Source organism: Oncorhynchus mykiss, chromosome 19 (genome assembly GCF_057628025.1).
Source record: "Oncorhynchus mykiss isolate SJ-2025 chromosome 19, ASM5762802v1, whole genome shotgun sequence".
NCBI lineage: Eukaryota > Metazoa > Chordata > Actinopteri > Salmoniformes > Salmonidae > Oncorhynchus > Oncorhynchus mykiss.
The window spans coordinates 23,870,380-23,985,755 of record NC_143040.1 but is presented as its reverse complement, the minus strand read 5'-3'; the positions used below and the strand labels follow the sequence as shown (position 1 = coordinate 23,985,755).

Genomic DNA, 115,376 nt, shown 5'->3' with positions numbered 1-115,376 from the left:
GAGGCACAGTGTGATCACATTGAGTACATGAAAGAACTAACTTCTATTGTCAGTTTTCTCCACTCTCACACTATCACAGGTGAGGATCCAGATGCTCTGACCATCTCCGTAGGAAACTGGGAGAAAAAAGAAAATAGAACCAGCCAAGATGGATGGGACCCTTCCAGGTGACCATGGCAACACCAACTGCAATCCGGGTAGCGGAGAGGTCTGGCTGGCATCATCTCTCCCACTGCAAGCATCTCCCAACCTGGATGCCACTGATGAGCGACTAGAGGGAGGGAGAGCAGGGCCCCGAGAATGGTGCATTTCTGGTTTCTCTTAATCCCATTGTCTATCTCTTCTCAGGAGGAATGGGAGTATAGACAGACTCACCCCACCTCACCAGCATTCCAGGAACCTCAGGAGTAGTTTCTCCCTTTAGCAGGCCATCCCTGGGATCAAATGGATCTGGGGGATTTGCCTAATCTGTTTGATTTCAGAGGAGAATATTATGATTGAAGCTGTGAGACTAATTAGTCGCAAAAAGGGGAAATGATGGGGTTCACCTTGGGGTCATGATAGGGGCTGCACCAAATGATTGATGTTTTATAATAATTGATTATGCTTATGTTGAATTAATAGAGGCGGAGGGCTATTAGACCCCTCCCCCACTACATTTATAGGGTCTTGGAATACAGATTAGCAATATATATGCATTATAAGGTTTAATATTGTTCCACGGTTCTTTTCTAGTCTCTGCTTCTTATAAGAAACAGTCTGAGAGATGTGTGAGTTATTGCAGTCAAAACAGGGTGTCTGTGAGAATGCGCCTCAAGACTAAAAGAGATTCATAGATGCAGAACCCTGCAGGGTAGTGAATGAGATAAGAGACTAGTCAGACATACCACTATAAAGCAACGTTGGGAGTGAAAAATTACTGCTGAGCCCTTAGAAAACACTGGAACTATTGTCTCTCCTGCAGGTTTGTATAACTGTATATGCATGGGCTTGGTCTCATGAGTAGAAGGTGTTGACGTAGGCAGTTACATCACTAGGGGTTGACTGTAAGAGTATTAAAGCAACTTGGACCCTTTCCTATTTTGCAGAACTTACTCGGAAACATGCGTGCTATGTTCCCGTTGTCAACTTCTGTCTGCAATTGCATTAATAAAGGTTTTTTGATTGATTTACTTAAAGATATTGTCTGATTGCTGATTTCACCAATAAGCAAATGATTGACAAGGAACAAGGAACCTACCCCGACAAGGGCAAATCCAATACAAGACATTACTGAAACCTCCATATTTTCAAGCATAGTCATGGCTGCATCATGGTATGCTTTTAATTGTTAAGGACTGGGGAGTTTTTCAGGATAAAATAATAAATTGAATGGTGCTAAGCACAAGTAAAATCCTAGAGGAAAACCTGGTTCGGTCTGCTTTCCACCAGACATTGGGAGATTCATTCACCTTTCAGCAGGACAATAACCTAATTCACAAAGCCAAATCTACACTGGAGTTGCTTACCAAGACGACAGTGAATGTTACTAAGTGGCCGAGCTGCAGTTTTGACTTTAATCTACTTGAAAATCTGTGGCAAGACCTGAAACCGGTTGTCTAGCAATGATCAACAACCAATTTGACAGAGTTTGAAGATTTTATTTTAAGAATAATGGGCAAATGTTGCACAATCCAGGTGTGGAAAGCTCTTTGAGACTCACCAAGAAAAGACTCTCAGCTGTAATCACTGCCAAAGGTGCTTCTATGAAGTATTGACTCAAGGGTGTGAATAGCAGCACCTGGCCGTGCTGCTGCTCCAGTTTCAACTGTTCTGCCTGCGGCTATGGAGCCCTGACCTGTTCACCGTACGTGCTACCTGTCCCAGACCTGCTGTTTTCAACTCTCTAGAGACAGCAGGAGCGGTAGAGATACTCCTAATGATCGGCTATGAAATGCCAACTGACATTTACTCCTGGGGTGCTGACTTGCTGCACCCTCGACAACTACTGTGATTATAATTATTTGACCATGCTGGTCATTTATGAACATTTGAACATCTTGGCCATGTTCTGTTATAATCTCCACCCGGCACAGCCAGAAGAGGACTGGCCACCCCTTATAGCCTGGTTCCTCTCTAGGTTTCTTCCTAGGTTTTGGCCTTTCTAGGGAGTTTTTCCTAGTCACCATGCTTCTACACCTGCATTGCTTGCTGTTTGGGGTTTTAGGCTAGGTTTCTGTACAGCACTTTGAGATATCAGCAGATGTAAGAAGGGCTATATAAATCAATTTGTTTTGATTTGAACTCTGACATATACATTGTGAAAGCTCTTAAAGTTACAATGTTTCCATTATGACGTCTTTAATGATATCACCAAACAATAAATGATCTGACATGATTGTTCTTTAAGCCCCCCCACCGTTTCCCACATTCTTTGTGTAGAAATATTGTTTCAATGTCCAACCTTTTGATGTTAAAGTTGTGGGGCAGTCTCTCGCTACACACAGGATTTTTGACTTTTCCATACTGCAGTGCACGAGAGAGGAAGTTTACAACCGGTCGTTAAAGTCCTAGAACTGCCCCCCCACCCTTTCCTCTCTGATGGGAGAGAGAGGGGAGGGGCTCTCTTTGATCCTAACCCAGGAAGGAAAGTCATGAGAAAGGGTTGTATTTGCACTAACAAATATATCTTAGCACTTAAATGGCATGTACAAAATCTGGTATATGTTTTGCCTCATTGTCGACTGGTATAATTTTGAATTGAGAACATATAGCTCAACATGTAAACAATGTGTGAGTTGAGCTATTCTCTGATTCAGATGACAGGTGCCCATAAGGCCAGTAATGCCATCATACTGTGGGCCTGTGGTTGCACTGGTGATGCATGCTAAATGGATTTAGATAGCTGATATACTGAGGCAGAGTGACAATCAAATAAAACAGATTGGGGCTCTTACAACTATACAAAAATACAAAAAGGAAATGTTAATTTGAAAATACACAAACTTTACAGACAGAACCCCTTCCCTTCTTTATTGCAGGATTGTGATTAACCAACATTGACACTAGTTCATTTTGAATAATAGTTTAACACTTAAAACAAGTTTAAGCACTTCACTTCAAAGAATCAACACTTCATCACAACAAAATGTACAAATAAGCTAACTCGTATGTAAAGACTAGACAGCATAGTCTAAACAACAATGGATTTGCATTAAAACATTTAGTCATTTAGCCGACACTCCAGAGAAATTAGGGTTACGTGCCTTGCTCAAAGGCACAGACGGATTTTTCAACCTAGTCAGCTTGGGGATTTGAAACAGCGACCTTTTCTAACCAGCTCTTAATCGCTAGGCTACCTGCCGCCCTAGATGATTGAGTAGTAACAAGAAGTGGGCTATTATTACTAAAGAATAATTTTAAGTGAACAAAAAAAAGCTTGCTCCACTGATCCCTGATCTACTGGGTGAGCAGACTTCTATTCCAGCTGAGCAATAGCACACTTGATTATCAACTCATTAGATTTGATAAGTTGAATCAGGTGTGTTATTGCTGGGCTGAAACAGAACCCTGCACACCCAGCAGACATCCAGCAGGGTTGGCCTGCTCCAATTGTAATAGGTTTATACATTATGTTTGATTTGTAACTGTATTTCTGTATACAATATGTGCTAACATACTTTAGCTCAATATAAGCCAGTTGCATGGTAGGAAACGGAAGGGAAAAAAACTGCCCAATCAAAACCATCTAATCTATAGCAGAGCACTTTCCACACAGAGCACTTTTCCCACTACAGTGCCTTGCGAAAGTATTCGGCCCCCTTGAACTTTGCGACCTTTTGCCACATTTCAGGCTTCAAACATAAAGATATAAAACTGTATTTTTTTGTGAAGAATCAACAACAAGTGGGACACAATCATGAAGTGGAACGACATTTATTGGATATTTCAAACTTTTTTAACAAATCAAAAACTGAAAAATTGGGCGTGCAAAATTATTTGGTTACCGCAACAGCATTCTGCCGAGGACACCCAAACCAGACAGGCCCCTGCCAAGCCCAAGGAGCCTGACCCTCCCTGGAAGTTGCTGTAGCCTTGATTGGGATATTTAGCCTACATTGGCTATTGGTTGAGATGCAGGGCCCATTCCAGCTTGGTATGTCAGGGTGGGCAATGGGAAATGTGAATTGGATCAAGTTGGAGGTAATAATGCGTTTAGGTTACAGTTTTAATTGACATGCATGAATACACCACACCAAGTGCTCTATTCTGATTTAGCCACTATCTCCTGTATTCCTTACCCTGAGTTGGCTCTAGAAAATGTAACCTCCATATTTATTCCCCTGGCAGATAAACACGCCCCTTTTAAACAATTCAGTCAAAGATACAGTTGAAGTGAGAAGATTACGTACACTTAGGTTGGAGTCATTAAAACTCGTTTTTCAACCAATCCACACATTTCTTGTTAACAAACTATAGTTTTGGCAAGTCGGTTAGGACATTTACTTTGTGCATGACACAAGTCATTTTTCCAACAATTGTTGACAGACAGATTATTTCGCTGTGTCACAATTCCAGTGGGCCAGATGTTTACATACACTAAGTTGACTGTGCCTTTAAACAGCTTGGAAAATTCCAGAAAATGATGTCATGGCTTTAGAAGCTTCTGATAGGCTAATTGACATCATGAGTTAATTGGAGGTGTACCTGTGTATGTATTTCAGGGCCAAGCTTTAAACGCAGTGTCTCTTTGCCTCTGATCTGGCGGACTCATGAATGCTTTGTTTGTCAATTACGTCTGAGTGTTGGAGTGTGTCCCTGGCTATCCATACATTTTAAAACAAGAAAATTGTGCAGTCTGGAATGTAAAATTATTACGTGACTTTCACTTTTACTTGAGTCATTTTCTATTCAGTTATCTTTACTTTTACTCAAGAACAACAATTGGGTACTTTCCCCACCACTAGCAGTACCATATTTCAAAGACCAGCACGCATAGCTTTATAATTTAACCACACTTTGAGCTATGATGCCAACCAATATCATCCCTTTTCTTCAGTGTAAACGGGGCTTGCCGTTTGGTGTGATGCAGAACCGGTAAAGAGCGAAAGACTGAAGTGACCCTGTGTACTTTTTTTCAGTGTTTAGACGATAAAGTAATGTTAGAATATATAAGTTATCAGTTGAGAGCTTTTGTTTTCCGAACCACCTACAGTGTTTTAGTTGTCAAACTTTATGGTCATGTTGCAGCAGTGTGTAGGAAGAATATTCTGAGATGTGAGAAGTGTGCAGGAGGGCATGTGACAAAAAAGTGGGTTTCAGCAGAAAAAGCTCTGTCAATTTCTGGGGATCAGAAGTGTCTGGTGTGAGAGAGACAGTGAGGTTGCCAGGGTTCAAGCAGTGCAGAAAGTTTCATGCTGAGGCAGTGAGGAAAGTAGATGAGGATGTGCAAAGGGTGAGGGAGTCTGAGAGGATCCATGTGAGTAGTAGGCCAGTCAGAGTTGTCAGGACCCGGTTACGAACCCGGGTCTCCGGAGTGAGAAACAGTCACTTAACCTACTGAGCCACGAATAGTCGGCAGAACCCAGAAGATGAGGCAGACACAGCAGTACTTGAGACGGTGTATTTAATGAAGTAAAAAGAGAAGTCCTTCAGGAAAACATGTAACTCCACAACCTCAAAAGGAATTCCACAAGAACAAAGGTAATCCTCCAAGACAAAAAGGTAAATCCACAAGGTGGCAGGTATAGCATAAAAAGCCTCAAAAGATACTCAAAAATAAATAAGAACAAAATTCCACAAGAGAGTCCACCGGGATCAACAAGCGTTCACAGAATACTAGGGCTGGGTGCTAACATACAAACACAGAGCAAAGAACTGAGGAAAACTAAGGGTTTAAATACAATCAGGGGAAACGAGGCACAGGTGCAAATAATAATGGGGATCAAGGGAAAACAAAAGGTCAAAAAGCACAATGGGGGCATCTAGTGACCAAAAACCGGAACAACCCTGGCCAAATCCTGACAAGAGTGATCCAAACATTTTGTGCTTTAGTAAGGTTGGCTACTTTGCATTCATTGCTCTGGTCATTAACCCCTGCCATGATACCATTTTAGATAGCTTAAGAGCTCTACTACACTATACAAATAAAAAAAATAAAAAAAACTAACATGTGTATCCTCAGATCAGCTGTACAGGGGGCTGGTTTGGGCACGTGTTTTCACCTCTCTTTTTCCTCCCTTCCATCCCCTCCCTCTCTTTTCTCCTGTCATCTGCCTGATGCCTCTCCTGTGTCTGCACCTCATAGTTCCCCTATGAAACCTGTAAGGGAGAGGGAAATGGAGAGACAGGAGAGGTTCATCTTAGGGACAGTTCCAAGAGGCAAGAATGGAAACAAACACCATGCAAGAGGCTACATAGAATTGGTGTGTCCTTTCCTCACTGAGTTGGTTCTGTCTTCCAGCAGTCAGGTTGGAGTCTCTTCTGCTCCTCTTCTGTTCGTTGGCTTCAATGGTGTACATCCTCCTCTCATCTTCTTCCCCAAGATCAGAAGGATGCAACGGTGTGTCCTGTTAATCACTCTATTATTGATCTACTGGTGTCATGTGACAAAATGTTTAAATTGTGTTGAAATTGAATTATAATCCCTCAAAGTTTCCTGTAATTAAGCTATAAGGCACGAGGGGGTGTGGTATATGGCCAAAATTCCACGGCTAAGGGCTGTTCCTACGTACGACGCAACGTGGAGTGCCTAGATACAGCCCTTAGCCTTGGTATATTGGCCATATACCATAAACCCCCGAGGTGCCTTATTACTATTATAAACTGGTTACCATCGTGATTAGAGCAGTAAAAATAAATGTTTTGTCATACCTATGACATAGGTACGGTCTGATATACCACGGCTGTCAGCCAATCAGCCTTCAAGAACCACCCAGTTTATAATATACAATAAACTAGTGTTTTTCCTACCTTGTAGCTGTCATAATATGGCGATGTTATGCTTTGCATTGTTAATGACAATGTATTACTGATCTAGCACGTGACAAAATGTTTAACATCAAATTTGATTGTTAAAATTTAATTAGGTTCCCTAATATACAGTAAATAAGTATTTTTCCAATCTTGGAGCTGGCACAGTATGGGCATGTTATGCTTTGCCATGTTAATAACAATGGATTATTGATCTACTAGTGGTACACATAAAAAAAATATACAAATCTACCAGCTATTTTTACAGGTTTATTTATTACATAGGGGTCAAAGTTCACTGTAATATAAACTTTAAGACAAAGAAAATGTTTATAATCTCTCTTTAATGAAATTAAATCATTAGATCTTGCTGTGAAGCTGTGTGTCTGTATGTACTGTGTTCTTCTGTCATGACTGTAAACACATCTTGCTTAAACAATTTAACATTTGCTCAACAGCACCAACGTTATGCTACTGCAGCCTCTCTCTACCTGTGATATCAAAGTTATTTTTTATAAGGCGCGAAAATGAAATAAACGATTAGGTATCATTTTCATTCTGGAAGATTTAGTAAGTGTGCTTTAAACTGTTTGCTTGGAATGATTTGAAGCTATCGTCTCTATCTGTGCATGAGCGTGCATCCGACTCGGCGTGACAATTGCATGGATCCTGGTTGCAGTTCGAGCTATTGTGTTCTCCTATTAAAAAATGTGGAAACTAGGAGTGCTCCTAAGTAGTATGGAACCCCCCCTGAGTAGAATGGACCCCTTCTTTTAATGTGACACAATGCATAGGAAAATGTGTATTGTGCAGTATGTACAGTGCATTCAGAAAGTATTCAGACCCCATCCCTTTTTCCACATTTTGTTACATTACAGCCTTATACTAAAGTGGATTAAAAAATATTTTATCTACACACAACACCCGATAATGACAGAGCGAAAACAGGTTTTTAGAAATGTTTGCAAATTTAATAATAAAAAAAACAAAAAAACATACCTTAATTAAATAAGTATTCAGACCCATTGCTATGACACTCGAAATTGAGCTCAGGTGCATCCTGAGACCATTGATCATCCTTGAGATGTTTTTTACAACTTGATTGGAGTCCACCTGTAGTAAATTCAATTGATTGGACATGATTTGGAAAGGTGCACGTCTGTCTATATACGGTACCACAGTTGACAGTGCATGTCAGAGCAAAAACCAAGCTACAAGGTCAAAGGAATTGTCCGTTGAGCTCCGAGACAGGATTGTGTTGAGGCACAGATCTGCGAAAGGGTACCAAAAAATGTTTGCAGCATTGAAGGTCCCCAAGAACATAGGGGCCTCCATCATTCTTAATTGGTCCGGTCTGATGAAACCAAGATAGAACACTTTGGACTGAATGCCAAGTGTCACGTCTGGAGGAACCCTGCACCATCCCTACGGTGAAGCATGGTGGTGGCAGCATCATGCTGTGGGAGTGTTTTTCAGCGGCAGGGACTGGGAGACTAGTAAGGATTGAGGGAAAGATGAACGGAGCAAAGGACAGAGAGATCCTGCTCCAGAGTGTTCAGGATCTCAAATACAATCAAATGTATTTGTCACATACACATGGTTAGCAGATGTTAATGCGAGTATAGCGAAATGCTTGTGCTTCTAGTTCCGACAATGCAGTAATAACCAACTAGTAATCTAACTTAACAATTCCAAAACTACTACCTTATACACACAAGTGTAAAGGGATAAAGAATATGTACATAAAGATATGAATGAGTGATGGTACAGAACAGCATAGGCAAGATGCAGTAGATGGTATTGAGTACAGTATATACATATGAGATGAGTAATGTAGGGTATGTAAACAAAGTGGCATAGTTAAAGTGGCTAGTGATACATGTATTACATAAAGATGCAGTAGATGATATAGAGTACAGTATATACATATACATATGAGATGAGTAATGTTGGGTATGTAAACATTATATTAAGTAGCATTGTTTAAAGTGGCTAGTGATATATTTTACATCAATTTCCATGATTAAAGTGGCTGGAGTTGAGTCAGTGTGTTGGCAGCAGCCACTCAATGTTAGTGGTGGCTGTTTAACAGTCTGATGGCCTTGAGATAGAAGCTGTTTTTCAGTCTCTCGGTCCCTGCTTTGATGCACCTGTACTGACCTCGCCTTCTGGATGATAGCGGGGTGAACAGGCAGTGGCTCGGGTGGTTGTTGTCCTTGATGATCTTTATGGCCTTCCTGTGACATCGGGTGGTGTAGGTGTCCTGGAGGGCAGGTAGTTTGCCCCCGGTGATGAGTTGTGCAGACCTCACTACCCTCTGGAGAGCCTTAAGGTTGTGAGCGGAGCAGCTGCCGTACCAGGCGGTGATACAGCCCGACAGGATGCTCTCGATTGTGCATCTGTAGAAGTTTGTGAGTGCTTTTGGTGACAAGACGGATTTCTTCAGCCTCCTGAGGTTGAAGAGGCGCTGCTGCGCCTTCTTCTGACGCTGTCTGTGTGGGTGGACCAATTCAGTTTGTCCATGATGTGTACGCCGAAGAACTTAAAACTTACTACCCTCTCCACTACTGTCCCGTCGATGTGGATAGGGAGTGCTCGCTCTGCTGTTTCCTGAAGTCCACAATCATCTCCTTTGTTTTGTTGACGTTGAGTGTGAGGTTATTTTCCTGACACCACACTCCGAGGGGCCTCACCTCCTCCCTGTAGGCTGTCTGGTCGTTGTTGGTAATCAAGCCTACCACTGTAGTGTCGTCCGCAAACTTGACGATTGAGTTGGAGGCGTGCAGGGGAGTACAGGAGAGGGCTCAGAACGCACCCTTGTGGGTCCCCAGTGTTGAGGATCAGTGGGGTGGAGATGTTATTACCTACCCTCACCACCTGGGGGCGGCCCGTCAGGAAGTCCAGTACCCAGTTGCACAGGGCGGGGTCGAGACCCAGGGTCAGACTGAGGCGAAGGTTCACCTTCCAACAGGACAATGAACCTAAGCACACAGCCAATACCATGCTTAAGTGGCTTCGAGACAAGTCTCTGAATGTCCTTGAGCGGCCCAGCAAGAGGCCGGACTTGAACACGGTCAAACATCTCTGGAGAGACCGTGAAATAGCTATGCAGCAACGCTCATCATCCAACATGACAGAGCTTGAGAGGATCTGCAGAAAAGAATGGGAGAAACTCCCCAAATAGAGGTGTGTCAAGCTTGTTGCATCATACCCATGAAGACTCGAGACTGTAATCTGTGCCAAAGGTGCTTCATCAAAGTACTGAGTAAAGGGTCTGAATACTTAGACAGGTGTGTGCCTTTCCAAATCATGCCCAATCAATTGAATTTAATGGGTGGACTCCAATCAAGTTGTAGAAACATCTTAAGGATGATCGGTGGAAACAGGATGCACCTGAGCTCAAATTCAAGTCTCAAAGCAAAGGGTCTGACTAGTTACAGTTGAAGTCGGAAGTTTACATCCTCCTTGGCCAAATACATTTAAACTCAGTTTTTCACCATTTCTGTCATTTAATCCTAGTAGAAATTCCCTGTCTTAAATCAGTTAGGATCACCACTTTATTTTAAGAATGTGAAATGTCAGAATAATAGTAGAGAGAAGTATTTCTTTCAGCTTTGATTTCTTTCATCACATTCCCACTAGGTCAGAAGTTGACATACACTCAATTAGTATTTGGTAGCGTTGCCTTTAAATTGTTTAACTTGGGTCAAACGTTTTACGTAGCCTTCCACAAGCTTCCCACAATAAGTTGGTGGAATTTTGGCCCATTCCTCCTGACAGAGCTGGTGTAACTTAGTCAGGTTTGAATGCCTACTTGCTCACACACGCTTTTTCAGTTCTGTCCACAAGTTTTCTATAGGATTGAGGTCAGGGCTTTGTGATGGTCACTCCAATACCTTGACTTTGTTGTCCTCAAGCCATTTTGCCACAACTTAGGAAGTATATTTGTGGTCATTGTGGAAGACCCATTTGCGACCAAGCTTTAACTTCCTGACTGGTGTCTTGAGATGTTGCTTCAATATATCCACATAATTTTCCATCCTCATGACGCCATCTATTTTGCGAAGTGCACCAGTCCCTCCTGCAGCAAAGCACCCCCACAACATGATGCTGCCAACCCCATGCTTCACGGTTGGGATGGTGTCCTTCGGCTTGCAAGCCTCCCCCTTTTTCCTCCAAACATAACAATGGTCATTATGGCCAAACAGTTCCATTTTTGTCAAATCAGTGGGTCAGTGTTATGGGATTTTTATTAATAATGACTAAATGATGTATACATTTAATGTAGAATTATAACTAACATAATTTTACCCTGTCTTTCTAGTAGTGTTAAATAATGTTTGTTCATTAGGAAGGGGTTATATAGCATAGATCTAGGAAGAAAGGAATGTTTGTGGGTGTAGAAAGAGAATGAAGACGAGCATTAACCTATGTTTGAACCGACCTGGCTGTAAATCTAGGGAGATAAAATAGGACAGGGAGAGCCCCTCCAGAGCTCCAGTATCTGGGTGAGCCTGGAACTGTCAGCTGAGTGGTTATAAACTGTGGTGAGACTCATGAGAACATCCCTATGTTGGTGTGTATGTATGTGCGTAGGTTAGGATGGTATAAAAGAGATGTATTTGTAAATGCACGAGAGAGCTCTCGCAAATAAATCTGGATCTGATCAATTGTGAGCTGGGAATTCTGTCTATTTTATTTAAGACCAGAACTTTACAACCTCTGGGTATCAGACAGATAAAGATAAATTGGAATCAATTAACATTTTGTAAGCGATATCCAGGTGAATGGCACAAGTTTACTAGATAAGAAATTCATTTATTAAGGGATATTTTCTACAGGAATTATATTCCTTCTTGCTATATTTTGTTGTGTTTCATCGTTTGATGTAAACTGGTGCTGTGCTTGGCTTACTCCACACAAATGGTGACCAATAAAGTAAAGGTAATCTCCTTTAAGATTATCAATAGATTCTACCCATGTAATATCTTGATTTCAGCAGGTAGAGCGTTGGGACAGTAACCGAAAGGTTGCTGGATCGAATCCCCGAGCTGACAAGGTAAACATCTGTCTTTCTGCCCCTGAACAAGGCAGTTAACCCCGGTAGGCCGTCATTGTAAATAAAAATGTGTTCTTAACTGACATGCCTAGTTAAAAAAAATATATAATAATCGTAATATATACCTGATGTTACCAGTGAATGTAGTTTTTGTATCAATAAACTGAATCTATTGAACACTTATTTAGTAATTGTTTACATGGTGAGGTGTTCTGGACTGATGTAAAAACGATATATTGGCAAAGAAATGCATACAACCATTGAAATATCTAAGTTTGACATATTATTTTACTACACTAATTCCACAATTGAATGTCAGTATGTCATAAATCTCTATTTTATTAGGAATATTTTTCATACAAATTAAAAATGTATGAAGAAAAATACCCCTTTTTCAAAATCGGATTTGGACAAATATTTAGAATCATTCAAACGTATGCCAAACAAAATGTCAATGTATTCGGTACATGTCTGTTTTTGATTTGATATAATGTGGATTTGTATTATTATTTATTTGTGTAATCCTTCTGGCTGTTCTGTTTTTTGTGTTTTGCATGTTACTGTTTAAACTCTTTTGGGATAGGGGGCAGCATTTTCACTTTTGGATGAATAGTGTGCCCAGAGTGAACTGCCTCCTACTCTGTCCCAGATGCTAATAATATTATTATTAGTATTGGATAGAAAACACTCTGAAGTTTCTAAAACTGTTTGAATGATGTCTGTGAGCATAACAGAACTCATATGGCAGGTGAAAAACTGAAAAAAATCCAACCAGGAAATGGAAAATCTGAGGTTTGTAGTTTTTCATAGCTTGGTCTACCAAATACACAGTGTCTATGGAGTCACGTCAACTGTCTTTAGAAACTTCAATGAGGATTCTACTATAAAGGAGGGGCTCATGAGACCTGTTTGAGTCAGTGGTCTGGCAGAGTGTCTCAGGCTCGTGACGCTTGCTCCCGACAGAGTTAGCTCTCGTTCCATGGCTTTTCTTCAGACATAGGAATTCTCCGGTTGGAACATTATTGATGTTTTATGTTAAAAACATCCTAAAGATTGATTCCATACATCGTTTGACTTGTTTCTACGACCTGTAACGTAACTTTTCGAGTTTTTGTCAGGACGAAGTGCTCGCCCCTCATGAAGATGGATTACTGGGCTGAACACGCTAACAACAAGTGGCTATTTGGACATAAATTATGGACTTTTTATAGAACAAATCAGTCATTTATTGTCGAATTGGGATTCCTGGGAGTGCCTTCTGATGAAGATCATCAAAGGTAAGTGAATATTTATAGTGTTATTTCTAATTTCTGTTGACTCCAAAATGGCGGATATTTCTCTGGCTAGATTGGGCTCTGAGCACCGTTCTCAGATTATGCTTTTTCCGAAAAGTTTCTTTGAAATCTGACACAGTGGTTGCATTAAGAAGAAGTCTATCTTTAATTCTGTGAATAACACTAGTATCTTTTATCAATGTTTATTATGAGTATTTCTGCAAAATCACCGGATGTTTTGGAATCAAAACATTACTGCGCGTAACGCGCCAATGTAAACTGAGATTTTTGGATATAAATATGCACATTATCAAACAAAACATACATGTATTGTTTAACATGATGTCCTATGAGTGTCATCTGATGAAGATCATCAAAGGTTAGTGATTAATTTGATCTATATTTCTGCTTTTTGTGACTCCTATCTTTGGTTGGAAAAATGTTGGCGTGTTTTTTTGACTTGTCGGTGATCTAACATAATCATATGTTGTGCTTTCGCTGCAAAGCATTTTTGAAATCGGACACGATGGCTAGATTAACAAGAAGTTTATATTTCATTTGCTGTATTGGACTTAATGTGTGAAAGTTACATATTTAAAAAAAATATTTTTGAATTTCGCGCACTGCCTTTTCAGCGGAATGTTGTCGAGGGGTTCCACGAGCGGAACGCCTGCCCTAGAAAGGTTAATAATAATTTTAAGGCCAGGGACCACAGGCTAATAAGGATATTTTTTCTTTACTCTCATCAGACTGAAACTTTACCAGTTGAAAGTATACATAAATACAATATATTATATTACAAGTTTTATTTATTTAAAATGTAAAATATGCAAATCGTCCTTAAATATGCCCTAATTTGCATATAATGATAATCTGTTTTTCAACACATTGCTTCAAGGCAGAATGTTTTTTTTTTGTTTTATTGTGTCAATGGTCAGTCTTTTACAGATCAGTTTATTAAAATATTGCCAATTCATGGAATTATTTAAAATACACTTCAGTATGACGGATGCATATATTGCATATATTTACACATAAAATGACACTTAAAATCAGAACGATACAAGATATATATAAAAAAGCCCCTGTAAAAGTCTGACTATAAGACCTAAGAACTTGTGTGTGGAATAATGGGAATGTACGTCCTTTGAAGACTGAGAAAATGAATTGGCGTACCGGGAACATGTCATTTTGAGAAAATGCCCGATAAAGACGCTAATGCAATTAGAATGTACTTTCCAAAAATATGACAATTTATGTCACATTAATGAAACTCTTATTCATATATCACTTCTAAACTGAAAAGTAAACATCAAATATACATTTTACAAATATATTAGCACGTTTAATACATTTGTTTCAAGCAATAGAGCATTTGCTTTGAATACTCGTCTGTTGGGCAAATATGCAGTCTTAGGGCAAATTATCATATCGCTTTGCTCAATTTGTCACATACAAGGATTCTGTATGGCTGTTGAAATGTGCAGAACATTAATCAGCTATGCCTGCCCCATATGTAAGGCCCTCTTTGAGTTATTGCTGGTGACGCTTTACTTTTTTGACTGTGTCATGGGACCTCTTGGCACACTCCATTGAAGCAGCATCAGCTCTCACAACTCCTCTCTGATTGCTCCAGTGTCACCAAATGCTTTCAAGCCACAATTTGTTCATCAACTTTGTTATAGCAGTGGCTCCCTCATTGAACGTGGGTATTGCCGTACTGGCTGTTCCGTCAATGCGGCTTTTGCCCACAAAGACAGTTTTGGGGCATCTTGACCATATTTACAGAGTTCAGACATTCATTTGCATTCTGGGTTCCTCCGTGCTACATTCTTTTGAGGACGTTATCATTTGGCATACAGGTGCCATTTTCTGCGCAACATCTCTATTAAAAATGTATGGCCTCCAAGTTTTTTATGACAGGGTCGATCTTCACCATTTTCTATGGCTCGCTGGTACCAGCACCAATGCACACACCTATCCCGTAGTTGGAAGTGAATCATCTCTTGTTCCAAGTGCCATCGAAGGATACATTAATGTCTATGATGGCATCCTCATTCAGAAACTTTGCTGTGTCTGGGTCTATATCTGCGTATGCTCTTCTAATTATCTTTGTAGCACTCTCCGTTGACTAGTAGCCCTCTGTGAATCTCTGCAACTAAAGTAGGGGGAAAAGTACTTATTATGTCTGTCGACATTACAGACATAACTGCAGGACTAAATATCAGCATGTTACCCTATGTAAATATTAGCATATCAGCATGTATTTACTTTATGTTAAGCTCATTTCTCACCAATCACATTAGGCTACAGCCCTATGACACTGTAGGCCTATGTGACAGTCTCGTTGGATAGTTATGTCTTCCTATTACTCTGTTTTCTTAACTTTGAATACATTTTGCTGGAGCAAGGAAATAAATATTATGTATACACAGCAAGTCACCTGACAATAATGGCCTACTCTCCCTTTTTACTCACCTGTCATGTCTCTGATATGAGCTGAGAAGCAAGGAAGGAATCTCTAGGACTATGCTTATTTTCTTTAGAGCTGCATAACCAAGTCCAAGTCCGTGGGCTAGAAGAACCATCCTCATATTTATATCAAATGCCACATCTCCCGTGGAGCACTCCTGCAGCCTGTCAGGAAATGACTCATCTTTGGGTTAGTAAGAATACAGTAGAAATTAATACAATACAATTACTTTATTCCATCTACGTCAACCTCAGTACGGTAAATATTCAACTGTCCATGTTCTAGACTAGGTTTAGGCTATTGTCTCTCTAAAAACAGGTATTTACAAAGTTAACAAAGGGTTTTAAGGAGAGGTATGTGATTAATTAACCTCTTGCTCCAAGACATTTCACGTGATAATTATATTATGTCAGCTAAAAAATGGTTCTCAGATATCCCCTTTTGTACATCTCAAGCCACAATGCTACAATTTCTTCCCATTGTGGACACTCTTATGTCTGATAAGGTTACTCAAGAAGGCAAAGCTCTTGTAACACAATTTACACTTGAAGGGCCTCTCCTTGGTGTGAACAGTCTGGTGCCTCTTCACATAGTTCGCCTCAGTGAAACGCTTCCCACATGTGGGACATGCATGCGGCTTGTCTGCGTCCGACCTAACGCTTGGCCTCCCACGTTGTGAGCCAATGACACCGGAGGTAGAAGCAGGAGCCACCACCCTCAGTTGGTTAGTCTTTGAGCTCCTTCCTTGACCTCTAGCCATTGTATGGGTGTTGTTGGTATTGTGTTCTGTGTTATGGGCTAGGTACCGCTTGTTGTGAACGCCCATCCTGACCATGTCTGTATTGGTGTGGTAAACCTGAGGTAGCTGAGGAAGGCTAGACCCAGGTCTTCTATGATGAGATCCTGAAGGGGAAGAGAGACTTCCTATTAGACTACCACCAGAGGGGTCTCCCACCACTCTCTGTGAAGGCTGAAGCCCAGGGTGACCTGCTCTGTTCATCATGGATACTGTGATGTTTGTATCATAGGAACAGGAGGGTCTATCTCTGTCTCTATCAGCTCCAGGCCCTGCTTCATCCCTGCACTGAGACTGTGAAGAGAAGGGTCTGGGCTGCAGACTGGATCCCTGACTGGAGCCTCTGTCTCTCTGATGACCACCAGGACTGAGGTTGTTCAGTCCACCTGTCCACTGGTTGTGTTCTGTGTGGTGGAGTCTCTGTCCCTCATGGTTCGGTCCTAGTTCCAAATCGGGAAGGAAGCGCAATGGTTCCTGATCCAGGGTTCTGATCCAGGGCCAGGGTTTGTGGCCAGCCGCCTCAAAGTTCCAGTCTCTCCCGCCAGCAACACCTGATATCAGCAGGTCCTCATGGACTGCAGACTGTAAAAACAAATTGCACAAAAGAGCATAAAGGTTTATATAAGAAACGCCTTGCTGTACAAACAGAAACATGATATTATAAAATGTTAACCAGTCAAGCCCATCTCTAATACTGTGATTCAAGTGCGTAACAATATGGAGCCATTGGAGTTTATTATAAAAAATGTCAATTTGTGTTGATCCAAGAATTAAGTATAATGTTTTGGTTCGACTGAGTTAAGGGAAACTCAGTCCCTGCAATGATGCAAAAATAACCAAGTCAGTCAGCACAGAGTCGAATATGTATTTAATTTGAACAAAATAGTCATATACTAACATAACTTTGAAGTACAGTCCTTTTATTGCACAAAACAATGTAACAAGTAGAATAACTTCTCCCTATGGTAACACTTGACCTTTTATTGTAAATCTGGTACCCTCACTTTGATAAAATACATTTTAGAATACTTTGGAAAAGGTTCAACGTTACATTGCACACATCTTCACCACTTCATGTTAAGTAAACATTAATTAAGGCACTATAATTACCTCACTATAAAAGCTGAAGCAGGGATGGGCAACTCCAGTCCTCGAGGGCCTGATTGGTGTCACACTTTTTCTCCATCCCTAGCAAACACAGCTGATTAATCAAATTGCATTCTAAAATGAAGATCATGATTAGGTGATTATTGGAGTCAGGTGTGTTAGCTTGGGCAAAACTGTGACACTAAACAGGTCCTCGAGGACAGTAATTGCCCAACCCTGAGCTAAAGGGACATAGTTGTCACTTTTCATCAGTAAAGCATTTTTACAGACAACATAACACCAACCATATAATATATTCTGCCTCATCATACTTACTATTTCCTCAGTTCACCTCATCTAGTTCCCCACTACATCCAAAACCAACAGAATTAACTACAAAGACTAAGGTAGCTCCTCTCTGAGAACCTCTTCCTGCAGTGCGTACAGGTGCATCTTGGTGCTGGTGGGAGAAGCTCTTCTCACTGTAGGGTTTCTGTAGGGTTTCTCACCTGTGTGGTGCCTGTTCAGTTTGGACGAGTGAGAGAAACTTGCTCGGCACAGATGGCAACCAAACAGATTTTCCCCCGTGTGTATCCTCTGGTGGATCTCCACCTGTTTGGGGAAACTGAAGGCTTTCCCACAGAACAAACACAGGAAGTGCTTATTATGGCCACTGGATCTACTGATAGCGTTACTACTACTGTCATTTGTCAATGGGCTTGTGTAGCCATTTAGTATTGAGGCACTGGCATTGTCTGATGTCTGGTTTAACAGGAGAGTGTGAGGAGGACGAAGGCCAGGGAGTGTCTGTGTTGTCGCAGGGTCCATGTTTCAGTTGATAGATCCTATATAAAGGCAGGCTGAAGGTGGCACCTGTTAGGGCAGTGGTCACCAACTGGTCGATCGGCAAACATTTCAGTAAAAAAAAACAATGATAAACCTTGCGTTCCTATTTATTTGTATTCGTCTCGCGCTGTTGGTGGTAGGTGCAACTGATTCAGCTGTGTTCCCACTGTACCTTCAGGCACATGAAATGGGTCAACTCTGCTATTCCGGCAGGCCCGGAGAGCAAATCCAGAGCACTATAGGCCTACCTCCGGCCAATCGGACGGCTCAGATTACTGTGTCTGCAGTAACATAGCAAGCTTAAAAGAAAGCTACAGCCAAGTTGATACTGTGAGATTTCAAAACGTTTCAAACCATGACTAGAGAGAGACTGTCAACGAACACAGCAAATAGCTGCTGTTTTTATGAGTGAGTTCATGTTTAAGTTCTTACTCAGAACTGTCAACACTTTGTATTCAACACTTTTATAAGCCATAAAATGCACGTTCTTCCTACTTCCACTGGCACTACAACCAGCACTGTAGTTGTAATGAATGAGTAGGAAAGTGTGGTAGGCTTGCGTTGTTGTTGTTATTTGCGGCTTGTTTTTGTTTTTTCATATCGAAGAATATTTCACCTTTTCTGTTCATAGGGGTAACAACATGTGCATGAGGCAGACATAATGGGGTGCGACTCCAGACCTTTTTAGTCAGTGACAGCAGCGGAAAGAGTGAGTGCCAGGACACTGGGAGGCAGAGCCCATCTGCTGCTCTCTCCCTCAGCTGAGACTGACCATCAGATGCAGGCACCATCAGCCCAGTAAAATACAAATAAACTATTTAAATGTATGCTCACTCAGCTGTGCCTCACAAGTAATACAACAACTGATCTATTGCCGGTGTGATCATGTAGCCTATCTCAAATGTTGAAATATCATTTTTTACGAATTGGCCAAACAATGTATTGGCAGGGAAAGTCAAGCAAAGCCAATATGCGGTGATAATGTATTAGGCCTATAGCCTACTTCACAAACCGCATTGCTACAGTACTGTTTTTAATAGGTTCATGTTGCATAAGCTTGCATTTTGACTCAGAAAGTGATCTTTACTCAGAAAAGGTTAGTGACCACTGTGTTAGGGGGTTAACCTGAGGCGCCATCAGTCTCTCTGAATCACAACTATAGGAGCAGCGCCTGTTCTCTCCCGCCGCATACGGACACCTCCCTGTCCTGGATGGAATCTACGCCTTGTCCTGGTCTCAGCCAGTCTGTTGTCATGGAGACTAAGTTCGGATGTTGTTTTGTGATCAACTGTCTGTTTCTGGTTGTGGTTAACAGTGTTGTTCCCCAGCCCAGAGTTGAGGACGCTGTTCCATCCACTGACCTCCACTATATCACCGCTGGTCCTGTCTTGCTCAGTGATGTTGTCCCCTGGGTCCTTGGCTGGACCGGTCTGGAAATCCAAGATGACTGCCCAGTCTCCTCTGTTAGCCTCCTGCCACCCACCTACAAGAAGACGTCAGAAAATAGACTAAAAACATGGCAGAGAAAACTCTACATATGGAGTTTTTTGGTCAATTACCTGGTCAAGTTCATACATTATGTGTATGTAAACATAAGTTGTATTGATTTAATTTAATGAATGAAGAAAATACAGACAAGAAAATTGTCAGGCGCATCACTTTTCCCATTGAAGATCTATTACTGTATGGAGGCTATATGTATTTCTCTCTTAACTTGCTCCCCCATCTTAGGTCCACTCAGCAGATCAATGCTCACTGGTCCGTCTTCTATTGTCTCCTCTTTGACCAGCAGCAGATGAGGCTTCCCATCCTCAATGTCTACTGACTGTAAGAGATACAGAGTGAGAGGGTGTTGGATCAAGTCATCTGATATCAGCACCCTGCTATGGACCATCTTCTGATTGGGCAATGAAGGATTGCTATAAGTACTATGCAACATGTAAGTTAATTTGCTACTGGTTAGATAACTCAAAGACATTGTCCCACACTTTTGACAAAATATATCAAGACCTGGGCCCGTATCCACAAAGTCTAATATCATTCAGACAGTAGTTCAGTGGGCTCACCTCAGTGAGACTGTGTGTGGTCCTGTGCTGCTCAGCTGGTTCCTCTGTGGGTTCAGGAGGTGTAGTCTGGTTGTCCTCCATGACCATGTTCTCCTCAGGGTTCCCCAGACCCTCCTCCTTCCCCAGCAGCACCTCTGGATCCTCCTTGGGAAGAGAGAGGTGATACAGGTTGCACAGACATACACTCCCTCAGGTACGTACACACAGACAATAACACACTTGGAGTGTTTACCCATCCCCACTACGTTTGAGTCCTATGCTGTAGTCACAGAATGACTTCATTGTTATTAAACCCATCATGGTTGATGTAAATATGATGTGGGTAAATATAAGTCAGCTATGTCATCATCAGACAAACCTGACTAAACTATTTTGACATGTACAGTAGGTGTTTGTTAGTGTGTGGATATGTGTACGTATATTTATTATATTTAAGTCTATATTGATTATAAAGCGCTTCCTTAATGAAAGTCTAAGAATGAAAAGTCCAATTTTATGTTTATTGAACAAGTGTCAAATACACCATATGAATACCACACGTAAAAATCTGCATGAACTTTTTTTTATTAAAAGTGTCTTGGGAGAAAATGTATTGACGATGGAAGTAATGAAACATGCATTTGCGGACATCATATATCCTACACAGTAAAAACACAATATGTAACAGACTTTTTAGGCTTATATATATATATATATATATATGTCACACAATGTCTGGATGCAATATTCTACCCAGGAATATTAAACACTGAAATCGGTTACTCTCGTTATTCCAAATGCATCTGCGGATCTTTTCTGTTGACAACAATCAAAATGAATCTTTGTCTTTAATGCAGGGTTTGATCTAAATGTCAGAAGATATGGAGTGGAGTAGTTTTTCTGCTGGTGTATACTGAGGTAGCTCCTTTCCGAGAACCTCTTCCTGCAGTGCGTACAGGCAAATGGCCTCCTCACGTGTGGACCTTCAGGTGCCTTTTCAGGTCACCTGCCTGGGCGAAGCGCATGGGACACTGGGCACAGCTGTAGGGTTTCTCCCCTGTGTGCACCCTCTGGTGCCGCTTCAGGTCACCAGCCTGGGCGAAGCACATGTGACACTGGGTACAGCTGAAGGGTTTCACCCCTGTGTGGACCCTCTGGTGCCTCTTCAGGTTGCCCGCATGGGCAAAGCGCATGTGACACTGGATACAGGTGAAGGGTTTCACCCCTGTGTGGACCCTCTGATGGATCTCCACCTTCTGGGAACAGCTGAAGCCTTTGTTACAGAACATGCAGAGAAACCGCTTCTCTTTACCACCCGTTGTTGTTGCCCCTTCCCGCTCCTTGGCCTTTTGATCATTTGAGTTCGATACCTGTTCGAAAAGGACGCTGCCTTGTGAATTGGAAGGTGCCATCAACATGGTCACTCGGTGTAAAGGGGAGTGGGTTGCGACATTTAGATTGGTCTCTAAGCTTTCCCTGTAGTCTAAGAAGTCACTTGTGTTGCCCTGCGAGTGTCCTTTTCCTAAGTGAGTCTCGTCTGCATTCCATGTCAGAGGAGCGTCATCCTCCACTTTCACAGTCACCTCATCTACAACCAGTCCCTCCCCTTTCTTATCTAGGAACCCTTCAGAGTTTACACTACTACTGTACTGGTTCCAGTCCCCTCTCATTGGATTAGTCTGTGTATCTAAGCCCACAGGCAAGTCACCAGACATCATCTGTGTCCCTGTAGCATATGAACAGGACGGATCATTGTGAGTCTGTAACGAGTTACCTGAGTCCTGATGGGACAAAACCGTCCTCGAGCTACCGTAAAGTATATACTCTGTGCAGGGAGCAGGGGGACAGCCCAGTCGCCCCAGGCCCGTTAAAGTCTTTGTGTCTGACTTGAGGACGGCGTTCGGCGTTCCACTGACCTCCGTGCCGCTTCGTTGGGTCCTGGGCTGCACTGGGGCAGTGGTGGGTTCATCCGTGGCTACAGGGGGCTCTCTAGCCGCACCAATCTGGATGTCTCTGCTATGCTGTGGGTCCTCCTCTCCTTCAGACCTCTCCTGCTTGACCCCAGGACCTGCAGCCTCTACATCTGCAGACTGACATAAGAAGAGAGGAGGTTATTACCGATACATGAGTTGAGTTGGATAACAATGTCGTAGGGAAGATAACAATGCCTCTATGGCAGATTAATTAGGATGTACATGTAAGCAAGTGAATAGCTGAGGGAAGCCTTTCTGAAATAAACAGGCCACGTTTGATTTACAAATAACACCATTTTTATGCAACACTATTACACTAACCTCTATCATGATAATGTGCTGGGTTGAGGTTCCACTCCCCTCATCAACAGTGATTGGTTGGTCATCTCTCCATGTATTGTGTCCCACAGGCTTTACAAAGCTCCTGTGGCCTCCAGTGAGATGTCCTTCACCTGAGAGCGTTTGGGGGAAAGAGGTGGTTAGGTTTGCTACTGTCAATGTTCAACGGTATATTGTACATTATTGACAATGTCTAGAAATGGCAAGGACATAAGGTAATTTATCTTGATATACAGGGCGGTAGGTAGCCTAGCGGTTAGAGCGTTGGGCCAGTAACCAGATGGTTGCTGGTTTGAATACCCAAGCCAACAGGGTTTTTACTATCTATGTATTATGTTCCATGTATTACATTATTTTCATTGATTAAATCATAGGCAATGCTGTAAATGAATAATCAGGTTAGAATATATTGTTTCTTTGCTAAATAATCTGGGGAATTATTGCATACTATCCAAAAACGGACCAAGACCCAATTCTGGGTAACACCTATGAACACATGTGCAGCTGAGAACGGGGCGACAACCCATGCCTTCTGCAAAATGTAACGTTACCTCTTGACATTCCTCTGTATTTGTCGAGGATCTTGACACTGCTGGGTCGATTGGCGAGGACGCGCTCCCGTGACACCTTCAGTTCCAGTAGCTGTAGTCTCCTCCGCAAAGACCTGTTTTCTTTCTGGCTTTGAGTTATTTCCAAACGAAACACTGCATAGTCGTCGTCTACAAGTTTACAGATTTCTGCCACGGCTGCATTCGCTAGCACCTCCATAATGGAGGCTATTTGAGTTTGAAAAACCATACAGTTAGCCATTGTTAGCAGCTAGCTAGCTAGCGTTACCTAGATAACACCTATCAACCAAGTCCTGTCTCCAAAGCGAATTAAAGACTACATGTCGTAAGTATGTGATGCTGTGCAGTTAAATTATTCATATTTTGTATTACAGGGTGTTAATAATTAATACAATCTAAATAACAACAAAAACGCTAACGTGGAAAATGTTCTTAGTGTTCACTTCCGTTTACACTCTTCTTCGTGTGGCTTTCCCGGCAGACTAGACGCTTAGTTGCGTATTGCTGTCTTTCACAGGTCGTAGTGTGAATTTCACATTTTGTTCACAGAAAAGTAGATTGGGGGGATTTAATTGCACCACCATCTTACCCTTCATACACGCCACTATTCCCAACAAACACACCACCTCTTCCCACTACTTTGGCCCTAAAAGTTATCTCCTACTACTACCAAATCAATCTTCTGGAATATCTGTTCCATCTGTGCAGTGCAATTAAGACAATGGGATGACTCTGTTCAACATGAATGGAGATCAGGGATTTATTGTGGGAATTTAAGTCAAAGTATTATTACATTTCACTTGTTTTTCTTACAATGTACTCATATATACATTTTATTATTGTATCGGGTATTTTTTTAAATATATTTTGTGTTAAAATAAAGCAAATGTTATGTCTTTTTTTTGCATAAATAAACATGGTTCTTGAATATATTAATACATTAACATAAAAGGGAGGAACAAGGCTGCAACCACCAATCACTTGCTCCGTCTACCCAACCTGTACTCACCTAGACTTTCACGTTCTCTTGCATAATTCAACGAGCGAGTTAAAAATCAACATGCTTAGCTCTAGATTACACCTATCTAAACATACATTACATTGTGAGATCAGACGTAATATCACTATGCAGAAAAATGTATCCATGCTTTTGTTACTTCTAGGTTAGACTACTGCAATGCTCTACTTTCCGGCTACCCGGATAAAGCACTAAATAAACTTCAGTAAGTGTTAAATACGGCTGCTAGAATCCTGACTAGAACCAAAAAATGTGATCATATTACTCCAGTGCTAGCCTCCCTACACTGGCTTTACTGCTAACCTACAAAGCATTACATGGGCTTGCTCCTACCTATCTCTCTGATTTGGTCCTGCCGTACATACCTACACGTACGCTATGGTCACAAGATGCAGGCCTCCTAATTATCCCTTGAATTTCTAAGCAAACAGCTGGAGCCAGGGCTTTCTCCTATAGAGCTACATTTTTATGGAATGGTCTGCCTACCCATGTGAGAGACGCAAACTCAGTCTCAACCTTTAAGTCTTTACTGAAGACTCATCTCTTCAGTGGGTCATATGATTGAGTGTAGTCTGGCCCAGGAGTGTGAAGGTGAACGGAAAGGAGCCTGAGTAGGCCCCATCACCAGCAGCAGGACCCAGAAATGATTCATGTGAAGAAAGTGGATTTTGTGGATTTTATAGCGATAGGAGTAAATGGCACTGCACAAGTTGAAAAGAAGTCAAGAAAGATAGACTTCACTTCTGCAACGGAACACTTTTTAGGATTAAAATACATGGAGTACTGTCTCATGCAGTCCCACCCTCTCAGGCCCCAGAGCCTGAACAGGGTATTTTGTTTTTCATGACTGAAGGAAATGGGATTTTTCCCATCCCCATAATGGAATTCACATTTATTTTATGATTTTTTTCCCCCCACCCCCGTCCAGTTGGTGGCGGCAGTACACCATTTGCGTGTAGTTCGCCATAAAACCTCACAGAAGAAGAAGTTAACGGAAGTAAGTGTTGACCAAGAACAATTTTCACGTTAGCGTTTTTGTTAGATTCATTAACACAAATGGAACTCAAACTATGACTAATTTAACTGCACATCATCACATATTTGCCCCAGGTAGTCTTTAATTTGCGTTGGAGACAAGACTTGGTTGATAGATGTTAGGTAACGCTAGCTAGTAGCTGTTAACAATGGATAACGGTATGGTTTTTCACACTCAAATAGCCTCCATCATGGAGGTGCTAGCGAATGCAGCCGTGGCAGAGGTCTGTAAACTCGTAGACGACGACTATGCAGTGTTTCGTTTGGAAATTTCCCAAAGCCAGAAAGAAAACAGGGGATTGCGGAGGAAACTACAGCAACTGGAACTGAAGGTGGCACGGGAGCGCGTCCTCGCCAGTCGTCCCAGTAGTGTCAAGATCCTCGACCGATACAGAGGAATGGCAAGAGGTACATTTAGCAGAAGGTCGAGCTGCGCGGCCTGTCTCCCCACTGCACTTGTGTAACTTTAGATGTGTTAACCAGAATTGAGTCTTGGTCAGTTTTTGGATAGTATGCAATAATTCCTCTGATTACTTCGCTATCTTGCACAAACACACCATATCATATTCTAACCAGGTTCTTTATTTACTGCATTTCCTATTATTTATGTATTGAAAACAATATAATGCCTAGAACATCATCAATTGATCTATAAATAGTATATCAAGAAGTTATGCAAAGTGTTATTTTACATCCTTGCCAATTCTAGACCGTGTCAATAGGTTATAATATACCGTTGAGCATTGACAGTAGCTAACCTAACCACTTCTTTAATTAAGCAATAAGCCTGAGGGGATGTGGTATATGGCCAATATACCATGCTGCCTGGGCTGTTCTTATGGACAATGCAACACGGAGTGTCTGGATACAGCCCGTAGCCGTGGTATATTGGCCATATACCACAAACCCCCAGAGGTGCCTTATTGCAATTATAAACTGGTTACAAATGTAATTACAGAAGTAAATGTTTTGCCATACCTGTGGTATACAGTCTGACATGGCTGTCAGCCAATCAGCATTCAGGGCTCGAACCACCCAGCTTATAACCCCTAATAATTCTCTCAGGTGAAGGACATCTCACTGGAGGCCACAGGAACTTTGTGAAGCCAGCGGGACACGGTACATGGAGAGATGACCAACCAATCACTGTTGACGAGGGAAGTGGAACCTCAACTCAGCACGTTATCATGATAGAGGTTAGTGTAATAGTGTTGCATTAAAAATTAGTTACTTTGTGAATAAAATGTGGTCTGTTTATTTCAGAAAGGCTCCTCTCAGCTATTCACTAGTTTCCATTTACATCGTAATTTAACTGCCATCGGGGAGTTTGTTAGACTTCCCTATGACATTGTTATCCAATTCAACTCATGTACCAGTAATAACTTCCTTTCTTCTTGTCAGTCTGCAGAGGCAGCAGGTCCTGCGGTCAAGCTGGAGAGGTCTGAAGGAGAAGAGGACCCATGGTACAGTAGAAACATCCAGACTGGAACGGCTGGCGTGCACCCTGTAGCCACAGAGGACCCCACCACCGCCACTGTGCAGCCCAGGACCCAACACAGCATCACAGAGGTCAGTGGAACGCCGGAGGTTAGTGGAACGCAGACCGTCTTCCTCAAGTCAGAAACAGATATCGAGACTTTAACGGTGCTGGACCGACTGGGCTCTCCTCCTGCTCCCCACTCAGAGCATTTACTTTATGGTAACACGAGCCCGAGGACAGTTTTGTCTCATCAGGACCCAAGTGACTCGTTACAGACTGGCAATGATCCATCCTGTTCATACTCTACAGGGACAGAGATGATACCTGGTGACATGCCTGTGGGCTTAGATACACAGACTAATCCAATGAGAGGGTACTGGAACCAGTATAGTAGTAGTGTATATTCTGAAGGCTGCCTAGATAAGAAAGGGGAGGGTCTGGTCGTAGATGAGGTAAAAGTGGAGGGCGACACTCCTCTGACATGGAATGCAGACGAGACTCAGTTAGAAGGACACTCGCAGGGCAACACTAGTGACTTCTTAAACTACAGGGAGAGCTTAGAGACAAATCTAAATGTCGCAACCAACTCCCCTTTACATGCGTTCAGGGATCGCAACCCAGTGTCTAAGTCGATGGCACCTTCCGATTCACACGACCGTATCCTTTTCGATCAGGTATTGAACTCAAACAACAGGGCTCGAGCTCAGGCTCAGGGAGAAGGAGCCACATCAGGCAATAGTAAAGAGAAACGGTTCCTCTGCATGTTCTGTAACAAAGGCTTCAGCTGCCTCCAGAAGGTGGAGGTCCACCAGAGGATCCACACTGGGGTGAAACCCTTCAGCTGTACCCAGTGTCACATGTGCTTCAGCCAAGCTGGCACCCTGAAGAGGCATCATAGGGTCCACACAGGGGAGAAACCATTCAGCTGTACCCAGTGTCACATGCGCTTCGCCCAGGCTGGGGACCTGAAGAGGCACCAGAGGGTCCACACGGGAGAGAGGCCCTTCGCCTGTATGCACTGCAGGAGGAGGTTCTCAGAGAGGAGTTGCCTCAGGACACACCAGCAGAAAAACCATTCCACTGTATAACATAGAAAGTAAAAATTCCACCCAACAGTTTCTGACTTTTAGATCAAACCCTACATTAAAGACAAAAATGTGTTGTCATTGTTATCAGCAGAAAAGATCCACAGATGAATTTGGAATAATGAGAGTAACAGATTTCAGTGTTCAATATTACTGGGTAGAATATTGAATCCAGACATTGTGTGATATATAAGGCATATAAGCCTAAAGTCTGATACATATTGTGTTTGTACTGTGTAGGCTATATGATTTTTCACGAATGCCCTTTTCATTGCTTCCATTCAACAACTTATTTTTTCCCCCCCAAGACACTTGAATGAATGCAGTTGTTTTTGTTGATGTGTATGTGTGGTTTTCATATGATATATTTAACGCTTGTTTATGTTTAATAAACACAAAATGTGACTTTTCATTCTAAGACTTTCATTGAGACTCTTTAGTATACATCACATCTGATCTCACCCTATTCTGCATACATACAACAGTGCTTTATAACCAATATACACTTACTAAATATACCTACACATACCCACACACTAACAAACACCTACTGTACACGTCATTATAGTTTAGTCAGGTTTGTCTGATGATGACTTTTGACTTATCATAGCTGACTTGTTTTTACCTACATCATCATATTTATGTCCACCATGATGGGTTTAACAACAATGAAGTCATTATATAACTACAGTACAGGACTCAAAAATAGTGGGGATGGGTAAACACTCCATGTTGAAAGTGTGTTTATTATCTGTGTGTATGTACCTGAGGGAGTGTATGTCTGTGTAATCTGCATCACGTCTCTCTTCCAGGAGGAGGAGGGTCCAGAGGTGCTGCGGATGAAGGAGGAGGGGTGTGAGGAGGGTCTGGGGAGCATGGTCATGGAGGACAACCAAACTACACCTCCTCCTGAACCCACAGAGGAACTAGCTGAGCAGCACAGGACCACACACACTGAGGTGAGCCCACTGTGAACTACTGTCTGTATGGTATTAGATCAGGACCCATATCCACAAAATGTGTCAGAGTAGGTTTGCAGATCTAGGAGCAGTTTTGCCTTTTCTATTTGGAAAGATCCTAGATTATCACTTGTACTCTGAGACTAGGTGCCCAGGTCTTGATTATTTTTGTTTTAAGTGTGGGACGATGCCTTTGAATTATTCGTTGATTTTATTACTTGGCACTCTTTAAAGTTACATGCTAGCTGTACCTAGCATGTAACGGGCGGCAGGGTAGCCTAGTGGTTAGAGCGTTGGACTAGTAACCGGAAGGTTGCGAGTTCAAACCCCCGAGCTGACAAGGTACAAATCTGTCGTTCTGCCCCTGAACAGGCAGTTAACCCACTGTTCCCAGGCCGTCATTGAAAATAAGAATTTGTTCTTAACTGACTTGCCTGGTTAAATAAAGGTAAAATAAAAAAATAAATAAAAAACCTGAAGACTTCCAGTCTTTGCGCTAAGCTCGCTCGCGAAATTGCCTCTAACTTCTTGCATACTGGACGCAGAGACGTAAAAATGGTATCCACAGGTTAATCTGACTGAGGAAGTAGATAATTTCCAAAATCACAAATTATCCCTTTAAAGAGTGTCAAGTACTCAAATCAACTAACACGTTTGCATAGTATTAATAGCAATCCCTCATTGCCCAATCAGAAGATGCTCCATAGCACAGTGCTCATATCAGAATTATTGATCCAACATCCTCTCTGTATCTCTTACAGTCAGTAAACATGGAGGATGGGATGCCTGATCTGCTGCTAGTCAAAGAGGAGACAATAGAAGACGGACCAGAGAGCATTGATCTGCTCAGTGGACTAAAAATGGGGGAGCAAGGTAAGGGAGAAATACATATAGCCTACATACAGTAATATATCTTCAATGGGAATACTAATGTGCCTGGCTATTAATTTTCTATTAAACTCATATGAAACAATATGAGTACTTCATTTATTAAACAATATCAATTCAATTTGTATAAAATACAAAACTGAAATGTGTACACCAAGTGTACAAATCATTAGGAACACCTGCTCTATCCATGATATAGACTGACCATGTGAAAATTAGGATCCCTTATTGATGTCACCTGTTATATCCACTTTAATCCGTGTAGATAAAGGGAGGAGACAGGTTAAAGAAGGGTTCTTTAAGCCTTGAGACAATTGAGACATGAATTGTGTATGTGTGCCATTCAGAGGGTGGGTAAGACAAAATATTTAAGTGCCTTTGAACAGGTTATGGTAGTAGGTGCCAGGCGCACCGGTTTGAGTGTGTCAAGAACTGCAACGCTGCTGGGTTTTTCATGCTCAATGGTTACCTGAGTGTATCAAGAATGGTCTACCACCCACAGGACATCCAGCCAACTTGACACAACATTGGCGTCAACATGGGCCAGCATCCCTGTGGAACGCTTTCGACACCTTGTAGAGTCCATGCCTCAACAAATTGTGGCTGTTCTGAAAGGAAATGGGGGTGTCACTCAATATTAGGAAGATATTCCTAATGTGTTGTACACTCAGTGTATCTCAACATAAGTCAGACATCACCAGGCAAATAACACACTAAAAATCCATGTCTAAAAATCTATCCATGTGTCATGTTTGTTAAGTCTGGACAGTAACATTTTCCTGTAGATGGTTGGCTGGAAGCTAACAGAGGAGACTGGGAGGCCATCTTGGATTCCCAGACAGGTGCAGCCAATGGCCCAGGGGACAACATAACCGAGCAGGCCAGGACCAGAGGTGACATAGTGGAGGTCAGTGGATGGGACAGCATCTTCAACTCTGGGCCGGGGAACAACACTGTTAACCAGAAACAGACAGTCGAACAGAAATCAACATCCGAACTTAGTCTCCATGATAACAGACTGGCTGAGACCAGGGCGAGGCGTAGATTTGGTCTGCGGGGACAAGGAAGTGTCCGTATGCAGCGGGTGAGAACAGACACAGACTCGGCGAGCGATGCTCCGTCCTGCTCCTATAATTGTGTTTCAGACAGAGTGATGGCGCATGAGGTTGACCCCCTAACAGGTGCTGCCTTCAGCCTGCCTTCTATAGGATCTATCAACTGGAACATGGACCCTGTGACAACACAGACACTCCACTGCCTTCGACCTCCTCACACTCTCCTAATGTTTAACCAGACCTCAGAAAATGCCAGTGCATCAACACTAAATGGTTAGACAAGCCCATTGACAAATGACAGTAATACAGATGGAATAAGTAAAGGTGGTGGCGCCAAAGAGAAGCTCTTACCGTTTTCATTCTGTGGGAAAGCCTTCAGTTTCCCCAAACAGGTGGAGATCCTCCAGAGGATGCACACAGGGGAGAAATCGTTCAGCTGTCACCTGTGCCAGGCTAGTTTCTCAGACTCAACCAACCTGAAGAGGGTCCACCCAGGGGAGAAATCCTACACCTTCCCCAGCTTCCCCACCTGAAGATCTACACAGGAGAGAGGCCATTTGCCTGTGTTCTCAGAGAGGAGCTACCTCAGGATACACCAGCAGAAAATTCACATGGCCCATGTATAGTGAAATGTAATGTAGTACTAGTTATACTGAACAAAAATATAAATGCATCATGCAACAATTGGGTGAGTTCCAGTTCATATAAGGAAATCAGTCAATCGAAATGAATTCATCAGGCCCTAATCTATGGATTTCACATGACTGGGCAGGGGTGCAGCCATGGGTGGGTCTGGGAGGGCATAGGCCTCCCCACCTGGGAGCCAGGCTAATCCTCTGGGGTGCCAGGCCCAGCCAATCGGAAGGAGTTTATCCTCACAAAAGGGCTTTATTACAGACAGTAATCCTCCGTTTCATCAGCTGTCCGGGTGGCTCGTCTCAGACGATCCCGCAGGTGGAGAAGCTGGATGTGGAGGGCTGGCGTGGTTACACGTGGTCTGGTTGAGGCCAGTTGGATACAGCCAAATTCTCTAAAACGACATTGGAAGCAGCTTATGGTAGAGAAATTAACATTAAATTCTCTGGCAACATCTCTGGTGGACATTGCTGCAGTCAGCATGCCAATTGTATCTTCCCTCAAAACGTGAGATATCTGTGGCTTTGTGTTGTGAGACAAAACTGCACATTTTAGAGTGGCCTTTTATTGTCCCCAGCAAAAGGTGCACCTGTGTAATGATCATGCTGTTTAATCAGCTTCTTGAAATGCCACACCTGTCAGATGGAGGGATTATGTTAGCAAAGCAGGAATGCTCACTAACAGGGATGTAAACAAATTTGTGCACAACATTTGAGTGAAATAAGCTTTTTGTGCGTATGGAACATTTCTGGGATCTTTTAATTTCGGCTCATGAAACATGGGACCAACACTTTACATGTGTGTTTATATTTTTGTTCAGTATAGTTTGTTGGTAGTTAATTATTTTGGTTTTTGATATCATAGGGAACTTGTTGCGGTGACACGAGGAAAGAATTAGTATGATAAGGTGATGGTTGTTGTGATGGTGTCTGTAAAAATGCTTCACTGATGAAGTGACAACTAATTCCCTTTTAGGTTGATGGTGTTTCATAGTGAGATAAAGATAGTGCCTTATTTCATGTTTACTTGACATGAAGATGTGTGTAGTGTTGAACCTTTTCCAAAGTATTCTAATAAATTATTTATGTAGTAGTGAAGATGTGTCAAAGTTCCGTGTGAGAGTGCATGACAGTTTTGCTCAAATTAAAGACTAAATTGACTGTGTGCTGACTGATTTGTAAAAAAAATAAATACATTCTGGGACTTAGTTTTTGATTTGGAAAGGCACACACCTGTCTATATAAGGTACCACAATTGACAGTGCATGTCAGCACAAGATTCAAGCTATGAGGTCGAAGGAATTGTCCGTAGAGCTCCGAGACAGAATTGTGTCAAGGCACAGATCTGGGGAAGGGTACCAAAAAATATCTGCAGCATTGAAGGTAACCAAGAACACAGTGGCCTCCATAATTTTTAAATGGAAGGAGTTTGGAACCACCAAGACTTCCTGAGCAATCAGGGGAGAAGAGCCGTGGTCAGGGAGGTGACCAAGAACCCGATGGTCACTCTGAGAGAGCTGCAGAGTACCTCTGTGGAGATGGCTGTCCTTCTGGAAGGTTCTCCCATCTCTGCAGCACTCCACCAATCAGGCCGTTATGGTAGTGGCCAGACAGAAGCCAGTCCTCAGTAAAAGGCACATGGCAGCCCGCTTGGAGTTTGCCAAAAGGCACCTAAAGGACTCTCAGACCATGAGAAACAAGATTCTCTGGTCTGATGAAACCAGATTGAACTCTTTGGCCTGAATGCCAAGTGTCACGTCTGGAGGAAATCTGGCACCATCCCTACGGCGAAGCATGGTGGTGGCAGCATCATGCTGTGGGGATGTTTTTCAGTGGCAGGGAGTGGGAGACTAGTCAGGATCGAGGGAAAGATGAATGGAGCAAAGTACAGAGAGATCCTTGATGAAAACCTGCTCCAGAGTGCTCAGGACCTCAGACTGGGTCGAAGGTTCACCTTCCAACAGGACAACGATCCTAAGCACACAGCCAAGACCATGCAGGAGTCGCTTCGGGACAAGTCTCAATGTCGTTGAGTGGCCCAGCCAGAGCCCGTATTTGAACCTGATCTAACAACTTTGGAGAGACCTGAAAATAGCTGTGCAGGGACGCTCCCCATCCAATATGACAGAGCGTGAGAGGATATGCAGAGAACAATGGGAGAAACTCCCCAAATACAGGTGTGCCAAGCTTGTAGCATCATACCCAAGAAGACTCAAGGCTGTAATTGCTGCCAAAGGTGCTTCAACAAAGTACTAGTCTGAATGCTTATGTAAATGTGATATTTCAGTTATGTTTTTTATTTAAAACATAAAACAAATGTTTTTGCTGTGTCTTTATGGGGTACTGTGTGTAGATTGCTGTGGAAGAAAAAAAAACGTAATCAATTTTAGAATAAGGCTGTAACGTAACTAGAAAAAATTAAGGGGTCTGAATACTTTCCAGATTCACTGTATGGTGCATTTTATTTTTTATAATAATTTCCAATGGCTCCATATTGTTAGGTACTTGAATCACAGTGTTATAGTTTGGCTTGACTGTGGTTAACATTTTATAATATAGTGTCATGTTTCTGTGTGTACAGCAAAGAGTTTCTTATATAAACCTTTGTACAGAAAAGTATCATCTTTATTTGCAGTCTGCAGTCCACGAAGACCTGCTGATATCCGGTGTTGCTGGCGGGAGAGACTGGACTTCTGAAGCTGCTGATCACAAATCCTGGTCCCGGACTGGACCCTGGGTCAGGAGCCGTTTCTCTTCCTTCCCAAGTCGGAACCAGGGCCCAATCGTGAGGGACAGAGACTCCACAACAACCACTACACAGAACACAACCAGTGGACAGGTGGACTGAACAACCTCAGTCCTGGTGGTCATCAGAGAGACAGAGGCTCCAGTCAGGGATCCAGTCTGCAGCCCAGACCCTTCTCTTTACAGTCTCGGTGCAGGGATGAAGCAGGGCCTGGAGCTGATAGAGATAGACCCTCCTGTTCTTATGATACAAACACCACAGTATCCATGATGAACAGAGCAGGTCACCCTGGGCTTCAGCCTTCACAGAGAGTAGTGGGAGACCCCCCTGGTGGGATTCTAATAGGAAGTATGGTGACTGGGTTCATAGAAAGCCTGGACCTGGGTCTAGCCTTCCTCAGTTACCTCATGGTTACGCCACAAATACAGACAGGGTCAGGATGGGCGTTAGTCACAAGAGGTACCTGGCCTATAACACAGCACACAATCCCAACAACACCCAAACAATGACTAGAAGTCAAGGAGGGAGCTCACAACTAACCACCTGTGGGCGGTGGCTCCTGTTGCTACCTCTGGTGCCACTGGGTCAGAGCGTGTGAGGCCGAGCATTAGAACGGATGCCGACATGCCGTACGCCTGCCCCACCTGGGAGAAGCGCTTCGCTCATGCGAACTATGTGAAGAGGCACCAGGCCGTTCACACCAAGGAGAGGCCCTTCAAGTGCAAATGATGTCACAGGAGATTCTCCTTCCTGACTAACCTGATCAGACATAGGAGTGTCCACACCGGGGAGAAATCGTAGCAGTGTGGCATGTTAAGTGTCTTGGGGTAAGAGGGTAATTAACCACATACCTCTCATTAACCCTTTGTTAACTTGCTATTTGAAATTGGATTGTGAATACCTATTTTTATGAGAGTTGCTAACACACTTTTTGTTCTAAACGAGTGTGCTCTCAGCTTTAAAGACAGTGATAACACATAATTTGATGTGTAATGTTATATGCAGTATCTTATTTCAAAGAACAGCGCGAGTACGTTTTTCATTGAAAAGTGACCAAGAACAATTTCCACATTAGCGTTGTTATTTATGAACACCCTGGAACTCAAAATATGACTAATTTAACTGCACAGCATCACATACTTACCCCAGTTAGCGTTTAATGCGTTCCGGTAACTCAAGAGCTCCCCAGGTCATCCACCTCTTGTGCATATTTTTTGTTCTGGCACCTCCCGATTTACAAAGAAATCCCTGATTACATGATTAAATAACCATAGTTATTCTACAACATTGCCTGATTTTTTTGCATCTTGCTTTCGTTATATTGTAAGGCCTAAATGAAATGTACAAAACATGTTTGTATGTGATAATTCTTGAAAACACTTATGACCATTTAAAAAAATTTAAAAACTCCAGTGGCTCCATATTGTTAGGTACATGAATCACAGTGTTAGAGATGGGCTTGACTGTGGTTAACATTTTATAATATTACGTAATGTTTCTGTGTGTACAGCAAATCGTTTTTTCAGGTAGCCTAGCAGTTAAGAGAGTTGGGCCAGTAACCGAAAGGTCGCCGGTTTGAATACCCGAGCTGACTAGGTGGGAAAAACCTGTTGAGGTGCCCATGAGCAAGACACTTAACCCTAGTCGCTTCTGTAAGTCTTTCTGTATCAGAGCGTCTGCTAAATTACTAAAGCGCAAATGTAATAAACCTTTATACTTTTCTGCACAATCTTTGTTTGCAGTCTGCAGTCCATGAAGACCTGCTGATATCCAGTGTTACTTGTGGGAGAGAGTGGACCTCTGAGATGGTTGGTCACAAAGACGTTCCCCGGATCACGAACATGGATCAGGAGCCATCACTCTTCCTTCCAGCGCAGGAACCAGGACCGAGCCACACAGAACACATCTGGCGGGGAGTTCGGTTGCCGGCATCAACATCTCAGGTGCCACTGATGTTCCCTTGAGCAAGGAACTTAACCCCCTAAACTGCTCATTGGACGGTGCACTGTGGCTGCTCTCTGGTCCAGCCTCTACAACTTTGTGTGTGTGTGTGTGTGTGTGTGTGTGTGTATCAGGTGTTGGATAAAAGCAGAAGACACATTTCCATCACACAATCCCAATAACAATGGCTAGAGTTCAATGAGGGAGCTCAAAGACTGGCTCCTGCTTCCATCACCTCACAACATGGGAGGCCAATTATTGGGATTGACGTCGACAAGCCGTGCACGTGGGAATCCTTCACTGAAGCGAAGTATGTGAAGAGGCGTTTCATACCAAGGAAACGCCCTTCAAGTGCAAACTATGTTAAAAAAGCTTCTTCCTGACTATCCTTATCCGACTGTGTCCAAAACGGGGAGAAATCGTAGCAGTGTGGCTTGAGATATACACAGTGGATATCTGGGAACCTTATTATAGTTATCATGTGAAGTGTATTGGGGGCAAGAGTGTTTTTGTATTACTAAGTCCCTCAGTTGTGCATCGGAGGGGTATACTATGATTGAAGCTAGATCTACTCAAGGTTTTCTAAAGCTAGCCTGCTTCAGTTAGCTTCACACTTCAGCTCAGGCTTCATCCATACTAGTGACAGTTGATATTGCTCGTCCGCCTGCGGCTGACTCTAGCAGACTTGTAACTGCGCGTGCATGTCGCACTTTTTCATGTGAGCCTAAATCAAAATGAAATAAAAGTTATCTTGCAAATTCAGCAGGCCACGGTGCGAAATAGGCTTGTTGATGTGCCGTCTTTATTTAATTACTTAATCGTTCATTTAAAAAATATGTATATTTCACCTTTATTGAACCAGTAGGCCAGTTGAGAACAAGTTCTCATTTACAACTGCCACCTTTTCACTTCTATCAATACAAATAATTGTATTAAATCAAACACAAGTTTTACTGTGCGTGAAGTTTCAAATACATTGTCATTACTATATGTGTAATATGATTGGTATTATAACATAACTTCTTTTTTTTTTACAAAAACATTTTTTATTAATAAAATATTTAATCTGTCATATTCCTCAAATGAAGGGGATGCTGACGCAATCTGTGTGAGAGGTAGGAAATAAAAGTTAATTGGTGCTCAACTCGCAGCTCATTCATCACAAATGGAGTTAGCCCTGAGTTAACCTCCCCGGGAACAGGTTAATTCTGAAGGAGTCGTTGCATAGAAATGTACATGGCTAAAAGGTGAGCCACTTTCGTTGTACCTGTTATCCCGAATGGAACTCAAGAGTTGACCAGTAACCTCGCTAACTCCTCAAACCATCTAGTATAGGGCTCAAGGTACGCTTACGTTCTCACATGATACACAGACCTGTTGTTTGGTGTGTTGGCATGGCCAAAACACTGTAATTGAAGTGTAACACAACATTTCTCCGAATTTGGTTTAGCTTATGTTCTATTCATAAGAAATATGTCCCCCTCTTTTTATAACACCTTTTAAACAGTGGTACCTGTTCCTTTACTACGGTGATAAAATCTGTTAAATCGTGCTGTCCGTTTGATATGTTTACTTTTATTTACTTGTTTATTATTTTAAATTAAAATTGGTCTTAGTTTCGTTGGCTTCCTTGAAACCTATAGGTTTCTTTCCTTGCCACCGATGGGATAGAGCGAGACATTCTTTTTAGATAATTTACGGTATTTTTTCTTAACAAGGCTGAGCTTCCAAGAAAATGAACATGAATGGTCATTGCAATCTAGAATGTTTGGAACGTCCCTTCCCCATTGAAGTTGAAAATTAAAATGGGTAAGGGAAGGGTGGCCGACGTCCCAAGGATTCCAGATAGCAACGACAAATCATGACTCGTTGGTTCGATGTAGCATTACCCGTTTCCTTTTCATTTAGCCACACCCTATGAGCTATGACGCCAAAAACGTCCTTTCTCTTCGGTGTAAACGGAAGTTAGCAATGACCAAAAACAATTTCTACGTTAGCTTTTTCTATTGCTGTTATTTATACGTTTATTAACACGATGTAACTCTAAATATGACTAATTAACTTAACAGCATCACATACGAATTGGAGACGGGACTTGATTGATAGATGTTATCTAGGTATAGTTAGCTAACAATGGCTAACTGTATGGTTTTTCACAATCAAATAGCCTCCATTATGGAGGTGCTAGCGAATTCAGCCGTGGCAGAGATCTGTAAACTCGTAGACGACGACTATGCAGTGTTTCGTTTGGAAATGACTCAAAGCCAGAAAGACAACAGGGGATTGCGGAGGAAACTACAACTACTGGAATTGAAGGTGGCACGGGAGCGCGCAGAGAGAACTTTGCGACAGCACGTTGTCGCCAGTCGTCCCAATAGTGTCAAGATCCTCGACCGATACAGAGGAATGGCAAGAGGTACATTTAGCAGAAGGCAGAGACTGCGGGGCCTGTCGCCCTGTTCCCGTTGCGCATGTGTTCAGAAGTGTTATCCAGAGTTGAGTCTTGGTCAGTTTTTAGATAGAATACAATACTTTACCTCATTAATTAGGTGTTATATTTATTTTACCTTTATTTTTACCAGGCAGGTAAATTAAGAACAAATTATTCTTGCACAAAGACACAATATTCTTACCAGATTCTTGATTTACTGAATGTCCTATTATCATACTCAATAAAAAAGAATGTGATGCATGGAACATCAATCAATCAATAAATAGTATATCAAGAAGTTATGATAAATTTTACTTTGCCAATTGTAGACAGTGTCAAGAGTGTACAATATAGTGTTGAGCATTGAAAGTACCTGACTTAACCACCACTTTCCCCCCAATCACTTTCTTAGGTGAAGGACATCTCACTGGAGGCCACAGGAGCTTTGTGAAGCCGGCGGGACACAACGTGTGGAGAGATGACCAACCCATAGCTATAGATGAAGGGAGTGGAACCTCAACCCAGCATGTTATCGTGATAGAGGTTAGTGTCATAGTGTAACATAAAAAATTACAGTATGTAAAATGTGACACGTTTATTTCAGAAAGGCTCCCCCAGCTATTAATTTGCTTACATGTACATCCTTATTTATCTGCCATAGGGGAGCTTGTGAGAATTCTCTACAATATTGTTATCCAATTCAACTCAAGTACCGGTAATAACCTCCTCTCTGCTTATCAGTCTGCAAATGCAGATGCTGCAGGTCCTGGGGTCAAGCAGGAGAGGAATGAAGGAGAGGAGGACCCACAGCACAGCAGAGACATCCAGTCTGGAGCAGCGGCTGGAGTGGCGCACCCTGTAGTCACGGAGGACCTTGCCGTTTACGCTGCGCCCCAGGCCAGGACCGGACGCAGCATCACGGAGGTCAGTGGAACGCCGAACGACGTCCTCAAGTCAGAGACTTTAACTGTAACACAGAGGCTCTTACACACAGGATCTGACCACAGATCAGACCCAGAGAGACTGGGGCTGGGGCCACTGGCTGCTCCTGGCACAGAGTACTTACCAGTATTTCACCAGAGCCAGAGGACGGTTAATTCCCATGGAGATGGTGATGCGTTCTACACTGGCATTGATGATCTGTCTTGTTCTTACGCTACAGAGATGGACCCTGGCCACATATCCTTGGGTTTAGAGACACAGACTGATCTGTTTAGAGGGGACTGGAACCGGTACAGTAGTAGTGTATACTCTGAAGGGTGCCTAGATAAGAAAGGGGAGGTTATAGTGGTCGATGAGGTGACTGTGAAAGTGGAGGGCGATACTCCTCCTACATGGAATGCAGATAGTCACCTAGGAGATGGACAGTCACATGGCAGAGATTTCTTAGATTGCAGGGGAAGCTTAGAGACCAATCTAAATGTCGACACTCACTCCCCTTTACATGTGTTCAGGGATCGTGACCCAGTGTCCACGTCATTGGTGCCTTTCGATTCACATGGCTCCGTCCTTTTCGATCAGGTATTGAACCCAAAAGACCAAAGTGCCAAGACGCAGGGAGGGGGAGCCACATCGGGTAAAAATAAAGACAAACCGTTCCTCTGCATGTTCTGTAACAAAGGCTTCAGCTGCTCCCAGAAGGTGGAGATCCATCAGAGGATCCACACAGGGGTGAAACCCTTCAGCTGTACCCAGTGTCACATGCGCTTCGCCCAGGCTTGCAACCTGAAGAGGCACCAGAGGGTCCACACAGGGGAGAAACCCTACAGCTGCCCCCAGTGTGAGAAGAGGTTTTCCCGCCAGCACCAGCTGAAGATGCACCTGAAGGCCCACACGGAAGAAAGGTCATTCACCTGTACGCATTGCGGAAAGAGGTTCTCGGAGAGCTGCTACCTCAGGATACACCAGCAGAAAAACCATTCCACTCTGTAACGTAGAAAGTAACCATTCCACTTGATAGTTTCTGACATTTTAGATCAAACCCTGCATTAAAGACAAATGGGAATTGTTTTCAACAGAAAATACCCATAGATTAATAAAACCCATTAGGCTACAATGCCTCTTATTCTCTGGCTATATGCAAAAATCTATACGTCTCCGAATGGGTCCAATAATTGATAATGCAGTTAAAGTGAGGAGACAGGCCAACAGACATCTCATGATCTCATTCCCTTTTCAGAGCCATTCTCCATTATGGACAATAACCTAAACTTATCGGGCTCAAAACCCTTTGTTTTTCATCAATTGTCTAGTATAAATATTTTCATCCTCAGTGACATCTTTAACAATTCAGGTCTTCATACTTTTCAAGACTTCAAAGAATCATATAATCTCCCAGGGACTTCCTTATTTTTTCCCCCCCTTATGCTCCGCTTGGCTTTCAAAGAATACGGAGTATCCTGGGATTCCCTTATTGCCACCCATCCCCGAGTTGAGACTCTTTTGAATACTCCCAAATCTTTTGACCTGGTCTCCACTTTCTACTCCAAACTTAACTCGATCGACAAGTGTTCACCTGCGGTCACTTCCATCTGGAACAGAGAACAGTTGAACTGGAAGGTGAAATGGAACAATGTTTTCTCATAAAAAAAAAAACATCTCACCAGTTGATTAATTTAAAATGTATTCACAAATGTTTTTCTACACCATATCGCCGCTTCCAGATGAAACTCTCTGCCGATAATCTTTGTAAACGGTTGCCCTCTTGGATCAGTCGGGATCTATATACATATGTTTTGGGAATGCCCAGTGAATCTGTGCTTGAAATTCACTGTTCGACTGAGAGACCTTACAGATAATTGTATGTGTGGGGTACAGAGATGGGGTAGTCATTCAAAAATCATGTGAAACACCATTATTGCACACAGAGTGAGTCCATGCAACTTATTATGTGACTTGTTAAGCCCATTTGTACTCCTGAAGTTATTTAGGATTGCCATAACAAAATACTTATTGACCCAAGACATTTCAGCGTTTCATGTTTAATTAAGTTGTAAAAATGTCAAATAACATAATTCCATTTTGACATTATTGGGTATTGTGTGTAGGCCAGTGAAACAAAATCTAAATTGAATACATTTTAAATTCAGGCTGTAACAACAAAATGTGTAATAAGTCAAGGGGTGTGAATACTTTCTGAAGGCTCTGTAATAGTCGACGGAGGTTATCCGAGGATAAACGATTTTTAACAAACCCACTTTTATCATTAAATGAAGTTCTGTCTTGACTTTGGAAATAGTAATCGCTACCTGGTCTGAAAATAGTTTGTGTTGAGAACGCTCTAATACAGTTAACATTTCCAATTCTGATGTTTTTTTTTTCATTGTGATTTATCCAACCCAGATGCAAATGCAGCTGCATCAAAGGTTTTCTATAAAAAATGATGGCATCCCATAGAATCGGTGGTCAGAATCAGTGAATTTTGTATTGATCATTATTAATTCATTTGGTTCAATTTCAAATTGATCACAGAATGTAGGATAACCAGATGGAATTCAGTTATATCTAACAATATACTGTTCAGGCAATCAAAAAAACATTAGATCTTATGAATTTGGAGTGTACGCATTAATATTCTTTTTTGGGGGGGTGTACACATTAATAAATTGTTTCGTTCCATTATGGATACATTTATGGAAAGTGATTCTGCCTTCTTAAGTCTGGGTCTTTACCCAAGATGGTGATTTGAGTTTATGTATTATTATGATTACACCTTTAGATTTGTTTGGGGCTGATGAAAAAGCAGACAAGTTGGTACAAATGGTTCTGCATTCTATGTGAGTCCTTAAAGAGCAGGTGTGTTTCTGGGAGCGTTGCTATATCAATAAGGTTTCTTGCAACATTTTAGTTTTTGCCTTAATACTACACAGCTGATTCAAATGAGCAACTCATCGTCAAGCTTCACTGGGTATTTATGTATTCATTTGTGACGCATTTGTGACGCTGTCCTTGATATGATCCTGCTGTTGTCACATGCTACACGTGTGTACACATGCATCTATCTATCTGATGTTATCAAATAAAAAAAAATGTCACATGCTTATTTCCAAGCCCTTAAACAACAATGCAGTTTTAAGTAAATAGAGTTCATATTTACTAAATAAACTAAGGTGTTTAAAATAACACAATAAAATAACAATAATGAGGCTATATACAGGTGGTACCGGTACCAAGTCAATGTGCGGGTTACAGGTTAGTCAAGGTAATTTGTACATGTAGGTAGGGGTCAAGTGACTATGCATAGATAATAAACAGCGAGTAGCAGCAGTGTAAAAACAAAGGGGGGGTGTCAATGCAAATAGTCCAGGTGGCCATTTGATGAATTGTTCAGCAGTCTTATGGCTTGAGGGTAGAAGCTGTTAAGGAGCCTTTTGGACCTAGACTTGGCGCTCCTGTACCGCTTGCTGTACGGTGGCAGAGAGAACAGTCTATGACTTGGATGACTGTAGTATTTGACCATTTTTTGGGCCTTCCTCTGACACCGCCTGGTATATATGTCCTGGATGGCAGGAAGCTTGGCCCAGTGATGTACTGGGCTGTACGCACTACCCTCTGTAGTACCTTACGGTCTGATGCTGAGCAGTTGCCATACAAGGCGGTGATGCAACCGGTCAGGATGCTCTTGATGGTGCAGCTGTAGAACCTTTTGAGGATCTGGGGTCCCATGCCAAATCTTTTTAGTCTCCTGAGGGGGAAAAGGTGTTGTCGTGCCCTCTTCACAACTTTCTTGGTGTGTTTAGACCATGATAGTTTTGCAGAGGATCAGTGTGGCAGATATGTTGTTGCCTACCCTTACCACCCGACTGACAGCCAGGAGCCAATATTATTATCCCTTACGACATGCATTTGTCAGCTAAATTGCACTTTCATTCTGTGCCACTCAACTCCCATTTATAATGAGTCTCATTTGTAATAAGAGGGATATAGCTGGATATTGGCCTATGTATTGTTGATGTGTTGCTATAGTCGTGGATGGATCAGTGATAGAGATACAACATGCGCAATGTCAAAGTGGACAAAAAAATCACTTTTTTTTCAACATTAATGAAAAATCAAACACTAATATAAGGGATGTCCCGATATGACATTTTGGGCCGATATCCCTTATTTTCCGTGCCCAAAAAAACAATACCTATAACCAATATTTTTTTAAGCATTCTAGTACAATTAAATAGTTAACACACACATGGACCCAGCGGTCTAAGGCACTGCATCTCAGTGCAAGAGGTGTCTCGAATCCAGGCTGTATCACATCCGGCCATGATTGGGAGTCCCATAGGGCTGCGCATAATTGGCCCAGTGTCTTCCAGGTTTAGCCGGGTTAGGCCGTCATTGTACATAAGAATTTGTTCTTAACTGAATTGCCCAGTTAAGTAAAGGATACACACACACAACCAGTCTGACCAAAAAGTTATTTTGTTGGTATTTACATTAGAGGTCGACCGATTAATCGAAATGGCCGATTTAAAGTTTTCATAACAATCGGAAATCGGTATTTTTGGATGCCGATTTTAGCCAATTATTTTTGTATTTAATTTTTTTAAATAAAAATATATATATTTTTACACCTTTATTTAACTAGGCAAGTCAGTTAAGAACACATTCTTATTTTCAGTGACGGCCTAGGAACGGTGGTTTAACTGCCTTGTTCAGGGGCAAAACAACAGATTTTTACCTTGTCAGCTCGGGGATTCAATCTTGCGACCTTACAGTTAACTAGTCCAACGCTCTAACCACCTGCCTCATGAGGAGCCTGCCTGTTATACGAATGCAGTACGAAGCCAAGGTAAGTTGCTAGCTAGCATTAAACTTATCTTATAAAAAAACAATCAATCATTCATAATCACTAGTTATAACTACACATGGTTGATGATATTACTAGTTTATCTAGCGTGTCCTGCGTTGCATATAATTGATGCGGTGCGCATTCGTGAAAAAGGACTGTCGTTGCTCCAACGTGTACCTAACCATAAACATCAATGCCTTTCTTAAAATCAATACACAGAAGTATATATTTTTAAACCTGCATATTTAGCTAAAATAAATCCAGGTTAGCAGGCAATATTAACCAGGTGAAATTGTGTCACTTCTCTTGCGTTCAGTACACGCAGAGTCAGGGTATATGCAACAGTTTGGGCCGCCTGGTTCTTTGCGAACTAATTTGCCAGAATTTTATGTAATTATGACATAACATTGAAAGTTATGCAATGTATCAGGAATATTTAGACTTGCGGATGCCACCCACGCACTTTCGTGCGTTTTGCCAGCAGCTCTCCGCAATGCTTCAAGTGTTGCGCTGTTTATGACTTCAAGCCTATCAACCCCCGAGATTAGGCTGGTGTAACCGATGTGAAATGGCTAGCTAGTTAGCGGGGTGCGGGCTAATAGCGTTTCAAATGTCACTCGCTCTGAGACTTGAGGTAGTTGTTCCCCTTGCTCTGCATGGGTAACGCTGCTTCGAGGGTGGCTGTTGTCGATGTGTTCCTGGTTCGAGCCCAGGTAGGAGCGAGGAGAGGGATGGAAGCAATACTGTTACACTGGCAATACTAAAGTGCCTATAAGAACATCCAATAGTCAAAGGTATATGAAATACAAATCGTATAGAGAGAAATAGTCCTATAATAACTACAACCTAAAGCTTCTTACCTGGGAATATTGAAGACTCATGTTAAAAGGAACCACCGAGCAAGGAACTTAAATGTTAGCTTTCTTACATGGCACATATTGCACTTTTACTTTCTTCTCCAACACTTTGTTTTTGCATTATTTAAACCAAATTGAACATGTTTCATTATTTATTTGAGGCTAAATTGATTTTATTTATGTATTATATTAAGTTAAAATAAGTGTTCATTCAGTATTGTTGTAATTGTCATTATTACAAATAAATAAAATCGGCCGATTAATCGGTATCGGCTTTTTTTTGGTCCTCCAATAATCTGTATCGGCGTTGAAAAATCATAATCGGTCGACCTCTAATTTACGTGTCCCCATTACCAGTAAAACATAATCAAAACCTATTTCTTTCACTTACTTGCTGGGCTGTTTCGTTGTTCATTTGTTCAGTCGTTTCATTCTCAACCAGTATTTCATCATACATGTCAAGCAGTGACGTTTCAGCTCTGTCTGTCCATGGCATCTCTTCTTCGGTGCACACTGTCACTGTGTCCATTTCCATCTTGGCCAGCTGTGTATGTAACATTTCACGTAAACCCTGTTTCTTGTCTGCATCGAAGTAGCGATCTTTGTACCTAGCATCGAGCATGGTGGTGACACCGTAAAGAGGCTCAGAAATAATGCCACCGAATCACTTGTTCACAGCCTCAAGTACTTTTGTAAGTTTTAACCCCACGGTCTGTGTCGGCAGTTTTGTTGAGCAGGCGTTTCAGTGCCATGACAGAGGGTATCACGTCTGCTGCAGACGCAGTTGATGAGCTTATTTCTTGAGTCAGTTGTTCGAATGGAGTTAGCTAGTGTGTTTCAAACATGTTCTCAAATGCCATTGAAATTCTTGAGCATGCAATACAGCTTTCCTCAGTACGAAATCCTTGTTGACCCGCTGTGCTGTCAGACTCTGCACGCCTATGGGGCTGACATTACTGGTCCAAATGTCAGTCGTGAAGCTAATAGCAGTGACGCCCATAGCAAGTAGCTCATAGATGTACGTTTCAACAATACTGTGTAACTCCGGTAGGGCAACATCTGAAAAAGTGTGTACCGGGGCTCGACCAGTCGGCGAAAGCCAACATCATCCCCGACAGAGAACGGTTGATTGTCAAGGGCAATGAATTCCATTATCTTGACGTTAATGGATTTCGCCTTTGAGTTGTCTTGCTGAAATGTTCTTACTCTTTCAAATGACTGCTCGACTTGAACTTGTTTAGTTGTTGGAAGTGTGCACTTAGTATTTTTCTGCTTTTGTTCTGTGTAGCGCTGAATTAAATTCCACTTAAGTTTATCTAAGTGTTAAAGAACTAAATTGAGCCATTACATCATTTTTTACAACCATGGGTGAAACCATGAGGTTATCTAATTTAATAACTTAATTGTATTACTTCCTGCCACCCCCCCCCCCCCCCCCCCCCCCCTCATAAATCAGAAGGTGTGAACCACATTTTGACAGATTGGACCCTATAGGAACTACTGATGCATCATGGGTGAATAAACTTTATTTAAAAACTGATTGGAGATTTTACAGGAACTTGAAACATTTTTACAGTAATGAGAAATGTGTTTTTCCGTGATAAATATAATGGTTTTATGTCAACTTCAAATAATATATAATTTTGATCATTTAGGGTGAATTCATAATAAGTGGGACACTTTTTGCATTTCCATCTTCTGTAACCTCTTTCGACATCTATCCAACATATTAGCCCAACACATGATACATTTCTGAAATCCTCAAGATGTTTTCTAATCACACAAAAATGACAAATGTTGATATCATATTCACAGGAGGCATGACACACCCATTTGTGTACACTGAGCCAAATCCAAATTTTCAGTTTGCATTTGGTAAACTAGGACAGCAGGTTAGATAAACTGGGATAGTTGTAATTGTACCCAATGACAATTAATTTCAATTTTGTGTGAATAGGAAACATCTTGAGGATTTCAGAAATCTATCGAAAGAGGTGACAGAAGCCTGAGCCAAAACCGGGTATGAAAAAAGTGTCACACTTTTTCAGAATTTACCCAGCGATAGTTCTACTTGGTGCCAAATATGAACAGGATAACAGTACAACAAGTACTACAAGAACCAGAGCCCTGCCTAACCAAAGTACAGGTTCCTAATGTAAACTGGATGTCTTTCCTCCATTGGAAAAGCCTATAAAGACTGTCCCACTTTAACTACTCCTTGCTGTACTACTTTAGCTACAGTTGGTAACGCAGGACAACTAAAAACATGACTGAATTACTCAATTGAAATATAATTTTGCAACTTTTATTTATTTTGATGTACCAGTACATAGTATGCACTATAATACATGATTTTGCACGGTGCATTATTTATGACAGTTTTATAACCTCAAAGGGATACTTCAGGATTTTGGCACTGAGACCCTTAATCTATTTCCCCAGAGTCAGATGAACTCGTGGATGCCATTTTTATGTCTCTGTCCAGTATGAAGGAAGTTGAAAGTAGTTTCACAAGCCAACTAGCATTAGTGCAACGACTGGAAGTCTATGGGTATCTGCTAGCATGCTACAACCTCACCCCCTCTGCTCAAACGTGCACATTAGTTTTGATTTTCACTTGTCAGAACAAGAAATATTCCTCAGGATTAACCCTTTAAAGCCCAATGTTATATATCTGTAACATTGTCTTTAAACACCTGGTTACGCGTCTGTACATGATTAATACATAAAAGGAAACCACTATCTTCAAGAAGACATCCCCATAAACACCTTTGGCACCCGCTGGTGGCCAATCGTTGTAATTACACTATCAGAGATTTGCGCTGAAAATCCCAAATCCTCCTCGGAATGGTCTCGGATATTGTCAAAAAGTTGAGTTTCTGAAATTCAATGCATGCTAAATGCTTATACAATGTCCAGAGACGGCTGAGTACATTTTCTAAGAATAATGTTAATTTTTAGGTAAATAAAGCCACTTGAAAGTGTGTTACCTATATGTAACATCGGGGTTTAAACCAAACCCCACAGAAATATGTTATTTGGGGTCTCCTTGAGCATTCCTATCACTCTATTATTTTTTTTTTGTTGCAAGGAAACTGGATCTGGGTACTGAAAGGTTAAACTGTCGCAGTTTATATGATGACCCATGTTTTTTTCAAGTAACATTGTATAAAATGACTTAATTTGAACGCATTTCGGTAAGGATTTTGGGTGAAAATGTACAACATTCTGGTTAAAATGTAGACACAGTGCCATAAACTAGGCATCTTAGACTTCAGAATGACAGTTGATTTTTGCAGATGCATCATGGTTTTGTAACTCAATTTGCTACCATGATTAAAACTGGGCTGCGTTCAGTATTTTTGATGGATAATTGCTGTACTGAATGACCAATTGAAAACGTGGAGGGGTTGTGGTTTGGTGAACACTGTCAGCATGGCCACTGCCCTTTAAATACAGTACCTCGCTTATTGCTTTAAGGCACACCTTGTCACACCCACCAAACCGGAGCAAACGTATCTCAAAGTCTGTTCAAGAACGTTTTGGGGAAACGTGTTGTTCAGTACAAACCCTTCCGCAACGTAGCAAACGTGCAGCAAACTGAACGCTCCTCTGGTTTCATGAGCATCACCAGCGCAACCCCTTTTAATTTAGCCACAACCTTTGAACTATGACGCCAATCATCCATGTAAACGGAAGTAAACGACCAAGAACAATTTTCACGTTAGCGTTTTTATTTATACGTTTATTAACACCATGGATCTAAGATTATGACTAATTTAACTGCACAGCATCACATATTTACCGCACGTAGTATTTAATTCGCGTTGGATACCAGTCTTGGTTGATTTACGTTATCTAGGTAATGCTAGTTAGCTGCTAACGTTAGCTACAATGGCTAACTCTAACTGTATGGTTTTTCACACTCAAATAGCCTCCATCATGGAGGTGCTAGCGAATGCAGCCGTGGCAGAAATCTGTAAACTCGTAGACGACGACTATGCAGTGTTTCGATTGGAAATCACTCAAAGCCAGAAAGAAAACAGGGGATTGCGGAGGAAACTACAACTACTGGAACTGAAGGTGGCACGGGAGCGCGTCGTTGCCAGTCGTCCCAGTAGTGTCAAGATCCTCGACCGATACAGAGGAATGGCAAGAGGTACATTTTGCAGTAGGCCCCAGATGCGCGGCCTGCCGCGGTTCATAGATGGCTCAGTACCTCTCGCCCCATTCCCCTCTGCACATGTGTGACTGTAGATGTGTTTACCACATATGGTCTTGGTCAGTTTTTGGATAGTATGCAATAATTTCTTGCACAAAGACATATCATATTCTAACTAGATTCATGTTTAATGCATTTCCTTTGATGTAATAATTTAATACAATGAGGCATGATATATGAAGTTATGCGAAGTTTTACTTTACATCCTTGCCAATTCTAGACGTGTCAATAGTGTACAATATATAGTTGAGCATTGACAGTCCCTAACCTAAACACTTCTCCCCCCCCCCCCCCCCACCCATTTACTCTTGCAGGTGAAGGACATTTCACTGGAGGCCACAGGAGCTTTGTGAAGCCAGCGGGACACAATACACGGGGAGATGACCAACCAATCACTGTTGATGAGGGGAGTGGAACCACAACCCAGCATGTTATCGTTAGTATAATAGTATTTAGATCAAAATTACATCAAATGTACATCCAATGTAGCCTCTTTATTTCACAATGGCTCCCCTCAGCTATTCATGAACATCTTTATTTATATGCCATGGGAGATTGTGAGACTTCCTGACAACATTGTTATCCAATTAAACTCCTGTACCAGTAATAACCTCTTCTCTTCTTGTGTCAGTCTACAGATGCAGAGGCTGCAGGTCCTGGGGTTAAGCAGGAGAGGTCTGAAGGAGAGGATGACCTACGGCACAGCAGAGACATCCAGACTGGAGAGGCGGCTGTAGCCATGGAGGACACCGCCCCAGCGCAGCCCAGGACCCGGCGCAGTATCACGGAGGTCAGTGGAAAGCTGAATGCCATCCTCAAGTCATAGACAGACACAAAGACATTAACTGTAACACACAGACACAGACTCTTACACACAGGATCTGACCACAGATCAGACCCAGAGAGGCATATGTGCTTTGCTCCTGCTCCCGGCTCAGAGTACTTACCAGTATTTCACCAGAGACGGGGCGGTTAATTCTTGTGTGGATGGTGATGGTGACGCGTTAGACACTTAAGGTGATGATCCACCTTGTTCTTACACTACAGAGATGGAACCTGGCAACATGCCCTTTGGTTTAGACACACAGACTGACCTGTCTAGAGGGGACTGGAACCAGTACAGTAGTAGTGTATACATTGAAGGGTGCCTAGATGAGAAAGGGGAGGTTAAAATGATGAGGTGACTGTGAAAGTGGAGGGTGACGCTCCTCCTGCATGGAATGCAGATAGTCACCTAGGAGACAGACAGTCACAGGGCACATATTTCTTAGATTACAGGGGAAGCTTAGAGACAAATCCAAATGTCACTACCCTCTTCCCTTTATACACGCTCAGGGATCATGACCAAGTGTCCACGATGATGGGGCCTTCCGATTCACACGGCCGCGTCCTTTTCGATCAGGTATTGAACTCAAACGACATGGCTAGAGCCCAGGCTCAGGGAGGGGGAGCCACATCAGGCAATAGTAAAGATAAAAAGTTCCTCTGCATGTTCTGTAACAAAGGCTTCAGCTGCCCCAAAAAGGTGGAGATTCACCAGAGGGTTCACACAGGGGTGAAACCCTTTAGCTGTACCCAGTGGCATATGTGCTTTGCCCAGGCTGGCGACATGAAAAAGCACCAGAGGGTCCACACAGGGGAGAAACCCCACAGCTGTACACAGTGTGAGAAGAGGTTCTCCCGCCAGGACCATATGAATGTCCACACAGGAGAAAGGCTGTTCGCCTGTACGCACTGCGGAAAAAGGTTCTCTGAGAGGAGATATCTCAGGATACACCAGCAGAAAAATCATTCCACTCTATAACATAGAAAGTAACCATTCCACTCGACAGCTTAGATCTAACCCTGAGACAAAGATTCATTTTCATTGTCAGTAGAGAAGATCCACAGATGCATTTGGAATAAAGAGAGTAACAAATTTCAGTGTTGAATATTCCTGGGTAGAAATTGCATCCAGAAATTGTGTGATATATAAGCCTAAAAAGTCTGTTACATATTGAGTTTGTACTGTGTAGGATATATTATGTTTTCATATGGTTTATTTAACACTTGTTTATGTTTAATAAACATAAAATGGGACTTTTCATTCCAAGACTGTAATTAACAAGGTTTCAATCCAATCTTTTTATGTGAGAAAAGTACATGTCAGATAAAAAATGTAACGACAGGCCTGATGGAAACAGACACATTTTCGGTAAACTTTCCAAATGTCGACTAAACAAAGTACGCTAGACAAGATGGGATCTTTTTGTGACTGATTAAAGTCAATTATGCGAGAAATATCGGTGGAAACATTTATGTTGTGTTCCTCCCGCTACAACTTGTCAGAAACAGTTTAGGCAAAATATGAAATAAATAATGATGGATTTCACAGGGTGGTGAAAGTGCATGGTGATGAACTAGATGGTCCTTTCCGATAAATATTGAGGGTCTTATTCTGGTGACATGATGATTGATGCTTGGCTGCCGTTTGACAAATACAAATAATATCGCTCTTTTGTCCATAATAATAATCTCATCATGTAGGCTATATGTGCGATCTAGCCAACAGTGTGCAGATAGCACTGTTGGCTAGAGCGCACTGCCAATACCAGAGTAGGCATACTGCCTACATTATTTTTTTGAGAAAATCATCAATAGAGTTGAAAATGTGATGGAAACCCATTTAACTTGTATTTTTTATTCGGTACATGGAATTTAACTGTAAAAGGTATTTTTATGTGCGCTACATCATCACACACAGCTGTCATCCGCAACAAGTCAATTTGGTGGAAACGCATCTCTGGTGGGAAAAATGCGCATTTTGTTTTTCGAATATTCACATGAAAATATGTCGGCACCCGACGAGGCTTTATAACCAATTTACACTTACTAAATATACCTACACATACCCACACACTAACAAACACCTACTGTACACGTCAAAATAGTTTAGTCAGGTTTGTCTGATGACTTTTGACTTATCATAGCTGACTTGTTTTTATCCACATCATAGTAATGTCCACCATGATGGGTTTAACAACAATGAAGTCATTCTCTAACTACAGTATAGGACTCAAAAATAGTGGGGATGGATAAACACTCCATGTTGAAAGTGTGTTTATCTGTGTGTACGTAAATGAGGGAGTGTATGTCTGTGCAACCTGTATCACCTGTCTCTTCCCAAGGAGGGTCCAGAGGTGCTGCTGGGGAAGGAGGAGGGTCTGGGGAACCCTGAGGAGAACATGGTCATGGAGGACAACCAGACTACACCTCCTGAACCCACAGAGGAACCAGCTGAGCAGCACAGGACCACACACAGTCTCACGGAGGTAAACCCACTGTGAACTGCTGTCTGAATGGTATTAGGTCAGGGCCTGTATCCACAAATCCCCTCAGAGTAGGAGTGCTTATCTAAGATCAGTTTTGCCTTTTAGATAATAATGAATAAGACTATATAGACAGGTGGGGACCTGATACACGATCAGCCATTTTACTATTTTACGCTTTGTGGATACGGGCCCAGGTCTTGACCATGCATTTGAATTATAAAACTAAAGAGTGTAAGTAATCAAATCAACTAATATGTTTGCATAGTACTCATAGCAATCCCTCATTGCCCAATCAGAAGATGCTCCATAGAAGGGTGCTCATATCAGATTTCTTGATCCAACATCCTCTCACTCTGTATCTCTCACAGTCAGTAGACATGGAGGATGGGAAGCCTGATCTGCTGCTAGTCAAAGAGGAAACAATAGAAGATGAACCAGAGAGCATTGATCTGCTGAGTGGACTAAAGGTGGGGGAACAAGGTAAGGGATACATACATGGGTCTTTCTATAAATAATGGGGCCAATGTGTGACATTAGGATCAACATTTCTAAATGGTTTGAAGCTAAATGAAAATGATTTTCATGCAGTTCCACATACCTGTACTTAGAGGAATATATGCAAATTGTCCCTTAACACCACCTATACAACATAGGCCCGAGACTGCACATCCTTTAAGCAGGGTTCATACAGACATTGGCAAGCCAAAATGAAGGACTTTCAGGGATATATTCATGCACGTAATTGAAATTGAAACTCGACACCAAAGGCACATCCAACAAGTATTATGTAATTATTGAAGAACCACGTTAATGACAGTATCGACTTAGGTTTTAAGTATCAAGGTGACTCATTCGGTTGGAAGCATTCGATTTTGCAATAGCATACATTTTTGGGGATTTATGTTCCCATAAAAACGGGTTTCACCCCGTAACATACACTGAGTGTACAAAACATTAGGAACACCTTCCTAATATTGAGTTGCACCCCCCTTTGCCTCAATTCGGGAGGGCATGGCCTCTACAAGGTGTTGAAAGCGTTACACAGGGATGCTGGCCCATGTTGACTCCAATGCTTCCCACAGTTGTGTCAAGTTGGCTGGATTACCTTTGGGTGGTGGGATCATTGTTGATACACACGGGAAACTTGCAGTTCTTGACACACTCAAACCAGTGTGCCTGGCTAGGGCTTTTACGGTGACCGTATTACCGAGTCATGACCACAGTCAAATTCCATGTGACGGTAACTAGGCTTCTCCAAAACTGCGCTTTGTCGCTGATGGTCATTAGTAGCATACCAAACTTGCTAACTGCCAGTCGCCTATGGCCTGGTACTTAGCGCTCTATTGTCACTCTATTCCAAGGGGTCTCCAACCCTGTTCCTGGTGAGCTACCGTCCTGTAGGTTTTTGCGCCAACCCCAGTTAACTAAACTGGTTCAGTTTAAGCACAACAAAGTCAAGGTATTGGAATGGCCATCACAAAGCCCTGACCTCAATCCTATAGAAAATGTGTGGGCAGAACTGAAAAAGTGTGTGCGAGCAAGGAGGCCTACAAACCTGACTCAGTTACACCAGCTCTGTCAGGAGGAATGGGCCAAAATTCACCCAACTTATTGTGGGAAGCTTGTGGAAGGCTACCTGAAATGTTTGACCCAAGTTAAACAATTTAAAGGCCATGCTACCAAATACTAATTGATTGTATGTAAACTTCTGTCCCACTGGGAATGTGATGAAAGAAAGAAAAGCTGGAATAAATCATTCTCTCTACTATTATTCTGACATTTCACATTCTTAAAACAAAGTGGTGATCCTAACTGACCTAAGACAGTGAATTTTTACTAGGATTAAATGCCAGGAATTGTGAAAATCCGAGTTTAAATGTATTTGGCTAAGGTGTATGTAAACTTCCGACTTCAACTGTAGGTGTTCTTTTTGTCCAGGTGGGAAAGGTCAGTGTTGAGTGCGATTTGCATCATCTGTGGATCTGTTGGGGCGGTATGCGAATTGGAATGGGTCTAGGGTTTCCGTGATGATGGTGTTAATGCCATGACCAGCCTTTCAAAGCACTTCATGGCTACCGACGTGAGTGCTACGGGTCGGTAGTCATTTAGGCAGGTTACCTTTGCTTTCTTTGGCACCGGGACTATGGTGGTCTGCTTGAAACATGTAAGTATTATAGACTATATCAGGGAGAGGTTGAAAATGTCGGTGAAGACACTTGACAGTTGGTCCGTGCATGCTCTGAGTACACGTCCTGGTAATCCGTCTGGCCCTGTTGCCTTGTGAATGTTGATCTGTTTAAAGGTCTTGCTCACATCGGCTGTGGAGAGAGCGTGATCACACAGTCGCCCGGAACAGCTGGTGCTCTCATGCATGCTTCAGTGTTGCTAGCCTTGAAGCAAGCATAAAAGGCATTAAGCCTGTCTGGCAGCTCGCGGCTGGGTTTCCCTTTGTTGTCCGTAATAGTTTTCGAGCCCTGCCGCATCCGACGAGCGTCAGAGCCGGTGTAGTAGAATTCAATCTTAGTCCTTTATTGACGCTTTGCCTGTTTGATGGTTCGTCTGAGGGCATAGCGGGATTTCTTATAAGCATCCGGATTAGTGTTCCGCTCCTTGAAAGCGGCAGCTCTACCCTTTAGCTCAGTGTTAATGTTGCCTGTAATCCATGGCTTCTGGTTGGGATATGTATGTACAGTCACTATGGGGATGACGTCGTCAATGCACTTATTGATGAAGCCAGTGACTGAGGTGGCATACTCCTCAATGCCATTGGATGAGTCCCAGAACATATTCCAGTCTGTGCTGGCAAAACAGTCTTGTAGCGTAGCATCCGTGTCACCTGACCACTTCCGTATTGAGTGAGTCACTGGTACTTCCTGCTTTAGTTTTTTCTTGTAAGCAGGAATCGGGAGGATAGCATTATGGTCAAGTTTGCCAAATGGAGGGCATGAGAGAGCTTTGTATGCATCTCTGTGTGTGGAGTAAAGGTGTCCTACAGTTTTTTTCCCCCTCTGGTTGTACATGCTGTTAGAAATAAAAACGGATTTAAGTTTACCTGCATCAAAGTCCCCAGCCACTAGGAGCGCCACTTCTGGATGAGCATTTTCTTGTTTGCTTCTGGCACACAGCTCCTTGAGTGTAGTCTTCATGCCAAAATCGGTTTGTGGTTGGAAAATAGATGGCTACAGAAGATATAGATAGTGTGGACTACAGCTTATCATGAGGTACTCTACCTCAGGTGAGCAAAACCTAGAGACTTCCTTAATATTAGACATCACGCACTAGCTAGCTGTTATTGACAAATAGACACACACCAAAACCCCTCGTCTTACCGGATGTAGCTGTTCTGTCCTGCCGATGCACGGAAAACCCAGCCAACTGTATATTATCCGTGTGGTCGTTCAGCCACGACTCTGTGAATCATAAGATATTACAGTTTTTAATGTCCCGTTGGTAGGATAGTCTCAAACGGAGCTCATCCAGTTTATTCTCCAGTGATTGCACGTTGGCCAATAGAATGGATGTTAGAGGCGGGTTACCCACTCGCCGACAAATTCTCACAAGGCATCTGCTCCCCCCTGTATCTCCGTCTTTTCTTCATGTAAATATTGGGATTTGGGCCTGGTCCGGGAGCGCAATCACTTGTGAAAACAGAGTTTTGACTGGCAACTATTTAAAAGAGGATCCCAGCTTTCTTCTGCTGCTATATTTATTGCCAAATTCTTCAAATGAAGCACATTAATCCTCTTTACAACCAGTGTAGCCTACCTGGCATACATAGGCGGTGTGTGTGTCAAGTTTGGGAAAGCTCATTTTCACCATAAAAATGCAATCCATGCATCATCGCATTTGCAGACTTATGTGAGAGAGCCTACTATTCGTTATGTGATGAGTAGATTGGATAGTCATAATTTAGGTTAACAATATAACTCAACCACTGTTCTCAAAAAAGACCGCTCAATGCCTGGCTGAGCGCGTAGAGTAGGACTAGACTATACGCTATATCAGATACGTTTCTTTCTTTGCACGGGAAACATAAAGCTTGATACTGACAAACAGATCAAAAAAACAAAGAATTGTCAATATAATAAGCATACGAGAAGGGGAGACTCAAAGGAGGAAATTATTGTCCAAAAACAAACTTAAGTAGCACTGACCCAACAATGATAAATAGTGAATATGCGCAGTGAGCACTCACCAGGGATATTGCCGATTCTAGCGGTTGGTGCCAATAAGATATACTGTTGTTCGTTCAATGAAATTGAGAATTTTAATAACTGAAAGACAGATTAGTCTTTTCATTGTCTTCTCTTTACAGCAATAACCATTTGCTTTCCAAACTATGTTTTCCCGCGATTGTATTTTGAAATATTGAGATATGTCTGGCGTGGCCTCTACTTTTCACAGACTCGACAATATATGTAAAGACCAGATTAAATTAAGAATAGTCTGATGGGTGAGAATATGATCAAGTGCTTGTCAAATAGTGAATGAGAGATGATGAAGTGTACAGCCTGCGCAAGAAACGGAGCAGAGCTCATGCCTTTTCATGCAACTTTTTTCAAATCGTCATTAGTCACATCATGCAGCTAGAAATTTATAAAATATGTTAACGTATAGCCTAATTTTTGTATCACAAGTAAAGTTGCATAAATGTCTCTAAATTAAGCAGATAGGAGGACCTATTTCTTTGTTAACCACTCAACACAGAAGCCGCATGTGCGCACTCCATCGGAAATCGTTTGGGGAAAATATCCTTTCTATTCTATTCAGCTATGTTCATTGTATTCTTCATACTATTAAATTATATGAAATAATGCCATGGAATTCTAAGCAAATCTTGTCTGCTAAATTAACTAGTGTAGCCCACAGCCATATGGCATAGACCTAACATAAAGACAACTCGGAATATGCTCTTCTGTTCTTCTGAAATAGGCTACATTTTCTTCACATCATGTTTATTTAGACCCGACTAAAATAAATAATGGATGTATTGTGGTGTAGGCTATATTAAATGGATCAGTGGAAGCCAGGAGATGCTAAAGGTGTTTGTTACTTAACGGTCAATTGCCGTGAGACCGGCAGTTTTTTGCATGACAATCGCCGGCTGACAAAATTTCATGACCGACACAGCCCTAGGCCTGGCACCTACTACTATACCCTGTTCAAAGGCACTTAAATCTTTTGACTTGCCCATTCACCATCTGAATTGCACACATACACAATCCATGTCCCAATTGTCGCAAGGTTTAAAAATCCTCGTTTAACCTGTCTCCTCTCTTTCATCTACACTGATTTGAAGTGGATTTAGCAAGTGACATCAACAAGGGATCATAGGTCTTTCACCTGGTCAGTCTGTCATGGAAAGACAATGTTCCTAACACTATACTCAGTGTAAGGAGGCACAAAATGTTATGTAGTTGCACTGAATTTCTGAGATCTCTGTACAAAAAAACTGTCCGACAGCTAGAGGTAGAAGGTAGATTTTACAGGGTTCAAGTTTAAAGTATAATTTAACTGATTAATGCTTATTATATGATACAAAACTTACACAGCCATAAATGCAAGGACAGAAAAGTAATGTCACCTGAATTTGGACAAATCCATTAAGACACCCACCATGAGAATGGTTAAACAGGTTTTAAATTAACTTGTGAATTGTATTGAATATAGAGCTATGTTCCCCCCTTATATTAATGTAATGACATGGTCTGATTATTATCAGGGACTTAACAACTGTAACAAGTAGTTAATAGAAAGACCCACATATAGCCTACATACAGTATTAGATCTTCAATGGGAATAGTGGCTATTGGTTTTTCTTTAATGAAATCAATATAACTTATGTTTACATACAAAAACACATTGTAATTGACAACAACAAAAACTCCATATGTAGAGTTCTCTCTGCCGTGTTTGTAAAGTCTATTTTCTAAACTCTTCCTGTAGGTGGTTGGCTGGAGGCTAACAGAGGAGAATGGGTGGCCATTTTGGATTCCCAGACGGGTGCAGCCAAGGGCCCAGTGAACAACATCACCGATCAGGCCTGGCCCAGAGGTGACATAGTGGAGGTCAGGGGATGGGACAGCGTCCTCAACTCTGGGCTGGGGAACAACACTGTTAACCACAACCAGAAACAGACAGTCGAACCCAAAACAACATCTGAACATAGTCTCCATGACAACAGACTGGCTGAGACCAGGGCGAGGCGTAGATTTGGTCTGCGGGGACAGGAAAGGGAACGTATGCGGCGGGAGAGTACAGACTTGGCTTACGATGCTCCGTCCTGCTCCTATAATTGTGATTCAGAGAGACTGATCGCGCCTCATGTTGACCTCCTAACAGGTGCTTCCTTCAGTCTGCCTTCTATAGGATCTATCAACTGTAATATGGATCCTGTGATAACACAGACACTCCCTGGCCTTAATCCTCCTCACACTCTCCTTATGTTAAACCAGACCTCAGACAATGCCAATGCCTCAACACTAAATAGCTACACAAGCCCATTGACAAATGACAGTAGTGGAGATAGAATCAGTAAAGGTGGTGGCGCCAAAGAGAAGCGCTTCCCGTGTTCGTTCTGTGGGAAAGCCTTCAGTTTCCCCCAACAGGTGGAGATTCACCAGAGGGTGCACACGGGGGAGAAACAATTCAGCTGCCACCTGTGCCAGGCTAGTTTCTCTCACTCCTTCAGCCTGAAGAGGCACCTGAGAGTCCACACAGGGGTGAAACCATTCAGCTGTACCCAGTGTCACATGCGCTTCGCCCAGGCTGGTCACCTGAAGAGGCACCAGAGGGTCCACACAGGGGAGAAACCCTACAGCTGTACGCAGTGTGAGAAGAGGTTCTCCCGCCAGGACCAGCTGAAGATGCACCTGAAGGTCCACACAGGAGAGCGGCCATTCGCCAGTACTCACTGTGGGAAGAGGTTATCAGAGAGGAGTTACCTCAGGATGCACCAGCAGAAAAAACATTCCACTCTAACATAATAGTAACCATTCCCCTGGATAGCTTCTGACATTTAGATCAAACCCAGCATTAAAGACAAATATACATTTTCATTGTTGTCAGCAGAAAAGACCCACAGATGACCCACAGATTTCAGTGTTTAATATTCCTGGGTAGAATATTTCATCCAGACATTGTGTGACATATATGCCGTAAGTCTAAAAAGTATGTTACATATTGAGAGTTTAGGACTATAAGGTTCTATCTGTAAAAAGATGATTCTGAGATAATTGGCTTTATATTTCTGAACCCTCATTGGTTTTAATGGTGTCATCTATTTTTATCTTGTATGCTGTTTAACTAAACATGAATTGGGTTATTAAGAGTACTAAATTGGTAGAGAACAGAACAAGGCTATATCAATAACACAATTTTGAAAAAACATTCAGATAGAACCAAAGCTCGTGATTTTGTTTGTATCCGGGGCAAATCTGGTGCTTTTAGATAGAATGCAAGCTATATTAGATCAAATCCAGCCAGGAACTTTTTTTAGGGCAGGTGACCCACATTACAAGTTCGATAAGATTGACAGACATAGTAATAAAGAGGCTGGAATGAGTCATCGTTACAAATCATTTACAGTACACCTAGAGATTACTATTCCCAACTAAGACTTACTTTTTTCTCTCTCAAAGTAAGAAAAGCTATTCAATTGACCATTTTTATTCCCAAAAATGCACGATATAGTGATATCGGATCGTTGTCCGGTATCATGCCTAATTACACCAACAGAAAATTCACTTAGCGACAGAATCTGTAGAATGAACAGAGTGCATCTTCTGGACCCGGAATGTATTAAATACCTAAATGAAACCATAAAAAAAAACATGACAAATTTAGACATAGCAGACAAAGAAAAGCTGACCCCCAATATAATTTGGGATGCCTTTAAGGCGTACGTTAGGGGAATGATAATCTCATACTCGGCAAAAGTTAAATCTGATTTAGTGACTTATTTTTCTTTCATTTTAATTTCTAAGAAAAAGCCCATAGAAGTCTTTACAAGGTAAACAAGAAAGACATTTCTGAACTTAATTAGGAATACGATCTTTTACTTTTGAAGAGAGCCAACAACTACAGGTTAAACTCAAATAAAGCATACTACTTAATGGCAAATAAATATGGTAACTATCTGGCAGCTCTCACAAAACACTACATTTATGTTTTAAAAGATACAAATGCGGTAATTAAAAACAGTGCGATTAATGACAATTTTAAAAGCTTCTATGAAAATGTATATAAATCCGCATTAAATAGTTGGACGGATCCTCTAGCCTTAGACTCAAGAACCCTGAAGCAATTATCAGCAGTCAAAACAATCACTAAAAACTGATCACCCCAAAATAAATATTGGATACTATTAAAACATTAGCATGGAGAAAAGCACAATTTTAGTGCAAAGTACACCTATTTACACAAATGACAACACTCGTCGCTCAGTACGTCCTAGTTCCATGTATCAAACTGTTATTTCAGTTATATTAAAACCAGGAAAATCTGGAGAGTCCCCTGCTGATTATAGACCCAAAAGCTTAATAAATTGTGACAATACAATAAGTGCAAATGCTTATAAGCATTAGCATGGCAAAAGTCTTACCAGACTTGATACATATCAAACAGGGTTTATTAAAAATAGACAAACAAATACAAGGACATGTTTAATGCAATACGCAAAAAAACTAGATAAATATTTATCAATAATGGCTGTTGAAGCCGAAAAGGCTTTCGACCGTCTTAAATTGCATATTCTATTCAAAACTTTGGAAGCTTTCAATTTTCCAGCTGAGATAATACATTTAAATAAATTATATCAATGTCATCAAAATACATTACCTGATGAAATTGCTTTAGAAAGGGGCACAATACCCAGATCAGACTGGCTTCATAATTAATAGATTGTCCTCCAATAATCTCAGAAGGTTCTTTGATATAACTCACCTTGCTAACAAAAACAAAATACGTAGTGTCGCAGTCTCCCTCGACGCTCAACCCTTTGATAGGGTTGAGAGGCCATATCTCTTTCGCGTCTTGGAAAAGTTCGGTTTAGGTACCGTGTTTGTAAATTTGATAAAATCACTCTACAAATCTCCTAAAGCTAGGATTGCTACCAATGGGATTACTTCCTCCTCTTTCCCTCTTTATAGGGGGAACAGACAAGGTTGCCCAATTAGCCCCCACCTCTTTGCCCTCGCCATCGAACCGTTGGCTGAGGCTATTAGAACGTGCCCTGATATACATGGCTTTGAGGTGGGCCCCCATACCCATAAATTATCACTCTTTGCGGACGACCTTATCTTATTTCTAACAAACCCAGAACACTCCCTGTCTCACTTGCAGATCCTACTACAGTGTTATAGTTCTTTCTTTGGATATAAGGTCAATTTTGATAAAAGCGAAATCTTACCATTGTCTGCCTTTGACCATCATACCATCAAGCACAAGTTTCCTTTTAGATGGTCGCCTATGGGCTTCACATATTTGGGCATAATGGTGGATGGTAATCTGAACAACCTCTATAAACTAAATCTGGCCAGTTTGTTGCAAAAGGTGGAGGGTGACCTTTGTAAATGGATGGACTTACCTCTCACTCTACTGGGTAGAATCAATGTAATTAAAACATTTTTTTCCTCTCTCGACAAGCTGACCAGACGGTTTATCTGGCACGGCAAAACCCCTAGGGTTGGCCTGGATAAACTGACCCTTAATTACAGTCAAGGGGGCTTAAACCTCCCCAATTTTAGAATGTACTACTGGGCTGCACAGTCTAGGTTTCTGGCTCAGAGGTTTGACAATGGTCCCTCTCCCTCATGGGTGAACATTGAAAAGATTGAGGTAAATGATGACACTGGGCCAGAATTGTTTTACTAATGGGACAGAAAATCTATAAAAACCATCACAGACAACTCTTTAATCATACATTCTGTCCTGGCATGGTGCAAACTGCATGAGCTGTTCGGACGAGGGGGATTCCTTTCCCCTAAAACCCCTTTATGGAACAATAGATTGATTCCTATGTTTTTCCAGAATAGTAACTTTAGACCATGGTCTGATAAGGGGATCACTCTTTCTGGAACATTGTTACGAGGAGGGAGTTCTTATGTCTTTTGATCAGCTGAAACAGAAATACCACTTGCCTAACAGGGACTTCTTTAGCTACCTACAACTACAAAACTTTATTAGGGTGACTCTCAAGGGACATTGGAACCTACCTAAGATGTCACCTATTGAACAACTCTGCCACGCAGACCAACCACTGTTCAAGACCATTTCCCGTGTATATGATGCTCTTATGTCAGGACTAACACTGCCTGGGCTAGATAAACCCCGACTTAGATGGGAAAAAGATCTAGGTATTGATCTTGATGAGGGTCTATGGAGTGACCTATGCAGGGATGGTGTTACATCCACATTGAACTCCAGATACAGACTGATCCAGTTTAATTTCCTCCATCAGCTCTATATCACCCCGTCTAGACTGCACAAGTTCAACCCAGATATCTCCTCCCTATGTTTTAGATGTGGCTCAGATGAAGGAACATTCCTCCATTCCACTTGGCAGTGTTCAAAACTACACGGTTTCTGGCAGGGGGTATGTGATACCATATCCTCAATTCACGGGGTTGTATTCCCTTTAGACCCGGAGGTCTGTCTACTGGGTAACTTTACTAACCCCAATCTTAGGCAAAGCCATACTATAAAGCTAACAGAAATATTGCTAGCGATTGCCAAGAAATGTATTGCCAAGAAATGGAAATTGGATTTCTCCTTGGCAGTTGCAATGTGGTTATCTGAAGTTAATAGTTGTATGCCTTTGGAGAAAATCACTTACTGCTTGAGGAATAAGTTAAAGACATTTTACAGAATTTGGCAACCTTTTATTGACCTATATGGAGAATCTCCCCCCACATCTCATTGATTGAATCTCTATATAATCCTCACATAATGTTTCACACGTAATGTATAATATGTAGCCTACGGCAGGTGATCCAATGTCTCATTATTTTTTTCTTATTGTATGTTTGTATATATAATTATTTTTATTTTTTTGTTACGCCCGTCTGTTACTGTCACTTTGTCCTATCGTTGTCTAATATCTTTTCACTTTTGTTTTGAATGTTCTTAATTGGAAAATGCAAAAATAAAATATATAAAAAAGAAAGGGGCACAATATCTCCCCCATCCTGTTGACGGAATTAAAAATAAACTTAAGTTACATATCACACTAATGTTTGGGACATCAGAGAAACCTTGGGGGAATCTTATTTGAGTCAGAAAAGGGTGTTCATATGATACACAAAACCTTGCAGAGAACATATCCAGCTGACAATCTCTTAGAAACAAATATAAACTATGGGAACCTAGACTTAAAAATAACTGATGTTGGCACAAGATGGAGGGAATGTTGGTGCATAACTAATGAAAATACAGTCAACAAATGTACACTTAATCCAGTATAAACTAATGGATAAAATGTACTATGCAAGAGACAAAATTCACAAATGACTCAATAATCCATGCTTTCTGGGAATGCTATGACGTCCAAAAGTTATGGTCTGAGTTAGAAAGTTGGCTGTCAGAAGTATTACAATGGTAATTAAATTTTTATCTGTCAAATTTCAAGACATGGGATATGGGGGTGTAGTGAGATACCCAATGGGCTGGACGATTCTCCTCTCATCACTCATCTTGAAAAAATATATACGAAAAAAACCTGGAAATCAATCAATCTGCCATCATTACACATTGAAATAGTATGGGTGACCTAGAAAAACAAATTGGTACAATTTAAGGCCAATGTAGCAAACAACAGTGCAGGCACTAGGGATGGGGGTGTGAGCATGTGCGTCTCGGCAGATGAGCTGTAGTCATTTTTGGGTGCGTCTGTAAGTTGTTAATATGTGTATGTTTGTATTTGGTGTTGGGGGAAATACACAAATATACAGTACCCTCAAAGTATTCACACCCCTTGACTTTTTCCACATTTTTATTGTGTTAAAGCATGAATTAAAAATGGATTACATTGAGATGTTTTTGTCACTGGCCTACACACACAATATGCCATAATGTTATGTTTTTTTAAATGTTACAAATTAATAAAATATACGTATTCAAACCCTTTATGGCAAGCCTAAATAAGTTCAGGAGTAAAAATGTGCTTAAGTAACAATACATTGCATGGACTCTGTGTGCAATAATACTATTTAATGTGTTTTTTTATGACTGCCTCATCTCTGTACCCCACACATACAATTATCTGTAAGTTCCCTCAATTTTCAAACACAGATTCAACCATAAAAACCAGGGAGGTTTTCCAATGCCTCGCAAAGAAGGGCACCTATTTTACCCATCTATTGGTAGATCTATCTATTTTCCCCCTCAATCTACACACAATACCCCATAATGACAAAGCAAAAACAGGTTGAATTTTTTTTTTGCTAATTTATTAAAAATACACTACTGTTCAAAAGTTTGGGGTCACTTAGAAATGTCCTTGTTTTGAAAGAAATGTTTTGTCCATTAAAATAACATCAAATTGATCATAACTTGGATTAGCTAACACAACGTTCCATTGGAACACATGAGTGATGGTTGCTGATAATGGGCCTCTGTACGCCTATGTAGATATTCCATAGAAAATCTGCCATTTCCAGCTACAATATTAATTTACAACATTAAAAATGTCTACACTGTATTTCAGATCAATTTGGTGTTATTTTAATGGACAAAAATGTGCTTTTCTTTCAATAACAAGGACCTTTCTAAGAGACCCCAAACTTTTGAACGGTAGGGTGTATTGTGTGTAGATCAGTGACAAAAATCGGTCAATTTAGTCAATTTTAAATTCAGGCTGTAACAACAACATTTCCTGGCTGCAGTTGTCCTTGCAGTTGTCCTTGCAGTGCTTCTGCTGTTAAGTCTTGGAGGCCCAAAATCGTCTTGGCTACAGATATAATGATGTCCAGCTTATTGGACACTTGTGCAGTACAGTTAATAACTGTAGCTATAAATGCTACAAAATACACCTTATTCACAATAAGTGTATCCAGATCACTTGATTGACGTATAACATTTGCATCCACTGCCATATCTTCTTCAGAACTGTGGCCTCTTCCCCTTCAACTTTCTTCACCGCCTCCACATAGGAGATTTGCTGTACAGCCCCGATCCTTTACACCTCAACCTCTTTCACCCTAACAGGGCACTCAGGGAATTCGGAAATATGATCCCCACCAGAAAGTGTTTAGCTTGTCTGGGAGCAAGACGTTGGTGTCCGCGACGTGGCTGGTTTTCCCTTTGTAATCCGTGATTGTCTGTAGATCCTGTCACATATGTCTCGTGTCTGAGCCGTTGAATTTCGGGCCCCGCCATCTATCACCGGATATCAGCAAATCCTCATGGACTGCAGACTGTAAACACAAATTGCACAGAAAGAATATGAAGGTTTTTATAAGAAATTCTTTGCTGTAAACACAGAAACATGATATTATAACCACAGTCAAGCCAATCTATCACAGTGATTTAAGTACCTAACATTGGAGTTTATTTTCAAGTTAGTGTTTTTAAAACCAGTTGCACTTAGCCATCCCGGATCCGGGATCGTGAATACAGCCTGAAGCTCATTACCATAACGCAACGTTAACTATTCATGAAAATCGCAAATGAAATGAAAAAAATATGCTAGCTCTCAAGCTTAGCCTTTTGTTAACAACACTGTCATCTCAGATTTTCTAAATATGCTTCTCAACCATAGGAAAACAATCATTTGTGTAACAGTAGCTAGCTAGCGTAGCATTTAGCGTTAGCATTAGCGTTAGCATTCAGCAGGCAACATTTTCACAAAAAACAGAAAAGCATTCAAATAAAATCATTTACCTTTGAAGAACTTCAGATGTTTTCAATGAGGAGACTCTGTTAGATAGCAAATGTTCAGTTTTTCCTGAAAGATTATTTGTTTAGGAGAAATCGCTCCGTTTGGTGCGTCATGTTTGGCTACCATAAAAAAACAAAAATCCAGTCATCAAAACGCAGAACTTGTTTCCAAATTAACTCCATAATATCGACTGAAACATGGCAAACGTTGTTTAGAACCAATCCTCAAGGTGTTTTTCACATATCTCTTCGATGATATATCGTTAGTGGAAGTGTGCTTTCTGTCCTGAATCCCCAGGAGAAAATGCCCGCAACTGAAGATTACGCACCAATTTAGACAAAGGACACCGGGCGGACCCCTGGAAAATGTAGTCTCTTATGGCCAATCTTCCAATGATATGCCTACAAATACGTCACAATGCTGCAGACATCTTGAAGAAACGACAGAAAGCGCAGGCTCGTTCCTGGTGCATTCACAGCCATATAAGGAGACATTGGAAAACAGAGCTTCAGAAATTCTGCTCATTTCCTGTTTGAAGTTTCATCTTGGTTTCGCCTGTAGCACGAGTTCTGTGGCACTCACAGATAATATCTTTGCAGTTTTGGAAACGTTAGACTGTTTTCTTTCCAAAGCTGTCAATTATATGCATAGTCAAGCATCTTTTCGTGACAAAATATTGCGCTTAAAACGGGCACGTTTTTTTATCCAATAATGAAATAGCGCCCCCATAGACTCAAACTCGGGAGAGGCGAAGGTCCTCTGAAACCCAGCCAAGCCGCACAATGCCCGCTTAACCAGTCGCACCAATGTGTCCGAGGAAACACCGTACGTACACCTGGCGGGCCGGGCGCACCTGTGGCGGGCCGGGCACATGTCAGCGTGCATGCACCCGGCCCGCCACTGGAGTCGCTAGTGCGCGATGGGACAAGAACGTCCCTGCCGGCCAAACCCTCCCCTAACATGGACGACGCTGGGCCAATTGTGCGCCGCCCCATGGGTCTCCCGGTCGCGGACGGCTGCGACAGAGCCTGAACTTGAACCAGGATCTCTAGTGGCACACTGCGCCATAACCAGGATCTCTTAGACCACTGCGCCACTCAGGAGACCTATTTTTAAGTTTTGATTCAAGAATTAAGTATAATGTTTTGTTTCGACTGTAATAAGTCAAACTCAGTCCCTGCAAAGACAAACAAAAAACTAGTCAGTTAGTACAGTCAATTTTGTATTTAATTTAAACAAAATGGTCAAAGAGTCAACTGTGAACTACATTACTTTTATTGCACAAAACGATAAATGAAAACATTAATTTTAGAATACTTTGGAAAAGGTTCAACATTACATTACACACAGCTTCAAGACATCACGTCAAGTAAACATTAATTAAGGCACTGTCATTATCTTACTATAAAACAGTATCAACCTAAAGGGACAAAGCATTTTTACAGACACCATCACACCAACCATCACCATAATCATCTACTCTGCCTCATCATCCTCAGTTCACCTCATCCACTTTCCTATACATCCAAATCCAACAGAATTCATTACAATCTAACTAGTTCTACATTATACACGCACTGTGTGTATTTTCTGTATTTTCAGTGCGTACAGGCAAACGGCCTCTCTCTCGTGTGGACCTTCTGGTGCCTCTTCAGGTGGTGCTGGTGGGAGAACCTCTTATCACACTGGGGGCAGCTGTATGGTTTCTCCCCTGTGTGGACTCTCTGGTGCCTCTTCAGCTTGGAGGAGTGGGAGAAACTGGCCCGACACAGGTGGCAGCTGAACGGTTTCTCCCCTGTGTGCATCATCTGGTGGATCTCCACCTGTTGGGGGAAACTGAAGGCTTTCCCACAGAACGAACACAGGAAGCGTTTCTCTTTGCCACAAGATCTGTTGATAGCGTTACTACTACTGTCATTTGTCAATAGGCTTGTGTAGCCATTTAGTGTTGAGGCACTGGCATTGTCTGAGGTTTGGTTTAACATAAGGAGAGTGTGAGGAGGTTTAAGGCCAGGGAGTGTCTGTGTTGTCGCAGGGTCCATGTTCCAATTGATAGATCCTATAGAAGGCAGGCTGAAGGCAGCATCTGTTAGGGGGTTAACCTGAGGTGCCATCAGTCTCTCTGAATCACAACTATAGGAGCAGGACGGAGCATCGCTAGCCGAGTCTGTGTCTGTTCTCTCCAGCTGCATACGAACACTTCCCCGCAGACCAAATCTAAGTCTCGCCCTCGTCTCAGCCAGTCTGTTGTCATGGAGACTGAGTTTGGATGTTGTTTTGTGTTCAACTGTCTGTTTCTGGTAGTGGTCAACAATGTTGTTCCCCAGCCCAGAGTTGAGGACGCAGTCCCATCCGCTGACCTCCACTATGTCACCTCTGGTCCTTGCCTGCACAGTGATGTTGTCCACTGGGCCCTTGGCTGCACCAGTCTGGGTCTGGGAATCCAAGATGGCTCCCCAGTCTCCTCTGTTAGCCTCCAGCCAACCACCTGCAGGAAGAGTTTAGAAAAGTACTTTACAAACATGGCAGAGAATTCGACATATTACCTGCTGAAATGAATACATTATGTTTGTGTGGTTTTTTTGTATGTAAACACAAGTTGTTTCATTTTATGAATGAAGAAAAAAGTATAGCCAGGCGCATCACTATTCCCATTGAAAATCTATTATTGTATGTAGGCCATATGTATTTCTCCCTTACTTTGCTCCCCCATCTTTAGTCCACTCAGCAGATTAATGCTTTCTGGTCCGTCTTCTACTGTCTCCTCTTTTACCAGCAGCAGATCAAGCTTCCCATCCTCCATGTCTACTGACTGTAAGAGATACAGAGTGAGAGGATGTTGGATCAAGAAATCTGATATGAGCACCCTGCTATGGAGCATCTCCTGATTGGGCAATGAAGGATTGCTATGAGTATTATTAGTTGATTTGATCATTCAAAGACATGTTCCCACACTTAAAAAATCAATCAAGACCTTCGAATCAAATGTTATTGGTTGAGTACACATATTTTGCAGATGTTATCGCAGGTGCAGCGAAATGCTTATGTTTCTAGCTCCAACAATACCTAACAATACACACAATAAAAAAATTATAATAATTAAGAAGGATCAGAACGTGTTATGTCAGAATCCGGAAAACAGTGTGATGGTTTGGGGAAGTTTTTCCGCCTCAGGACCTGGACGGCTTGCCTTAATAGAAAGGAACCATGAATTCTGCTCTGTATCAGAGAATTCTACAGGAGAATGTCAGGCTATCCGTCTGTGAGCTGAAGCTGAAGAACAGCTGGGTCATGCAGCAAGACAGTGATCCAAAACACACAATCAAGCCTCGATGAAAATGTTTAAAAAGCAACAAATATGAAGCTTTGGAATGGCCTAGTCAAAGTCCAGACCTAATCCCAATTGAGATGTTGTGGTCGGACTTGAAACGAGCAGTACATGTTTGAAAACCCACAAATGTTGCTGAGTAAAAGCAGTTCTGCATGCAAGAGTGGGCAAAAATTCCTCCACAGCGACATGAGAGACTGATCAACAACTACAGGAACAATTTGCTTGCAGTCATTGCAGCTAAAGGTGGCACAACCAGTTATTGAGTGTAAGGGGGCAATTACTTTTTCACACAGTGGAATTGGGTGTTGTATAACTTTGTTCATTAAATTAAATATATATTTTGGGGGGTTATTTGTAAACTCAGGTTCTCTTTATCTAATATTAGTTTTTGTTGAAGATCTGATGACATTAAATATCAAACATATGTGGAAATAGAAAATCCAAAAAGGGGCACATACTTTTTCACGGCACAAAAATATGTAAAACATTTAAAAAAAAAATGAAAACAGATTAAAATATATATATATATATATCAGAACGAGCCTATCAGAATGTCCCTTGTTTCATTAGCTGTTATAAAAGTTCCCAGAAAATGCTCCATACACACAAAATGTTTATTTCTCTAAATTGTGCAGTTTTGTCACACAACGTCCAACCGGCCTCACAAATGCAGACCATGTGTAACCACGCCAGCCCAGGACCTCCACATCCGGCTTCTTCACCTGCCGGATCGTCTGAGCCACACAGACAGCTGATGAAACTGGGGGTTTGCACAACCGAAGAATTTTTGCACAAACTGTCAGAAACCACCTTGTCGCCCTCAACAGGGTCTTGACCTGCCTGCAGTTTGTCGTTGTAACCGACTTCAGTGGGAAAATGCTCACCTTGGATGGCCACTGGTCTGCTTGGGAAGTGTGCTCTTCACAAATGAATTCCAGTTTCAACTGTACCGGGCAGATGACAGACAGTGTGTATGGCATCTTGTCTGCAAGAGGTTTGCTGACGTCAAGGTTGTGGAGTTATCGTTTGGGCAGGCATAAGCTATAGATAACGAACACAATTGCATTTTATTGATGGCAATTTGAATGCACAAAGATACCGTGACGAGATCCTGAGTCCCATTGTTGTGCCATTCATCCGCCACTATCACCTCATGTTTCAGCATGATAATGCATAGCCCCATGTCACAAGGATCTGTACACGATTCCTGGAAGCTGAACATTTCCCACTTCTTCCATGGCCTGCATACTCACCAGACATCATTGAGCATGTTTGGGATGCTCTGGATTGATGTGTAAGACCGTGTGTTACAGTTCCCGCCAATATCCAGAAACTTTGCACAGCCATTGAAGAGGAGTGGGACAACATTCCACAGGCCACAATCAACAGCCTGATCAACTCTATACGAAGGAGATGTGTCGTACTGCATGAGGCAAATGGTGGTTCTCATCCACGCGCGTACCTTTTTTTTAAAAAGGTATCTGTGACCAACATATCCCCGAGCTGACAAGGTACAAATCTGTCGTTCTGCCCCTGAACAGGCCAACCCACTGTTCCTAGGCCGTCATTGAAAATAAGAATTTGTTCTTAACTGACTTGCCTAGTTAAATAAAGATAAAATAAATAAAAAAACAGCCTCAATTCGTTGGGGCATGGACTCTACAGGGTTTTGAAAGCGTTCCACAGGGATGCTGGCCCATGTTGACTCCAAGGCTTCCCACAGTTGTGTCAAGTTGGCTGGATGTAATTTGGGTGGTGGACCATTCTTCATACACACAGGAAAATGTTGAGCGTGAAAAACCCAGCAGCATTGCAGTTCTTGATACACACAAACCTGTGTGCCTGGCACCTACTACCATACCCCTTTCAAAGGCACTTAAATATTTTGTCTTGCCCAGTCACCCTCCAAATGGCACACATACAGTATCCATGTCTCATTTTTCTCAAGGCTTAAAAATCCTTATTTAACCTGTCTCCTCCCCTTCATCTACACAGATTGAAGAGGATTTAATAAGTGACATCAATAAGGGATCATATAATTCACCTGGTTAGTCTATTTAATGGAAAAAGCCATGTAAATGGGAGTGTGTTGTGACATTTGGATGTCTCTAAGCTTCCATGTAGTTTAAGAAGTCACTAGTGTTGCCCTCTGAGTGTCCTTTTCCTAAGTGAGTCTCGTCTGAATTCCATGTCAGAGAAACATCACCCTCCACTTTCACAGTCGCCTCATCTACGACCAGACCCTCCCCTTTCTTTCCCCTTCAGAGTATACACTACTACTGTACCGGTTCCAGTCCCCTCTCAATGGATTAGACTACAGTGCCTTCAGAAAGTATTCATACTCCTTGACTTATTCCACATGTTGTTGTGTTACTACCTGAATTCAAAATGTATAAAAAATAAATGCTTACCTATCCACACGCAATACCCCATAATGACAAAGTGAAAACATGTTTTTATTTTATTTATTTTATTGAAAATAAAGTACAGAAATGTCTTATTTACAAAAGTATTCACACCCGAGACAATACTTTGTAGAAACACTTTTGGCAGCGATTAAACCTGTGAATCTTTCTGGGTAAGTCTCCAAGAGCTTTCTAAACCTGCATGTAAACTGTATCAAGCTCGGTCAAATTGTTTGTTAATCAATGCTAGATAACCATTTTCAGGTCTTGCCATAGATTCTCAAGTAGATGTAGGTCAAAACTGTAACTCGGCCACTCAGGAAAATTCACTGTCTTCTTGGTAAGGAACTCGTGTAGATTTGGCCTTGTGTTTTAGGTTACTGTCCTGCAAAGGTGAATTCATCTCCCAGTGTCTGGTGGAAAGCAGACTGAACCAGGTTTTATGCTAGGATTTTGCTTAGCTCCATTCCGTTTTTTTTTTATCCTAAAAAACACTGCAATCCTTAACGATTACAAGCATACCCATAACATGATGCAGCCACCACTATGCTTGAAAATGTGGAGAGTTTTACTCAGTAATGTCTTGTATTGTTTTTAATCCAAACATAACACTTTATATTCTGGACAAAAAGTTAATTGCTTTGCTACATTTCTTACAGTATTACTTTAGTGTATTGATACACCATCCAAAGTGATATTCAATGTCTGCTTTTTTCTACCCATCTACCAACAGGGGCCCTTCTTTACGAGGCATTGGAAAACCTCCCTGGTCTTTGTGGTTGAAATTCATCGCTCACATGCGGGACCCTTACAGATAATTGTTTGTGTGGGGTATTCATTCATAAATCATGTTAAACACAATTGTTGCACACAGAGTCCATGCAACTTATTATGTGACTTGTTAAGCTCATTTTTACTCCTGAACGTGTTTAGGGCTTGAATACTTATTGACTGCTTTTAATTTTTTTGAAAACATTTCTAAAAACATTATTCCACTTTGACATTATGGGGCATTGTGTGTAGACCAGTGACAAAAAAAAGACATTTTAAATTCAGTCAGGAACACAACAAAATTAGGAAAAAGTCAAGAGGTGTGAATACTTTCTGAAGGCACTGTATATGCCTGACATATTACTGTCTGGATACATATAGACTACCCAGGAATATTCAACACATCTGTTACTCTCGTAATTCCAAATGCATCTGTGTAACACTCACCACTGCATAAACATGTTGGCTGGTCCTCATTAACGTCCCTTTTTTGTTTAGAAAGCTTTACTACACAAGTTTCCAACTTACCTAACTTTGTTGGTTAACTCAAGGTTCCTCGGGTCTCCACCAAACTAGGTAAATCCACTTTTAGTTATAAATGCACCTGCATTGCTGGAACCAACTACATAATACATTACAATTGGATGTTCTGGTGCCATTCGTGCAATTCTTATTGAGGAATGTAACTGTTTATCTTGGATATTTGTGTTGTGCTATTTCTTTGTTTTACATTGTCCTATTCATTGTATATGCAGAGCTCCCTTGTGAAAGAGACCCTGGTCTCATTGTTAACTCCCTGTTTAAATAAAAGTCAAATCAAAAATATATTTTCTGCTGACAATAATGACCATTCATGTTTGTCTTTAATGCAGGGTTTAATCTAAACCGCAGACGCTATTAAGTGGAATGGTTACGTTCTATGTTATAGAGTGGAATGTTTTTTCTGCAGGTGTATCCTGAGGTAGCTCCTTTCTGAGAACCTCCTCCTGCAGTGCAAACAACCTCTCTCCAGTGTGGACCTTCAGCTGGTTCTAGCAGGAGAATATTTTCTCACTCTGGGGTCAGCTGTATTGTTTCTCTCCTGTGTGGACCCTCTGGTGTCTCTTCAGGTTGCCAGCATGGGCAAAGCGCATGTTACACTGGGTACAGCTGAAGGGTTTCTCCCCTGTGTGGACTCTTTGGTGCCTATTCAGGCTGGACGATTGGGAGAAAGTGGCCCGGCACAGGTGGCAGCCGTATGGTTTCTCCCCCGTGTGCATCCTCTGGTGGATCTCCACCTGTTGGGGGAAACTGAAGGCTTTCCCACAGAACGAACACGTGAACCGCTTCTCTGTGGCACTGCCACCTTTACTGATTCTGTCATTTGTCAATGGTCTTGTGTAGCCATTTAGTGTTGATGAACTGGCATTGTCTGAGGTTTGGTTTAACATAAGGAGATTGTGAGGAGGACGAAGGCTAGGGAGGGTCTGTGATGTCACAGGATCAATGTTCCAGTTGATAGATCCTATAGAAGGCAAGCTGAAGGCAGCATCTGTTAGGGGGGTAACCTGAGGCGCCATCAGTCTCTCTGAATCACAACTATAGGAGCAGGACGGAGCATCACTAGCCGAGTCTGTGTGTGTTCTCTCCCGCGGCATACCGACACCTCCCCGTCCCCGCAGACCAAAGCTATGCCTCGCCCTGGTCGTAGCCAGTCTGTTGTCATGGAGACTATGTTCAGATGTTGTTTTGGATTCGACTGTCTGTTTCTGGTTGTGGTTAACAGTGTTGTTCCCCGGCCCAGAGTTGAGGACGCTGTCCCATCCACTGACCTCCACTATGTCACCTCTGGTCCTGGCCTGCTCAGTGATGTTATCCACTGGGCCCTTGGCACCCGTCTGGGTCTGGTAATCCAAGATGGTTGCCCAGTCTTCTCTGTTAGCCTCCAGCCAACTAACTGCAGGAAGAGGTTAGAAAATAAACGTTAAAAACATTTTTGAGTCAAGTTCAGACATTATAATGTCTGTTTTTCTATGCAAACATAAGTTCTATTGATTTCCTTTGATGTATTGAATGAAGAAAAAAAATAGGCACATCACTTCAATGTGCTGTATGTATTACTATTCCCATTGAAGATCTATTAATGTACGGAGGCTATATTGTATTATATGTATTATATGTATTTCTACCTTACCTTGCTCCCCCATCTTTAATCCAGTCAGCAGGTCAATGCTCTCTGGTCCGTCTTCTATTGTCTCCTCTTTGACCAGCAGCAGATCAGGCTTCCCATCCTCCATGTCTACTGACTGTTAGAGATACAGAGTGAAAGGATGTTGGATCAAGAAATCTGATATGAGCACCCTGCTATGGAGCATCTTCTGATTGGACAATGAGGGATTGCTATGAGTACTATGCAAACATGTTAGTTGATTTGATCACTTCATACTATTTAATGGTTTGATCATTCAAAAGCATGGTCCCACACAAAATTAATCAAGACATGGGCCTGTATCCACAAAGAGTATTAGAGTTGAAGTGCTGATCGAAGATCAGGTCCCCATATGTCTGCATAGTCATTCATTATTATCTAAAAGGAAAACTGATCCTAAATCAGCACTCCTACTCTGAGGCTTTGTGGATATAGACCATGATCTAATACCATACAGACAGTAGTTTACAGTGGGCTCACCTCAGTGAGACTGTGTGTGGTCCTGTGCTGCTCAGCTGGTTCCTCTGTGGATTCAGGAGGAGGTGTAGTCTGGTTGTCCTCCATGAACATGGTCCCCTCCGGTTTCCCTAAACCCTCCTCACACCTCTCCTCCTTCACCAGCAGCACCTCTAGACCCTCCTCCTGGAAGAGACAGGTGATACAGATTACAAAGACATACACTCCATCAGGTACGTACACACAGATAATAAACACACTTTCAACATGGAGTGTTTACCCATCTCCACTACGTTTGAGGCCTATACTGTAGTTACAGAATTACTGTTGTTGTTAAGCCCATCATGGTGGACATAAATATGTTGTTGGTAAATAATTCAAAAGTCGTCATCAGCCAAACCCAGCTAAACTATACTAAACAAAAATAAACGCAACACGCAACATTTTCAAAGATTTCACAGAGCTACAGTTCATTTAAGGAAATCAATCAATTAAAATGAATTCATTAGGCCCTAATCTATGGATTTCAAATGCCTGGACAGGGGTGGAGCCATGGGTGGGCCTTGGAGGGCATAGGCCCACCCACTTGGCAGCCAGGCCCACCCACTTGGCAGCCAGGCCCATCCCATCATAATGAGTTTTTTCCCCACAAAAGGGCTTTATTACAGACAGAAACACTCCTGGGCTGACGTGGTCTATAGTTGTAAGGCCAATTGGACATACTACCAAGTTCTCTAAAACGAAGTTGGAGTCGGTTTATGGTAAAGAAATTAACATTAGATTCTCTAGCAATAGCTATGGTGGACATTCCTGCAGTCAGCATGCCAATTGCACGCTCCCTCAAAACTTGAGACATCTGTGGCATTGTGTTGTGACAAAACAGCACATTTATAGTGGCCTTTTATTGTCCCCAGCACAAGGTGCACCTGTGTAATGACCATGCTGTTTATTCACCTTCTTGATATGCCCCACCGTTCAGGTGGATGGATTATCTTGGCAAATGAGAAATGTTCACTAACAGGGATGTAAACAAATTTGTGCATATGGAAAACATCTGGGATTTTTTTTGAGCTCATGAAACATGGGACCAACACTTTACACTATATTTTTGTTCAGTGTGTTTTGACTTGTACAGTAGGTGTTTATGAGTGTGTGGGTTTGTGTAGGTATATTCAGTAAGTCTATAATGGTTATAAAGCACTGTTGTGTGTATGCAGAACAGGGTTTAGATCAGATGTGATGTGAACTAAAGAAAGTCTCAATGAAAGTCTTAAAAACAAAAAGGGACTTTTTGTTCTATTAAACATAAACAAGTTTTAAAGCTGCAATATGTAACTTTTTGGGCAACCTGACCAAATACCCATAGAAATGTGAGTTATAGGTCTGTCTATAAGTCTAAAAAGTGGTAGATCTGTTCTATGTGTGGTAGATCTGTTCCATGCTTCCCCTTCTTAAGTTTAATTTTTGTGTCATTTACTTTCGGTTTTGTACACCAGCTTTTTGCAGCTGAAAACAGCTGTAAAACATATTTCACAGCGGTTTAGATGGTACAATGATTCTCTATACAATGACTGCTTGTTTTACAAACTGAAAATAGGCTTTTAAAATAGAATTTTAGCAACCAGGAAATGGCAGAGTGATTTCTGCATATTGCATCTTTAAAATACACCATATGAAAACCACACATACAAAAATCTGCATGAACTTGATCAACTGCATTAACTTTATTTTTAAAAGTGTCTTAGAAAAAATGTTAAGCAGTTGAACAGAAGTAATGAAAATAGGCATTTGGGAACATCATATAGCTTACACAGTACAAACACAATAGGTAACAGTATTATTAGGCTTATATATAAAGTGCCTGCTGAAAGTCTCCACACCTCTTGCACAGTGTATACACACAGTATTAAATTGAACGTTTTCCCTAGCGATCTGCACAAGCTACTTCACATTTTCAAAGTGAATGAAAGATTATAGATCATAGTGTGACAGCGTTATGTTATGGGTATGCTTGTCACGGGCAGGGACTTTGTCAGGATCAAAATAAATATGAAAGGAGCAAAGCCCAGCTAAAAAGTTAAAGGAAATCTCCCCTCAGTCTTCTAAAAACCCTGGGATAGTGTTTTATTTTTCAGCATTACAATTACACACATGTAATGCCAAAGACACGCCAGAATAGCTTTCCAAGAGGTGTTGAGTATTTGAGTAGTCCAGTCTTGAAAATCAGAGACAAGGTTTGAATATTGCTCACCATCAATGATTTCCAACCAAATTTACTGAGCTAGAGCAATTTTGACAAAAACAATGGATATATGTTGCCCTAAGAGTTGGTGCAAAGTTGGTAGAATCTTATTCAAAATTATTCACAGCTGTACTGGCTGCCAAAAGTGCTTCTGCCAAGTATTAACTCTGGTTAGTGAAGAAATAGGCAATCAAGACATGGTTGTTTTACATTTTTTGATCTATAATAAAATGATTTTCACTTTGAAAATGTGGAGTAGGTTGTGTAGATAGGTAGGAAAGAAACGAATTTAATCCCTTTTTAGATTTAATTTGAAGGCAGCAAAATGTGAAGACTGTGCAAGGGGTGTGTAGACTTTCATTAGAGACTGCATATCTCACAATGTCTGGATGCAATATTCCACCCAGGAATATTCAACAATGAAATCTGTTAAACTCAGTTCAGATGCTGATATTTATCTGACAAGTTTCTAAGGCCCCGATTTAAGCGTGCGTAAATGGAACGTAATTCACTTTTTATGTGCTTTTCTCTCTATTCGTATTCTGACCTTGAACTTAAGCATTTGAATAGCATACTATTCACCCACTATTTGTTTGAGGTTGAACTAGAATAAATGAAGGTGTGGCGGTGCGGTGTCCAGACACGCCGTATTCTAAACTTGACTTAATTCCCATCAAAATTCAAAAAAAAAAAAAAGCCATATGGAAGCAAACTGAAAATTATATCAACATGACATGTATTGCGGCCCCTTTTCCACAGTGAAATAAGATGTAAATAGCTCTGCCGTTATTCCGAATTTTAATTGTGTGCCCTCATAATTTGCGTGGATGAAATTTGGAGACCCAAACTATAGGCTTCTGTGGGCTGAACCTGCCGAGTTGATGTACTTTAGAATGTTTTGATTATATGCCCGGGCTTTTCTACATTTTATTTTACCATTTTTATCATGTTAAATATTAGCCAATATCGAGAGCCAACGTCAGTAATAACCACATACATTTATTTTGCATCATTCCATTCTGTTTACCTTTCTTTCCTTAGACCTGTCACACACTTGTTGTATTCGGCGCATGTGACAAATCAATGTTGATTTGATTTGTAAATTGTTCCTGAGGGTCGCTAGCATTAGTGGCTCATAACAGCCTAACGTGGTGCAATAATTTGGGACATGTAGCCTAATTGAATCATTATGGAACTCAGGCCCCACGTAGCAGTTTAAACTTGGAGCATGGTTCACGATGACTGGACTGTTGTCATACAGCTCCACGATTAGTAAGACATTTGGGTACATTTATAGGATTACTGTTCAATCCCTATTGTACACTTTTTTCCCCACCTTCCAATATTGTATAGATTGAACCTGAATATGACAACTGTCAGGATGAATCGAACCACCATTTTTTTATTTAGCAATATATTTTGTGCGTAAAGGCTCTGGGTAAGTGTGTCTGCTAAATGACATGTAAAGATGAATGTGCTGAAAACACCATTGAATGAAAACTCCACGAGAAAATTTGTTTGGGCAGCAAGTGGGAAGGTTTTCAGCAGTTGAATTAAATTTATTCAGAGCGTGCAAGGTAGCCACGCCTGCAGAGAGCATTATGCGACTGAATTAGGTAAGTCTGAATACCAAATACTGAGAAGTGCGTAGGAAAGGCATACATTCCTAAGTCGGGATCAGGCCCAAAGTGTACCCTGTTTCTGGAGCATGTACAGTTGAAGTCTGAAGTTTACATACACCTTATCCAAATACATTTAAACTCAGTTTTTCACAATTCCTGCCATTTAATCCTAGTAAAAAGGAGGTCAGTTAGGATCACCACTTTATTTTAAGAATGTGAAATGTCAGAATAATAGTAGAGGGAATTATTTATTTCAGCTTTTATTTCTTTCATCACATTCCCAGTGGGTCAGAAGTTTACATACACTCAATTAGTATTTGGTAGCATTGCCTTTAAATTGTTTAACCTGGGTCAAACGTTTCAGGTAGCCTTCCACAAGCTTCCATCAATAAGTTGGGTGATTTTTGGGCCATTCCTCCTGACAGAGCTGGTGTAACTGAGTCAGGTTTGTAGGCCTCCTTGCTCGCACACACTTTCAGTTCTGCCCACAAATGTTCTATAGGTTTGAGGTCAGGGCTTTGTGATGGCCACTCCAATACCTTAACTCTGTTGTCCTTAAGCCATTTTGCCACAACTTTGGAAGTATGCTTGGGGTCATTGTCCATTTGGAAGACCCATTTGCGATCAAGCATTAACTTCCTGACTGATGTCTTGAGATGTTGCTTCAATATATCCACAATTTTCCATCCTCATGATGCCATCTATTTTGTGAAGTGCACCAGTCCCTCCTGCAGCAAAGCACCACCACAAAATGATGCTGCCACGTGGAAATGGTCTCAACTGTCTTCTTGATCTGAATACCCCGTCTTTGGTCAGCAGTTGTACAACACTAGAGTTTTATCTTGTCTCATGTCGGCTGTTGTATCTGAATTTGGCTTAACTCTCGTTATTCCAAATGCATCTGTAGATCTTTTCTGCTAACAACAATACAAAAACAATCTTTGTCTTTAATGCAGGGTTTTGTTCTATAAGCTATCCAGTGGAATGGTTCATTTCTATGTTATAGAGTGGAATGGTTTTTCTGCTGGTGTATCCTGAGGTATCTCCTCTCTGAGAACCTCTTCCCGCAGTGCGTACAGGCGAACGGCCTCTCTCCTGTGTGGACCTTCAGGTGCATTTTCAGATGGTCCTGGCGGGAGAACCTCTTCTCACACTGGGGGCAGCTGTAGGGTTTCACCCCTGTGTGGACCCTCTGGTGCCTCTTCAGGTCACGAGCCTGAGCAAAGCGCATATGACACTGGGTACAGCTGAAGGGTTTTCCCCCTGTGTGGACCCTCTGGTGGATCTCCACCTTCTGTGGGCAGCTGAAGCCTTTGTTACAGAACATGCAGAAGAACCATTTATCTTTACTACCACCTGATGTGGCTCCCCCTCCCTGAGACTGGGCTCTAGCCCTGTCGTTTGAATTCGATAAAAGGACGCGGCCGTGTGAATCGGAAGGTGCCATTGATGTGGACATTGGGTCAAGATCCCTGAACACGTGCAAAGGGGAGTGGGTCGCAACATTTACATTTGTCTCTATGCTTTCCCTGTAGTCTAAAAAGTCACTGGTGTTGCCCTGAGAGTGTCCTTCCCCTACGTGAGTCTCGTCTGCATCCCATGTCAGAGGAGCGTCGCTCTCCACTTTCACAGTCACCTCATCTACGACTATAACCTCCCCTTTCTTATCTAGGGACCCTTCAGCGTATAGACTACTACTGTACCGGTTCCAGTCCCCTTTAGACAGATGAGTCTGTGTCTCTAAACCCAAGGGCATGTTGCCAGGGTCCATCTCTGTAGTGTAAGAGCAAGACGGCTCATCACCGACAGTGTCTAACGCGTCACCATAGCCATCCCCACCGGAATGAACCATCCTCTGGCTCTGGTGAAATACCGGTAAATACTCTGAGCCAGGAGCAGGAGGACAGACCAGTCTTCCCAGCACTAGTCTCTCTGGGTCTGATCTGGGGTCTGATCCTGTGTGTAAGAGCCTGTGTGTTACAGTTAAAGTCTTGGTGTCTGTCTCTGACTTGAGGACGGAGTCGGGCCTTCCACTGACCTCCGTGACGCTACGTCGGGTCCTTGGCTGGGGCGCAGAGGTGGTGGGGTCCTCCATGGCTTCATAGGGCGCTCCAGCCACTCCAGTCTGGATGTCTCCGCTTTGCCTCAGGCCCTCCTCTCCTTCAGACCTGTGCTGCTTGACCCCAAGACCTGCAGCCTCTGCATCTGCAGACTGACACAAGCATTGGATAACAATGTTGTAGGGAAGTCTCACAAGCTCCCCTACGGCAGATCAATTAGGATTTAAGCAAATTAATAGCGGAGGGGAGCCTTTCTGAAATAAACTGGTCACATTTGATGTACTGTAATTTTAATGTAACACTATTACACTAACCTCTATCACGATAACATGCTGGGTTGACTCTCCATTCCCCTCATCAACAGTATCTGGTTGGTCATCTCTCCATGTATTGTGTCCCACTGGCTTCACAAAGCTCCTATTGCCTCCAGTGAGCTGTCCTTCACCCGAGAGAGTAATTGGGGTAAAAGAGGTGTTTATGTTAGCTACCGTGAATGCTCAAAGCTATACTGTACACTATTGACAGTTGGAAAAAAGTATAGAATTGACAAGGATGTAAGGTAACAATTTGCATAACTTCTTGATATACTATTTACAGACTGATTGATTATGTTCCGGGCATCGCATTGTTTTTACTGAGTAAATAATAGGACATGCAGTAAATCAAGAACATGGTTAGAATATGATAGTGTCATTATGCAATATAGGTAAGTAATTTGGGGAATTATTGAATATTATCCAAAAACTGACCATGACCCAATTCTGGGTAACACATCAGAACACATGTGCAGAAGGGGCGACAGGCACTTAGCTATATATGAACAGCCACAGGCCGCTCAGCCTCGGCCTTCTGCTAAATGTACCTCTTGCCATTCCTCTGTATCGGTCGAGGATCTTGACACTACTGGGACGACTGGCGAGGACGCGCTCCCGTGCCATCTTCAGTTCGAATAGCTGTAGTTTCCTTCGCAATGCCCTGTTTTCTTTCTGGCTTTGAGAAATTTCCAAACGAAACACTGCATAGTCGTCGTCTACGAGTTTACAGATGTCTGCCACGGCTGCATTCGCTAGCACCTCCATAATGGAGGCTATTTGAGTGTGAAAAACCATACAGTTAGCCATTGTTAGCAACTAGCTAGCGCTACCTAGATAACATCTATCAAACATGCCCTGTCTTCAACGCGAATTAAACACTACCTTGTAAGTATGTGATGCTGTGCAGTTAAATTAGTCATAGTTTGAGTTCCAGGGTTTTAATAAACGTCTAAATAACAACGCGAACGTGGTAATTGTTCTAGGTCACTTTTCATTTCCGTTAACACTGAAGAGAAAGGATGTTATTGGGTGGAGTCATAGCTCATAGGTTGTGGTTAAATAAAAAACTGTATGTGCGCTGTTTTTTTTTAAATACGGTACTATCAGTCAGTATTTTTTAAATCTGAGAGCAGACTTGTTTAGAAATAAATGTGTTAGCAAGAACAGAGTAGAATCAAATACAATACAATTCCATCTACATCACCTCAGTAAGGTAAATGGTCAACGGTCTTAGCTTTAGATTACCCAAAAATTGCTACATTCCTACACAATCTAATATGACCCTTTTGGTGCCACTTATTGTAAATAAGAATAGACTGTTTCTAAACACTTCTATATGAATGTGGATGCTACCATGATTACGGATAATCCTGAATGAACCGTTAATAACTTGATTACACACAGGTGGATTGTATTTATCATCATTAGTCATTTAGGTCAACATTGGATCATTCAGAGATCCTCACTGAACTTCTGGAGAGAGTTTGCTGCACTGAAAGTAAAGGGGCTGAATAATTTTGCACGCCCAATTTTTCAGTTTTGATTTGTTAAAAAAAGTTTGAAATATCCAATAAATGTCGTTCCACTTCATGATTGTGTCCCACTTGTTGTTGATTCTTCACAAAAAAATACAGTTTTATATCTTTATGTTTGAAGCCTGAAATGTGGCAAAAGGTCGCAAAGTTCAAGGGGGCCGAATACTTTCGCAAGGCACTGTATATGCAATGCAGGACAAGCTAGTTTACCTAGTAATATCATCAACCATGTGTAGTTAACTAGTGATTATGTTAAGATTTGTTTTTTATAAGTTTAATGCTAGCTAGCAACTAACCTTGGCTCCTTGCAGCCACAGGTCCTTTTGATGCTGCACTCGCGTAACAGGTGGTCAAGCTTGCCACGCAGTCTCCTCGTGGATTTCAATGTAATCGGCCATAAGCGGCGTCCAATTACCAATTGTTATGAAAACATGCCGATTAATCAGTCGACCTCTACTGCAGTGGAGCAGGTTGAGAGCTTCAAGTTCCTTGGAATCCACATCACCAACAAACTAACATGGTCCAAGCACACCAAGACAGTTGTGAAGAGGGCACAACGAAACCTATTCCCCCTCAGGAGACTGAAAATATTTGGCATGGGTCCTCAGATCCTCAAACGGTTCCTCAGCTGCACCATTGAGAGCATTAACTGATTGCATCATTGCCTGGAATGGCAACTGCTCAGCCTCCGACCACAAGGCACTACAGAGGGTAGTGCAAATGGCCCAGAACATCCAGGACCTCTATACCAGGCAGACTCCAGCCACCCACAGATGAAGCAATCTCAATCGCATTCCACACTGCCTTCCACCTGAACAAAAGGATCCCCTATGTAAGAATGCTGTTCATTGACTATATCTTAGCGTTCAATACCATAGCACCCACAAAGCTCATCACTAAGCTAAGGACCATGGGACTAAACACCTCCCTCTGCAACTGGATCCTGGACTTCCTGACAGGCCGCCCCCGGGTGGTAAGGGTAGGCAACAACACATCTGCCACGCTGATCCTCAACATGGGGGCCCCACAGGGGTTTGTGCTTAGTCCCCTCCTGTACTCCCTGTTCACCCATAACTGCGTCGCCAAGCACGACTCCAACACCCTTGTTAAGTTTGCTGACGACACAACAGTAGGCCTGATCACCGACAAGAATGAGACCGCTGTAGGTAGGAGGTCATATACCTGCCATAGTGCACAGTCACTTTACCCCCACCTACATGTACAAATTACCTCGACTAACCTGTACCCCCGCACATTGACACGGTACCGTTACCCCCCATATATAGCCTCAGTAGCCTTTTCTTAGCTCTATTTCTTGAACTGCATTGTTGGTTAAGGGTTTTATGTAAGTATTTCAAGGAAAGGTTGTTGTATTTGGTGCATGTGACAAATAAAATTTGATTAAATTTGAACAGGTCTGGTAGGCATTCCTGCAGTCAGCAAGCCACTTGCACGCTCCCTAAAAAATATAAACTTGAGACATCTGTGGCATTGTGTTGTGACAAAACTGCACATTTTAGAGTGGCTTTTTATTGCCACCAGCACAAGGTTTACCTGTGTAATGATCATGCTGTTTAATCAGCTTCTTGATATGCCACACCTGTCAGGTGGATGGATTATTGCCAAAGGAGAAATGCTCACTAATAGGGATGTAAACAAATTTGTGCCAAATATTTGTGAGAAATACACTTTGTGCATATGGAACATTTCTGGGTTATTTTATTTCAGCTCATGAAGCCAACACTTTACATGTTGCGGAGACGCGTTCTGACTCCTGTGACAATGCTGGAGGAAACAGGTACAAAAGTATCTATATACACAGTAAAACTAGTCCTATATTGACATAACCTGAAAGGCTGCTCAGCAAGGAAGAAGCCACTGCTCCAAAACCTCTATAACAAAGTCAGACTACGGTTTGCAACCGCACACGGGGACAAAGATTGTACTTTTTGGAGAAATGTCCTCTGGTCTGATGAAACAAATATAGAACTGTTTGGCCATAATGACCATCCTTATGTTTGGAGGAAAAATGGGGAGGCTTGCAAGCCAAAGAACACCAACCCAACAGTGAAGCACGGGGGTGGCAGCATCATGTTGTGGGGGTGCTTTGCTACCGTAGGAATTGGTGCACTTCACAATATAGATGGCGTCATGAGGAAGGACAATTATGTGGATATATTGAAGCAACATCTCAAGACATCAGTCTGGGCGCAAATGGGTCTTCCAAATAGACAATGACCCCAAACATACTTCCAAAGTTGTGGCAAAATGGCTTAAGGACAACAAAGTCAAGGTATTGGAATGGCCATCACAAAGCCCTGACCTCAATCCTATAGAAGATTTGTGGGCAGAACTGAAAAAGCGTGTGCGAGTAGGGAGGCCTACAAACCTGACTCAGTTACACCAGCTCTGTCAGAAGGAATGGGCCAAAATTCACCCAACTTATTGTGGGAAGCTTGTGGCTACCCAAAATGTTTGACCCAGGTTAAACAATTTAAAGGCAATGCTACCAAATACTAATTGAGTGTATGTAAACTTCTGACCCACTGGGAATGTGATGAAAGAAATACAAGTTGAAATAAATAATTCCCTCTACTATTATTCTGACATTTCACATTCTTAAAATAAAGTGGTGATCCTAACTGACCTAAGACAGGGAATTTTTACTAGGATTAAATGTCAAGATTTGTGGAAAAACTGAGTTTAAATGTATTTGGCTAAGGTGTATGTAAACTTCTGACTTCAACTGTATTTCATAAACAAAGTTATGCAACATTCTGTGTAAAAAAGTAATTTCCTCCTTACTCTAACTGATTGTGGCACCTTTAGCTGCAAAGACTCCAACCAAACGCTTTGTGTAGTTGTTGATCAGTCTCTCATGTCGTTGTAAAGGAATGTTGTCTCATTCTTGCATGCAGAACTACTGTAACTCAGTATTAAAGGAATTAAATTACTCTGTTTTAATACCCAATTGAAATTAAACACTGTCAATTCATAAGGATTTTATGAATTGAGAGCCCAGTCTTAAAGTCAATCAGCAGAGTTTATTCACGAGAGTACTGAACACGATACAGTTTACCACAGGTTATAAACTGAAAATGACGTCATTAGTTTCAGCACCAACCCGTGCCATCTCCGTTCCAGTACAAAGGCTGTATGGTTCTCACATCGTCTCTCCCTATTAAGATAATATACGACCGGGCTTAAGACAGCTTGTGTAGATAAGCCCTCTAGCCAGACTGGAGATATAATTAATTCATTTCTACCAAGGAACAGACAGTCATTGTTCTAACTCTTGACCACATTTACACCCATTATATTCAGCACTGGGATCAAGAAAGAAAACTCATACATATACAACAACATAATAGTATTCTGATTAGTACATATACAGTAACATAATAGTATTCGGATTAGTACATATACAGTAACATAATAGTATTCGGATTAGTCAGTCCTGATTGAAATGTAAACATAATTAGTCATCATTGATAAAAATTCCCTTAACACTCAGTGACATTTGTGGGTTTTCAAGCATGAACTGCTCGTTTCAAGTCCTGCCTCAACATCTCAGTTGGGATTAGGTCAGGACATTGACTTGGCCATTCCAAAACTTCACATTTGTTGCTTTTTAACCATTTTCATACAGACTTGATTGGGTGTTTTGGGATCATTGTCTTGCTGCATGACTCAGCTGCGCTTCAGCTCACAGACAGATGCCCTGACATTCTTCTGTAGAATTCTCTGATACAGAGGAGAATTCATGGTTCCTTATATTATGGCAAGTCGTCCAGATCCTGAGGCAGCAAAGCATCCCCAAACCATCACACTTCCACCACCATGCTTGACCGTTGGTATGAGGTTCTTACTGTGGAATGCAGTGTTTGGTTTTCGCAAGGCATAATGGGACCTATTTAGTCCAAAAAATTATACTTTTGAATCATCTGTCCATTGAACATTCTTCCAAAAGTCTTGATGATCATTCAGGTGCTTTTTGGCAAACTTGAGTACAGTTTTGTCCTGAAAACAAAGTTATGTTTGGGGCAAACCCAACACGTCACTGAGTACCACTCTCCACATTTTCAAGCATAGTGGTGGCTGCATCATATTATAGGTATGCTTGTAATCGCTAAGGACTGGGGAGTTTTTCAGGATAAAAAAGAAACGGAATGGAGCTAAGCACAGGCAAAATCCTAGATGAAAACCTGGTTCAGACTGCTTTTCACCAGACACTGGGAGATTAATTCACCTTTCAGCAGGTCAATAACCTAAAAAACAAGGCCAAATCTACACCGGAGTTGCTGAACAAGATAACAGTGAATGTTTCTGAGTGGCGAGTTACAGTTTTGACTTAAATCTACGGCAAGACCTGAAAATGGTTGTCTAGCAATGACCAACCAATTTGACAGAACCTGAAGAATTTTGAAAATAACAATGGACAAATGTTGAACAATACAGGTGTGAAAAGCTCTTACAGGCTTACCCAGAAAGACTCACAGCTGTAATTGCTGCCAAAGGTGCTGCTACTAAGTATTGACGTTATTTAGATTGTGTATTTAATTTTCAATAAATTTGCAAACATTTCTAAAAACACGTTTTCATTTTGTCGTTATGGGCTATTGTGTGTAGATGGGTGAAAAAGGAAGAAGGGGGTAGCTGCATCCCAATATGGCGACTGGAGTATGGGCGAGTGGGTGTGTTGAGATTGGGGTCCTTAGTGGTAATTTCCACGACAAAGTCAAGCTTAAATTAATTTGTTTATTCACGCCAGCGAAGCGATTACAGACAAACAGCACAAGTTCGTCAGAAGCTCGGAGGGGGTACTTCCCCCTCAGCATATTTATACTATCAGTACGGATCACACAAAGATAGCCAAGTTAATTCTATCTCAGCAAAGCCTGAGCTTTGATTGAGCAGTGTTTTTTTCTCCTTCTGTTTCTTACCATGCAACTATCGTACAATGAGCTACTGTACCACGAGAGTTTGGTCTTCTGTTTTGAAGCCAGGGAATGAGTTGTATTTCACTGTTTTACACAAATAATTTTTTAATGTTAAGTTATAAAACTGACGATTGATGGGTGTACTGTTGCTTCATGCGTTGTATGCGTGTACTACTAGGTAGCTACTTCCCACACAGTTTCTGGACAGTAGTGCTTGTCAAGCAGGAGAGAAGGGCATTGTGTCCCGGTGTTGTTGCAGTTCAAGATTAGGGAGGACAATTTTATTTTACGACCATGGCCTTATTTCTATAACAGCATATTGGATGACTGTCATTCATCTTCCATTCACCCAGCTCAATCCAACATCGATAGGTTTAGGCTACTACATGAAACTAGAAATATTCCCTATACCCATCATGGAGGTTGCTACAACCTAGCCTACGAATAAAAGTTTATAACGTAGTTGCACAGGTCGAGACACAAATTGGAGTAATCAAGGTGACACAGTGCCACATTCAATACCACCTTGCACACTCTTGCCTGCATCTAGCCGATCTAGGTTGTAATCATTAGTCCAACCATTTTTTTTCTTATTTTCTTCATTAGTCCAAACAGTTGCAAACAAGAGTTTCTATTGGACAAATTCAGGTAGGTTTATCCCTGTTTCGTTCTGTTTAAGAAATGTTTTTCAACAAAATCGACAGAATGAATACACCCCTGATCACTTGCACACACAGTTCACCTTCATAGCAGCCACATACAAACAGCATAATCATTTTGGTCATTGTATAATTCCTTCTCACATCTACACGCTCTCCTCCTCTCACCTTTTCCCTTCACTTGTGGACTTCAGTGCACAACACAACAGCGGTCTGTGACCAGATTAAAAACCCTTTCCAAGCCAAACAATCATACCATAACCGCTACACAGCCCACATCGTTGTCAATGTCACAATATTAGCAAACGTCATAGTCAACATAGCTACTAGAACTAACGCGTAAGTAAACCCGCAACAATCCCGCAGTACAGTGTACAGCAAGCAGTTTAGCAGTTTCACAGGCGGGCCGCGTGGCAATAAATTACTTAAACCGAAGCTTACCTTGACTTGGAAGAGTTCTGTTGGATAGCCTTAGCCAGCTAGCTAACATAATAGCATTCTTCTCTGTTTGAGTAGGCTAAATTAGCTAGCTGCATTAGCAGGCTAAGTTAGTGAAAGTTTAAAAAAAGACAACAAAATATAGCCAGCTCTCGCTCTGCTGCTTCTCCTTAATTTAAGAGATTTATTTGTTCAAAACTGTTCAACTACTGTTTTTGGGTCAACTACTCACCACATTTTATGCACTGAAGCACTAGATTAATTCTCTGATCCTTTGATTGGGTCGACAACATGCAAAAGCTCTGATAGGTTGGAGGACGTCCTCCAACCTAAGTCGTCATAATTACTGTGTTAAGTCTATGGAAAGGGGTGAGAACCATGAGCCTCCAAGGTTTTGTATTGAAGTCAATGCACCCAGAGGGCGAAAAATAGTTGTCCTCCGGCTACACCATGGTGCTACCCCAGAGTGTGCTGTTGAGGTTACCGTAGACCTTCACTACAAAAGTGTTTTAATCAGTTATTTGGTGACGTTAATATATTTAGCATAGTTTTATCTAAAAAGGACAACTTTTGAAATGTTTCCCTATTTTTTTATGAAATTGACTGAGTAGGATGGTCCTCCCCTGAGGAGCCCCCACTGGACTGTACGTATGTATGTATCACGGTGACATCTAGATGGTTATCAGTATTGGTTATTTATTTTGTAGGCTGCAATCCTACGTTGATATAAAGTAATGGGAGGGATATTGAGCATTAGCATTACATACAGTGGGGCAAAAAAGTATTTAGTCAGCCACCAATTGTGCAAGTTCCCCCACTTAAAAAGATGAGAGGCCTGTAATTTTCATCATAGGTACACTTCAACTATGACAGACAAAATTAGAAAATAAATCCAGAAAATCACATTGTAGGGTTTCTAATTAATTTATTTGCAAATTATGGTGGAAAATAAGTATTTGGTCACCTACAAACAAGCAAGATGTCTGGCTCTCACAGACCTGTAACTTCTTCTTTAAGAGGCTCCTCTGGCCTCCACTCGTTACCTGTATTAATGTCACCTGTTTGAACTTGTTATCAGTATAAAATACACCTGTCCACAACCTCAAACAGTCACACTCCAAACTCCACTATGGCCAAGACCAAAGAGCTGTCAAAGGACACCAGAAACAAAATTGTAGACCTGCACCAGGCTGGGAAGACTGAATCTGCAATAGGTAAGCAGCTTGGTTTGAAGAAATCAACTGTGGGAGCAATTATTAGGAAATGGAAGACATACAAGACCACTGATAATCTCCCTCGATCTGGGGCTCCACGCAAGATCTCACCCCGTGGGGTCAAAATGATCACAAGAACGGTGAGCAAAAATCCCAGAACCACACGGGGGGACCTAGTGAATGACCCGCAGAGAGCTAGCACCAAAGTAACAAAGCCTACCATCAGTAACACACTACGCCGCCAGGGACTCAAATCCTGCAGTGCCAGACGTGTCCCCCTGCTTAAGCCAGTACATGTCCAGGCCCGTCTGAAGTTTGATAGAGAGCATTTGGATGATCCAGAAGAAGACTGGGAGAATGTCATATGGTCAGATGAAACCAAAATATAACTTTTTGGTAAAAACTGAACTCGTCGTGTTTGGAGGACAAAGAATGCTGAGTTGCATCCAAAGAACACCATACCTACTGTGAAGCATGGGGGTGGAAACATCATGCTTTGGGGCTGTTTTTCTGCAAAGGGACCAGGACGACTGATCCGTGTAAAGGAAAGAATGAATGGGGCCATGTATCGTGAGATTTTGAGTGAAAAACTCCTTCCATCAGCATGTGCATTGAAGATTAAACGTGGCTGGGTCTTTCAGCATGACAATGATCCCAAACACACCGCCCGAGCAACGAAGGAGTGGCTTCGTAAGAAGCATTTCAAGGTCCTGGAGTGTCCTAGCCAGTCTCCAGATCTCAACCCCATAGAAAATCTTTGGAGGGAGTTGAAAGTCCGTGTTGCCCAGCAACAGCCCCAAAACATCACTGCTCTAGAGGAGATCTGCATGGAGGAATGGGCCAAAATATCAGCAACAGTGTGTGAAAACCTTGTGAAGACTTACAGAAAACATTTGACCTCTGTCATTGCCAACAAAGGGTATATAACAAAGTATTGAGATAAACTTTTGTTATTGACCAAATACTTATTTTCCACCATAATTTGCAAATAAATTAATCAAAAATCCTACAATGTGATTTTCTGGATTTCTTTTCCTCATTGTGTTTGTCTTAGTTGAAGTGAACCTATGATGAAAATTACAGGCCTCTCATCTTTTTAAGTGGGAGAACTTGCACAATTGGTGGCTGACTAAATACTTTTTTGCCCCATTGTATGCAAAGATTTGGTAATATTTTCCTAGTTTACATTTTTCCATCAATACCAAGTTCAGTATGGTTTATCTTAGGGACGTCCATGATAGTGATTACAATTCAAGTTATTAGACCATTGTGGAGTGGATTTACAGTTGTTTAAATAGACACGTAAAATCAGATTAGTATATGTGCATCTACTGGTATAGTGTGGCCATCTTTGAATGCGCCAACATTTTCTCAAACTCTATAGGAACCAAATTTGTTGTGAATCTGGCTTAGTCAATGAGAAAAAAAAATGATTATTTTAGGCATTAGCGTTATAGTTAAAAAATATATCAATGCCAAACTTAACATGGTTCATCATGGTAAAAAGTTGAAAGTTGATAAGCTATTGTGTGGTAGGTTTACAAATAATTTAAAAAGAGACATGTAAAATCTGATTTCCTGATTTATTAATAATTCAGCCATTTCTTAACATATCCTTTAGCTTAAACTAAGTCAAGGGATGGGCCCTACATACCAAATTTGTTGTTATGGTTCATGAGAAGACGTTTTCCAAAATGTCCAAGATGGAGGAAAATCTATCCTGACAGATCTTATGGATCATTGAGGCAAATTTGTTCAGCATCAGGAAAGACACCTACATACCAAGTCTCAAGGTCAAACAGGGTCGAAGGATGAGGTTCTAAAATCCTTAAGAGTCTAATCTGGTTCATGCATAAAAGGTGTGAAAAAAATAAATAAAAGGAAGTTTGTCTGAGGTATATATCTGAGGATATGCCTTTTTCCACATTTTGTCAGGTTACAGCCTTATTCTAAAATGTATTTGAAAAGTTTGCTAATTTATTAAAAATAAAAAACAGAAATATCACATTTACATAATTATTCAGACCCTTAACTCAGTACTTTGTTGAAGCACCTTTGGCAGCAATTACAGCCTTGAGTCTTCTTGGGTATACTGTAACGCTACAAGCTTGGCACACCTGTATTTGGGAGATTTCTCCCATTCTTCTCAAGCACTGTCAGGTTGGATCGGGAGCGTCACTGCACAGCTATTTTTAGGTCTCTCCAGAGATGTTTAATCGGGTTCAAGTCTGGGCTTTGGCTGGACCACTCAAGGACATTCGGAGACTTGTCCCGAGCCACTCCTGCGTTGTCTTGGCTCTGTCCTTAGGGTCATTGTCCTGTTGGAAGGTGAATCTTCACCCCATTCTGAGGTCCTGAGCCATCTGGATCAGGATTTCATCAAGGATCTCACAGTACTTTGCTTCGTTCATCTTTACCTCGATCCTGACTAGTCTCCCAGTCCCTGCCGCTGAAAAACATTGCCACAGCATGCTGCTGCCACCACCATGCTTCACTGTAGGTGAAGTTTCCTCCAGATGTGACACTTGGTATTCAGGCTAAAGAGTTCAATCTTGGTTTCATCAGACCAGAGACCATCTTGTTTCTCATGGTCTGAGACTCTTTAGGTGCCTTTGTAGAAACATCAAGGATGATCAATTGAAACAGGATTAATCTGAGCTCAATTTCTAGTCCCATAGGAAAGGGTCTGAATACTTACGTAAATAAGTTGTTTTTTATTTGTAATAAATTAGCAAAAATGTCCAAATACCTGTTTTCGCTTCGTCATTATTGGGTATTGCATGTAGATTGCTGAGGAATTTGTTTTATTTAATCCATTTTAGAATAAGGCTGTAACGTAACAAAATGTGGAAAAAGTCAAAGGGTCTGAATACTTTCCGAATGCACTGAATTTGCCCATTTTAAGCACATGTTTTAAATCAGCAAGGGATTCCTGCATAGCTATAAAGTTTGACCGTAGTTTTGACACAGCCAGATCGACAGTTGGGGCAATAGCATAAACAGTATCATCTGCATGTAGATGAAGTTGACCATTTTTAACAGATTGGCCAATGGTGTTTACATAAATAGTGAAGAATACAGGTCCCAAAATCGACTCCTGTGGTACACCTTATGTACCTCAAGAAATTCAGACTTAACCCCATCAATCACAATGGCCTGAGTTCTGTCACTAAGATAACCAGGCGTCAGAAATCAGGCCTATCGATGACAACTTATTCAATAAAATGACATGATCAACAGTATCAAAAGCGTTTGACAGGTCCACAAAGCAGCACATTCATTTTAGTGTCTAAAGCATTGACAAGATCCATAACTAAAGTGGTTGCTGTAATAGTGCTCTGCCCAGGCCTAAAACCTGATTGGTTTACATTCAAAATACATTTCTCAGATAGAAAATAGCAAAGTTGTACATTTACCAACGATTCAAGAAGCTTGAAATGGGGTGATATTAAGATAACTATTATCCTGGCCTTATGGAGAGGCAGCACAAGAGCTTATTTCCATAATTGTGTAATATTTCTTGATAAACGTTAAATAAAAACGGTGGGTTATTGAGCCAACCATGATGGGTGCTGCAAACCTGGTTCCAATTGGTTGGCCCCTGTGGATTTCTTGTTGTCGATTGCCAGCAAAGCATCCAGGACTTATTTTTCTGTAAATAGTCTAAAAGAAAAGCTTTGACTATCCTTTCTCTGATCATTCAGCAAGTTTCCCCTATCAGCATTCAGCCCAATATTATTGTGAATAGGCTGAGAAGTTATTTCAAAGAGATAGCCCACTGAAATAAAATTGTGATTAAATGCAACAAAGGCACTTTTTACTCCATACATTTTCCTTGACACCCAAAAGTACTCGTTACATTTTGAATGCTTAGCAGGACAGGAACATAGTCGGTCAAATTCACGCACTTATCAACTGAACATCCCTACTGCCTCTGATCTGGCGAACTCACTAAACACACATGGTTCGTTTGTAAACTATGTCTGAATGTTGGGAGTGTTCCCGTGGCTTTCCGTAAATTAAAATAGCAAGAAAATTGTGCCATCTGTTTAGCTTAATATAAGGAATTTGAAATGATTTATACTCAAGTATATTTTAAACCAAATACCTTTATACTTTCACTCAAGTAGAATGTTACTGTGTGCCTTTTACTTGAGTCATTTTCTATTAGGGTATCTTTACTTTTACTCAAGTATGATTTTTGGGTACTTTTTCCACCACTGATTACACACATAAATCTCCTATGATCAGTATCTTTGAAGCTGAGAGCAGATTTGTTTAGAACAAACAGTGTGTTAGCAAGAATAGAGTAGAATGACTATTCCATCTACATCACCTCACTAAGGTAAATATGTAACTGTCCTTGTTCTAGCCTAGATTTACAGTCACTAAAAACAGGTATTTACACAAGCACGTTTCATATTTTTTAAATTATTATAATTTATTGAACTAGGCAAGTCAGTTAAGAACAAATTATTATTTACAATGACGGCCTATCCCAGCCAACGCTGGGCCAATTGTGCGCCGCCCTATGGGACTCCCAATCACGGCCGGATGTGAAACAGCCTGGATATGTCCTGTTCCAAGAAGAACCCCAAGAGGCTGGACCGTCCCCCTAAGAACAGAGACGCTGGACACGGAGGGGCAGGGGTGAGCACCAATCCAATAGGTCCCCCTCAGCTGGCCCTCGTCTCCCCCTCGGCAGAGGGAAAGACCCCGCTCAGCTCCAGCTCCGAGAGCGAGTGACATCAGCGATCTCCTCCCGAGCCTGCCCATTGGTCCTCTCATGCATGCAACTAACACTTCCTGCTAGTCTTTCAGAGTTGACTTCACGTTTCCTTCAGGCACCTTCAACACGTTGCTCCAGAACATGACATGTTAATAAAGGGTTAATGAGGGGTATGTGGTTAATTACCTTCTTATCCCAAGACACTTCACATGATAACTATAATATGTCAGGTGAAGAATAATTCCCAGACATCCCCTGTGTACATCTCAAACCACACTGCTACAAATTTTTTCCGTTGTGGACACTCTTATGTCTGGTAAGGTTAGTCAGGAAGGAGAAGCTCTTGTAACATAGTTTGCACTTGAAGGGCTTCTCCTTGGTGTGAACGGTCTGGTGCTCCTTCAAATAGTTTGCCCTAGCGAAGCACTTCCCACACGTGGGGCAGGAGTAGGGCTTGTCGGCATCGGTACTAATGCTCGGCCTCTCACCTTGTGACCCAATGACACCAGAGGAGATAGAAGCAGGAGCCACCGTCCTCAGGTGGTTAGTCTTTGAGCTCCCTCCTTGACCTCTAGCCATTGTTTGGGTGTTGTTGGGATTGTTTGCCATGTTATAGGCTAGGTACCTCTTGTGAGGTACGCCCATCCTGACCCTGTCTGTATTTGTGGGGTAACCATCACCAGGAAGGCTAGACCCAGGTCCAGGTTGTCTATGAACCCAGTCACCAGGCATTAGACGAGACCCTGAAGGAGAAGACAGACTTGCTGATAGACTACCACCAGGGGGGTCTCCCACCACTCTCTGTGAAGGCTGAAGCCCAGGGTAGCCTGCTCTGTTCATCATGGATACAGTGGTGTTTGTTTCATAGGAACAGGAGGGTCCATCTCTATCAGGCCCAGGTCCTGCTTCATCCCTGCACTGAGACTGTGAAGAGAAGGGTCTGGGCTGCTGACTGGAGCCTCTGTCTCTCTGATGACCACCAGGATTGAGGTTGTTCAGTCCACCTGTCCACTGGTTGTGTTCTGTGTGATGGTGGAGTCTCTGTCCCTCGCGGTTGGGACCTGGTTCTGATTCAAGAAGGAACCGTGACGGCTCCTGATCCAGTGTCCTGATCCGCGGCCAGGGTTTGTGACCAGCCACCTCAGATATCCAGTCTCTCCTTCCAGCAACACCGGACATCAGCAGGTCCTCATGGACTGCAGACTGTAAACACACATTGAACAGAAGAGCATATAAAGATGTATAACAAACTCCTTGCTGTACACACAGAAACATGACATATATAATATGCTAACCACAGTCAAGCCCATCTTTAACACTGTGATTCAAGTACCTAACAATATGGAGTTTATTATGTGTTGATTTGGTATTTTATTAGGATCCCCATTAGCTGTTACAAAAGCAGCAGCTACTCTTCCTGGGGTCCACACAAAACATGTAAAAATGACAAAAGGCACATATACGCCTACATATCAATACAGAAACACAAACTATCTAGGTCAAATACGGGAGAGGCGTTGTGCCATGAGGTGTTGCTTTATCTGTTTTTTGAAACCAGGTTTGCTGTTCACTTGAGCAATATGAGATGGAACGGAGTTCCATGCAATAATGGCTCTATATAATACTGTACACTTTCTTGAATTTGTTCTGGATTTGGGGACTGTGAAAAGCCCCTTTTGGCATGTCTGGTGTGGTAAGTGTGTGTGTCAGTTGACTATGCAAACTATTTGGGATTTAACACATTGTTTCTTATAAACAAAAAGTGATGCAGTCAAGTCTCTCCTCAACTCTTAACCACTGACATGCATAGTAGTTATATCAGTCCTCTGATTACAATGAAGAGCAAGATGTGCCGCTCTGTTCTGGGCCAGCTGCAGCTGAACTAGGTCTTTCCTTGCAGGACACGACCACACAACTGGACAATAATCAAGATAAGACAAAACTAGAGCCTGCAGGACTTGCTTTTTGAATTGTGTCAAAAAAGCAGAGAATCTCTTTATTACAGACAGACCTCTCCCCCATCTTTACAACCATTGAATCATGACAGTTTACAAATCTAAGGTGGTGCCAAGTAATTTAGTCTCCTGAACTTGTTCAACAGCCATACCATTCATTACCAGATTCAGCTGAGGACTATAACTTATGGAATGATTTGTACCAAATACAATGCTCTTAGTTTTAGAGATGTTCAGGACCAGTTTATTACTGGCCACCCATCCAAAACAGACTGCATCTCTTTGTTATGGGTTTCATTAGCTGTGGTTTGCTGGTTGAATCATCAGAATACATGGACACACATGCTTTGTTTAATGCCAGTGGCAGATCATTGGTAAAAAATAAATAAAAAAAAGAGTAGAGAGCTGACCTGCGGTACACCACACTTTACATGTTTGACATTAGAGAAGCTTTCATTAAAGAAAAACATTTGATTTCTATTAGATAGGTAGCTTTGAATCCACAATATGGCAGATACAATCTGGCACATACATTTTTCAACAACAGCTTTTGGTCAATAATATCAAAGGCTGCACTGAAATCTAACAGTACAGTTCCCACAATCTTCTTATTATCAATTTATTTTAACCAATCATCAGTCATTTGTGTCAGTGCAGTACATGTTGAGTGCCCTCCTCTATAAGCACGCTGAAAGTCTGTTTTTAATTTGTTTAAAGATAAATAGCATTGTATTTGGTCAAACATGTCTTCCAACAGTTTTCTAAGAGCTGGCAGAAAGCTTATAGGTCTGCTGTTAGAACCAGTAAAGGCCGCTTTACCACTCTTGGGTAGCGGAATTACTTTGGCTTCCCTCCAGGCCTGAGAACAAAGACTTTCCTCTAGGCTTAAAGATATGACAGATAGCTGACTCAATAGCCACTCCCACCATCCTCAGTAGCTTTACATCTAAGTTGTCAATGCCAGGAGCTTTGTCATTAATGATCGATAACAATCATTTTTCCACCTCTCCCACACTATCTATACAGCATTCAAACTTGCAATGCCTTCTTTATTATTCGTTTTTTGATTTTGATGCATGAATACGATGGCTCACTGTTTGTTTGTTGTTTGACCACTTTGCCAATTAAGTAATCCAGAGCCAGAACACACGTGGGTAAAGGTTAGACAATTATTCATTGGCTTTGATACTCTAAACCCTAAACTTCAACTAAATATTGTAATAAATAATGTGGAAAGTTGAGGTGAATAAACTGCTTGGAGTAAACCTGGATTGTAAACTGTCATGGTCAAAACATGTTGATGCAACAGTAGCTAAGATGGGGAGAAGTCTGTCCATAATAAAGCACTGCTCTGCCTTCTTAACAACACTATCAACAAGGCAGGTCCTACAGGCCATAGTTTTGTCACACCTGGACTACGTTGCAGGTGCCACAAATAGGAAAATTACAATTGGCTCACAACAGGGCAGCACGGCTGGCCCTTAAATGTCAATGGAGAGCTAACATTAATAATATGCATGTCAATCTCTCATGGCTCAAAGTAGAGCAGGGATTGACTTCTTCACTACTTGTTTTTGTAAGAAGTGTTGACATGTGGAACGCACCGAGCTGTCTGTTTCAACCAATAGCAAACAGCTCGGACACCCATTCATACCCCACAAGACATGCCACCAGGTCTCGTCACAATCCCCAAGTCAAGAACAGACTATGGGAGGCGCACAGTAATCCACTCTGAGGCACATTAATCTGCAGGTTGAACATGGTGAGATTGATACTGCAGTTTGTTTCGGTGATTTTACAGCTAACTAGCTACTTTACATACTGATATTGTATTTGGTATTATTGTGTGCAGCAATGTTTGCTAGCTAGCCAGCCAGCCAATAGAAAGAGCATTGCATTGTGTAGCAGACTTGAGTGGCAACATATTTCCACAACGATTTCCTTCATAAATACAAATACAAAATACTTTGATTGGTTAGAGACGATACAATCGCCGATGACTTTGTGTTGTACAACGCCACTCGTCACCACAAACGACTTCAACTATGGCAGCCTCAGACTAAAGTATGTAGCGAATGACAAAGAAGCAAAATCATCAGGCTAATAGATCAGGCTAATAAGATGATAATAAAGTCATCAGGCTAATAGAACGCAGGCTAAAGGCAGCACCTGTTAGGGGGTTAACCTGATGTGCCATCAGTCTCTGTGAATCACAACTATAGGAGCATCCCTAACCAAAAGTCTGTGTCTGTTCTTTCCATTCCCGTAGACCAAATCTACACCTCGCCCTGGTCTCAGCCAGTCTGTTGTCATGGAGATGTTGTTTTGACTGTCTGTTTCTGGTTGTGGTTAACAGTGTTGTTCCCCAGCCCAGAGTTTTACCTTTTTTATATATATATTTTTTTTTCTTCTTTGTGATATCCAAATTGGTAGTTACAGTCTTGTCCCATATCTGGCGAAGGTCGAGAGCTGTGCGTCCTCCAAAACACGACCCCACCAAGCCGCACTGCTTCTTGACACAATGCTTGCTTAACACAGAAGCACCAATGTATTGGAGGAAACACCATACACCTGGCGACCATATCAACGTGCATTGCTCCCAGCCCGCAGGAGTCGCTAGAGCGACTAACTAGAGCCTCCCCCCTCCCCAGAGTTGAGGACACTTTCCCATCCACTGACCTCCACCAAGTCACCTCTGGTTGTGGCCTGCTCAGTGATGATGTCCCCTGGTGCCTTGGCTGCATCCGTCTGGGAATCCAAGATGGTCGCCCAGTCTCCTCTATTAGCCTCTAGCCAACCACCTGCAGGAAGAGGTTACAAAATAGACTTTCCAAACATGGCAGAGAACTCCCCATATTGAGTTATTTTTTTGTCTATTACCTGGTGAAGTTCATACATTATGTGTGTTTTTGTATGTAAACAAGTTGTAATGTTTTAATTTTATGAATGAAGAAAAAACAAAAGCCAGGAATATCACTATTACCACTGAAGATGTATTACTGTATGGAGGCTATATGTATTACTATTCCCATTGAAGATGTATTACTGTATGGTGGCTATATGTATTACTATTCCCATTGAATATGTATTACTGTATGGAGGCTATATGTATTACTATTCCCATTGAAGATGTATTACTGTATGGAGGCTATATGTATTACTATTCCCATTGAAGATGTATTACTGTATGGAGGCTATATGTATTACTATTCCCATTGAAGATGTATTACTGTATGGAGGCTATATGTATTACTATTCCCATTGAAGATGTATTACTGTATGGAGGCTATATGTATTACTATTCCCATTGAAGATGTATTACTGTATGGAGGCTATATGTATTACTATTCCCATTGAAGATATATTACTGTATGGAGGCTATATGTATTACTATTCCCATTGAAGATATATTACTGTATGGAGGCTATATGTATTACTATTCCCATTGAAGATGTATTACTGTATGGAGACTATATGTATTACTATTCCCATTGAAGATGTATTACTGTATGGAGGCTATATGTATTACTATTCCCATTGAAGATGTATTACTGTATGGAGGCTATATGTATTACTATTCCCATTGAAGATGTATTACTGTATGGAGGCTATATGTATTACTATTCCCATTGAAGATGTATTACTGTATGGAGGCTATATGTATTACTATTCCCATTGAAGATGTATTACTGTATGGAGGCTATATGTATTACTATTCCCATTGAAGATGTATTACTGTATGGAGGCTATATGTATTACTATTCCCATTGAAGATGTATTACTGTATGGAGGCTATATGTATTACTATTCCCATTGAAGATGTATTATTGTATGGAGGCTATATGTATTACTATTCCCATTGAAGATGTATTACTGTATGGAGGCTATATGTATTACTATTCCCATTGAAGATGTATTACTGTATGGAGGCTATATGTATTACTATTCCCATTGAAGATGTATTACTGTATGGAGGCTATATGTATTACTATTCCCATTGAAGATGTATTACTGTATGGAGGCTATATGTATTACTATTCCCATTGAAGATGTATTACTGTATGGAGGCTATATGTATTACTATTCCCATTGAAGATCTATTACTGTATGAAGGCTAAATGTATTACTATTCCCACTGAAGATCTATTACTGTATGTAGACTATATGCATTTCTCCCTTACCTTGCTCCCCCATCTTTAGACCACTCAGCAGGTCAATGCTCTCTGGTTCGTCTTCTATCGTCTCCTCTTTGACCAGCAGCAGATCAGGCTTCCCATCCTCCATGTCTACTGACTGTAAGAGATACACAGTGAGAGGATGTTGGATCAAGAAATCTGATATGAGCACCATGCAATGGCGCACCTTCTGATGTATTGCTATGAGTACTATGCAAACATGTTATTTGATACTATGCACACGTTAGTTGATTTGATTGACACTTGACACTTTAATGGTCTGATAATTTAAAGGCATGGTCCCACACTTAATACAACATGCATCAAGACCTGGGCCCGTATCCACGAAGAGTCTCCGAGTAAAAGTGCTGATCGCTATATAGTCTTATTCATTATGATCTAAAAGGCTAAACTGATCCTATATCAGCACTCCTACTCAGAGAGGCGTTGTGGATACGGCCCCTAATACCACAGTAGTTTACATTGGGCTCACCTCATTGAGACTGTGTGTGGTCCTGTGCTGCTCAGCTGGTTCCTCTGTGAGTTCAGGAGGAGGTGTAGTCTGGTTGTCCTCCATGTCCATGGGCCCCTCAGGGTTCCCCAGACTCTCCTCACACCCCTCCTCCTTCACCAGCAGCACCTCTGGACCCTCCTCCTCTTGGAAGAGACAGGTGATACAGATCACACAGACATACACTCAGAGTGTTTACCCATCCTCACTACATTTGAGTCCTATACTGTAGTTACAGAATGATTTAATCGTTGCAAATGCAAATTAATTACTTAAAAATCATACAATGTGATTTTCTGGGTTTTTGTTTTAGATTCCGTCTCTCACAGTTGAAGTGTACCTATGATAAAAATGACAGACCTCTACATGCTTTGTAAGTAGGAAAACCTGCAAAATCGGCAGTGTATCAAATACTTGTTCTCCCCACTGTATATGTATATATAAAAATATAAATTAAACAGATTTTGGTTTATTATTTTTTTTCTCAGAAATATCACACGTACTTAAGTATTCAGACCTTTTACGCAGTCAAAGTACCTATCGCAGCGATTACAGCCTGGAGTCTTCTTGGCGCTACAAGCTTGGCACACCTGTATGTGGGGAGTTTCTCCTATTTTCTCTGCAGATCCTCTCAAGCTCTGTCAGGTTGGATGGGGAGCATCGCTGCACAGCTATTTTCATGTTCGATCAGGTTCAAGTCCGGGCTCTGGCTGGGCCACTCAAGGACATTCAGAGACTTGTCCCAAAGCCACTCCTGCGTTGTCTTGGCTCTGTGCTTAGGACCATTGTCCTGTTGGAAGGTGAACCCCAGTCTGAGGTCCTGAGCCATCTGAAGGTTTTCATCAAGGATCTCTCTGTACTTTACTCCGTTCATCTTTCCCTCGATCCTGACAAGTTTCCCAATCCTTGCCGCTGAACAACATCTTCACAACATGTTGCCACCACCATGCTTCACCATAGGGACGGTGCCAAGTTTCCTCCAGACGTGACGCTTGGCATTCAGGCCTGTTCTTGGGGGGGACCTTCAATGGTTGGGTTCCATGGCTGAGCCGCACACAAGCCTAAGATCACTATGTGCAATGCCAAGCGTCGGCTGGAGTGGTGTAAAGCTCGTAGCCATTGGACTCTGGAGCAGCGGAAATGGTCTGGGGCAATTTTTCATGGTTCAGGCTAGGCCCCTTAGTTCCAGTGAAGGGAAATCTAAACGCTACAGCATAGACATTCTTTGCTTCCAACTTTGTGGCAACAGTTTGGGGAAGGACTTTTCCTGTTTCAGCATGACAATGCCCCAGTGCACAAAGCGAGGTCCATACAGAAATGGTTTGTTGAGATTGGTGTGGAAGAACTTGACTGGCGTGCACAGAGCCCTGACCTCAACCTCATTGAACACCTTTGGGATTAATTGGAATGCCGAATGCAAGCCAGGCCTAATCGCACCAACATCAGTGCAAGACCTCACTAACGCTCGTGGCTGAATGGAAGCAAGTCCCTGCAGCAATGTTCTAACATCTAGTGGAAAGCCTTCCCAGAATAGCGGAAGATGAATAGCAGCAAAGTGGGGACTAACTCCATATTAATGCCCATGATTGTGGAATGAGATGTTCGACAGGCAGGTGTCCACATACACTGCATGGCCAAAAGTAAGTCTCAACTAAATATCTGCATGATAAACTACACTGTACAAAAATATAAAAGCAACATGTAACGTGTTGGTCCCATTTTTCATGAGCTGAAATAAAGGATCCCCCATACACACAAACAGCTTATTTCCCAAATATTTTGAGCACAAATTTGTTTTCATCCCTGTTAGTGAGCATTTCTCCTTTGCCAAGATAATCCATCCAACTGACAGGTGTGGCATATCGCATAGGTGCAACTTGTGCTGGTGACAATAAAAGGCCACTCTAAAATGTGCAGTTGTCAGACAACACAATGACACACGTTTTGTGGGAGCATGCAATTGGCATGCTGACTGCAAGCATGTCCACCAAAGCTGTTGCCAGATAATTGAATGTTCATTTCTCTACCATAAGCCGCCTCCAACGTAGCTTTAGAGAATTTGGCAGTACGTCCAACCGGCATCATAACCGCAGACCACATGTAACCATACCAGCCCAGGACCTCCACATCCGGCTTCTTCACCTTCAGCATCATCTAAGACCAGCCAACCGGACAGCTAATGAAACTTTGGGTTTGCACAACTGAAGAATTTCTGCACAAACTGTCTCCGGGAAGCTCATCTGCGTGCTCGTCGTCCTCACCAGGGTCTTGACCTGACTGCATGTTGCATTTATATTTTTATTCCGTGTACAATGCTTTTCTCATAAAAAGTGTCTTGAGGAACAAAATTAAGTAGTTGAATGGAAGTAATGACATAGGCATTTCTGAACATCATATAGCCGTGTGAATCGGAAGGTGCCATAGTCATGGACACTGTGTAGCGATCCCTAAGCATGTGTAAAGCGACATTTGTATTTGTCTCTAAGCTTTCCCTGTAATCCCAGAAGTCCCTGGTGTTGACCTGCGAGTGTCCTAAATTAAACTCTGCATTCCATGTCAGAGGAGCGTGGCCCTCCACTTTCACAGTCACCTTATCGACAACCAGGCCCTCTCCTTTCTTATCTAGGCACCCTTCAGAATATACACTAGTACTGTACCGGTTCCAGTCCCCTCTCATTGGATTAGTCTGTGTATCTAAACCCACATGCAGGTCACCATGTATCATCTCGGTCTTTGTAGCACATCAACAGGACAGATTATTTACAATCAGTAACGAGTCACCTAAATCCCAATGGGACAGAACCGCGCTCGGGCTACTGTAAAGTAAATACTCTGAGAAGGGAGGATAGCCCAGTTGCCTCAGCCCCGTTATGGTTTCTGTCTTGAGGACGGCGTTCAGCGTTCCACTGACCTCTGTGATGCTGTGTCGAGTTCTGGGCAGTGCTGGGGTGGTGACGGGGTCTTCTGTGGATACAGGGGGCACTCCAGTCTGGATATCTCTGCAGTACCTTGGGTCCTCCTCTCCTGCAGACTTCTCCTGCTTGACCCCAGGACCTGCAGCCTCTGTATCTGCAGACTGACACAAGAAGAGAGGTTATTATCACAAGTCTCACAAGTTCCACTATGGTAGATACACAAGGATGTACAAGTAAGCAAGTAAATAGCTGAGGGGAGACTTCCTGAAATAAACAAGCCACATTAGATGTACTGTAATTCATATGTTACACTATGACACTAACCTCTATCACCATAACATGCTGGGATGAGGTTCCACTTCCCTCAACAACCGTGATTGGTTGGTCATCTCTCCATGTATTGTGGCCCGCTGGCTTCACAAAACCTCTGTGGCCTCCAGTGAGATGTCCTTCACCTGAGAGTGGTTGGGGGGAAATAGGTGGTTAGGTTAGGTACTGTGTTGTCAATGCTCAACACTATATTGTCAAGTAAAGTATTTGACACTGTCTTCAATTGGCAAGGATATAAGGTAACATATCACACAAATATTCATAAATAGATTGTTTTCAATGAGTAAGTAATAGGAAATGTAGTAAGTCAAGAATATGATAGTGTCTTTGTGCAAGACTGCTAAGTAATCAGGGGAATTATTGCATACAATCCAAAAACTGACCAAGACCCAACTCTGATTAACCATACAATATGTGCTTAACACATGCGCAGAGGGGAACGGGCCTTCTGCAAAATGTACCTCTTGCCATTCCTCTGTATCGGTCGAGGATCTTGACACTACTGGCGAGTGCGCGCTCCCGTGATACCTTCAGTTCCAGTAGCTGTAGTTTCCTTCGCAATCCCCTGTTTTCTTTCTGTCTTTGAGAAATTTCCAAACGAAACACTGCATAGTCGTCGTCTACGAGTTTACAGATCTCTTCCACGGCTGTATTCGCTAGCACCTCCATTATGGAGGCTATTTGAGTGTGAGAAACCATTACGTTACAGTTAGCCATTCTTAGCGGCTAGCTAGTTAGCATTACCTAGATAACATCCATCAACCAAGTCTTGTCTCCAACGCTAGTTAGCATTACCTAGATAACATCCATCAACTAAGACTGGTCTCCAACGCGAATTAAACGCTACATAGAGAAAGTATGTGATATTTGGAGTTCCAGGGTTTCAATTTACGTCTAAATAAAAACGCAAACGTTGTAACTGTTATTGGTCACGGTTCACTTCCGTTTACTACTTTGTTAATTTCCGGCAGGCGAGACGATGTGTTGCCCATTGCTGCCTTTCACAGGTCGGAATGCGGATTGCACATTTTGGTCACACAAAACAAAACAGTGAAATAGTAATGGACCAACCCCGGGTCCTATATACTATCCCCCAAAACCACCACCCCATCCCACTACTTTGGCCCTGAACGATCCTACACCAGGCCTGGGAGGATCGAACCCCATCTCTCAAAACTCCCCATAGATCTACAGCACTAAAATCTCTCACACACAAATATTTATCTGCTGTTGCGACTATCACATCTATCTAATGTGATTTCTGCTCCATCGGTGCAGTTGAACACTATGGCCATAAACGCAAGAAATCCAACCTTATTAAAACTCATCCTCTCTGGATCTCTCTCTTCAGGCCTACTCACTTGAGGGGTGACCTGATTACAAACCTTTTAAAAGATAGAAACAGACAACTTGTATATCTCCCTGTTGTGGACACTCCTATGTCTAAGGCTACTCAGGAAGGAAAAGCTTGTAACATAGTTTGGACTTAAATGACCTTTCCTTGGTATGAACGGTCTGGTGTTCCTTCAAATACTTTGCGTTGGCGAACCGGTTCCCACACGTAGGGCAAGAGTACGACTTGTCGCCATCCGTCCTAACACTCGCCCTCCCACGTTGTGACCCAATGACACTAGAGGAGGTAGAAGCAGGAGCCACCAGCCTCATGTGGTTAGTCTTTGAACTCCCTCCTTGACCTCTAGCCATTGTTGGGATTGTGTGCTGTGTTATAGGCTAGGCACCTCCCGCGGTGAAAGCCCATCCTGACCCATCTGTATTGGTGGGGTAACCATGAGGTAACTGTGGAAGGCTAGACCCAGGTCCAGGCCTTCTATGAACCCAGTCACCAGGCATTAGACGAGACCCTGAGGGAGAAGACAGACTTCCTGTTAGACTCCCACCAGGGGGGTCTCCCACTACTCTCTGTGAAGGCTGAAGCCCAGTGTGACCTGCTCTGTTCATCATGGATACTGTGGTGTTTGTATCATAGGAATAGGAGGGTCTATCTCTATCAGCTCCAGGCCCTGCTTCATCCCTGCACTGAGACTGTGAAGAGAAGGGTCTGGGCTGCAGACTGGATCACTGACTGGAGCCTCTGTCTCTCTGATGGCCACCAGGACTGAGGTTTTTCAGTCCACTGGTTGTGTTCTGTGTGGTGGTGGAGTCTCTGTCCCTCCCGGTTCAGTCCAGGTTCCGATTCGGGAAGGAAAAGTGATGGCTACTGATCCATGGTCCTGATCCGGGACAGGATATGTGACCAGCCATCTCAGAGGTCATCTCTCCCACCAGTAACACTGGATATCAGCAGGCCTTGATGGACTGCAGACTGCAAACAAAAGATTGTACAGAAAAGCATAAAGGTTTATTTAAGAAACGCTTTGCTGTTCACACAAAAACATGACTTTATAAAATGTTAACCAGTCAAGCCCATCTCTAACACTGTGATGCAAGTACCTAACAATATGGAGCCATTGGAGTTTATTATTTAAAAAAATCCATGTTGGTTGATTCAATAATTAAGTATAATGTTTTGGTTTGACTGAGATAAGAGAAACTCAGTCCCTTGCAACAACAATAACCAAGTCAGTCAGCACAGACTCAATTTTATATTTAATTTTTAATAAAATGGTCAAACACTCACATAGTGAAGTACTGAACTTTTATTGCACAAAATGATACATGACAAGTAGAATAACTTTGGTAACACTTTACCTTTTCTGTACATCTGACACCCTTGCTTTTATAAATTATTTTAGAATACTTTGGAAAAGGTTCATTACATTACAAACAGCTTCATTGTTTTATATCAAGTAAACATGAATCAAGGCACTATCCTTACCTCATTATAAAACACCAGCATCAACCTAAAGGGACTAAGTTGGTCACTCTTCATCAGTGAAGCATGTTTACAGACACCAACACACCAACCATCACCATATCATCTACTCTGCCTCATCATACTTATTCTTTTGTAAGTTTCCTTTACATCCAAAACCAACAGAATTAACTACAAACTAACTAGTACTACATTACATGTCACTATACTCTATGCATGTGCCGTGTGCATTTTCTGCTGGTGTATCCTGAGGTAGCTCCTCTCTGAGAACCTCTTCCCACAGTGTGTACAGGCGAATGGCCTCTCTCCTGTGTGCATCTTCAGGTGCATCTTCAGCTGGTGCTTGTGGGAGAACCTCTTCTCACACTGGGGGCAGTTGTAGGGTTTCTCTCCTGTGTGGACCCTCTGGTGCCTCTTCAGCTTGGACGAGTGTGAGAAACTGGCCCGGCACAGGTGGCAGCCGAATAGTTTCTCCTCCGTGTGTATCCTCTGGTGGATCTCCACCTGTTTGGGGAAACTGAAGGCTTTCCCACAGAATGAACACAGGAAGTGCTTCTCTTTGCCACCGGAGCTACTGACAGCGTTACTACTACTGTCATTTGTCAATGGGCTTGTGTAGCCATTTAGTGTTGAGGCACTGGCATTGTCTGATGTCTGGTTTAACATTAGGAGAGTGTGAGGAGGATGAAGGCCAGGGAGTGTCTGTGTTGTCGCAGGGTCCATGTTCCAGTTGATAGATCCTATAGAAGGCAGGCTGAAGGAAGCATCTGTTAGGGGGTTAACCTGAGGCGCCATCAGTCCCTCTGAATCACAACTATAGGAGCAGGATGGAGCCTCGCTAGCCGAGACTATGCCTGTTCGTTCCTGCTGCATACGAACCTGGCCTCTCCGTCCCCGCAGACCAAATCTACACCTCGCCCTGGTCTCAGCCATCCTGTTGTCTTGGAAACTAAATTCAGTTGTTGTTTTGTGTTCCACTGTCTGTTTCTGGTTGTGGTTAACATTGTTGTTCCCCGGCCCAGAGTTGAGGACGCTGTCCCATCCACTGACCTCCACTCTGTCACCTCTGGTCCTGACCTGCTCAGTGATGTTGTCCCCTGGGCCCTTGTCTGCACCCATCTGGGATTGGGAATCCAAGATGGCCACCCAGTCTCCACTGTTAGCCTCCAGCCAACAACCTGCAGGAAGACTTTAGACTTTAAAAACACAACAGAAAACTCTACATATGGAGTTTTTTTGTCCATTACCTGGTGAAGTTTTTGTATGTAAACATAAGTTGCTGTAGGCTATATGTATTGCTCCCTTACCTTGCTCCCCCATCTTTAGTCCACTCAGCAGATCAATGCTCTCTGGTCCATCTTCTATTGTCTCCTCTTTGACTAGCAGCAGATCAGGCTTCCCATCCTCCATGTCTACTGACTGTAAGAGATACAGAGTGAGAGGATGTTGGATCTGATATGAGCACCCTTCTATGGAGAATATTCTGATTGGGCAATGAGAGATTGCTATGAGTACTATACACTATTTAATGGTGTGATAATTGAAAGGCATGGTCCCACACTTGTGACAAAATTCATCAAGACCTGGGCCCGTATCCACAAAGAGTAGAAGTGCTGATAGAGGATCAGGTCCCCACCCGTCTACATGTCTCATTATTATATAAATCTTAGATCAGCACTCCTTCTAGGAGAGACTTTGTGGATAGGGGCTCTGACCAAATACCATTCAACCAATAGTTTACAGTGGGCTCACCTCAGTGAGACTGTGTGTAGTCCTGTGCTGCTCAGATGGTCCCTCTGTGGGTTCAGGAGGTGTAGTCTGGTTGTCCTCCATGACCATGGTCCCCTTACGGTTCCCCAGACCCTCCTCCTCCTTTACCAGCAGCACCTCCAGACCCTCCTCCTCCTTGAAAAGAGAGATGTTACAGATTCCACAGACATATACTCCCTCAGGTATGTACACACAGATAAACACACTTTCAAAGTCTTCAAACGAAGTGAGTCTTTACCCATCCCCACTCCGTTTGAGTCCTATACTGTAGTTACAGAATTACTTCATTGTTGTTAAACCCATCATGGCGGACATAAAACTGTTGTGGGTAAAAGATGTGTCAGCTATGAAAAATCAAGTCATCAGACAAACCTGACTAAATTAGTTTGGCGTAAACTATAATGACGTGTACAGTAGGTGTTTGTTAGTGTGTGGGTTTGTGTACGTATATATAGTAAGTGTATAATGGTTATAACATGCTTTAAGGTGTATGCAGAATAGGGTGAAATCAGATGCTGTATACTAAAGAGAGTCTCAATGAAAGTCTTAGAATGAAAAGTCAAAGTCTTAGAATGAAAAGTAAAATGGTGGTGTTTATTAAACATAAACAAGTTTTAAATACTCCATATGAAAACCACACATCCATGTCTCAACTAAAAATGAGCATAAACTTGATAAACTGCAATAATATTCTCGGGAAAAATGTCTTGGGGGGGGAAAAAATTAAGTAGTTTAATGGAAGTAATGAAGTAGGAATTTGTGAACATCATATATCCTACACAGTACAAACACAATATGTAACGGACTTTAGGCTTATATATGCCTTATATATCACACGTCTGGATGGATTTTTTTTACCCAGGAATATTCAACACAGAAATCTGTTACTCTCATTATTCGAAATTCATCTGTGGATATTTTCTACTGACAACAATGATAATGAATCTTTGTCTTTAATGCAGGGTTTGTCTAAACGTCAGAAGCGATCGAGTGGAATGTTTACTTCCTATGTTATAGAGTGGAATGGTTTTTCTGCAGGTGTATCCTGAGGTAGCTCCTTTCTGAGAACCTCTTCCTGCAGTGTGTACAGGTGAACGGCCTCTCTCCCGTGTGGACCTTCATGTGCATCTTCAGGTTGCCAGACTGGGCGAAACGCATGTGACACTGTGGGCAGCTGTAGGGTTTCTCACCTGTGTGGACCCTTTGGTGCCTCTTCAGGTTGCCAGCCTCAGCGAATCGCATGTGACACTGGGAGCAGCTGAATGGTTTCTCCCCTGTGTGGACCCTCTGGTGGATCTCCACCTTCTGGATGCAGCTGAAGCCTTTGTTACAGAACATGCAGAGGAACCGTTTCACTTTACTACCGCCTGATTTTGGTCCCCCTCCCTGAACCTTTGCCCTTTGGTCGTTTGAGTTCAATACCTGATTGGTAGGCCCAATCGACGTGTTCACTGGTTTGTGATCCCTGAGCGTGTGTAAAGGGGAGTGGGTCATGACATCTGGATTAGTCTCTAAGCTTTCCCTGTAATCTAAGAAATCTTCCCCTTGTGAGTGTCCTTCTCCTAAGTGAGTTTCATTCCATATCAGAGGAGCATCGCCCTCCAATTTCACAGTCACCTCATCTACGACAATAACCTCCTCTTTCTTATCTAGGCACCCTTCAGCGTATAGACTACTACTGTACTGGTTCCAGTCCCCTCTAGACAGATCAGTCTGTGTCTCTAAATCCAATGGAATGTTGCCAGGGTCCATCTCTGTAGTGTAAGAACAAGACGGATAATTGACCATCTCTAACACGTCACCTGAGTCCCGATGGGAATGAACCGTCCTCGGGCTACCATAAAGAAAATACTCTGAGCCGGGAGCAGGAGGACAGCCCAGTCTCTCTGGGTCTGACCTATGGTCAGATCCTGTGTGTAAGAGCCTTTGTGTTACAGTTAAAGTCTCTGACTTGAGGACGGCGTTCGACATTCCACTGACCTCCGTGATGCTGCGTCGGGTCCTGTGTTGGGGCGCCGTGGCGTTGACGAGGTCTGCTGTGGCTACAGGGAGTGCCACTCCAGCCGCTGCTCCAGTCTGGATGTTTCTGCTGTGTTGTGGGTCGTCTCCTTCAGTCCTCTCCTGCTTGACCAGAGACGATCCTCCAGAACCTGCCGCCTCTGCATCTGCAGACTGACAAGAAGACACTAGGTTATTATCGGTACATTAGTTTAATTGGATAACAATCAGGGAATTGAATAACAATGTTGTAGGGAAGTCTCACGAGCTCTCATATGGCAGATAATTAAGGATGACCATGTAAGCAAATTAATGGCTAAGGGGAGCCTTTCTGAAATAAATGAGCCACATTCTACATACTTTCATTTTGAATGTTACACTATGACACTAACCTCTATCACAATAACATGCTGGGTTGAGGTTCCACTCCCCTCATCTACAGCTATGGGTTGGTCATCTCTCCACGCATTGTGTCCCGCTGGCTTCACAAAGCTCCTGTGGCCTCCAGTGAAATGTCCTTCACCTGAGAGAGTGATTGGGGAAAAAGTGGTGGTTAAGTAAGTTACGGTCAATGCTATATTGTACACTATTGACACTGTCTATAATTGGCAAGATGTAAGGTAACACTTATTAAATTCTAGATATACCATTTATTGATCAATGTCTTGTATTCACATTGTTTTCATTGAGTAGATAATAGGAAATTCAGTTAATAAAGAATCTGGTTAGAATATGATAGTGTCTTTGCACAATTGCTTGCTATCCTAAAATTGACCAAGCCCCAATTCTGGTTAAAACATCTGAAGACATGTGCAGAAGGTAACGGAGCGACAGGCACTGAGCTATTAAATTAACCGCGACAGTTCGTGCAGCCTCAGCCTTCTGCTAAATGTACCTCTTGCCATTCCTCTGTATCGGTCGAGGATCTTGACACTACTGGGACGACTGGCGGGGACGCGCTCTCGTATTGTCCTCTCTGCGCGCTCCCGTGCCACCTTCAAGTCCATTAGTTGTAGTTTCCTCCGCAACCCCCTGTTTTCTTTCTGGCTTTGAGAAATTTCTAAACGAAACACAGCATAGTCGTTGTCGACGACTTTACATATCTCTGCCACGGCTGCATTCGCTAGCACCTCCATAATGGAGGCTATTTGTGTGTGGAAAACCATACAGTTAGCCATTGTTAGCAATTAGCTAGCGTTACGTAGCTCTATCAACCAAGTCCTTTCTCCAACGTGAATTAAAGACCACCTGCGGTAAGTATGTGATGCTGTACAGTTAAATTAGTCATATTTTGAGTTCCATGGTGTTAATAAACGTCTAAATTACAACAATAAAACCGCTAACGTTGAAATTGAAAAAATACACGATTACTGTTCACTTCCGTTTTCTACTTCTTCTTTGGTATCATGGTGTACGTACATTTTGTTCGTGCATGCCGCCACCTACTGTGTGATCGGCCACGTTACATTTACAAAAATAAAAAACGGGCAAAAGGGAGAAAAAAACACCACCAACTAACCCAACACCTATAGAACACGATTTCATAACACAAATAAAAATCACCACCCAATTCCACTACTTTAACTGTTTGGGTTGATGGGGCTCTTTCGTTCAGCAGACCATGTAACTCTTCAATATCTCTATATCTCTATATAACAATATATCTCTCATCATCACTCAATACCTAGGTTTACCTCCACTGTATTTACATCCTACCATACCTTTGTCTGTACATTATACGTTGAAGCTATTTCATCGCCCCCAGAAACCTCCTTTTACTCTCTGTTCCAGACGTTCTAGACGACCAATTCTCATTGCTTTTAGCCGTACCCTTATCCTACTCCTCCTCTTTTCCTCTGGTGATGTAGAGGTGAATCCAGGCCCTGCAGTGCCTAGCTCCACTCCTATTCCCCAGGTGCTCTCTTTTGATAACTTCTGTAACCGTAATAGCCTTGGTTTCATGCATGTTAACATTAGAAGCCTCCTCCCTAAGTTTGTTTTATTCACTGCTTTATCACACTCTGCCAACCCGGATGTTCTAGCTGTGTTTGAATCCTGGCTTAGGAAGACCACCAAAAATTCTGAAATTTTCATCCCTAACTACAACATTTTCAGACAAGATAGAACTGCCAAAAGGGGTGGTGTTGCAATCTACGGCAAATATAGCCTGCGGAGTTCTGTCCTACTATCCAGGTCTGTACCCAAACAATTTGAACTTCTACTTTTAAAAGTCCACCTCTCTAAAAACAAGTCTCTCACCGTTGCCGACTGCTATAGACCACCCTCTGCCCCCAGCTGTGCTCTGGACACCATATGTGAACTGATTGCCCCCCATCTATCTTCAGAGCTCGTGCTGCTAGGCGACCTAAACTGGAACATGCTTAACACCCCAGCCATTCTACAATCTAAACTTGATGCCCTCAACCTCACACAAATTATCAATGAACCTACCAGGTACCTCCCCAAAGCCGTAAACACGGGCACCCTCATAGATATCATCCTAACCAACTTGCCCTCTAAATACACCTCTGCTGTCTTCAACCAAGATCTCAGCGATCACTGCCTCATTGCCTGCATCCGTAATGGGTCAGCGATCAAACGACCTCCACTCATCACTGTCAAATGCTCCCTGAAACACTTCAGCGAGCAGGCCTTTCTAATCGACCTGGCCGGGGTATCCTGGAAGGATATTGATTTCATCCCGTCAGTAGAGGATGCCTGGTTATTTTTTTGAAATGCCTTCCTAACCATCTTAAATAAGCATGCCCCATTCAATAAATTTAGAACCAGGAACTCGCCCAAGCCTTCCCCATTTCTCCTTCTCCCAAATCCAGTCAGCTGATGTTCTGAAAAAGCTGCAAAATCTGGACCCCTACAAATCAGCCAGGCTAGAAAATCTGGACCCTTTCTTTCTAAAAAATTATCTGCCGAAATTGTTGCCACCCCTATTACTAGCCTGTTCAACCTCCTTTCGTGTCGTCTGAGATTCCCAAAGATTGGAAAGCAGCTGCGGTCATCCCCCTCTTCAAAGGGGGGGGACACTCTTGACCCAAACTGCTACAGACCTATATCTATCCTACCCTGCCTTTCTAAGGTCTTCGAAAGCCAAGTCAACAAACAGATTACCGACCATTTCGAATCTCACCATACCCTCTCTGCTATGCAATCTGGTTTCAGAGCTGGTCATGGGTGCACCTCAGCCACGCTCAAAGTCCTAAACGATATCTTAACCGCCATCGATAAGAAACAT

At 42.0% G+C, this 115,376-nt stretch overlaps 8 protein-coding genes across 22 annotated transcripts; 2 read left to right on the top strand and 6 right to left on the bottom strand.

The window, feature by feature from the left end:
- Nucleotides 1–15,972: 15,972 nt before the first annotated feature.
- LOC149975126 (uncharacterized) lies at nucleotides 15,973–20,141 on the bottom strand. Its single transcript, XM_090209686.1, has 3 exons — nucleotides 20,138–20,141; nucleotides 19,847–19,968; nucleotides 15,973–17,135 (listed from the first exon to the last, which is right to left on the bottom strand). Exons 1-3 carry the CDS (start codon nucleotides 20,139–20,141, stop codon nucleotides 16,221–16,223), a joined length of 1,041 nt encoding a protein of 346 aa, XP_090065812.1. The 3' UTR covers nucleotides 15,973–16,220.
- On the bottom strand, nucleotides 19,508–23,926 carry LOC110498502 (uncharacterized). 3 transcript variants are annotated; one of them, XM_090210583.1, is made up of 5 exons: nucleotides 23,394–23,926; nucleotides 22,825–22,955; nucleotides 22,447–22,620; nucleotides 20,552–20,695; nucleotides 19,508–20,310 (listed from the first exon to the last, which is right to left on the bottom strand). In XM_090210583.1, exons 1-5 carry the CDS (start codon nucleotides 23,650–23,652, stop codon nucleotides 20,164–20,166), a joined length of 855 nt encoding a protein of 284 aa, XP_090066709.1. In that variant the 5' UTR covers nucleotides 23,653–23,926; the 3' UTR covers nucleotides 19,508–20,163. The 3 variants fall into 3 exon arrangements, with proteins under 3 accessions (XP_090066709.1, XP_090066710.1, XP_090066708.1); XM_090210584.1 differs by having other exon boundaries at nucleotides 20,552–20,692; nucleotides 23,394–23,887; XM_090210582.1 differs by lacking the exons at nucleotides 19,508–20,310; nucleotides 20,552–20,695 and having other exon boundaries at nucleotides 21,031–22,620; nucleotides 23,394–23,897.
- Nucleotides 23,451–37,209, top strand: LOC149975125 (uncharacterized). Of its 9 annotated transcripts, none has more exons than XR_016488832.1 (7): nucleotides 23,451–25,872; nucleotides 26,530–26,660; nucleotides 26,866–27,033; nucleotides 28,842–28,988; nucleotides 29,750–29,861; nucleotides 34,202–35,139; nucleotides 36,055–37,209. XR_016488832.1 is itself a non-coding variant. In XM_090210576.1 (7 exons), the coding sequence occupies exons 1-7, from the start codon at nucleotides 25,614–25,616 to the stop codon at nucleotides 34,412–34,414; spliced, it is 1,170 nt and encodes a 389-aa protein (XP_090066702.1). In that variant the 5' UTR covers nucleotides 23,451–25,613; the 3' UTR covers nucleotides 34,415–35,592. The 9 variants fall into 9 exon arrangements, 7 of the variants coding, with proteins under 7 accessions (XP_090066702.1, XP_090066703.1, XP_090066705.1 ...); XR_016488831.1 differs by having other exon boundaries at nucleotides 26,866–27,051; XM_090210576.1 differs by lacking the exon at nucleotides 36,055–37,209 and adding an exon at nucleotides 30,662–30,783 and having other exon boundaries at nucleotides 26,866–27,051; nucleotides 34,202–35,592.
- Nucleotides 37,210–37,407: 198 nt separating this feature from the next.
- On the top strand, nucleotides 37,408–64,977 carry LOC110498494 (uncharacterized). Of its 4 annotated transcripts, none has more exons than XM_090210513.1 (6): nucleotides 38,183–38,669; nucleotides 39,097–39,227; nucleotides 50,180–50,338; nucleotides 52,716–52,859; nucleotides 53,228–53,339; nucleotides 58,806–64,977. In XM_090210513.1, the coding sequence occupies exons 1-6, from the start codon at nucleotides 38,387–38,389 to the stop codon at nucleotides 59,843–59,845; spliced, it is 1,869 nt and encodes a 622-aa protein (XP_090066639.1). In that variant the 5' UTR covers nucleotides 38,183–38,386; the 3' UTR covers nucleotides 59,846–64,977. The 4 variants fall into 4 exon arrangements, with proteins under 4 accessions (XP_021430819.3, XP_090066639.1, XP_090066641.1 ...); XM_090210515.1 differs by lacking the exons at nucleotides 38,183–38,669; nucleotides 39,097–39,227 and adding exons at nucleotides 39,426–39,608; nucleotides 49,863–49,984; XM_090210514.1 differs by lacking the exons at nucleotides 38,183–38,669; nucleotides 39,097–39,227 and adding exons at nucleotides 48,406–49,485; nucleotides 49,863–49,984.
- Nucleotides 64,978–67,997: 3,020 nt separating this feature from the next.
- LOC110498496 (uncharacterized) lies at nucleotides 67,998–83,204 on the bottom strand. The gene is made up of 8 exons (XM_036953714.2): nucleotides 82,673–83,204; nucleotides 82,125–82,249; nucleotides 81,789–81,962; nucleotides 75,911–76,072; nucleotides 75,416–75,527; nucleotides 75,054–75,178; nucleotides 69,436–69,547; nucleotides 67,998–69,223 (listed from the first exon to the last, which is right to left on the bottom strand). The coding sequence occupies exons 1-8, from the start codon at nucleotides 82,929–82,931 to the stop codon at nucleotides 68,334–68,336; spliced, it is 1,959 nt and encodes a 652-aa protein (XP_036809609.1). The 5' UTR covers nucleotides 82,932–83,204; the 3' UTR covers nucleotides 67,998–68,333.
- Nucleotides 83,205–95,330: 12,126 nt separating this feature from the next.
- Nucleotides 95,331–107,848, bottom strand: LOC110498536 (uncharacterized). Its single transcript, XM_036953745.2, has 7 exons — nucleotides 105,987–107,848; nucleotides 105,520–105,650; nucleotides 105,192–105,356; nucleotides 102,263–102,424; nucleotides 101,776–101,887; nucleotides 100,274–100,395; nucleotides 95,331–96,842 (listed from the first exon to the last, which is right to left on the bottom strand). Exons 1-7 carry the CDS (start codon nucleotides 106,240–106,242, stop codon nucleotides 95,919–95,921), a joined length of 1,872 nt encoding a protein of 623 aa, XP_036809640.2. The 5' UTR covers nucleotides 106,243–107,848; the 3' UTR covers nucleotides 95,331–95,918.
- A 319-nt stretch (nucleotides 107,849–108,167) lies between these two features.
- Nucleotides 108,168–111,444, bottom strand: LOC110498468 (uncharacterized). The gene is made up of 4 exons (XM_090210587.1): nucleotides 111,319–111,444; nucleotides 110,111–110,263; nucleotides 109,666–109,777; nucleotides 108,168–109,536 (listed from the first exon to the last, which is right to left on the bottom strand). Exons 2-4 carry the CDS (start codon nucleotides 110,195–110,197, stop codon nucleotides 108,569–108,571), a joined length of 1,167 nt encoding a protein of 388 aa, XP_090066713.1. The 5' UTR covers nucleotides 110,198–110,263; nucleotides 111,319–111,444; the 3' UTR covers nucleotides 108,168–108,568.
- Nucleotides 110,702–114,546, bottom strand: LOC149975124 (uncharacterized). Of its 2 annotated transcripts, XM_090210570.1 has the most exons (4): nucleotides 113,022–114,546; nucleotides 112,519–112,649; nucleotides 112,109–112,300; nucleotides 110,702–111,450 (listed from the first exon to the last, which is right to left on the bottom strand). In XM_090210570.1, exons 1-4 carry the CDS (start codon nucleotides 113,302–113,304, stop codon nucleotides 111,343–111,345), a joined length of 714 nt encoding a protein of 237 aa, XP_090066696.1. In that variant the 5' UTR covers nucleotides 113,305–114,546; the 3' UTR covers nucleotides 110,702–111,342. The 2 variants fall into 2 exon arrangements, with proteins under 2 accessions (XP_090066696.1, XP_021430772.3); XM_021575097.3 differs by having other exon boundaries at nucleotides 110,702–112,300.
- Nucleotides 114,547–115,376: the final 830 nt, after the last annotated feature.

Excerpts from the sequence above, each read along its gene's own strand:
- LOC149975124 (XM_021575097.3), bottom strand. The coding sequence starts at position 113,304 with ATGGCTAACTGTATGGTTTTCCACACACAAATAGCCTCCATTATGGAG. Across the intron at positions 112,650-113,021 it reads ATACAGAGGAATGGCAAGAG|GTGAAGGACATTTCACTGGA; the intron begins GTACATTTAGCA and ends TCACTCTCTCAG. Across the intron at positions 112,301-112,518 it reads AGCATGTTATTGTGATAGAG|TCTGCAGATGCAGAGGCGGC; the intron begins GTTAGTGTCATA and ends TCTTCTTGTCAG.
- LOC110498502 (XM_090210582.1), bottom strand. The coding sequence starts at position 23,652 with ATGGCTAACTGTATGGTTTTTCAAACTCAAATAGCCTCCATTATGGAG. Across the intron at positions 22,956-23,393 it reads ATACAGAGGAATGTCAAGAG|GTGAAGGACATCTCACTGGA; the intron begins GTAACGTTACAT and ends AAACGCTCTCAG. Across the intron at positions 22,621-22,824 it reads AGCACATTATCATGATAGAG|TCTGCAGATGTAGAGGCTGC; the intron begins GTTAGTGTAATA and ends TTCTTATGTCAG.
- LOC149975126 (XM_090209686.1), bottom strand. Across the intron at positions 17,136-19,846 it reads CCAGCGGTGATATAGTGGAG|TCTGCAGTCCATGAGGACCT; the intron begins GTCAGTGGATGG and ends TTGTTTTTACAG.
- LOC110498468 (XM_090210587.1), bottom strand. The coding sequence starts at position 110,197 with ATGGTCATGGAGGACAACCAGACTACACCTCCTGAACCCACAGAGGGA. Across the intron at positions 109,778-110,110 it reads CTACACACAGTCTCACTGAG|TCAGTAGACATGGAGGATGG; the intron begins GTGAGCCCACTG and ends TATCTCTTACAG. Across the intron at positions 109,537-109,665 it reads ACTAAAGATGGGGGAGCAAG|GTTGTTGGCTGGAGGCTAAC; the intron begins GTAAGGGAGCAA and ends GTCTTCCTGCAG.
- LOC149975125 (XM_090210573.1), top strand. The coding sequence starts at position 25,614 with ATGGATAACGGTATGGTTTTTCACACTCAAATAGCCTCCATCATGGAG. Across the intron at positions 25,873-26,529 it reads ATACAGAGGAATGGCAAGAG|GTGAAGGACATCTCACTGGA; the intron begins GTACATTTAGCA and ends TAATTCTCTCAG. Across the intron at positions 26,661-26,865 it reads AGCACGTTATCATGATAGAG|TCTGCAGAGGCAGCAGGTCC; the intron begins GTTAGTGTAATA and ends TCTTCTTGTCAG.
- LOC110498496 (XM_036953714.2), bottom strand. The coding sequence starts at position 82,931 with ATGGCTAACTGTATGGTTTTTCACACTCAAATAGCCTCCATTATGGAG. Across the intron at positions 81,963-82,124 it reads AGCATGTTATCGTGATAGAG|TCTGCAGATGCAGAGGCTGC; the intron begins GTTAGTGTAATA and ends TGCTTGTGTCAG. Across the intron at positions 69,548-75,053 it reads CCAGAGGTGACATAGTGGAG|TCAGTAGACATGGAGGATGG; the intron begins GTCAGTGGATGG and ends TATCTCTTACAG.
- LOC110498536 (XM_036953745.2), bottom strand. The coding sequence starts at position 106,242 with ATGGCTAACTGTAACGTAATGGTTTCTCACACTCAAATAGCCTCCATA. Across the intron at positions 102,425-105,191 it reads CTCGACACAGCATCACAGAG|GAGGAGGGTCCAGAGGTGCT; the intron begins GTCAGTGGAACG and ends CTCTTCCAAGAG. Across the intron at positions 96,843-100,273 it reads CCAGAGGTGACTTGGTGGAG|TCTGCAGTCCATGAGGACCT; the intron begins GTCAGTGGATGG and ends GTGTGTTTACAG.
- LOC110498494 (XM_090210513.1), top strand. The coding sequence starts at position 38,387 with ATGGCTAACTGTATGGTTTTTCACAATCAAATAGCCTCCATTATGGAG. Across the intron at positions 39,228-50,179 it reads AGCATGTTATCGTGATAGAG|TCTACAGATGCAGAGGCTGC; the intron begins GTTAGTGTCATA and ends TTCTTGTGTCAG. Across the intron at positions 50,339-52,715 it reads CCCGGCGCAGTATCACGGAG|GAGGGTCCAGAGGTGCTGCT; the intron begins GTCAGTGGAAAG and ends TCTCTTCCCAAG.